This window comes from Mustelus asterias, chromosome 21 (assembly GCF_964213995.1).
Source record: "Mustelus asterias chromosome 21, sMusAst1.hap1.1, whole genome shotgun sequence".
Classification (NCBI taxonomy): Eukaryota; Metazoa; Chordata; class Chondrichthyes; order Carcharhiniformes; family Triakidae; genus Mustelus; species Mustelus asterias.
Window position 1 is genome coordinate 11,627,279 of NC_135821.1, and position 144,179 is coordinate 11,771,457.

General features: G+C 47.2%; 1 protein-coding gene across 3 annotated transcripts; it reads right to left on the bottom strand.

The window, feature by feature from the left end:
• Positions 1–43,715: 43,715 nt before the first annotated feature.
• Positions 43,716–97,628, bottom strand: dlgap5 (discs, large (Drosophila) homolog-associated protein 5). Of its 3 annotated transcripts, XM_078237433.1 has the most exons (18): positions 97,355–97,628; positions 95,817–96,004; positions 93,370–93,474; positions 93,013–93,136; positions 81,489–81,575; positions 79,364–79,437; positions 73,605–73,903; positions 70,814–70,935; positions 70,295–70,382; positions 68,527–68,615; positions 64,656–64,816; positions 62,362–62,463; positions 59,343–59,550; positions 55,829–56,015; positions 53,376–53,418; positions 52,093–52,369; positions 48,237–48,331; positions 43,716–45,549 (listed from the first exon to the last, which is right to left on the bottom strand). In XM_078237433.1, exons 1-18 carry the CDS (start codon positions 97,608–97,610, stop codon positions 45,415–45,417), a joined length of 2,640 nt encoding a protein of 879 aa, XP_078093559.1. In that variant the 5' UTR covers positions 97,611–97,628; the 3' UTR covers positions 43,716–45,414. The 3 variants fall into 3 exon arrangements, with proteins under 3 accessions (XP_078093559.1, XP_078093560.1, XP_078093561.1); XM_078237434.1 differs by lacking the exon at positions 93,370–93,474 and having other exon boundaries at positions 97,355–97,571; XM_078237435.1 differs by lacking the exon at positions 48,237–48,331 and having other exon boundaries at positions 43,723–45,549; positions 97,355–97,622.
• Between the last annotated feature and the right edge of the window lie 46,551 nt (positions 97,629–144,179).

Sequence of the window (144,179 nt, forward strand, 5' to 3'; positions counted from 1 at the left end):
GAGACACACACACACGGGGAGAGAGACACACACACACGGGGAGAGAGACACACACACACGGGGAGAGAGACACACACACACACGGGGAGAGAGACACACACACACACGGGGAGAGAGACACACACACACGGGGAGAGAGACACACACACACACGGGGAGAGAGACACACACACACACGGGGAGAGAGACACACACACACACGGGGAGAGAGACACACACACACACGGGGAGAGAGACACACACACACACGGGGAGAGAGACACACACACACACGGGGAGAGAGACACCACACACACGGGGAGAGAGACACACACACACGGGGAGAGAGAGACACACACACACACGGGGAGAGAGACACACACACACACACGGGGAGAGAGACACACACACACACGGGGAGAGAGAGACACACACACACACGGGGAGAGAGACACACACACACACACGGGGAGAGAGACACACACACACGGGGAGAGAGAGACACACACACACACGGGGAGAGAGACACACACACACACACACGGGGGAGAGAGACACACACAACACACAACGGGGGAGAGAGACACACACACACGGGGAGAGAGACACACACACACGGGGAGAGAGACACACACACACACGGGGAGAGAGAGAGACACACACACGGGGAGTGAGAGAGACACACACACACGGGGTGAGAGAGAGCACAAGGACACACACACCGGGGAGGAGAGAGAGACACACACACCGGGGAGTGAGAGAGAGACCACACACACACGGGGAGAGAGACACACACACACACACGGGGAGAGAGAGACACACACACACGGGGAGTGAGAGACACACACACACACGGGGAGAGAGACACCCACACACACACGGGGAGAGAGACACACACACACACGGGGAGAGAGACACACAAACACACACACGGGGAGAGAGACACACACACACACGGGGAGAGAGACACACACACACACGGGGAGAGAGAGACACACACACACGGGGAGAGAGAGAGAGACACACACACGGGGAGAGAGACACACACACACACGGGGAGAGAGAGACACACACACACGGGGAGAGAGAGACACACACACGGGGAGTGAGAGAGAGACACACACACGGGGAGTGAGAGACACACACACACACCGGGGAGTGAGGAGACACACACACGGGGAGGAGAGAGAGACACACACACGGGGAGTGAGAGAGAGACACACACACGGGGAGTGAGAGAGAGACACACACACGGGGAGTGAGAGAGAGACACACACACGGGGAGTGAGAGAGAGACACACACACGGGGAGTGAGAGAGAGACACACACACGGGGAGTGAGAGAGAGACACACACACGGGGAGTGAGAGAGAGACACACACACGGGGAGTGAGAGAGAGACACACACACGGGGAGTGAGAGAGAGACACACACACGGGGAGTGAGAGAGAGACACACACACGGGGAGTGAGAGAGAGACACACACACGGGGAGTGAGAGAGAGACACACACACGGGGAGTGAGAGAGAGACACACACACGGGGAGTGAGAGAGAGACACACACACGGGGAGTGAGAGAGAGACACACACACGGGGAGTGAGAGAGAGACACACACACGGGGAGTGAGAGAGAGACACACACACGGGGAGTGAGAGAGAGACACACACACGGGGAGTGAGAGAGAGACACACACACGGGGAGTGAGAGAGAGACACACACACGGGGAGTGAGAGAGAGACACACACACGGGGAGTGAGAGAGAGACACACACACGGGGAGTGAGAGAGAGACACACACACGGGGAGTGAGAGAGAGACACACACACGGGGAGTGAGAGAGAGACACACACACGGGGAGTGAGAGAGAGACACACACACGGGGAGTGAGAGAGAGACACACACACGGGGAGTGAGAGAGAGACACACACACGGGGAGTGAGAGAGAGACACACACACGGGGAGTGAGAGAGAGACACACACACGGGGAGTGAGAGAGAGACACACACACGGGGAGTGAGAGAGAGACACACACACGGGGAGTGAGAGAGAGACACACACACGGGGAGTGAGAGAGAGACACACACACGGGGAGTGAGAGAGAGACACACACACGGGGAGTGAGAGAGAGACACACACACGGGGAGTGAGAGAGAGACACACACACGGGGAGTGAGAGAGAGACACACACACGGGGAGTGAGAGAGAGACACACACACGGGGAGTGAGAGAGAGACACACACACGGGGAGTGAGAGAGAGACACACACACGGGGAGAGAGAGAGAGACACACACACGGGGAGTGAGAGAGAGACACACACACGGGGAGTGAGAGAGAGACACACACACGGGGAGTGAGAGAGAGACACACACACGGGGAGTGAGAGAGAGACACACACACGGGGAGTGAGAGAGAGACACACACACGGGGAGTGAGAGAGAGACACACACACGGGGAGTGAGAGAGAGACACACACACGGGGAGTGAGAGAGAGACACACACACGGGGAGTGAGAGAGAGACACACACACGGGGAGTGAGAGAGAGACACACACACGGGGAGTGAGAGAGAGACACACACACGGGGAGTGAGAGAGAGACACACACACGGGGAGTGAGAGAGAGACACACACACGGGGAGTGAGAGAGAGACACACACACGGGGAGTGAGAGAGAGACACACACACGGGGAGTGAGAGAGAGACACACACACGGGGAGTGAGAGAGAGACACACACACGGGGAGTGAGAGAGAGACACACACACGGGGAGTGAGAGAGAGACACACACACGGGGAGTGAGAGAGAGACACACACACGGGGAGTGAGAGAGAGACACACACACGGGGAGTGAGAGAGAGACACACACACGGGGAGTGAGAGAGAGACACACACACGGGGAGTGAGAGAGAGACACACACACGGGGAGTGAGAGAGAGACACACACACGGGGAGTGAGAGAGAGACACACACACGGGGAGTGAGAGAGAGACACACACACGGGGAGTGAGAGAGAGACACACACACGGGGAGTGAGAGAGAGACACACACACGGGGAGTGAGAGAGAGACACACACACGGGGAGTGAGAGAGAGACACACACACGGGGAGTGAGAGAGAGACACACACACGGGGAGTGAGAGAGAGACACACACACGGGGAGTGAGAGAGACACACACACGGGGAGTGAGAGAGAGACACACACACGGGGAGTGAGAGAGAGACACACACACGGGGAGTGAGAGAGAGACACACACACGGGGAGTGAGAGAGAGACACACACACGGGGAGTGAGAGAGAGACACACACACGGGGAGTGAGAGAGAGACACACACACGGGGAGTGAGAGAGAGACACACACACGGGGAGTGAGAGAGAGACACACACACGGGGAGTGAGAGAGAGACACACACACGGGGAGTGAGAGAGAGACACACACACGGGGAGTGAGAGAGAGACACACACACGGGGAGTGAGAGAGAGACACACACACGGGGAGTGAGAGAGAGACACACACACGGGGAGTGAGAGAGAGACACACACACGGGGAGTGAGAGAGAGACACACACACGGGGAGTGAGAGAGAGACACACACACGGGGAGTGAGAGAGAGACACACACACGGGGAGTGAGAGAGAGACACACACACGGGGAGTGAGAGAGAGACACACACACGGGGAGAGAGAGAGACACACACACGGGGAGAGAGAGAGAGACACACACACGGGGAGAGAGAGAGAGACACACACACGGGGAGTGAGAGAGAGACACACACACGGGGAGTGAGAGAGAGACACACACACGGGGAGTGAGAGAGACACACACACGGGGAGTGAGAGAGAGACACACACACGGGGAGTGAGAGAGAGACACACACACGGGGAGTGAGAGAGAGACACACACACGGGGAGTGAGAGAGAGACACACACACGGGGAGTGAGAGAGAGACACACACACGGGGAGTGAGAGAGAGACACACACACGGGGAGTGAGAGAGAGACACACACACGGGGAGTGAGAGAGAGACACACACACGGGGAGTGAGAGAGAGACACACACACGGGGAGTGAGAGAGAGACACACACACGGGGAGTGAGAGAGAGACACACACACGGGGAGTGAGAGAGAGACACACACACGGGGAGTGAGAGAGAGACACACACACGGGGAGTGAGAGAGAGACACACACACGGGGAGTGAGAGAGAGACACACACACGGGGAGTGAGAGAGAGACACACACACGGGGAGTGAGAGAGAGACACACACACGGGGAGTGAGAGAGAGACACACACACGGGGAGTGAGAGAGAGACACACACACGGGGAGTGAGAGAGAGACACACACACGGGGAGTGAGAGAGAGACACACACACGGGGAGTGAGAGAGAGACACACACACGGGGAGTGAGAGAGAGACACACACACGGGGAGTGAGAGAGAGACACACACACGGGGAGTGAGAGAGAGACACACACACGGGGAGTGAGAGAGAGACACACACACGGGGAGTGAGAGAGAGACACACACACGGGGAGTGAGAGAGAGACACACACACGGGGAGTGAGAGAGAGACACACACGGGGAGTGAGAGAGAGACACACACACGGGGAGTGAGAGAGAGACACACACACACACACGGGGAGTGAGAGAGAGACACACACACACACACGGGGAGAGAGAGACAGACACACACTCACAGCGAGTGAGAGAGAGAGACACAGTTATGTTTCTGTTTAATCAAAAAGGCAAGTCCTGACAACAGCCAGACAAACCCGACAGCAACTTTAACAGCTGCTTCCTTTTAGAGAAAGGGAGCGGGAGGGGAGGAGGGGGAAGAGAATGGGACAAACCCTGAACAAGGCAGATACACAAAAAGAAAAAAAATCCACAAACCCCAAATGTCAAAAATCTCAAAACAGATTCACCCAAAAATCTGTGCCTCCCAAAGAAAAATTACAAATTGCTTCCAAAGAGAAAAAAAACTAAATTAAGAGCAAGATTCACCCCATAAAATGTGACATTAGAATTGTGACTATTTGTAGAAATTAAATGTTTAGACATTAGAAATGATAGCATTTAACATTGTGATTGAAATCAAATTTTTAGACACTATGTGATTGTTTGTAGAAATTAAATGTTATTTGTCAAAATTACGTTTTTAGACATTAGAAACATTAAATTTTAAGACATTAGAACTGTGATTTACTAGAAATTAAATGTTCAGGCATTCGAAATGATGGAGTTTTCGACATTATAAATGTGATTGAAATTAAATTTTGACATTAGGAATGTGATTGTTTGTTGAAATTAAATGTTTAGAAATGTGATTGTTTGTAGAAATTAAGTGTTTAGGAATGTGTTTTTGTAGAAATTACATTTTTAGAAGTGATATGTTTCAAAATAAAACACACACACACACAGAACTTACCCAGATAAATGTCACCAAAGGAGCCACTGCCAATCTTTCTGCCCAGCCTGTATTTGTTCCCAACTCTCAGCTCCATTTTTATTTTGCTCTGGGTTGGGAAAGAGGGAGAGACAATGTTAGTTTGTGCACCTCCTTTTGATGGTTGAGGGAGGCAGCCCCTTGTGGCTGGAGGTTGGCAGCCATTGCTGTTCAATGGGGAGGCGGGGAGGGAGAGAGAGAGGACAAGGGCTTCTTTCCCCGCCGATATAACGGACTAAAAAGCGCCCACCCTCCTCAATACCGGCCCGGGGATGAAGACGGGGAAGCGGCGCCTCTGATCCGCCGGTTGTCGCCCTCCCGCGGGTCCGGGATGAGGGCGGATGGAAGGGGATTGTCGCGCTGCACAGCACAAACCTACCCCCCTCTCAGAGACTCGCCATTATTTACCAGCGGCCGGCCTGCCCCACTGACGTCACCGGGCGAGCCAGGACCCGGATGGACATTCTCCTCGAAGGGGTTGGGTTGGGGGGAGGGGGGGGGGGGCGGGGAGAGGAGAATTAAAGCGGCAATTACCGTTGAACAACCATATTTCCCATTTAAAGCTTAAAGTTTGTCAGTGTCACAGATAGGCTTACTTTAACACTGCAATTTCACAGTAACAGTGCAATTTTTACAGAAACTTCATTGCGGTGTTAATGTAAGCCTACCTGTGACACTGGTAAGTAAACTTTAAAACTTTTACATTAACACTGCAATGAAGTTACTGTGAAAATCCACTAGTCTGTGACACTAATAAACACACTTTAAAACAATGAAGTTACTGTGGAAATCCCTAGTTGGCATCAGAGAAGAGAATCAAAAATTATTTACTTTATTTATTAGTGTCAAAAGTAGGCTTACATTAACACTGCAATGAAGTTACTGTGAAAATCCTCCTAGTCGCCACACTCCGGCGCCTGTTCGGGTACACTGAGGGAGAATTTAGCACGGCCAATGCACCCTAACCAGCACGTCTTTCAGACTGTGGGAGGAAACCAGAGCACCCGGAGGAAACCCACGCAGACACGGGGAGCACATGCAAACTCCACACAGACAGTGGCCCAAGCCGGGAATTGAACCCGGGTCCCTGGCGCTGTGAGGCAGTGCTAACCACTGTGCCACAGGTGTACATTAACACTGCAATTTCACAGTAACTGCATTGCAGCATTAATGTAAGCCTACTGTTACACTGATAAACAAACTTTAAAACAGTGAAGTTGGCATCAGGGAAGAGAATCATAAATTAGTTTTTTTGATTAGTGTCACAAGTAGGCTTAAATTAACACTGCAATGAAGTTACTGTGAAAATCCCCTAGTTGCCACACTGAAGCGTCTGTTCGGCTACACTAGGGGAGAATTTAGCATGGCCAATGCACCTAAGAGCTGGCACAGGCACAGATGGACCAAATGGTCTCCCTCTGTGCTGTTTCATCTCTGACTTTGCTCTGAACGACTGATGTGGTATTGGACTGAGAAACAGCAATTATGTGGCTGATTGGCTGTGGAGCATTTCGGGACAAGGTGCTACATAAATGCAAGTTAGCAGAATCATAGAATCCCTACAGTGCAGAAGGAGGCAGTTCGGCCCATCGAGCCTGCATTGACAACAATCCCACCCAGGCCCTATCCCCGTAACCCAGGATCACATAATAGAATCCCTACAGTGCAGAAGCAGCCATTCGGCCCATTGAGTCTGCACCAACCCGCTGACAGAGTATCTTATCCCGTCTCTCTCCCCAGCTCTGTACCCTTAAACTCTAACACATTTCCCACGGCTATTCTATCTAACCTGCACATCTTGGGACAATTTAGCATGGCCAATCCACCTAACCTACACATCTTTGGACTGTGGGAGGAAACCGGAGCACCCGGAGAAAATTAGCTGGGAGAAAGGTGGAGGGGCTTGAGGGGAGGCAGAGGGGCTGGGAGGTATGGCGGGGGGGGGGGGGGGGGGGTGGGGGGTTAGATGGAGGGATGATGGGCTGGATATGTCCATAAGAAATAGGAACAGGAGTAGGCCATTCAGCCCTTCAAACCTGCTCTGCTATTTAATGAGATCATGGCACATTTAAACTCACTAAGTCCACTTTCCTGCCTTCTCTCCATAACCCTTAATTCCCCGACTGATTAAAAACCAATCGATCTCAGCCTTGAGGATGTTCAAGGCTTTGGCCTCCGTAACTTCCTGGGGTAAAGAATTTCAAAGATTCACCGCTCTCTGAAAGAAGAAATTCTTCCTCAATTCCTTCTAAATGAGCTCCCCTTATTCTGTGTCTATGTCCCCTGGTTCCACACTCCACCATGAGTGGAAACATCCTCTCAACATTGGGGGCTGGGGAGAGCTAGGTGGGGGGATGGGTGGGGAACTTGGGGGGTGGGAGCGGGACGATGGACTGTGGGGGGTAGATGGATGAGGGACTGGGGGAGGGAATGGATGGAGAGTATGAATAGCTTCAAGAGCCTAACGGTTCAATTGGCACAGAAAGAGACCGCTCAGCCCCTCCTGACTATGCTAACTCTTTGAGGGAGGCGATGGCCTAGTGGTATTATCGCTTGACTATCCAGAAACTCAGCTAATGTTCTGGGGACTCGGGTTTGAATCTTGCCACGGCAGATGGTGGAATTTGAATTCAATAAAAAGTACCTGGAATTAAGGATCTACTGATGACCATGAAACCATTGTCGGAAAAACCCACCTGGTTCGCGAATGTCCTTTGGGGAGGGAAATCTGCCGTCCTTACCCAGTCTGGCCTACATGTAGAAATCATAGAAACCCTACAGTACAGAAAGAGGCCATTCGGCCCATCGAGTCTGCACCAACCACAATCCCACCCAGACCCTAGTCCCATATCCCTACATATTTCACCCACTAATCCCTCTAACCTACACATCTCAGGACACTAAGGGGCAATTTTAACATGGACAATCAACCTAACCCGCACATCTTTGGACTGTGGGAGGAAACCGGAGCACCCGGAGGAAACCCACGCAGACACGAGGAGAATGTGCAAACTCCACACAGACAGTGACCCAAGCCGGGAATCGAACCCAGGTCCCTGGAGCTGTGAAGCAGCAGTGCTAACCACTGTGCTACTGTGCCGCCCAGACTCCAGAGCCACAGCAATATGGTTGACTCTCAACTGCCCTCTGAAATGGCCTAGCAAGCCACTCAAGGGCAACTAGGGATGGGCAATAAATGCTGGCCCAGCCAGCGATGCCCATGTCCCACAAATGAATTTTTAAAAATCCAACTTAGCCCTACGTTCCCACTCTTTCCCCGCAGTCCTGAAAAATATTCCTGTGAGGAACACATCCGATTGCCTTTTGAAAATCACTGCTTTCGCCACATTTCCTCGCCAGCGTCCCAGTTTGTGACTACTCGTTCTGCAATAAAATTCCCTTTCTCCCCCCTGAGTCATTTGCTACTGATCTTAAATCTGGTTACCCATCCCCCTGCCAGTAAAAATAGAGTCAGAGGGTGGGATTTTCCGGCTGCGCTCGCCCCAAGACTGGAAAATCCCATCCGAGGTCAATGGAGCTTTGCCTGGTCTGCCCGCACCCCCCCCCCCCCCACCCCTGCCTGCTATGCTTCCCGTGGTGGGCGGGATGGGAAAATTCCGCCCAGCGGGATGGGAAAATTCCGCCCATAAAGTCACACAGCGCAGGAAAAGCCCATCGAGGCTGCAGCGACAGTATAGATAAAACCAGGATACTACAGGTTCTACGAATCAAAAGGGCTAGGAGCACACAGTGTGACCCTTATCAACTGAGGCAATCGCATTTTACAACAACTTGTGTTTATGTAGCGCCGCTCACAAAACATTCCAAGGTTCGCCTCAGCGAAAAGGCAAACTTTAGCACCACGTCAGAGAGGCAGATAACCAAAAGCTCAGTTAAAGGGGCAGATTTTAAGGGGCGTCTCCAAGACGAATAATAGCCAGATGAGGGTGGAACAGCAAGAATGAGTTTGCATTTATATAGCACCTTTCAAAATCTTCCAGTGTCCCAAAGCAGTTCACCAACAAGCAAGTACTTTTCAGATCATCAACAGCCCGTCCTTGTCCCTCCACATTGAAGCTATAGTTAAGAAAGCCCACCAACGCCTCCATTTTCTCAGCAGGATAAGGAAATTCAGCATATTACTCTAACCAATTTTCATAGATGCACCATAGAAAGCATCCTTTCTGGTTGTATCACAGCTTGGTATGGCTCCTGCTCTGACCAAGACTGCAAGAAACTACAAAAGGTCGTGAATGAAGCCCAGTCCATCACGCAAACCAGCCTCCCATCCATTGACTCTGTCTACACTTCCCGCTGCCTCGGAAAAGCAGCCAGCATTAATCAAGGACCCCACGCACCCCAGACATTCTCTCTTCCACCTTTTTCCATTGGGAAAAAGACGCAAAAGTCTGAGGTCACGTACCAAACGACCCAAGAACAGCTTCTTCCCTGCTGCCATCAGACTTTTGAATGGACCGACCTTATATTAAGCTGATCTTTCTCTACACCCTAGCTATAACTGCAACACTATATTAAGACCATAAGACCATAAGACATAGGAGCGGAAGTAAGGCCATTCGGCCCATCGAGTCCACTCCACCATTCAATCATGGTTGATTTCAACTCCATTTACCCGCTCTCTCCCCATAGCCCTTAATTCCTCGAGATTCTGCACCCTCCCCTTCCCTTCTCCCCTATGTACTCTATGAACGGTATGTTTTGTCTGTGTGGCGCACAAGAAACAATACTTTTCACTGTATCCTAGTGCATGTGACAATAATAAATCAAATCAAAAAAATACTTTTAAAGTTACTGTTAGAATCATAGAATCTGTACAGTGCAGAAGGAGGCCATTCGGCCCATCGAGTCTGCACCATCAACAATCCCACCCAGGCCCTGTCCCCATTACCCCATGCATTTACCCTAGCTAGTCCCCCTGACACTAAGGGGCAATTTAGCATGGCCAATCCACCTAACCCGTACATCTTTGGAGGGGATTTTCACAGTGGCTTCATGTAAGCCTACTTGTGGCATGAATAAATAAACTTTAAACCGGAGCACCCGGAGGAAACCGATGCAGACACGGGGAGAACGTGCAAACTCCATACTGACAGTGGGCCTGAGGCTGGAATTGAACCCGGGTCCCTGGCGCTGTGAGGCAGCAGTGCCAACTATTGTGCCACCGTGCTGCCCAAGTTGTAATGTAGGAAACACAGCAGCCAGTTTGTGCACAGCAAGCTCCCACACAAACAGCAACTTGATAGCAACCAGATCATCCATTTTTACAGATGTTGGCTGGGAGGTGAATATTTGATCAGGACATCAGTGAGAACTCTGCTTTCGTTTCAATTGTGCCATCTCCTGAGAGGGCAGGTATGCAATGTTTTCTCTTTATTCATTTACGAGAGGTGTGTATCAATGGCTAGGCCAGCATTTATTGCTTTTGTTCAGAGAGTATTTAAGAGTCAAAAACATTGCTGTTGGGTCTTGAATCACGTGTCGGCCAGACCAGGTGAAGCGATATCTCTGGCGATTTACAGGGGCTTTGGTTTTCTTGCTGGGTCCACTGGTTCATTAAAACATTTTTGAGTTGGAGTCACCCAGAAAGATCAGACTTCTTATCCAGAGATATCGCTTCAGCATCGCTGGGTGAACCCCTGTGGAATCTGTCACTGAGTTCTTGGCTAGTTTGCAGAAATTAGCCAAATACTGCAAATTTGGGCTGCCTCTTAATGACATGTTGTGGGACAGATTGGTATGTGGCATATAGGCATTTTTCCATATAGGGTTAGTGCAGTGCGGTCATGTTGCTGAAAAGACCAGACGGAAAAGCCCATTGTGTATGCTCCCATGATCCTTTTGGATGCAGAACGGAGGTATTCTCAAATCCAGAAGGAAAGGTTAGTGGTTGTATTTGATGTGAAGCAGTTCTATCGATACATCTACCGTCGATGGTTTTGTATAAATACCGACCACAAACCCTGACTGGGCTTCTTCAAAGAGGACAAGGCAAAAACCCCCATTGCCTCCACTCAGATAAAATGCTGGGCCTGGTTTTTGGCGGCCTACAAAGATCTTCTGGAACACCGTCCTGGAATCCAGATAGCTAATTCTGACGCATTGAATCTCCTCCCATTGCCCACAAGCCTGGCTCCTTTACCAGCATCAGAAGAGATTGTGATGATTCTGAACTTTTTGGAGACCTTGCCAGTGTCAGCAAGACAGGTTAAAGCCTGGACCCAAAAAGAACTTGAGGAGGAACTTGCTTCGCTAATCCTGCGATGGTCCCTTGGGAAGAGAAGGTCCCCTGTCTGGTTTACACCACCTGACCCAGCCCCACTTTTGATAGACTTCCACCAAACGCCAAGCGACAGAAAGGACCTCCTGGCAGTGAGGGTGCTGGGAGAGATGTGGACCTAAAGCGGGAGGGATGTAATGAAGATCACAAAGTCCATGGGGGTTCATCAGTAGATCTCCCCATGGAGTACGAGCTGCCTTATTGAGTGAGTAGAGGCCTGCTCAATTGGAAACATTTTATTTTGGGCAGCACGGTGGCACAGTGGTTAGCACTGCTGCCTCACAGTGCCAGGGACCCGGGTTTGATACCCGGCTTGGGTCACTGTCTGTGCGGAGTCTGCACGTTCTCCCTGTGTCTGTGTGGGTTTCCTCCGGGTGCTCCGGTTTCCTTCCACAAGTCCGAAAGATGTGCTGGTTACGTGCATTGGCCGTGCTAAATTCTCCCTCAGTGTACCCGAACAGGCGCCGGAGTGTGGCGACTAGGGGATTTTCACAGTAACTTCACTGCAGTGTTAATGTAAGCCTACTTGTGACACTAATAAATAAACAAATAAAGCAGCCAGCAGCAGGGGTTCTTAAGCCTATTGCTTTAATCAAACTTCAGCTATATGTCCTGGGGTGAAGACTACCTGACTGTAGGCCGCAGGAGCAACCTTTTCCTCTGGTGCACAATAAATGGTGTCGGTGACAGGAAACTGGCATCTGGCTGAATGACTTCACAGAGCATCTTGTCCTTTTTCCTTGTTCTCCCCACCAAGGTTCAGCAACACTCCTCCCTATGCAATCTCCAAATGCATCCTTACAAGTCCACTACACATGATTAATATGCTGCTAGCAATCTTGCCATACAGATGTCATAGTCAGAGAGGTTTACAGCATGGAAACAGGCCCTTCAGCCCAACTTGTCCACACCGCCCTTTTTTTTAAACCCCTAAGCTAGTCCCAATTGCCCACATTTGGCCCATATCCCTCGATACCCATCTTACCCATGTAACTGTCTAAATGCTTTTTAAAAGACAAAATTGTACCCGCCTCTACTACTACCTCTGACAGCTCGTTCCAGACCCTCACCCCCTCTGTGAAAACATTGCCCCTCTGGACCCTTTTGTATCTCTCCCCTCTCACCTTAAACCTATGCCCTCTAGTTTTAGATTCCCCTACCTTTGGGAAAAGATATTGACTATCTAGCTGATCTATTTTCCTCATTATTTTATAGACTTCTATAAGATCACCTCTCAGCCTTCTACGCTCCAGAGAAAAAAAGTCTCAGTCTATCCAGCCTCTCCTTATAACTCAATCCATCAAGTCCCGGTAGCATCCTAGTAAATCTTTTCTGCACTCTTTCTAGTTTAATAATATCCTTTCTATAATAGGGTGACCAGAACTGTACACAGCCACAATGTGCGATCCAGCCAACGACTTTTGAATTTCTATATGATGCTGGTGGTGGTTTGCTCCAGCGATCTGATAAAGCACAGACAGCCAGTGATCCATCACTCCATCTAGGGGAGGCCATGGCATAGTGGTATTGTCGCTGGACTTGTAATCCGGAGACTCAGGGTAATGCTCTGGGGATGTGAGTTCAATTCCCATCACGGCAGATGGTGAAGTTTGAGTTCAATTTAAAAAACATAGAATTAAAATTAAGAGTCTAATGATGACTGTGAAACCATTGTCAATTGTCAGAAAAACCCATCTGGTTCACTAATGTCTCTTTAGGGAAGGAAATCTGCCATCCTTACCCGGTCTGGCCTACATGTGACTCCAGAGCCACAGCAATGTGGTTGACTCTCAGCTGCCCTTGGGCAACTGGGGATGGGCAATAACTGCTGGGCCAGCCAGCATGCCCCGGGCGGCACAATGGTTAGCACTGCTGTCTCAGAGCGCTGGGTTCAATTCTCAGCTTGGGTGACTGTCTGTGTGGAGTTTGCATGTTCTCCCCGTGTCTGCGTGGGTTTCCTCCGGGTGCTCCAGTTTCCTCCCACAGTCCAAAGGTGTGCGGGTTAGGTGGATTGGCCATGCTAAATTGCCCCTTAGTGTCAGGGGGGACCAGTAGGGTAAATATGTGGGGTTATGGGGATAGGGCCGGGTGGTCGGTGCAGACTCGATGGGCCAAATGGTCTCCTTCTGCACTGTCGGAATTCTTCTATAACAGCCCATGTCCCATGAAAGAGTGAAAAAAAACAACAGGATGAAGAGTCAAAGGTCACAGTGCAGAGCAGAACATGAGAAGACAGTGAGGATATAGTGGTTAATTGACACTACAGTTGGTCGATGATTAAAGGGTTGAGAAAGGAAGGTGAGGCCGTGGGAACAAATGAGTTAAAGAAGGAACCAGTGCAAGGGATCTAGGGATACAATATTGTGAAGGCTTCAACTAATCAGTGCAGAGATTGTGTACCTCAAGGATCTGTACTGGGACCCTTATTGTTTGTTTAATATGTAAATAATATAGGTGATAATGTGGGGGGAATGTTGAGCAAGTTTACACACGATATCGATATTGCTCGGGTGGTTAATAATGAAGAAGATGGCCCTAGGTTACAGGAAGATATTGATGGGTTGGCCAGATGGGCAGAGCAGTGGCAGATGGTATTTAACCCTGATAAGTGCGAGATGATGTACTTTGGGAGAAGGAACAAGATCAGGGAGTATTTAATAAATGGCAGGACACTGGGAAGCTCCGAGAAACTGATGGATCTTGGGGTAATTATTCACAGATCCCTGAAGTCAGCAGAGCAGGTGAATGGAATAGTTAAGAAGGCAAATGGGACACTGGCTTTCATCAGTCGTGGTGTTGAGTCTAAGAGCAAGGAAGTAATATTGAAGTTGTACAGAGTGTTGGTGAGGCCACAGCTGGAGTACTGCGTGCAGTTCTGGTCACCCCACTATAGGAAGGGTGTGATCGCACTAGAGGGGGTGCAGAGGAGATTCACCAGGATGTTGCCTGGGACGGAGCGTTTGAGCTACAAGGAGAGACTGGATAGGCTTGGATTGTTTTCTCTCGAGCAGAGGAGGCTGAGGGGGGACATGATTGAGATGTATAAGATTATGAGGGATAGGGAGAGGGAGAGGGATTTAATTTGAATTTGTTTTTTGGAGCAAGCAAGGAGATGGGTTAATGGTTTTACTGGTCCACTCTGCACATTGGCTTTGTAAGAATGGAGTAAAAAAATATTACATAGGAGCAATAAATGTTGACATTTCCAGCGTTGCTGCTATTCCATGAAAATGAATTAAAATGAAGTTGAATTAGGATGAGGTGTAAGAGGCCTTGATTTCAATTTGACTGCTATTTTCTCTTTCAATTTAAATATATAATTTTGGAATTTGAATACTTGAAATTCAACATTTTTCCACATGGTGTTTAATAAAGTAAGTGCCTGCAAGGCTAGAAGGTTTCTCTTGTGTTAATGAAGTGTAGTTATGACACAAATCAATTTGTAGTGACTTTATTTAGCAGTAGAGGCCTACTTAACAGGCCTGAGAGTTTTCCCCTGTCTAAGCGATTGCTTGCCTTTCTGGGCAGTCGTGTTGTTGTTTACGTTACAACATCGTAGCTAAAAAAAAAGCCGATGTGTAGTTATTGTTGCGTGCAGATTGGAGTTGGGGAAGAAAGGAAGATTAACTCATAGACCTGGGAATTCTCACCTCAGCAATGACATAATTTAGGTCAAACTTGTTTTGCCCAGGTGTCGTAACCAAGGAGAGAGAAAGAATAAATCCACAAATGGATTTGCACAGCATCGTGCACAGGCCTAACTATACATAAAAATCACATTTCTCTCCACCCGCATCCCACCCCCCCGCCTGACACACACGCACACACATGCACACACGCACACACACACACACACACAGCTCCTCCCACCATTACTCCTACGGGACTCATCTCCAAACTCCGTGGCTCCATGGCCTGGGGCTCGGCTCCTCCCTCTGCAACTGGATCCTAGACTTCCTAACCCACAGACCACAATCACTAAGAATAGGCAACAACACCTGCTCCACGATCATCCTCAACACCGGTGCCCCACAAGGCTGTGTCCACAGTCTCTTATTATATGCCTGATGCACCTATGACTTTATGGCCAAATTCTCCTCCAACTCGATTTTCAAGTTTGCTGATGACACCACCTTAGTGGGTCGGATCTCAAACAATGACGAGACAGAGTACAGGAAAGAGATAGAGAATCTGGTGAACTGGTGCAACACCAATAATTTCTCCCTCAATGTCAACAAAACGAAGGAGATAGTCATCAACTTCAGGAAGTGTAGTGGAGAACATGCCCCTGTCTACATCAATACGGACAAAGTAGAAATGATCAAGAGCTTCAAGTTTTTAGGTGTCCAGATCACCAACAACCTGTCCTGGTCCCTCCATGCCGACACTATAGTTAAGAAAGCCCACCAATTCCTTTACTTTAACAGGAGACTAAGGAAATTTGGCATGTCTGTAACGACTCTCACAAACTTTTACAGATGCACCATAGAAAGCATTCTTTCTGGTTGTATCACAGCTTGGTATGGCTCCTGCTCTGCCCAAGACCACAAGAAACTACAAAGGGTCGTGAATGAAGCCCATTGACATTGTCTATACTTCCTGCTGCCTTGGAAAAGCAGCCAGCATAATCAAGGACCCATCGTGCCCTGGACATTCTCTCTTCCACCTTCTTCCATCGGGAAAAGGATACAAAAGTCTGAGGTCACGTATTGACTGACTCAAGAACAGCTTCTTCCCTGCTGCCATCAGACTTTTGAGTGGACCTACCTCGCACTAAGTTGACCTTTCTCTACACCCTAGCTATGACTGTAACACTACATTCTGCACTCTCTCCTTTCCTTCTCTATGAATGGTATGCTTGTGTGTACAGCGCGCAAGAAACAATACTTTTCACTCTATACACATGTGACAATAATAAATCAAATCAAATCAAATCAAAAATCAAATCTCCTAATGGTCCTGATCCCACAAGCACTCAACATCCTCTGGTATCTCACCCACATGCACAAGTTTTAAAAGTTTATTTATTAGTGTCACAAGTAGGCTTACATTAACACTGCAGTGAAGTTACTGTGAAAATCCCCTAGTCGCCACACTCCGGCGCCTGTTCGGGTACACTGAGGGAGAATTTAGCATGGCCAATGCACCTAACCGGCACGTCTTTCAGACTGTGGGAGGAAACCGGAGCACCCGGAGGAAACCCACGCAGACACGGGGAGAATGTACAAACACCCCACAGACAATGACCCAAGCCGGGAATCGAACCCGGGTCCCTGGCGCTGTGAGGCAGAAATGCTAACCACCGTGTTGCCCCCTCAGTGCATGTCGGCAAGCTGTGCCCCACCACTAGCATACAACAACAACAACAACTTACACTTGTGTGACGCCTTTCACAGAATAGAATGTCCCAAGCTACTGCATTATTCAAAAGTACAATCACATTTTTAAAAAATATTCATTCATGGGACGTGGGATTCACAAAATCACAGAATACTACAGTACAGAAGAGACCCTTCGGCCCATCGAGGCTGCACTGATGCATGAAAGGTCCTCCTGACCTGCCCACCTATTCCCACTTACCAGCACTTGGCCCATTACCTTGAATGTTATGGCGTGTCAAGTACTCAACCCACTGAGACATCTACACTCCTCTAATTCTGGCCTCTTGCCCATTCCTGATTACCATCATCTCGCCATTGTTGGCCATGACTTCAGTTGCCTGGACCCTGGATTGCCTGGATTCATTGGCTGGGTCAGCATTTGTTGCCAATCCCTAATTGCCCCTTGAACTGAGAGGTTTGCTGGTCATTTCAGAGGGCATTTAAGTGTCAACCACATTGCTGTGGCTCTGGAGTCACATGTAGGCCAGACCAGGTAAGGACGGCAGATTTCCTTCCCCAAAGGAGATTAGTGACCCAGGTGGGTTTTTTCGACAATCAACAATGGTCATCATTTAGACTTTTAATTCCAGGTTTTATTGGATTATTTCACCATCTACCCTGGTGGGTTTGAAACCGGGTCCCCAGAGCATTACCCCTGGTCATCATAGAATCATAGAATCCCTACAGTGCAGAAGGAGGCCATTCAGCCCATCCAGACTGCACTGACTCTCTGCAAAAGCTTTTTACCCAGGCTCACATCTTTGGAGTGTGGGAGGAAACTGGAACACCCGGAGGAAACCCACGCAGACACAGGGAGAACGTCCAGACTCCCCACAGTCAGTCACCCAAGGCTGGAATTGAACCCGGGTCCCTGGCTCTGTGAGGCAGCAGTGCTAACCACTGCACTACTGTGATGCACGCCCCAGTGACCAACCCAGTAGTCTGGTGACACTGCCTACTTCCCCAGGGGCTATTAGATCAGCTGATCAAAAACATGTTCAAAGAGGTAGGGTTTAAGGAATGTTGTAAAGCAGAAAAATTGGAGATACGGAGAGTTTTATCACATCAGACCAATCATTGAATGGCAGAGCAGACTCGATGGCCTACTTCTGCTCCTATGTCTTATGGCTAGCTTAGAATCCAGGCAGCTGAAGCCATGGCCAACAATGGTGAGATGATTGCAATCGGGGATGCATAAGAGGCCAGAATTAGAGGAGTGTCGACATCTCGGAGTGTTGCAGGGCTGAAGGCGGTTGCAAAGATAGGGAGGCTGGCCCTATCCTTAACTGATTGCCACGGACAGCAGGAGGCTGGGTCACAGGGCAGCAATAGAATCATAGAATCTCTACAATGCAGGAGAACGCCATTCGGCCCATCAAGTCTGCACCGACCACAATCCCATCCAGTCCCTATCCCCATAACCCCATGCATTTACCCTAGCTAGTCCCCCAACACTAAGGGTCAATGTAGCATGGCCAATCCACCTAACCCGCACATCTTTGTGGGAGGAAACCCATGCAGGCACGGGGAGAAAGTGCAAGCTCCGCACAGACAGTGACCCAAGCCGGGAATCAAACTCGGGTCCCTGGTGTTGAGAGGCAGCAGTGCCAACCACTATGCCACCGTGCCACCCATAGTGAATGGGAAATCTCTTCAAGCAACTGCTGCCAATTGCTTTATTTACAACTGGTAGCCTTGGCGGAGGACAGCTCAGGAAATAATTAAAACTGTTAGGCTATGGATCAGAAACCCTAAGGTACATTGTGAAGCCAGACTAGACCCCAACAATCTTTCTATTTTCTATGTTTCACTCCGGGTATGATTTTATTGACACACTAGGAAGCTTTTATCAAAACAAACTATATTTAACAACTCAGTTTAACTATAACAAATGAATTAGCTTAACATTTACCAATTGAAATACTTAAACATGACCAGAGACAATTCTTAACTGCTAACCTATCTCTATTACTTCCAATTCAAGCAATATTCCTCTTATAGACTTTAAACCCGTCTTCAAAATCAGCAAAAAACACAGTCTTACATGTTTATACCTGTTAACAGTCCTAGAACATTTTGATCACCTCTGGAGAGAGAGAGAGATCTTTCCAGAGGGAGCGAGAGAGCCACCACTTTTAAACAACTCCGGTCTTCAACCGCTTTTGATTTAAAAAATGAAACTAAAACACTATCTTTCCTGCAAGCTTAGCTCCTCCCATTAATCACATGACTCTGTCCATCAATCTCATCAAAACCCGACTCTGAATCTCCAAGGGAAACCTATGTAAACAAAAATGTATTAACTCTATTTAAGTGAACACATGCCGAGCTAAAATCAGCTATTATCCTGCATTTTCAACATTTGAGCTGCCTGTTGCAGACAAATTGGCACCGTATAAAACAGAACTGTCTTTCAAACATACCCCTTATGAGAAACATGATAAAAATACATTTCTTAAAGGCACAGTAGCATCACAAGATGCATTTATAAAGTGCTTTATCATGACCTCAGGACCTCAAAACCAATTCTGAAGCGCAGTCTCTACAGTCATATTGTCAAACATGGCAACCAATCTACACATAGCAAGATCCCACAAGCAGCAGTTGACCCGTTAATCCAGTTTAAAAAGAAAAAGAGGAATTGTCTCCCCGTGCATGAAAAAAATTCAAATACCCGGAATGGTTTGTTAGAAGCTTAGATATTTATTTGCTCATGTCCCGGGGCCTGTTCCCAGGAAATCTGAGTCCGGAGGCAGTACCATAATTCTCTGGAGCATATTGGGTTCCTCATATGTTTAACTCAGGCGCCTCTGCCACCCTCAGAACAACATAAAGAAACTGTCAAAGGATTCAAAGGTACCAAGAGAGAAGAAGGCCGAATCCCAAAATTTTCTCTCCCTCCCCCGCTTCTACAGACAACACATCATCGAGGCCAGAGACAAGGTAATATTGTGGTTCCTTCAGGATCTATGTCACAGAAACATAGAAATATAGAATATAGAAGCAGGAGTAGGCCATTCGGCCCCTCGAGCCTGCCACGCCATTCATTTTGACCATGGCTGATCATCGAATTCAATCTCCTGATCCCGCCTTCCCCCCATATCCCTTGATCCCTTTAGCCCCAAGGGCTAAAGAAAAAATAATTAAATCAAATAAATTAAATAGATGGGCAAATATTCACAAGGATTTTGGGGGAATAGGAAGAATTGGATAGTTCTTTTCAAGAGTCACCACCAGCATGATGGGCTGAATGGCCTCCTTCTACTCTGTATCACTTTTCTTTCAAGGGAAAGAAATAATTTGCATTTGTATAGCCCCATTTATGGATGTCATTTTACAGCCAAACTTCACGGCGGGACAGTAGTTAGCACAGCTGCCTCACAGCGCCGGGGCCAGGTGTTTGATTCCTGGCTTGGGTCGCTGTCTGTGCACATTCTCCCCGTGTCTGCGTGGGATTCCTTCAGGTGCTCTGATTTCCTCCCACAGTCCCAAAGACGTGCTGGTTAGGGTGCATTGGCCGTGCTAAATTCTCCCTCAGTCCCAAACAGGCACCGGAGTGTGGCGACTCGGGGATTGTCACAGTAACTTCATTGCAGTGTTAATGTAAGCCTAGAATCATAGAAACCCTACGGTGCAAAAAGAGGCCATTTGGCCCATCAAGTCTGCACCGACCACAATCCCACCCAAGCCCTATCCCCATATCCTTATATATTTACCCGCTAATCCCTCTAACCTACGCATCTCAGGACACTAAGGGGCAATTTAGCATGGCCAATCAACCTAACCCGCACATCTTTGGACTGTAGGAGGAAATCCGAGCACCCGGAGGAAACCCACGCGGACACGAGGAGAATGCGCAAACTCCACACAGACAGTGACCCAAGCTGGGAATCGAACCCAGGTCCCTGGAGCTGTGAAGCCGCAGTGCTAACCACTGTGCTACCGTGCCGCCTACTTGTGACACTAATAAAATAAACTTTCGCACCTACCCACCTGAAGATTGAGACGAAGCAGGAAAAGGACATTAAGCGACAACTAAAGGGCCTGAATAGGTGAATGGGCAGGTTTCCCGTGTAAGGTCTTGCCCAGCCAAGTGGGAAATTGCTCCTGAGCTTGGGTGGGCGGGTTCCTGGAGTGTGGTGGGTGATCCCTTCCATTCAATTTTGTGCTCCCTCTCTGCCTCACCCTTTCCAGCTCAGGACGCCTCCCCTTGTGACAGATATTTGAAGCCCGCGTTTATGCCGCGCTCAGCGACACTCCCGATTCCACACGTTGGGACTGCGGGGTGTCGCTTTTACAAACCGTGCCATCTTTCTCCTTGACTTTGGTGGCGAATCTGGTGAGGGAGCCGGAGAGGCTGGGCAGCTGACTGAACATGACGGTGTGTGAGGAGGCTAATGAGCTTCACATTGTGACATCAAAGTCAAAACGATGTCATGTGATTCACAATGACAGGTTGTTAGGTCATCTTGCCCTCAGCTGTGACGGAGGTTTGTCCTGCCGCAGAGTTATATTCTGTCTTGTGGGCGCGCTTCAGGCACGGGACAGTTCCGGAATCAGGATCTGTTTGCCCTCTCTGACGCGAGCAACAATAATGACGGGCATTTTGGGAACACAAGGAGGCCATAAATGGTCACGATCGTAGAACCATGGAGTCCCGACAGTGCAGAAGGAGGCCATTTGGCCCATTGTGTCTGCACCGACCACAATCCCACCCAGGCCCTATTCCCGTAACCCCACATATTTACCCTGCTAATCCCCCTGACACTAGGGTCAATTTAGCATGGCCAATCCACCTAACCCATACATCTTTGGACTGTGGGAGGAAACTGGAGCACCCGGAGGAAACACACGCAGACACAGGGAGAACGTGCAGACTCCATACAGACAGTGACCCAAGCTGGGAATCGAACTCGGGTCCCTGGTGCTGCGAGGCAGCAGTGCTAACCACTGTGCCGCCGTGCCGCCTGGTGAACCAGATATATTCTTTACTACAATCGATATTTGTCACGGTCACAATTAATGAGACTAGCTTTTAATTCCAGCATGATTAATCAAATTTAAATTCTACCAGCGGGATGGTACTATGATGGTATTCGAGCCCATGTCCCCAGGGTATTAGTCTAGGCATTGGGATTACCACCCCGTCACCATCTTCCCTACCAGTCTAAATTTATTACCTGTGATGCCAACTAAACCAAGTGGGTTGTTTATGTTTCTCTTTTCATTTCTTTTGATCCCTTCATTGGGAAGTTGGGGGTGGCACGGTGGCATGGCAGTTAGCACTGCTGCCTCACAGCACCAGGGACCCGGATTCGATTCCCGGCCTTGGGTCACTGTCTGTGTGGAGTCTGTACGCTCTCCCCGTGTCTGCGTGGGTTTCCTCCGGTTTCCTCCCACAGTCCAAAGATGTGCGGGTTAGGTGGATTGGCTGTGCTAAATTGCCCCTTAGTATCAGGGGGATTAGCGGGGTAAATACATGGGGTTACGGTGATAGGGCCTGGGTGGAATTGTGGTCGGTGCAGGCTTGAAGGGCCGAATGGCCTCCTTCTGCACTGACATGGTTCTACGATTCTAAGTTAATGTCTTGAGGCACAGCCCAATGGCAAAACCGTTTGGACCATTGTTCTTACTTCCCCTTTTTGACTGTTTTTTCCATTCTGGGAGGTTAAGGTCTGTCCATTCTCATGTTGCCACCTCAGATAGAATTGACTGAAAGCTGCCCTTGTCTCTCAGTCAGCCTTCCCGCCCACACGTTAACTTCTATTTCCTGATCGTGCTTCCAGTGGATAAAATACTTCAACTATTTCAAATGACCACAATCCCTAATCATCTCTCTCTCTCCTTCTCTCTCTCTCCCCCCCTTATTTCTCTCCCTTCTCTCTCTCTCTGTCCGTCCTTCTCTCTCTCTCCCCCTCCTTCTCTCTCTCTTTCCTTCGCTCTCTCTCTCCCCCCCTTCTCTCTCTCCTCTCTCTCTCCTTCTCTCTCTCTCTCTGTCCCCTTCTCTCTCTCTCACTCTGTCCCCTTCTCTCTCTCTCACTCTCTCTCTCTATCTCTCTCTTTCCTTCTCTCTCTCTCTCTTTCCTTCTCTCTCTCCCCCTCTCTTTCTCCCCCCTCTTCCCCTCTCTCTCTCCTCTCTTTCTCCCTCCCTTCCCTTCTCTCTCTCTCTCCTCTTAAATCACTTCTCTCTTTCTCTTTTCCTTTCTTTCATTTCTCATTACTTCTCTTTCCTTCTCTCTCTCTCTCTCTCCCCTTTTCTCTCTGTCCCTCTCTCTCTCTCTCACATCCAGAATAACTTTTCTGCCTTTCTCTCATTTCTATTCACTTCTCTTTACTCTTTCTCTTTCTATCTCTATCTCTCATCCCTCTCTCTCTCTCTCTCAACTTTAATCACCTCTCTCTCTCTCCTCTCTCTCTCTCAGAGAGGGAGGAGGGAGCGAGAGAAGTGATTAAATATTTTATCGATGGAAATAGATAGGCTCGGAGAATGGGCCAAAATTTGGCAGATGGAGTTTAATTTGGGTAAGTGTAAGGTTACCCACTTTGGCCGAAAAAAATAGAAAGGCAAATTATTACCTAAGTGGAAAGCAGATTCAAAATGTGTCCGGGTAGAGGGATCTGGGTGCCTTTGTTCATGAATCGCAGAGGGATCTGGGTGCCTTTGTTCATGAATCGCAGAGGGATCTGGGTGTCTTTGTTCATGATTCGCAGAGGGATCTGGGTGTCTTTGTTCATGAATCGCAGAGGGATCTGGGTGTCTTTGTTCATGAATCGCAGAGGGATCTGGGTGTCTTTGTCCATGAATCGCAGAGAGATCTGGGTGTCTTTGTTCATGAATCGCAGAGGGATCTGGGTGACTTTGTTCATGAATCGCAGAGGGATCTGGGTGTCTTTGTTCATGAATCGCAGAGGGATCTGGGTGTCTTTGTTCATGAATCGCATAAAGTTGGAATGCAGGTGCAGCATTTAATAAAAAAGGCAAATGGGATGTTAGCATTTATTATAAAGGGCCTGGAGTATAAAAGTAGAGAAGTCTTGTTGCCATTGTACAGGGTGTTGGTGAGACCACATCTGGAGTGTTGTGTCCAGTTTTGGTCTCCTTATTTGAGGAAGGATGTGGGTGGCATTGGAGGCAGTTCAGAGGAGGTTCACTAGATTGATTCCAGGGATGAAAGAGTTGACGTATGAGGAGAGATTAAACAGTTTGGGCTTGTACTCGCTGGAGTTTAGAAGGATGAGGGGATCTGATCGAGGTGTATAAAATTTTAAAAGGGACTGATAAAGTAAATGTAGACCAAATGTTTCCCCTTGTGGGGCAATCTGGAACAAGAGGTCGCAGGTATAGGTTGAGAGGCGGTAGATTTAAAACTGCGATGAGGAGGAACTACTTCTCGCAGAGGGTGGTGAATTTGTGGAACTCGCTGTCCCATAGCGCGGTGAAGTCTGAATCATTGAATGGGTTCAAGAAGGAGATAGATATATTTCTGATTTTAAAAAGTGATAAGGGGATATGGGGAACAGGTGGGGAGGTGGATTTGAGACCAGGGAGAGATCAGCCATGATCTGATTGAATGGCGGAGCAGGGCTGAATTGCCTACTTCTGCTCCCAATTCCTAAGTTCCTATGTTGGCTTCCTTCTGCACTGTAGGGTTTCTATGACTCTAGGAATAAATACAGAACAGATTGGAAATATGGAGGCAGAGTCAATGGAGAGAGAGAGACAGAGGGCGGGATGTTCCGGCCACACTCACCCCAAGAGCAAGAAATCCCCCCGAAGTCAACAGACCTTTGCATGGTTTGCGCCCCCCCCATGATTCCCATGGCGGGCAGGAAGGGAAAATTCCGCCCAGAGATGGGTTTTGAGCCCAAAACATTAACTCTGTTCCTCTTTCCACAGATGCTGCCAGGCCTGCTGAGAATTCCCAGCATTTTCAATTTCCATTTCCCATTAGCCAGCACCGACACCTTCAGGCTTTTGCCTGAGTTTTCTCTCAGCACCACCCACTCAAGTTTTGTTCCTCACACAGACATCTTCTCTGATTAACATTACCTGTCCCATCTTCTTGAAATTCTGGAGGGAACGGCTTTAGAGATGTTTCCCTTTCTTCCTGCAGGCCCTGGCTGGTGGCATCGAAACACGGCAGAGAGTGCCAAATGATTGCAGTCGTTAGCAGCAAGCTCCTCCCTGTGACTGGAAGAGCTGGCTTGTCATGCCTGTCTAATTAGCTCAATGGTAGCTGTGTTACCCTTGAGTCACTCGGCTGTGGGTTCCTGTCCTACCACAAAACTTGAGTGTGCAATCCCGACTTTGGTGGATTACTGTGGGAAGTGCTGTTCAAGATGCTGTGCTAAAGATACATTGAGGCCTTGTTCGTCTTCCCTCCAAAAGGGATCCCTAAAACACAATTTCAAGAGCAGGGAAGCTCTCCCATAAAGGGAGCGGCATGGTGGCACAATGGTTAGCACCGCTGCCTCACAGCGCCGGGGACCCGGGTTCAAACTCCAGCCTCGGGTGACTGTCTGTGTGGAGTTTGCACGTTCTCCCCGTGTCTGCATGTGTTTCCTCCAGGTGTTCCGGTTTCCTCCCACAGTCCAAAAGACGTGCTGGTTAGCTGGATTGGCCATGCTAAATTGCCCCTTAGTGTCCAAAGATGTGTAGGTTAGGTGGATTGGCCATGTTAAATTGTCCTTTAGTGACCCGAGATATGTAGGTTCGCTGGATTAGCCATGCTAAATTGCCCCTTAGTGTCCCAAGATGCGAACGTTAGGTGGATTGGCCATGCTAAATTGCTCCTTCGTGCCCAAAGATGTGCAGGTTAGGTGGATTGGCCATGTTAAATTGCCCCTTAGTGCCCAAAGATGTGCAGGTTAGGTGGATTGGTGGGGTGAACGGTTGGGGGTGGGGTTGCTCCTGCATGAAATGCTCTGTTGGAAAGTCGGTGCAGACTCAATGGGCCGAATGGCCTCCTTCTGCACTGTAGGGATTCTACGATAAATCCTATCATTACCTAAAGCCCTTCCATAACTTTCCAAAGGGGACTAATTGGATATCTCTTGTAAAGAGCTGGCATGGATACAGAAGGGCCAAATGGTCTATTGCTGTGCTCCGTCATCGATGACTTTGCCTTTCTGTGGGAATGACTAATATGGTATTGGATTGAGAAACAGTGACTACTATTTAAAGATAAAAGCAAGTTACTGCGGATGCTGGAATCTGAAACAAAAACAGAAAAGGCTGGAAAATCTCAGCACGTCTGACAGCATCTGTGGAGAGAGAATCGAACCAACGTTTCGAGTGAGGATGGCCCTTCATCAGGACTGAAGAGAAGGAAAATTGGACAAGATTTATACTGTGAGGGTGAGAGAGGGTTGGGGTGGCAGTAATTGATAGTTTTTCTTTAAAGATTATTTATTAGTGTCACAATTTGGCTTACATTAACACTGAAATGAAGGGGCGGCACGGTAGCACAGTGGTTAGCACTGCTGCTTCACAGCTCCAGGGACCCGGGTTCAATTCCTGGCTTGGGTCACTGCCTGTGTGGAGTCTGCACATTCTCCCCGTGTCTGCGTGGGTTTCCTCCGGGGGGTGTTCCGGTTTCCTCCCACAGTCCGAAAGACGTGTAGGTTAGGGTGCATTGACCCAAACAGGCGCTGGAGTGTGGCGACTGGGGGAATTTCACAGTAATTTCATTCCAGTGTTCATGTAAACCTTACTTGTGACTAATAAACAAACTTTAACTTTTTACTGTGAAAATCCCCTAGTTGCCACACTCTGGCGCCTGTTCGGGTTACAGTGAGGGAGAATTTAGCACGGCCAATGCATCCTAACCAGCACGTCTTTCGGACTGTGGGAGGAAACCGGAGCACCCGGAGGAAACCCACGCAGACACGAGGAAATGTGCGAACTCCACACAGACAGTGACCCAAGCCGGGAATCGAACCCGGGTCCCTGGCGCTGTGAGGCAGCAGTGCTAACCACTGTGCCACCGTGGACTGGCATAAACAAAGAGATGGAGGGAATTCCCTTTGTTGCACTGTCCAGGTTGGGACTTGTTTGTGTTCACCACAGGCTTGTGGTTTTGCTTACTTTACTTTGTGCAATAAAGCACTGATCCTTTACAGCCAACTCCTGGAGTTATTAAAGTAAGGATCTCTATGGATGGAGGGGAAATCAGTTTCCATTCACTGCCTCTGTATGACGTTGTGTGTGAAGTTGTCAGTTTGCTCCCTAAAGAGAATCATAGCCATTAATCAGTGTCCAACCAAAATTGTCCCCACCCTTAGAACTTGGTCTAAAGCAATCTGAAGAGTGGACTTGGTTCCCTGAGTGCTTCAGGAAGCAAATGTATCGGGGTGATTCTGAGTTGTAAATATCGGGGGAGGAGATCAAGGGCTAGCGGGGGGGAGGAAAATCATTCTTCCCTCCATATTGGGAGCCTAGGAAAAAAGTGTTGTGTGGTTGGGTGAAAATAGAAGCAGGTTCAGCTGTGATGCACTGTAGTTTTCTTTTAATTCATTCATGGGACATGGGTGTCGCTGGCTGGCCAGCATTTATTGCCCATCCCTAGTTGTCCTTGGAGGCAGTTAAGAACAAGGAACAATACAGCACAGGAACAGGCCCTTCGGCCCTCCAAGCCTGCGCCGCTCATGTGCCCAACAAGAGTCGACCACATTGCTGTGGCTCTGGAGTCACATGTAGGTCAGACCAGGTAAGGACGGCAGATTTCCTTCCCTAAAGTACATTAGTGAACCAGATGGGTTTTTCCGACAATCGACAATGGTTTCATGGTCATCAGTAGATTCTTAATTCCAGTTATTTTTTTATTGAATTCAAATTCCACCAGCTGCCATAGTGGGATTTGAACCTGGGTTCCCCAGAACATTAGCTGAGTTTCTGGTTTAATAGTCGAGCGATAATATCACCAGGCCATTGCCTCCCTGCTCACAGTGTGGCCTCCCATGTATAAAGACAGCCAAAGGGGATTGACGTATGTAGATTCATCATGGACGCTTCCAACTGCACCTACCCCCACACTCACACCATACGGGCTTTCAGTGAAGGAAAGAAATGATTTTGTGCCTTCCATTGGGCCTCTGATGTTGATGTGTGAATCGACAGATTAATGCCCTGTAATACACTAAGTACATTTTAAATCTATCCTTTTCATCCAGTATTAATTAAAATCGACATAGATGGAAAGCACAACTCTTAAAAGTGAGAAGGTTCAAAGTTCACTTGGCTGATTCCTTGGATTAATGGATTGTCTCATGAGAAAAATATCGGCGTTATACTCGTTGGAGTTTAAGGTGGCCATATTGAACCATGTAAGATTCTGAGGGATGCTGAGAGAATGAAATTGTTCCCCTAGAGTGCAGCAGGAGGCCATTTGGCCCGTTGAGTCTGCACTAACTCTCCGAAAGGGCATCTTACCTAGGCCCACCCCTGCGCTCTCCCTGTAATCCATGCATTTATCATGGCTAATCCATCTAACCTGCACATCTTTGGACACTAAGGGACAATTTAGCATGACCAATCCACCTAACCTGCACATCTTTGGACACGAAGGGACAATTTAGCATGGCCAATCCACCTAACCTGCACATCTTTGGACACTAAGGGGCAATTTAGCATGGCCAATCCATCTAACCTGCACATCTTTGGACACTAAGGGGCAATTTAGCATGACCAATCCACCTAACCTGCACATCTTTGGACACGAAGGGACAATTTAGCATGGCCAATCCACCTAACCTGCACATCTTTGGACACTAAGGGACAATTTAGCATGGCCAATCCACCTAACCTGCACATCTTTGGACACTAAGGGACAATTTAGCATGGCCAATCCACCTAACCTGCACATCTTTGGACTGTGGGAGGAAACCGGAGCACCCGGAGGAAACCCACGCAGATACGGGGAAAATGTGCAAACTCCCGTAGTCATCCAAGGCAGGAATCGAACCCGGGTCCTTGGCACTGTGAGGCAGCAGTGCTGACCACTGTGCCACTATTTCTGTGCCAATGATTTTTGATTTGATTTATTATTATCACATGTATTAGTCTACAGTGAAAAGTATTGTTTCTTGCGCGCTATGTTTTCCCTCATCAGAGAATCTAGAACTAGGGGCACAATTTCAAAGTAAGACAGGAGATGAATGGGAATTTCTTCCCTCAAAGGCTTGCTAGTGATTAGGATTCTCTTCCACAGAGAGCAGTTGAGGCTGGATCATTGAATATATTCAAGGCAGAGACGTTTGATCTACGATGGAGTCATGGTATGTGAGGCAGGCAGCAAAATGGCATTGGGCCACATTTGGATCTTGCATGATATCATTGAATGGTGCAGCATGCCTAATCCTATTTCTTACGGTGTTATGGTCTTACGGGAACTTCACGAGCTATCCAGCTACCTCGTTCTTCATTCCTGTCGAGAGGGGCCAGAGGACACACAAGAGTTCTCGTTTGAGATCTTTATTCAAGCAGGGGAACTTGTTTCCCACCACATAGCCGACAAGTTCCCCAAACAAAGGAAAACAATGACAATTCATACCTTTCTGCCCAACTACAAATAGTTCACATACACCAATCAAAATTGCACACTTATTTGAAGGTGGTCAATATCCAATCATAACTGATAGTTTAACAGGGGTGGCAATGGCTATTGCTAGACGATTAATCCAGAAACTCAGCTAATGTTCTGGGGACCCGGCTTCGAATCCCGCCATGGGCAGATGGTGGAATTTGAATTCAATAAAAAATATCTGGAATTAAGAATCTACTGATGATCATTGTCGATTGTCAGAAAAAACCCATCTGGTTCACTAATGTCCTTTAGGGAAGGAAATCTGCCGTCCTTACCCGGTCTGGCCTACATGTGACTCCAGAGCCACAGCAATGTGGTTGACTCTTAACTGCCCTCAGGCAACTAGGGATGGACAATAAATGCTGGCCCAGCCAGCGACACTCACGTCCCACGAATGAACATAAAAAAATACGTAATTTGTTTCCCGTAGTAACATTTACCCAATTACAGCAATTCTAGGGTGGCATGGTGGCACAGTGGTTGGCACTGCTGCCTCACAGCGCCAGGGGCCCGGGTTCGATCCCCAGCTTGGGTCACTGTCTGTGTGGAGTCTGCATGTTCTCCCCTTGTCTGCGTGGGTTTCCTCCCACAGTCCAAAGGTGTGCGGGTTAGTTGGATTGGCAATACTAAATTGCTCCTTAGTCATAGAGGTTTACAGCATGGAAACAGGCCCTTCGGCCCAACTTGTCCATGCCGCTTTTTTTAAAAACCCCTAAGCTAATTCCAATTGCCCGCATTTACCCCATATCCCTCTATACCCACCTTAACCATAGTGTCAGGGGGACTAGCTAGGGTCAATATATGGGGGTATGGGTGGGATTGTGGTCAGTGTAGATTCGATGGGCCAAATGGCCTCCCTCTGCTCTATAGGATTCTATGATCTATACTTGCCTAATTACAATGTCCAATTGCCAACAAGTCACGTACACATAGCAATACTATCAACAAACATGTATCTGTGGTCCTTGCCTGTGTGGTACCCTGAGCAGTGACTTAAAGCTTCCTTGTGGTCAATCAACACAGATTTGCAATCCCTGCTTGTTATCTGGAATGCAGTGATGTAGTTACAGCCCTCTGGGGGTCTATATAAGCCCCCTTGTCCATTGTTTTTGCAGCTGTATCTTGCAGCCCTAGCAGTTTCCCAGGAACTTTGCTGCCCTTAATTTTTAACCCCTTCACAGTCAACCGATCCACGTTCCAAGTTTTTAATTAAACGCAACACCTTGCACCAGAATATAATCGAATAGAATAGAAAAGAATAGAATAGAATCTCTACAGTGCAAGAGGCAGCTTTTCGGCCCATCAAGCCTACACAGAAGTCATCTCACCCAGGCCCTATCCCTGTAACGCCACACATTTACCCTGTTAATCTGTCTTCATTTGTTGGGGGGGGGGGGGGGGGGGGGGGTGTGCTCCAGATCAACAGTATTGAACCCAACAAACTTTTCTGAGCCACACATCTCTGCAGGGATTACTTGCGTGTCCTTTGTGTGTGCGTGTGTGTAGATTGACTGATAGAAATTATGGTTCCAGGTTCCATCTGTATGTCAACCATTTCTTGCAACTTGTTAAAATGGTTTGTTTTATAACAAATCAACCGTTCCAAGTTTATTGACAGAAACCTGGTTAAAGACTCTTTATTCTGGGCACCAGAAGTGAAGGTGAACAATTGGCCATTTTGGTGAGTAAATGAAATCTTTAAACTATTGGTACGACCTGTGTAATGGAGCTAGATAATTTGCACGCTCCTCCTGTCTCACGTGTAACAGTAACAGCAACCTTACTTTTGGTTATCCCTGCTCCTGGATCCAGCCTCCTCTTGTCTTGCCCGGGGGGGGGGGAGTGATGCATTTTGGTAGAACTAACGTAGGGGGGAGCTATACGATAAATGGCAGAACCATAAAGGGTGTAGATACGCAGAGGGACCTGTGTGTGCAAGTCCACAGATCCTTGAAGGTGATGGCACAGGTGGAGAAGGTAGTGAATAAGGCACATGGCATGCTTGCCTTTATAGGACGGGGCATAGAGTATAAAAGTTGGGGTCTGATGTTGCAGGTGTATAGAACGTTGGTTCGGCTGCATTTGGAATACTGCGCCCAGTTCTGGTCGCCACACTACCAGAAGGACGTGGAGGCTTTAGAGAGAGTGCAGAGGAGGTTTACCAGGATGTTGCCTGGTATGGAAGGGCTTAGTTATGAGGAGAGATTGGGTAAACTGGGGTTGTTCTCACTGGAAAGACGGAGGATGAGGGGTGACCTAATAGAGGTGTATAAAATTATGAAAGGCACAGATAGGGTGAACGGTGGGAAGCTTTTTCCCAGGTCGGCGGTGACGTTCACGAGGGGTCACGGGCTCAAGGTGACGGGGGGGAGGTTTAACACGGATATCAGAAGGACGTATTTTACACAGAGGGTGGTGGGGGCCTGGAATGCGCTGCCGGGCAAGGTGGTGGAGGCGGACACACTGGGAACATTTAAGACTTATCTAGATAGCCACATGAACGGAGTGGGAATGGAGGGATACAAAAGAATGGTCTAGTTTGGACCAGGGAGCGGCGTGGGCTTGGAGGGCCGAAGGGCCTGTTCCTGTGCTGTATTGTTCTTTGTTCTTTGTAATGGGGCGAATGAACTAAATTGCTTTTCGAAAGACATGGTGAGTTACTTTATTTTATTAGTGTCACAAGTAGGCTTACACTAACACTGCAATGAAGTTACTGTGAAAATCCCCAAGTCGCCACACTCCGGCGCCTGTTCGGGTACACTGAGGGAGAATTTAGCACGGCCAATGCACCCTAACCAGCACGTCTTTCGGACTGTGGGAGGAAACTGGAGCACCCGGAGGAAACCCGCGCAGACACGGGGAGAACGTGCAGGCTCCACACAGACGGTAACACTACATTTTGCGCTCTCTCCTTTCCTTCTCTATGAACGACATGCTTTTCCTGTATAGCGCGCAAGAAACAATACTTTTCACTGTAGACTAATATCGGTGACAATAATAAATCAAATCAAATCAAATACAGCGACCCAAGCCGGGAATCGAACCCAGGTTCCTGGTGCTGTGAGGCAGCAGTGCTAACCACTGTGCCACCGAGCCACCCCTATGATTCTAAATAATCTATGATTCTAAATGCGATTAACACATTGGCTATCCTAAAACTACAAAATATATACGAAAACCTGCTTTCTCAGCTGAGACGAAACAGTTTACAATTGAAATATTTTTTCCCAGTACTCGAGTTAGTTAAAATTCCAGCTGGGTTCTTCAGATAGTTGTCTGCGTGGTAACTTTTACTCCAACTGAAAAAAGGATAGCAGCGTGACTGCACATACACAAGGCAGCTGACTAGGCTGTGGGAGGCTTCATTCTCTGTGCAGGTCCCATTGTGTCCATATACATTTAAAACATGATGTTACAGATATAAACTGCGCATTGAACTCAATTCAGGCAAAGGCCAGGCTTCAGCCCCTTCTTTCCCTGACCTGTAAAACGTTCACTGTTCACGACTATTCCACCATCCACCCCCGACAATCCGTCCTCCTCTTACAATCTTAGGCACATTTAAAATCAAAATTCAGCTCAATAATTGCTGCATGATATCAGGGAGTCCCGACAGTGCAGAAGGAGGCAATTTGGGCCATCAGGCCTACACCGACCACAGTCCTACCCGGGCCCGATCCCCATAATCCCACATATTTACGTAGCTAATTCAGCTCCCACTAAGGGTCAATTTGGATGGCCAATCCACCTAACCTACACATCTTTGGACACTAAAGGACAATTTAGCATGGCCAATCCACCTAACCCGCACATCTTTGGACATGAAGGGACAATTTAGCATGGCCAATCCACCTAACCTACACATCTTTGGACACTAAGGGGCAATTTAGCATGGCCAATCCACCTAACCTACACATCTTTGGACATTAAGGGGCAATTTAGCATGGCCAATTCACCTAACCACACATCTTTGGACACTAAGGGACAATTTAGCATGGCCAATCCACCTAACCTACACATCTTTGGACATTAAGGGGCAATTTAGCATGGCCAATTCACCTAACCACACATCTTTGGACACTAAGGGACAATTTAGCATGGCCAATCCACCTAACCTACACATCTTTGGACACTAAGGGACAATTTAGCATGGCCAATCCACCTAACCTGCACAGCTTTGGACACTAAGGGGCAATTTCATAGAATCATAGAAACCCTACAGTGCAGAAAGAGGCCATTTGGCCCATCGAGTCTGCACCGACCACAATCCCACACAAGCCCTACCCCCATATCCCTACATATTTACCCGGTAATCCCTCTAACCTACACATCTCAGGACTCTAAGGGGCAATTTTTAGCATGGCCAATCAACCTAACCCACACATCTTTGGACTGTGGGAGGAAGCCGAGGCACCCGGAGGAAACCCACGCAGACACGAGGAGAATGTGCTAATTTAGCATGGCTAATCCACCTAACCTGCACATCTTTGGACATTAAGGGGCAATTTAGCATGGCTAATCCCCCCAACCTGCATATCTTTGGACACTAAGGGGCAATTCCGCATGGCCAATCCTTCTAACCTGCACATCTTTGGACTGTGGGAGGAAACCGGAGCACCTAGAAGAAACTCATGCTGACACGGGGAGAACGTGCAAACTCCACACAGACAATTCTTGAACCTGGAATTGAACCCCGTTCCCTGGCACTGTGAGGCAGCGGAACTAACCACCGTGCCACGATGATTATGGGCGGCACGGTGGCACAATGGTTAGCACTGCTGCCTCACAGCGCCAGGGACCCGGGTTCAATTCCCGGCTTGGGTCACTGTCTGTGTGGAGTTTGCACGTTCTCCCTGTGTCTGAGTGGGTTTCATCCGGGTGCTCCAGTTTCCTCCCACACTCCAAAGATGTGTGGGTTAGGTTGATTGGCCATGCTAAATTGACCCTTGTGTCAGGGGGATTAGCAGGGTAAATGTGCGGGGTTACGGGAATAGGGCCTAGGTGGGATTGTGGACGGTACAGTCTTGATGGCCTGAATGGCCTCCTTCTGCACTGTAGGGATTCTATGATTTGCTTAGATTTTGCTCCTAACCATTGCAATATCCTGATCTACAGAACCTGGCCTCTCTGCTAGGTTTTTAAAATGTTAGGAAGAAGGCACAAAGCCTTGGCAAGCCAAAGTAACAGGATAAAAAAAACAAACAGACAGACACACAGGAGAGGAGTTGGAAGCTAACCTGGCAGTTTTTACTGTGGTGGGAAGGAATTTTATTCTAATGATCCCATTTTCTGTTGTTCTACAGCGCGCTGACAGGAATTGGGGGCAGGCGCTAGACTGTACAATAAAATATATCCTCCCGCCAGTGTCTCACTCTTGATGGCAACTGTTGCTTATGAAATACTGAGTCCCGCATTCCAAAGGAAGCATTTCTCTATACATTGCCTTATCAATACCCAAGCCCAATGGCACGGACTTGCACGGAAGTTGAGCCAGAGGAATTTGATTTGATTTGATTTATTATTGTCACATTTATTAGTATACAGTGAAAAGTATTGTTTCTTGCACGCTATACAGACAAAGCATACCGTTCATAGAGAAGGAAAGGAGAGAGTGCAGAATGTAGTGTTACAGTCATAGCTAGGGTGCAGAGAAAGATCAACTTAATGTGAGGTAGGCCCATTCAAAAATCTGATAGCAGCAGGGAAGAAGCTGTTCTTGAGTTGGTCGGTATGTGACCTCAGACTTTTATACCTCTTTCCCGACGGAAAAAGATGGAAGAGAGTGTGTCCGGGGTGCGTGCGGTCCTTAATTATGCTGGCGGTTTTTCCAAAGCAGCGGGAAATGTAGACGGAGTCAATGGATGGGAGGCTAGTTTACGTGATGGATTGGGCTACATTCACGACCCTTTGTAGTTTCTTGCGGTCTTGGGCAGAGCAGGAGCCACACCAAGCTGTGATACATCCAGAAAGAATGCTTTCTATGGTGCATTCCTAAAAGTTGGTGAGAGTCGTAGCTGACATGCCAAATTTCCTCAGTCTTCTGAGAAAGTATAGGCGTTGGTGGGCTTTCTTGACTATAGTGGCGGTATGGGGGGACCAGGACACATTGTTGGTGATCTGGACACCTAAAAACGTGAAGCTCTCAACCATTTCTACTTCATCCCCAACTATTTACCTTCTGTTTAACACAAGCTTACACCAGTTATTAACTGGAAGGAATTTAAAAATAAGTGGTCTCCCATTTAAGATGGAGATGAGGATTTTTTTTCTCTTGGAGGGTCGTGAATCTTTGGAACTCTCTTCTCCAGGTGGTGAAGGCAATGTCAAAGAGGTAGATAGATTCTTGACTAACAAGAGAATCAAAGGTTAGGGGGTAGGCAGAGTGGAGTTGAGGCCAATCAAATCAGTCATGACCTTATTGAATGGCGGAGAAGGCTCAAAGGAGTTGCATGGCCGACTCCTAATTCATAGGTTTGCGTGCAATTGCCCTATTCCTAGATTCCCCCATGAAAGTAAAGATATTCCCAGTATTGACCCTGTCACGCCCCCTCAGAATCTTGTTTAAAAAAAAAATCACCTCTTCATTCTTCTAAACTCTCAATGAGATTAAGCACAACCTTATCTCATGAGGCAATTCCTTCATCCCAGGACCCAATCTAGCGAACAATCTTGGAACTACTTCCAATGCAAGTATATCCCCCCATAGGTAAGGAGACCAGAAGTGTATGCAGTCACACCCATGTACAGTTGTTTATATGCTCCACCTGCCTTGGAATAAATGCCAACCTAGAATTTGCCTTCCCAATGACTTTCTTTACTTGCATGTTGGTTTTTTGCCATTCATGGTGGCACAGTGGTTAACACTGCTGCCTCGCAGCACCAGGGGCCCGGGTTCGATTCCCGGCTTGGGTCACTGTGTGGAGTCTGCACATTCTCCCTGTGTCTGCATGGGTTTCCTCCGGGTGCTCTGGTTTCCGCCCACAGTCCAAAATACATGTTGGTTGGGTGCATTGGCCGTGCTAAATTCTCCCTCATTCTACCCAAACAAGCGCTGGAGTGTGGCGACCAGGGGATTTTCACAGTAACTTCATTGCAGTGTTAATGTAAGCCTACTTGTGACACTAATAAACAAACTTAATGTACAAGGGCACACAGAGCACTCAGTACTGCACTATTTCAGTAATATTCTGCTTTTCTCTTCTTCCTGTCAAAGTGGACAATGTCTTGTTTTCCCCCACATTATCCTCCAAATTCTTGCTGACTCATAAGAGTCATAGAGGTTTACAGCATGGATTCAGGCCCTTTGGCCCAACTTGCCTATGAGGCCTAGTTTTTAACCACTAAGCTAGTCCCAATTGCCCACGTTTGGCCCATATCCCTCTATACCCATCTTACCCATGTAACTGTCAACACTTTTTAAAAGACAAAATTGTACCCATCTCTACTACTACCTCTGGCAGCTCATTCCAGACACTCACCACCCTGTGTGTGAAATAATTGTCTCTCTGGACCCTTTTGTATCTCTCTCTCCTCTCATCTTAAGCCTATGCCCCCTAGTTTTAGACTCCCCTACCTTTGGGAAAAGATGTTGACTATCTACCTCATCTATGCCTCATTATTTGTATAGACCTCAATAAGTTCACCCCTCAGCCTCCTATGCTCCAGGGAAAATAGTCCCAGTCTATCCAGCCTCTCCTTATAACTCAATCCATCAAGTCCCGGTAGCATCTTAGTAAATCTTTTCTGCACTCTTTCTAGTTTAATAATATCCTTTCTATAATAGGGTGACCAGAATTGCACACAGTATTCCAAGTGTGGCCTCACCAATGTCTTGTACAACTTCAACAACACGCCCCAACTCCTGTATTCAATGTTCTGACTGATGAAACCAAGCATGCTGAATGCCTTCTTCACCACTCTGTCCACCTGTGACTCTACTTTCAAGGACATATGAACCTAGACCCCTAGATCTCTGTTCTGTAACTCTCCCCAACGCCCTACCATTAACTGAGTAAATCCTACCCTGGTTCGATCTACCAAAATACATCACCTTGCATTTATCTAAATTAAACTCCATTTGTTATTTATCAGCCCGCTGGCCCAATTGATCAAGATCCCGCTGCAATCCTAGATAACTTCCTTCACTGTCCACTATGCCACCAATCCTGGTGTCATCTGCAAAATTACTAACCATGCGTCCTAAATTCTCAATCATCCAAGTCATTAATATAAACGATACATACTAGTAGACCCAGCACCAATCCTGGAGGCAGACCGCTGGCCACAGGCCTCCAGTTTGAAAAACAAAGCTCCACAACCACCCTCTGTCTTCTGTCATCAAGCCAATTTTGTATCCAATTGGCTACCTCACCCTGGATCCCGTGGGATTTAACTTTATGCAACAACCTACTATGAGGAAAGGTTGAGGGAGCTAGGGCTGTTCTCTCTGGAGCGGAGGAGGCTGAGGGGAGACTTAATAGAGGTTTATAAAATGATGAAGGGGATAGATAGAGTGAACGTTCAAAGACTATTTCCTCAGGTGGATGGAGCTATTACAAGGGGGCATAACTATAGGGTTCATGGTGGGAGATATAGGAAGGATATCAGAGGTAGGTTCTTTACGCAGAGTGGTTGGGGTGTGGAATGGACTGCCTGCAGTGATAGTGGAGTCAGACACTTTAGGAACATTTAAGCGGTTATTGGATAGGCACATGGAGCACACCAGGATGATAGGGAGTGGGATAGCTTGATCTTGGTTTCAGATAAAGCTCGGCACAACATCATGGGCCGAAGGGCCTGTTCTGTGCTGTACTGTTCTATGTTCTATGTAGTACCTTGTCAAAGGCCTTGCTAAAGCCCATGTAGACAACATCAACTGCACTGCCCTCTTCGTCCTTCTTGATTACCCCTTCAAAAAACTTAATCAAATTTGAGACATGATTTTCCACTCACAAAGTTATGCTGACTGTCCCTAATCAGTACTTGCATCTCCAAATGCCTGTCGATCCTGTCTCTCAAAATACCTTCCAACAATTTACCCACTACAGATGTTAGGCTCACTGGCCTGTAGTTCCCAGGCTTTTCCCTGCAGCCCTTCTTAAACAAAGGCACAACATTTGCCACCCTCCAATCTTCAGGCACCTCATCTGTGGCTGTTGATGATTCAAATATCTCTGCTAGGGGACCCGCAATTTCCTCCCTAACCTCCCATGTCCTGGGATACATTTCATCAGGTCCCAGGGATTTATCTACCTTGATGCACTTTCAGCACATCCTTCTCTGTAATATGTACACTCCAGAAGACATCACTATTTATTTCCCCAAGTTCCCTAACATCCATGGCCTTTTTCAACATAAATACTGATGAGAAATATTCATTTAGGATCTCACCCATCTCTTGTGGATCCGTTCATAGATGACCTTGTTGATCCTTAAGAAGCCCTACTTTCTCCTTAGTTACTCTTCGCCCTTTATGCATTTGTAGAAGCTCTTTGGATTCTCCTTTGCCTTATCTGCCAAAGAAATATCGCGTCCCCTTTTTGCCCTCCTGATTTCTCTCAGCTCTACCCCGACACCCTCTATAATCTTCAAGGGATCCACTTGATCCCTGCTGCCTATGCATGTCATATGCCTCCTCCTTCTTGACCAGGGCCTCAATATCCTGGGTCATCCAGGGTTCCCTACTTCTGCCAGCCTTGACCTTCACGCTAAGGGTAATGTGCTTACCCTGAACCCTGGCTAACACACTTTTGAAAGCCTCCCACTTACCAGCTTCCCTTTGCCTGCCAAGACTCCCCCAATCAACTTTTGAAAGTTACTGTCTAATACCATCAAAATTGGCCTTGCCCCAATTTAGAATTTTAATTTTTGGGCCGGACCTATCATTCTCCATAACTATCTTAAAACTAATGCAATTATGGTCACTGGTCCCAAAGTGGTCCCTCACTAACACTTCAGTCACCTGCCCTTCCTTAATTCCCAAGGTGGTCAAGTTTTGCCCCCTCTCTAGTCGGACCGTCCACATACTAAATGAGAAATTCCTCCTGAATACACTCAACAAATTTCTCTCCACCCAATCCCCTAATGCTATGGCTGTCCCAGTCAATGTTGGGAGGGTTAAAGTCCCCTACTATTACCACCCTATTTTTCTTGGAGCTATCTGTAATCTCCTTACATATTTGCTCCTTAATTTCCTGCTATTTGGGAGCCAATAGTACAACCCTATCAAAGTGATCTCCCCCTTCTTTATTTCTCAGTTCTACCCACATAGACTCAATGGACGAACCCTCAGATATATCCCCTCTCAGTACTGCCATGATGTTTGCCCTAACCAAAATTGCAACTCCCCCCCCCCACCCCCTCTCTCTTACCTCCTTGTTCCCTCTTTCTCATTCAACTCAATTCCCAAACTGGGATGCGTGAAGTAGTGGGGGTGAGAAATTAGATGCAAAATTCACTTAAGGGTTGGATTAAATTTTAAGATATTAAAGATGGGCTTTCACCCAGATTGAACCTATTTACACCGGTTGGAGAAACCTAGAAGCTGGGGACAGAGTCTAGACAGCTTCCAGGAGCAAAGTTAGGAAGCGTTAGATGGCAGAAGCTTGGAACTCAAGCAGTTAATGCAAAATCAATTGTTAACATGGAATGTTTCCCATTCAAAGGAAACTATCAAGGGGCAATGACAAAGGTGTGGAGTAGTGTCAAAGATTAGCCATAATGTCATTGATTGGCAGAACAGGCTTGGTGACCTAAATTGCTTACCCCTGTAACTATCCTTATATATCGTTATCATCAAAATCCAAAGCTAGGGGCCATACTCTGAAATTTGCTACAACATGGGAGTAATTTAGTCAAACAGTGCTGCATTCAAGGGAAAATAAGATAATGGAGGGAGAAAAGGAATTCAAGGAATGTATTCAGCTGCTCAAAATCCGAAACAGAAAATACTCAGCAGTTCTGGAGGGAGTGTTAATGTTTCAGGTTGATTATCTAGATTAACCATTTTTCATAGGATCCCTACAATGCAGAGAGAGGCCATTCAGCCTATCGAGTCTGCACTCTTTCTCCGAAAGAGCATCTTACCCAGGCCCGCCTCCCCACCCTATCCCCATGCATTTACCATGGCTAATCCCCCTAACCTACACATCTTTGGAGCGCAGGATGAAACTGGAGCACCTGGTGGAAACCCACGCCGATAGGGGGAGAACGTGCTGACTCCGCACAGAGTGACCCAAGCCAGGAATCAAACCCAGGTACCTGGCGTTGAGGCAGCAATGCCACCTTTGCCATCCACAGATGCCGCATGTTCCCAGAATTTTGCTTTCATTTCAGATGTGTTAATAAGGTGTGAAGTAGGTGAGAGATAAGGCTCATGTGGAAACAGCAATTGGGCCAAATGTTTTGTTTGTGCGATGTAACGGTGATGGCACAGTGGTTAGCACTGCTACCTCACAGCGCCAGGGACCCGGGTTCGATTCCCGGCTTGGGTCAGTGCCTGTGCGGAGTCTGCGCATTCTCCCCATGTCTGCATGGGTTTCCTCCCACAGTCCGAAAGACGTGCTGGTTAGGTGCTAAATTGTCCCTCGATGTACCCGAACAGGTGCCGGAGTGTGGCGACTAGGGGATTTTCACAGTAACTTCATTGCAGTGTTAATGCAAGCCTACTTGTGACACTAATAAACAAACTTTAAAAACTTTATGTGAACGCAATGTAACACAAATCTGGAAAGTAAAGTCCAATAGACACTCTCAGCAAAGTCTAAATTGATTTAAAAGCTCTTGAAGCAAATGTTGTACACAAATTTGTGGGAATTAGAAATAGTTAGGCAACCTTAATTTGGAAAGACTTTGAATGCCACATGTTCATTACAACCCGTAAAGTCTCTGCTATGCTTTCAGCAAACCAATTGGTAAGTTTAAAGCTTATTTTATTAGTGTCACAAGTAGGCTTACATTAACACCGCAATGAAATTACTGTGAAATTCTCCTAGTCGCCACACTCCAGCACCTGTTCGGGTACACCGAGGGAGAATTTAAGCATGGCCAATGCACCCTAACCAGCACATCTTTCGGACTGTGGGAGGAAACCGGAGCACCCGGAGGAAACCCACGCAGCCACGGGAGAACGTGCAAACTCCACACAGACAGTGACTCAAGCCGGGAATCGGGTCTCTGGCGCTGTGAGGCAGCAGTTCTAACCACTGTGCCACCAAAAAAAAAGCAAAGTTCCACCAAGAATTGAACTCTGATCGAGTCATTGTCAGATTTTAAAGTTTATTTATTAGTGTCACAAGTAGGCTTACACTAACACTGCAATGAAGTTACTGTGAAAATCCCCTCCCTAGTCGCCACACTCCAGCGCCTGTTTGGGTACACTGAGGGAGAATTTAACACGGGCCAATGCACCCGAACCAGCACGTCTTTCAGACTGTGGGAGGAAACCGGAGCACCCGGAGGAAACCCACGCAGACACAGGGAGAACATGCAAACTCCACACAGACAGTGACTCAAGCCAGGAATCGGGTCCCTGGCGCTGTGAGGCAGCAGTGCTAACCACTGTGCCAGCGTGCCACTATTAAACATTTAGTTTAGTGATGCCATTTAAACAGAGATCCTGTTCATATGTCACTGCAGCTTTGATGTAAAGAACACGTCAGTCTGAGGATGCAGCACTACCCCTCCCCTCAAGATAATAGTTATCTCCAATTTCACAGTGCTGCTGTTGGATGTTGTAGGTGTATAATGATCGTCTACCACATTTTGCCGATATAGTCGTACTATGAAATGGTGGATTGTACACAAGTGGAATTTGAGCTCCTAAATAAGATGTCGCAATTGAACTTCACACGCTTTAGCATGAATTGTCTGATGTTTGAAAAACACCGTAAGCAACTGCAGTCATGCAGGTAAAACAAACCCCCAGTAGCAATGGTTAATGGATGCTGGACAAAATGCTTCAAAGAACACAGGCTCTCCTACTTACTGAATAAAACATGCGCAATATCTTGCAACACACAACCCAAGTGATTTAAGGCTTTTTTGGTAGAGCTCATTTCAGACCATCGGATCTTTTAACAGTGGCATGGTGGCACAGTGGTTAGCACTGCTGCCTCACAGCTCCAGGGACCTGGGTTCAATTCCCGGCTTGAGTCAGTGTCTGTGTGGAGTTTGCACGTTCTCGCCGTGTCTGCGTGGGTTTCCTCCCACAGTCCAAAGATGTGCAGGTTAGGTGGATTGGCCATGCTAAATTGCCCCTTAGTGTCAGGGGATTAGAAGGGTAAATGTATGGGGATAGGGCCTGGGTGGGATTGTGGTTGGTGCAGACTCGATGGGCCGAATGGCCTCCTTCTACACTGTAGGATTCTATTTGGAGTTTGCATGCTCTCGCCGTGTCTGCGTGGGTTTCCTCCAGGTGCTCCGGTTTCCTCCCACATTCTGAAAGACACGCTGGTCAGGTGCATTGACCCGAACAGATGCTGAAGTGTGGTGACTAGGGGAATTTCACAGTAACTTCATTGCAGTGTTAATGTAAGCCTTACTTGTGACTAATAAATAAATGTTATTAAAAGGTTCAAGGAGCAATGGGAAAGTCTTCGCCACTTCTCCTCCTCGATTACATACAAAGGGAAGGTGATGGACTAGTAGCATCATCACTAGGCTATTAATCCAGAAACTCAGCTGGGGACCTGGGTTCAAATCCCACTACGGTAGATAGCGGAATTTGAATTCAATAAAAACTATCTGGAATTAAGGACCCAGGATGACCAAGAAACCATTGTTGATTGTCAGGAAATTAATTTGGTTCGCTAATGTTCTTCAGGGAAAAAACATTTACCGTCCTTACCCGGTCTGGCCTACATGTGACTCCAGAGCCACAGCAATGTGGCTGACTCTCAACTGCCCTCTGGCAACTATGGATGGGCAATAAATGCCGGCCCAGCCAGCGACGCCCATGTGCCACAAATGAATAAGAAACATAGAAATACAAAAGGTGCCAGAAAGACGAATAAACAACGCAACAGCACCCAGCTCGCAGGATGTTCAATTAAAACAGTTCCCAACTGAAACCATGCAGTTTTATTTTGGGTCAACAGACATACAAAACTAATATGTAGGCAAGAGGCTCCTCACTAATATAATAAGAAATTGGTAACTGCATAATTTTTCATCTTTTCCTCGTTAAATTTCTATACAGAAATGGCACAATAAACATCTGCTGCATTTGCTGCTCCCGCTGCTGGGATTTACAAATTGGAACAGCGGAGGTCAAAAACAAGCAAGTCATGTTGAACACGTAAATCAATCCAAGGCATGACTTCAATTGTGGGGTCCTTGGGAACAGACAGGGAATATGTACAGCCCCACACCAGAAAATCTCCGACACGGTAAAATCTTCCAGTACAGGAGCGCGGTGTGGCGGTTTGGCAAGTTCCATTGGTTTGGAGCGCCTAGTTTTATTTATGGTTAGGGGACTGGACGGGATTTTTACCCTTGGGCATGGGTTGACAGCCTATAGTTTCAGTAACAGCTTCAGCATTAATCAGGCAGATTTCATACAAATACAATTTGCTCCGGCTGGAGGGCTGGCACAAGTCTATACTTTGATAAAACGCTTTCATTTTAAAGGGCATTAACTTATTATAATAGCAAAAGGGAGGTTGCAGTTCAACTTGAATTGTTGTGGTGGGAATTACATCAATTACACTCTGGATGGGTACTTGACAGGAGATGCGTTTGCAACTCAAGTCATATTTATATGGAGGAATAAACGGCAGATATCAGATGCTTTGAGAAATCCTGAAGACAGAATAAAAATTGCTTCATGCAGTCTACTACACGGCCCACGTGCCTGAAACGCACCCTCCTCAGAACTTCACTACTCCTGAAATGGAGTTTGTTTAAAAACAGCATTGAAATGTTAGCTGTCAAGTGTTTGCGGGTTGTGCAATGATCCATATATTAAGCTTAAAAAAAAAACAGGCAGTGTTCCAGATGGTTAAATTCACCCACACAAGTTCTACCGATTTATTCAAAATTTTTTCAGGTTTTCAGCCCCGTTTCTCTGGAAGTGAGGGTGGGCTGCTGGCCTTCTAATGTGTTTGAAACCGGAATGAGATGGCACTTGGGGCAGGGGTAGGGAGGAGAAACTAAGAGCCTCCACACTTCTTGGCATTTTCTCCCTTCCTACAAGGAACAGGCTGCTATTTGGAGCTTGGAATTTGGAGGGCATATAGATGGGGACGGACAGGAATGGAGCCTACAGCCCCACCAATGCTTCTTTCCATTGAAATCCTTCACATTTAGTCCAGAATTATTCATGAATCCACACCTTTCATAAAGGAGGCATACTGATGTCAAAAACATTGATAAATGGAAAACTAGCCAAGTCAATGCATAAATGTCACTGTCGAGTGTTGACATATGGCCGCCTGATGGCAATAAACACTCCATGGAGTTCTCATTCCAGCAATTGACCACAGAGCATCTCTGTTGAGTTGGGGCCCCAAAAGAACTAAACTTGAAGCTTCAGAGTCAATGGCATAATCAAGCACCAAATACGGGCTTTGATCTTTGGCATTCAGTGCTTTTCTTCATTGAAGAGAAGAATCTCCATTCAGCTGGAGTGCATAGTATTGTAACCAGTTATGAAGCGTCTTGCGACAAGTCCTTCGTGGTTCAGACACCGAAAGAAAGGGCAGTAGTTGCGATGGATTTCTTGTCGAGGGTTTGCTAGTCATCATCATTGTGGTGTTCACTGGGACTGAATGATATCAAATCCTGGAGGGCTACTTGAAGTGGGAGCACTCGCCGGTCTTCGCCCGCGGCCATTGTCTCAAAGGGACTCATACAATTTCCTGCAGATTGCTTAAAAAACACAAGACTTGTTAATTTTATGCATTTACATCAGCCAAGTTAAAAATATCCAAAAACTGGATGACTAAAGGAAATTCAAGCTCCGAGAGCTTTGAAAGCAAATGGTATGGCTCCTGCTCTGCCCAAGAAACTACAAAAGGTTGTGAATGTAGCCCAATCCATCAAGCAAACCAGTTTCCCATCCATTGACTCAGTCAACACTTCTCGCTGCCTCGGGAAAAGCAGCCAGCATAATCAAGGACCCCACGCACCCCAGACATTCTCTCTTTCACCTTCTTCCTTTGGGAAAAAGATACAAAAGTCTGAGGTCACGCACCAGCTGACTCAAGAACAGCTTCTTCCCTGCTGCTGCCAGACTTTTGAATGGACCTAGCCTGCATTAAGTTGATCTTTCTCTACACCCTAGCTATGACTGTAAGACTACATTCTGCACTCTCTCCTTTCCTTCTCTATGAACGGTATGTTTTGTCTGTATAATGCGCAAGAAACAATACTTTTCACTGTATACTAATAAATGTGACAATAATAAATCAAATCAAAATGGCCGTGGCTATCAAACTGGAGGAACCATGCACCCGGAGCAGAAAGATTCACTCCCCCAACCCAGAAAGTCCAGACTGAATAGGAGTGAAAATCTTGGAAGGAAGCAAGAACTAAAATTGCCTCCCAGCACATTGGCAATGAGTCACACATACTAATCAGATTCCAGCTATAGAACAAACAGTTGAGCAACTTCAGGTAGGAAGGCAATTTTTCAAAACCATCCTTAAGGCTAGGGAGGGGAAAAAGGAAGACTTCACAAAGCTGTGGTCTACGCCTCCGATTAGACATCCATCTCCATTTCAAATGCACCTGGAGAATCCCATGCAAATATAGACTGGCTAAATAGTGAGAACCCTCACAATACCACTTCCCAGGCCCTGGTTTAAAATGGTAAGTTACTCAACGATATTGCACTTGCTTACCACGACTAATAGGAAAGAGTCTTATAAGACCATAAGATATAGGAGCTGAATTAGGCCATGTGGCCCATCAGGTTTGCTCCGCCATTCGACTGTGGCTGATGTTTCTCAATCCCATTCTCCCATGTTTTCCCATAATCTTCGACCGCTTACCAATCAAGAACGTCTGTCTTCAATATACTCAATGACCTGACCTCCACAGATTCATCACCTCTGGCTGAAAAAGTTCCTCCTCATCTTGGTTCTAAAAGGTCGCCCCTTTACTCTGAGGCTGTGCCATCATACCCTAGTCTCTCCTACTAATGGATACATCTTCCCCACGTCCACTCTATCCAGGCCTTTCAGTATTCTGCAAGTCTCCGGGCAGTGTGTACAAGCACAAAAATGGGAGGCAATCAACAATTGGAATATTGAAAGTACGGAAGGGTTTAAAGTTTAATTATTAGTGCCACAAATAGGCTTACATTAACATTGCAATGAAGTTACTGTGAATATCCCCTAGTCGCCACACTCTGGTGCCTGTTCGGGTACACCGAGGGAGAATTTAGCATGGCGAATGTATCTAACCAACATGTCTTTGGAATGTGGAAGGAAACCGGAGCACCCGGAGGAAACCCACGCAGACAATGTGCAGACTACGCACAGGCAGTGACTCAAGCCGGGAATTGAACCCAGATCCCTGGCGCTGTAAGGCAATAGTGCTAGCCACCATGCTGTCCCCGTGCTTCCAGGGAGCTGGAAACATAGGAATAGGCGGCCATTGAGACGGAGTAGCTCCTGCCATTCAGTGCATAGAATCCTACATGCAGGAGGTCATTCGGCCCATCGAGTCTGCACTGACCACAATCCCACCCAGGCCCTATCCCCATAACTCCATCCATTCACCCTAGCTAGACCCCCTGACACTAAGGGACAATTTAGCACGGCCAATCCACTTAACCCACACATCTTTGGACTGTGGGAGGAAACTGGAGCACCTGGAGGAAACCCACGCAGACATGGGGAGAATGTGCAGACTCCACATAGACAGTGACCCAAGCCGGGAATCGAACCTGGCGCTGAGGCAGTAGTGCTAACCACTGTGCCGCCAGTTAGATCACGGTTGATCCTGTTCTTCCTGCCATTCACCCAGCTTGATTCAGCAACTCTTCTTGAATTAAAACAAAAATCTACGCCCCCTTGTTTTGACTCCCTCAGAGGAAACCTTCTAGACTTGGGGAAATACAAGTCTAGTGTCACAACCAGTCTTCTGAACAGTAGTGAGCCAGAGGTGTTTGTGAGGCAAGCGATCCACAGGTGCAGTCGCATGGAAATTCTGGAAACTGAAGGAGTTATGAGGAAAAAAGAGAATAGGGTATGGATTGAATCGCATCAATAGATTCGAGGATCTTGAGAGAGGAAATTATCTATGCGTCACCGTGCAAGAAGTTATAATTCACTGCAAGATGTAGCTTTAAAGGGAAGGAAAGAACGCCGGAAGGATGGAAAACAGCAACAATCCAGGCCACTGACCTATACGCGACGGCTGTTTTCAGAGCAGCATTTGATGAGATCGGAAAGTGCGTCATCTGCTGAATGCCTTGGCAGTGATGAGAAACAGTGGGGGGGGGGGGGGGGGGTGTGTGTGTGTGTGTGTGTGTGTGTGTGTGTGTGTGTGTGTGTGTGTGTGTGTGTGAAGAAAAATCAGTTTAATTGCCGTAGCGATAATTTCCTTACCACGCTGTGGAGAGCAGTTCCTGCAGTCAACAGATTGTTAAGTGAATTAAAGGACGGAGTCCCTTGTTTGGCTGAAGTGAAACTAGCAGACAGACCTAGGAAAGAACAAAGTGATCAAGAATGAGGAGCAGGGATAATGATTTTGAAAGTACTGACTCCTAGTGGGCAACGGATTAAATGTGTCCCTGACAGCAACAGTACTCACTTTATTGGATGAATGCCACTTGTTTTGCAGCTACTATACAGAATGGTTGGATTTTGCTTTTCTGCTCTTATTTAACTTGTCACACTGAGGACCACCTGGAGAGGTTATGAAATCTTACATTGTACAACAGCGAGCAACTTTCCAAAGCAAGGCAAAACATGTCATTAGGCTTCACTGCAGTTTCATTTCAAAGGAAATTATCAACATCTCTTGGGTCATCCATCCTGGGCGACACGGTGGTTAGTGCTGCTGCCTCGCAGCGCCAGGGATCCGGGTTCGATTCCCGGCCTGGGTCAATGTCTGTGCCGAGTCTGCGCGTTCTCCCAGTGTCTGCGTGGGTTTCCTCCCACAATCTGAAAGATGTGCTGGTTAGGTGATTGTCCATGCTAAATTCTCCCTCAGTGTTCCCGAACAGGCGCCGGAGTGTGGCAACTAGGGGATTTTCACGGTAACTTCATTGCAGAGTTAATGTAAGCCGACTTGTGACTCTATTAAATAAACTTTGAAACCTGCTGTAACCCAGGGCAGAGGAGTTCTTGTAGGCAGGAGGCATTCCAGAACAATCCACAGACATGCCGCTGCTCTTGTTGATCCTTGTAAATAAATCCTTTGATGTTCACTAGTAAAGTCTCTGAAAGTGCATTATTACAGTCCTCCTGACTCTCTCAAGTCTTTAAGAACTCCACTTGCTCCACCGTGCAGGGTAGCACAGTGGTTAGCACTGCTGCCTCACAGCGCCAGGGACCCGGGTTCGATTCCCGGCTTGGGTCACTGTCTGTGCGGAGTCTGCACATTCTCCCCATGTCTGTGTGGGTTTCCTCTCACAGTCCGAAAGACATGCTGGGTAGGTGCATTGGCCGTGCTAAATTCTCCCTCAGTTTTTCCAAACAGGTGGCAGAGTGTGGTGATTTTCACAGTAACTTCATTGCAGTGTTAATGTAAGCCTTCCTGTGACACTAATAAATAAATTTTAAAACTGTAACTGGCTGATTTTCCACCATCGTTACTGCACCCACCCCCAGCAATAGTTGGTCAAACACTGCAAACAATGAAGAAATCCGAAGTGACGGTGCAGAAGGACGGAGTTAAAGCTAATCACAGGTTCATCGAACCACTGCAGGTTAATAAACTTCTTGGATACCAAGGAGTCGACTCCAGAAAAAAAAGTTCAAACTGGTAACAGACATCTTCAGGCTTTTACAACACAGATGTTACCGCAGCATTGCACTGGGGCCCAAGGAACATTCAATTACTGATGTTATGAGAAGTTTAGTGTGCACGTTTTAAACAAAGCCACAAATGAATAAAAAAAGTTACAAAAGGCAATGTCAATCATCACTGCAGGAGTTCCTAAGGGGACTGTCTAGGGCAAATCATCTTTTAGCTGCTTCAATAATCTTATGGCAATCATAAAAGGTCAGAAGCAGGGCTATTTTGCTGACGATTGCATGTTTAGTACCACAACTCCTTACATACCGAAGCCTATCCCCAATTTCCCTCGAAAAAGATGGGGAGGTGCCTCCTTGAACTGCCGTAGCCCATGTGGTATAGGTACACCCACAGTGCTGTTAGGGAGGGAGGATCTTGACCCAGCGACAGTGAAGGAAGGGTGATATATTTCAAGTTAGGTTGGTGTGGGGCTTGGAGGGGAACTTTCATGTGATGATGGTCCTACATTTCTGCTGCCTTTGTCCTTCTAGGTGGCAACGACCACAGGTTTGAAAGGTGCTGCCCAAGGAACCTTTGAGAGTTCCTGTAATGCATCTTGTAGATGGTACACACGGCTGCCACTATGGTGGAGGGAGTGAATGTTTGTGGGTGGGATGCCAATCAAGCGGGGCTGCTTTGTCCTGGGCTATTCTGCAAAAGCTGCAAAATATCATTTTAAAGTAATTTTTCCTGCTCAGAGCTCGGAGATTTCCCAATCTACTGAACTGGACAATCTGATGTCTTCACCAGTGGATAACCATCACCAATGCAGGGGAATGGGATGCCACCCTGCCCTCTGTACGTATCACCTGTTGTGTCAGATAGAATCATACAGTGCAGAGGAGGCCACTCGGCCCATCGAGTCTGCACTGACACGTGAGAAACACCTGACCTCCCATCTAATCCCATTTGCCAGCACTTGGCCCATTGCCTTGAACGCTATGACGTACCAAGTGCTCATCCGGGGCGGTACTATTTTTTTAAAAAAAGGATGTGCGGCAACCTGCCTCTACCACCCTCCCAGGCAGCGCATTCCAGACCATCACCACCCTTTGGGTAAGAAAAGATTTTCCTCACATCCCCCCTAAACCTCCTGGCCCTCACCTTGAACCTATGCCCCCTCGTGACTGACCCTTTAACTGAGGGGAACAGCTGCTCCCTATCCACTCTGTCCATGCCCCTCATAATCTTGAGCACCTCAATCAGGTCACCCCTCAGTTTTCTTTGCTCCAACGAAAACAACCCAAGCCTATCCAACCTCACTTCATAACTTAAATGCTCCGTCCCAGGCAGCATCCTGGTGAATCTCCTCTGCACCCACTCCAGTGCAATCACATCCTTCCGATAATGTGGCGACCGGAACTGCACTCAGTACTCCAGCTGTGGCCTCACCAAAGTTCTATACAACTCCAACCTGCTTTTGTAGGTACAGTGGAGCCCGGTTGTAACGCGATGGTTGGGGTCCATAAAATGTTATCGCGAATGTTATCAGGGTCGCGCTAAATCACTAAACCGGAAATAGCAAAAAAAAAAGGGTCCATCGCGTCATATCCGATTTCACGCTAAATCGCGTTACAACAGGGCTCCACTGTACTTGAATCTCAAATGTTAAATCTCAGTAGATACAAGAGTCCACATAATATTTCATCATCAATTCTGGCTGGATTTAAATTCAAATCAGACGCACGGATCATTTGTTCATATTTCTACTAATTAACCCAGTGTCTTCAACATAGGTTTGCATCAGAACTTGGCATTAACTGAATAAAGCATTCATCATAAGCGGATTTAATAAAAAACTGCAGTGACGATATTCATGTCTTCTGCAGAGAACAAAGCACAACTGCAATAGGCAGTTGAAACCGGCGTACACAAGGTTACTGTTCTGAACAGGTAACTATGAACCGCAGGCCAGGATAGTTGCAAATTTCAAGCTAACCTGATACTCAATCTTCACCTTGTAATAAGTCGTTCTGAACACCTACAGTATAATGGACATGAACTAGGGACGGCACAGTGGTTAGCACTGCTGCCTCACAGCGCCAGGGACCCGGGTTCAATTCTGGTCTCGGGTCACTGTCTGTGCGGAGTTTGCACATTCTCCCCGTGTCTGCGTGGGTTTCCTCCGGGTGCTCCGGTTTCCTCCCACAGTCCAAACATGTGCGAGTTAGGTGGATTGGCCATGCTAAATTAAACCTTAGTGTCAGGGGGACTAGCCAGGGTAAATGTATGGAGTTATGGGGATGGGGCCTGGGTGGGATTATGGTCGGTGCAGATTTGATGGGCTGAATGGCCTCCTTCTGCACTGTAGGATTCTATAGATGCAAGACTTACTGCAGAGTTAAAATTAGTTCCTCAACCTCCCAAACTGCATTTATCAATATCATTCTGTTCGACACACACCAACTCCCAGCTAGGGGAACACACAACAATTTTATTTACCCAAACTACTGCTCAGTTGAAGCACTTCCCCTGTTGGAATAGAGTGGGCACTGGTTGGTGACGATCGTTCACTCACTGGACTCCTCATTTCCACATCTTCACAATCCAATGGAGACGGCGACATCTCTGACATTCCAACAACATGTGCAGAATTATTTTCCGTGCAAAAGGGTTTGGCCTCGCACCCATCATGAAACGGAGGCTGTAAGACCTCTGGCACGTCACGGTCACAGCTCCTGGACTGGAGATACTTTGAGAAGTCCAATGAAGCATTCACCTGGGGCACACAAAGGAAAGGTCTTAGAAATACTCTTGAATTTCCTTGAAATATCCAAATGTCAGACAGCCTATAACCAAATCAATCCCCAGCAAGATCAGACCCTGGCATCTCGGGTTGAGTGAAGTGGCTTCATCTCAACCCCTTGGTTTTGAAGGGGGGGGGGGGGGGGGGGAGAGAGTAATTCCACCTGTCCAAGGCAGAAAAGTTCGAGCACCAGGCTCCGTAAACTTGCCTAGATTTGTCCCATTCTTGTACAGCAAGATATAAAGGAAGGACACCTGCCAATTGTCAGCGTGCGCATTCTAGAATCAGAATCCCTACAGCGCAGGAGGCCTTTCGGCCCATTGAGGCTGCACAGACAACGATCCCACCCAGGCCCATCCCTGCAACCACATATATTCACGCTGCTAACCCCCCACCCCCCGACACTAATGGACAATTTAGCATGGCCAAGCCATCTAACAGGCACATCTTTGGACTGTGGGTGAAAACTGGAGCACCCTGAGGAAACCCAAGCAGACAGGGGGGGGGGGGCAAACTCCACACAGACAGTGACCCAAGCTGGGAATCGAACCTGGGTCCCTGGCGCTGGGAGGCAGCAGCGCTAACCACTGCGCCACCATGCCGCCCTGCTTCTTATCTTAATCCAATGCTCACCACTACCTCCCATCCCTTACTCCTCCTTCCTTTTCAAGTAATTATCTATCCACATTTCTACCTCAGTAACTACTTGTGACAAATCATTTCAATGTTCTGGCATGACATTTTCCATTGGTAAAAGACTGGCTGTTTACACTCAATATCTATGTTGAGGTAACCCTAGCCAAGAATGAGCAACTTCCTCCCAGCCCTCTTCCAGTGTCAAATTTGCAAGTGGCACAGCGTGGATTCTCAGCACAGCTACTCGGCGCACAGTTGACAATCTTTGGCACTGGATTAAAATGGGAAAACCGAGAGAAAAAAAACTAGTTAATAGATAAAGTCACCAATTACTTCTTCCTACCTCTTCAGCGCTCTTTCCAGAAGTGACAGCCTCCTGTGCAGTGCTAGGCAAAGAAAATGCTCATTAGAAAACACGCAAAGGGGAAGAGCCAGGCACTGAACCAGCACATCGGCTACAAAGGCAAATTTCACTTCCTTCTAACCATGTTCTTTAAACTGCTCAGTGCTCTCCATGGCAGAAAAGGCGAACTGCTCATGAAATACTTGCATAAAATCTGCATCCTGCCACTGGGTAGTACAGGATTTAACAAAACAAGTGCTTTGATGTGGACTCGAGATGATCTCACCCAAAAATATTAAATATTTAAGAGATCCATTATTAGCTAGGAATAAACGTGATACCTCCAGCTTAACAGTTCGATTTACCATGTTTCAAAAAAAAAATGCAGAGTGGAAATAACAGTTAAAAAAAAGCACGTCGTGGTAGCATAGTGAAGAGGGGTCCTCTGGTGGCTGGATGTAAGCAGTTAAGAGTCAAGCAGTCCTAAAATGTGCAGATTAGATGGATTGGCCATGCTAAATTGCCCCTTAGTTTCAGGGGGACTAGCTATTGTAAATTTTTCTGGGGTAAACACATGGGGTTATGGGGATAGGGCCTGGGTAGGATCAGTGCAGACTCGATGGGCTGAATGGCCTCCTTCTGCACTGTAGGATTTTATAACTCTAAGTTGTTTGGGATTCAATGAACCAAGTTTAACGAGACCAAAATATTATTTTGTTACCAGTTCCAGAGAGAATAAGCTGTATTCCTATAGTTGCTGCTTGGAACAAGTGCCTCCGAGCTATCCATTCACTCCAATTGAAGCGCATACAAAAGGGTAAGAATATAACAGCTGGTTCGCTGTTTATCCGTGCCACACCAAAAAAAAACAAACAACATTGGACCCCGCTTTGTGTGCTCTGCAATAGACAGATGCAGAATACCTTCTGCAAAGGCCAATTGGACGAATTTGTTTAAAAGGAGGAACGTCTTGAGAATACGCTCAGTACAAAGTAACCTTCACCTGCACAAAAATATCTGCCCAGGAGGCGTCTTCAGTTTAATGAACATGAATAGAACCCAACCTTGTTATCCAAGGTTGCTCAGATAACAACGTGCTCATGGATGCATCCATTCAACTGCATAGCGGTTGGTTTTTCAGACTGTGAGCGGGAACCCAAAGCTATTAGTGGTCCGGCCCCCTACTGTTAGGACCAGGAAGTGGCTGCATTATCATTGAAAAATGTGCCATAGTGCAAAGATTCAAACTCCCAAATGCACAGCTGCTTCCTTGTTGCAAATGGTTTAAATTTTAGTGCCAATTTGGAAGTCAAGAACACAGTACAATGTGTTGAGAAGGTAACTTTCAATCCAAGATTAAGAGAAGCTATACAGTCAGGTAAGCAGTAAGGGGAGACGATGGCCTGGTGGTATTATTGTTAGACTATTAATCCAGAAACTCAGTCAATGTTCTGGGATAAAAGCAAAATACTGTGGATGCTGGAATCTGAAACAAAAACAGAAAATGCTGGAAAATTGCAGCAGGTCTGACAGCATCTGTGGGGAGAGAATAGGGCCAACTTTTCAAGTTTAAATGACCCTTTGCCAAATACGAGAGAGTCGTCATGGACATGCCGAATTTCCTTGATTCCTGGCGATGTCGTTAGCCGCTGACAAGTGAGGTTGGGGGTATTGCAAATGGCCTCAACATCTCTGAGCTATGGCCTAGTGGTATTATCGCTAGACTATTAATCCAGAAACTCAACTAATGTTCTGGGTTCAAATCTCGCCATGGCAGACGGTGGAATTTGAATTCAATAAAAAAAAAATCTGGAATTAAGAATCTACTGATGACCGTGAAACCATTGTCACTAATGCCCTTTAGGGAAAGAAATCTGCTGTCGTAGAATAGAATCTACAATGGAGGAGGCCGCCATTTGGCCCATCGACAACAATCCCACCCAGGTCCCATTCCTGTAACCCCACATATTTACAGTCCTAATCTCCCTGATACTAACGGGCAATTTAGCACGGCCAATCAACCTAACCCACACATCTTTGGACTGTAGGAGGAAATCGGAGCACCCAGAGGAAACCCATGTAGACACGGGGAGAACGTGCAGATTCTGCACAGACAGTGACCCGAGGCTGGAATTGAACCCGGGTCCCTGGCGCTGTGAGGCAGCAGTGTGCCATCGGTCCTTACCGGGTCTGGCCTACGTGCGACTCCAGAGCCACAGCAACGTGCTTGACTCTCAACTGCCCTCTGAAATGGCCTAACAAGCCCTTCAGTTCAAGGGTGACAAGAGATGGGCAATAAACGCTGGCCAGGCAGCGATGTCCATAACCACAAAATAATTTTTATAAAAAGTCAATATTATGGCTGGCACTGTTTCCAGAGATCAACATAAATATTCATCGCCGGTTTTTAAAAAAAAAAAACATAGAAATAAAGGTAGGTAAGCGAGACTCACCTCTCTTCGGTCTTCGTCAGAGGCAATTCAGTCTCCGGCAAGACTTCTGAAGCTTGTTGATTTGGACTTTTATCAATACAGGGCACGGGAGGGGTAGGGGCAGCATTGCACACAACTCTTGTAGGGATGCACTGTTCTTTCAGTTGCTGCCTTGACGCCAGATTGATCACAGAAGTGCTGGGGGATGCTGTGCAAACATTATTTAAAATGAGCCTATTTGCCATCCCAAACAGTCACCTTAAATCTCTAAGCATCAAACAACTTGCATTCAAGCCTCAATTTTGTTGCAAACTTGCTACTTGGAAAACACTGCCGAGCGCTCAGTGCCCAGAATGACAAGATCAGTGTCGAGATAGGGTCAGAGGTTCATAGCATGTAAACAGGCCCTTCGGTCCAACTTGTCCATGCCGCCCCCTTTTTTAACCACTAAGTTAGTCCCAATTGCCCATGTTTGGCCCATACCCCTCTATACCCATGCAACTGTCAACACTTTTAAAAAAAGACAAAATTATACCCTCCTCTATTACTACCTCTGGCAGCTTGTTCCAGACACTCACCACCCTGTGTGAAAAAATTGCCCCTCTGGACACTTTTGTATCTCTCCCCTTAAACCTATGCCTTCCAGTTTTAGACTCCCCTACCTTTGAGAAAAAGATATTGACTATCTAACTGATCTATGCCCCTCATTATTTTATAGACCTCTATAAGATCACCACTAAGCTTCCTATGCTCCAGTGAAAAAAGTCCCAGTCCATCCAGCCTCTCTTTATAACTCAAACCATCAAGTCTTGGGTAGCATCCTAGTAAATCTAGATTGAACGAGTCTGCATTGGACATAATCCCAGATTCTTGCAGCATTGGATTTTCTGATCCCATTCCAACTACTCAACCTACTTAAACACGAGAGGCTGTCGGTTTCAACGGGTTTATTTGAGAACATGTTTATAATGTAAAGATTGAAAACTTGTCAGAACTGGAGAAGGCAGGGAGGGAAGGATTAGAGCCAGATTTAGTGGTGTTCGCTTTACACAAATTGGAGTCAATTTTCAACGAGCTGTTGATTTGATGTGCTTGTTTGGTATTGGTTCCCAAAGTTATAAATTGACAATTTACGGCGTGCTGGCACAGTGGTTAGCACTTCTGCCTCTCAGTGCCAGGGACCCGGGTTCAATTCCCGGCTTGGGTCACTGTCTGTGTGGAGTTTGTACGTTCTCCCAGTGTGTGTGGGGGTTTCCTCCAGGTGCTCCAGTTTCCTCCCACAGTCTGAAAGACGTGCTGGTTAGGTGCATTGGCCATGATAAATTCTCCCAGAGTGCCAGGAACCCAGGGTCGATTCCTGGTTTGGGGTCACTCACTATCTGTGTGGAGTTTGCACGTTCTCCCCATCTGCGTGGGTTCCCTCCCACAGTCCAATGATGCGCGGGTTCGATTAATTGGCCATGCTAAAATGACCCTACTTTCAGAGGAATTAACAGGGTAAATGTGTGGGGCTACGGGGGTAGGGTGGGATTGTCGTTGGTGCAGACTCGATAGGCCGAATGGTCTCCTTCTGTACAGTAGGGATTCTATGGTTAATGCTATTTTTTCCCAGTCATTTTATTAATCTGGTTTGTTTCCTTCAATATTGGTCACAGCTGCATGCTTGTGATACCTCGCTACTCCTTGGTATGAACATATTAAATGTGGTGGTTATGGGGTTGTGTGACAGAGTAAGTGAACTAAAACAATGGCTGGAATTTTCCCGCCCCACCCACTACGGGAATCATAGTGGGCAAGAGGTGGACCATGAAAAGGTCCGTTGACTTTGAGCGGGATTTTCCGGTCTTGGGACGAGCACGGCTGGAAAATCCCACCCACTGAGTTCACATCCCATCAGGGCAATCTGCATAGAGTTAAACTTTCTGATGCCCGAGGAACAAAACCCGCCATTCTAATCTGGTCTACACACAACGGCACGGTGACACAGTGGTTAGCACTGCTGCTTCACAGCTCCAGGGTCCCGGGTTCGATTCCCGGCTCGGGTCACTGTCTGTGTGGAGTTTGCACATTCTCCTCGTGTCTGCGTGGGTTTCCTCCGGGTGCTCCGGTTTCCTCCCACAGTCCAAAGATGTGCGGGTTAGGTTGATTGGCCAGGCTAAAAATTGCCCCTTAGTGTCCTGAGATGCGTAGGTTAGAGGGATTAGTGGGTAAATATATGGGGGTAGGGCCTGGGTGGGATTGTGGTCGGTGCAGACTCGATGGGCCGAATGGCCTCTTTCTGTACTGTCGGGTTTCTATGATTTCTAATCCAGTCCCACGCCGACAGAGCTGATTCTGAAACTAGCAAGTCAATCAGTTGCACTAATCACTACTGCGGCAGTTTAAGAATGCAGCTTAGTATCTTAGACAAGTGGATTGGGCAAACAACCCACACTGGTCCTGCCAGCACCATTCACACCCTGAGAATTGTGTTTTTTTAAATAAATGGCATGATCACATTCATTTGTTAAACTACCCCTGCAAGGATGAGGGTTGCAATAGTTTCATTTATTTAAGACATGCCGTCAATAAAATAACTTAATTCACAGCCGAGTGCTGTGATTCCAAAGTGTGCTTTTGGGGACGGTGCTGAGGCCAGCTGCAACAGAAACAAATGCCATGTGTGGCTGCACCATAGACTACATGGGGTGGCACAGTGGTTAGCACTGCTGCCTCACAGCGCCAGGGACCCGGGCTCGATTCCCAGCTTGGGTCACTGTCTGTGCGGAGTCTGCACATCCTCCCTGTGTCTGCGTGGGTTTCCTCCGGGTGCTCCGGTTTTCTCTGAAAGTCTGAAATATGTGCTGGTTAGGGTGCATTGACCCAAACAGGCATTGGAGTGTGGCAATTAGGGGAATTTCACAGTAACTTCATTGCAATGTTAATGTAAGCCTTACCTATGACTAATAAATACATTTTTACTTTACACCAAGCTTGTACCCCACTACACAGTTCAAGTCCTTGGGGAAAAAAAAAAAATCAGCATTTGACAACACACACTCATGATACCCAGAACACTTCCAATTCTCACTACCAGTTGCACGTGATCTGGACGTCATATTGGTACCATTGCCCTGGACCCCTCCTGGAAACAGGCGTTAGGTTCACTAAATATTCAAAGCAGACCCATGATGCACGTAGCGTCGGAGATGAATGTTTCAGAAATACCAGGCGGAGCGCTCCTTTAGAGGCTTAAAGAGAAGTGGTCAAAAACGTAAAGGCCTGAGGTTGAGGTTTTACTGTAAGGCTCAGGAGTGGCAGTACCCACTGACTAGTGAGCTGGAATAAGGTTTTTGCAGAATTTAATTGAAACCAAACCAAAACCGTACCCCACACGCAAACTACCTTTGCAACAATCCTCAATCACCAATAGTAAAGCCGTTCCAAGAGTTTCTTATAAGCTGCCATCCAATTTCTCCCATCTTGACTTCCTGCATCACTGCACTTTTTGTTTAAAATAGGACACTTGCAGCCACTTGTGTGGAATAAATCTTACCAGCAAAGATCTTTGCAGGACTCTCCACCCTGAAGAATCCAGCGTCAAATACAATAACGTCATCCTTTTGAGTGTCTTTACTACCGGAGCCTGCCACCTCCTGTTTCAGCTTGGCTTTCATAGATGCCTTCAAGGCAGCGAGACGGCTCTTTGCTGCATTGGCTTTAATTACAAGGCCTTCTGCGGGTTTTGGAACGGTAACCTTTTTCTTAAAAGATCAATGTGAAGTTAGCAAATTTTGACAAAGCACACCTGTTCAAACCCATGACAGATTTGTTACTCTGAGTTTATGTTGCCATCTTAAACCCCATCCAAAACTCACCATGGCTTCTTAGACAGCACCTTCCAAACCCACAGCCATTATCATCTACAGACAAGGGCAGCAGATACATGGGAACACCAGCACCTGGACATTTCCCTCCAAGGCACTTGGAAATATATCGCCATTCATAGAATCACAACAGTGCAGAAGGAGGCCATTCGGCCCATCGAGTCTGCACTGACCACAACCTTCCCCAGGCCCTACTCCTGTATCCTGCATATTTACCCCACTAATCCCCCTGACACTTTAGGGTTAATTTAGTATGGCCAATCAACCTAACCCACACATCTTTAGACTGTCGGGGGAGACTGGAGCATCTACAGGAAACCCACACAGACATGGGGAGAATGTGCAACGCAAAGTCAACACAGAGTGACCCGAGGCCGGAATTGAACCTGGGTCCCCGGCGCTGAGAGGCAGCAGTGCTAACCACTGTGCCACCGTCCACTGGGTCAAAATCCTGGAGCTCCCTCTCTAACAGCACAGTGGGTGGGCCTACACCATACAGGCTGCAATGGCTCAAGAAGGCAGCTCATCACCACCTTCTCAAGGGCAATTAGGGATGAGCAATGAATGTTGGCCTAGTCAGTGAAGCCCTTGAATGAATAAAACAAATTCAATGCTATGTGATAAAGCTACTTTCAAGATAAAAACAAAATCAAAAAACAAAAACTCAAAGAGTTTGCACATGCGTTACAGGAATAAGACTTGAATTACATTTGGAAAAACTCCCGTATAATGTCTGGCTGGCTCCTCCAATTCCGTTCTAACCTTTATTGGACTCAGTCACACAATATCTATTTTAGAGATATTTTCTTTTCACAGTAAAGTGTGCTTGGGGGGGTGGGGATGGGGAGGTTGATATTCCTTGTAAAACATATAAAATATATGTTTTCTGAACACGTGATGCATGAAGGAAGCGCGTAAGCAGCTTATAGAAGTGGTTTCCAAAGAAAAGGACGAGTTTACTGTTTCATCAGACCAGTCGCTGGTGGGCTGGTGGGAACTGGTCTGATGATCAGGATGCAGTTTTGGATAGGTAGAAACTTGCATTACCATTACGTTTAGCCAATATCCATTTATTCTTAAAGTTGTGATGTGGAGATGCCGGCATTGGACTGGGGTGGGGCACAGTAAGAAGTCTCACTACACCAGGTTCAAGTCCAACAGGATTCACACGGATGATCCCAGGAATGGTAGGCCTGACATACGATGAACGTCTGAGGATCGTGGGATTATATTCATTGGAGTTTAGGAGGTTGAGGGGAGATCTGATAGAAACTTACAAGATAATGAACGGCTTAGATAGGATGGACGTAGGGAAGTTGTTTCCATTAACAGGGGAGACTAGGACGCGGGGGCACAGCCTTAGAATAAAAGGGAGTCACTTTAGAACAGAGATGAGGAGAAATTTCTTCAGCCAGAGAGTGGTGGGTCTGTGGAATTCATTGCCACAGAGGGCTGTGGAGGCCGAGACGTTGAGCGTCTTCAAGACAGAAATTGATAAATTCTTGATTTCTCGAGGAATTAAGGGCTATGGGGAGAGAGCGGGTAAATGGAGTTGAAATCAACCATGATTGAATGGTGGAGTGGACTCGATGGGCCGAATGGCCTTACTTCCGCTCCTATGTCTTATGGTCTTATTTGGAATCACAAGCTTTCGCAGTGCTGCTCCTTCATCAGGTGAGTTGGTGCCTTCACTCACCCGATGAAGGAGCAGTGCTCCGAAAGTTCATGAGGTAATGCATTTTGGAAGGTCTAATACAGATAGGAAATATACAGTAAATGGCAGAACCCTTAAGAGTATTGATGGGCAAAGGGATCGGGGTGTACTGGTACACAGGTCACTGAAAGTGGCAACATAGGTGGGGAAGGTAGTCAAGAAGGCATACGGCATGCTTGCCTTCATCAGCCGGGGCATTGAGTTTAAAAATTGGCAAGTCATGTTGCAGCTTTATAGAACCTTAGTTAGGCCGCACTTGGAATATAGTGTTCAATTCTGGTCGCCACACTACCAGAAGGATGTGGAGGCTTTGGAGAGGGTACAGAAAAGATTTATCAGGATGTTGCCTGGTATGGAGGGCATTAGCTATGAGGAGAGGTAGGAGAAACTTGGTTTGTTCTCACTGGAAAGACGGAGGTTGAGGGGCGACCTGATAGAAGTCTACAAGATTATGAGAGGCATGGACAGAGTGGATAGTCAGAAGCTTTTTCCCAGGGTGGAAGATTCAATTACTAGGGGGCACAGGTTTAAGGTGTGAGGGGCAAGGGTTAAAGATTATGTACGAGGCAGATTTTTTTTTTTTTACACAGAGTAATGGGTGCCTGGAACTCGTTGCCGGGGGAGGTAGTGGAAGCAGATACGATAGTGACTTTTAAGGGGTGGCTTGACAAGTACAAGATTAGGATGGGAATAGAGGGATATGGTCCCCGGAAGGGTAGGGGGTTTTAGTTCAGTCGGGCAGCATGGTCGGTGCAGGCTTGGAGGGCCAAAGGGCCTGTTCCTGCACTAATTTTCTTTGCTCTTTGTTCTAAACCCATTGGACTTTAACCCGGTGTTGTGAGACTTCTTACTGCCCTTAAAGTTGAGCAGTCTTGACTGACCACCAATATTATTTTGCCAATTTACAAATGCTGAAGACCACGTGGCACCTGTGCTGGAGGGAGTGACTAATTCCTCCATCTCTTGCCCCTTACCTTGACTACTTTTTTGGGTAACGATGGCAACACATTCTGCTCCTGCCAGTTATTCTCTTGAAGCTTCTTCAAACGCTCAAATTTTTTGTTCACGTCTTCAATCTGGATTAGGGACAAAGGTAGAACCAACATAAAATGAGGAAAGAAAGGCCAGAGGGAAATCCCCATTTTATTTAATAAAAAGTATTGTTCCCGGTTGGAAAAAGGAAAAAAAAACTTCAAACCAGGAGAAAGACAATATTGTTTTAAAGTTTAAAAAGTTTATTTATTTGTGTCTCAAGTAGGCTTACATTAACACTGCAATGAAGTTACTGTGAAAATCCCCCAGTCGCCACACTCCGGCGCCTGTTCGGGTACACCGAGGGAGAATTTAGCATGGCCAATGCATGTCTTCCAGACTGTGGGAGGAAACCCACACAGACACAGGGAGAACGTGCAGACTCCGCACAGACAGTGACCCAAGCTGGGAATTGAACCTGGGTCCCTGGTGCTGTGAGGCATCTGTGCTAACCACTGTGCCACCGCGCCGCCCAAATTGGGATATGGTTTTCTAACAGCATCTTTCCATGTTTATACAGAGAATCCTTTTCCTGATCCTCTCCACACGGTGTTGGCTCCAGGCTCATTTTTCTCAGCTTGTCAGTTGATTAAAAATTGAGGTTTCACCAGTCGCTCTATAGTAGCGACCTGGCTTTTAATAACCCCTGTTATTGGGTGTAAGCTGGCCAAGGAAAAGATTACAAACTTCTTCCATCTCTACAGCTCCGTGCAGAGCAAGCTAAAGCCGTTTCCTCCAGTTTTATTTTGGCTAACCTCTTGCACTAGCCTCATTTCCTGCTTACTTGCTTTCGGAAAATCACTGGTTGATCCCCAGGCTGTGTTGAGCTAGTAGATAGCATGGTGCAGTCTCTGTGCCTGGGAGTAGGGGAGGGAAGAATGGGATACCACCATGGTTGCTGCTTCTGATGACTAGCACACGCACATGCATTTGTACATATGCATCTGGATAGACATATAAACAGACGGGGGAATAGAGGGATACAGGCGGTTGGTCTAGGTAGGGCAACGTGTTCGGCGCAGGCTTGGAGGACCGAAGAGTCTGTTGCTGTACTGTCCTTTGTACAAATGAGGAGAAAGGATTTTGCCTGATCCCTCACTCTGAACCCAGTTAAAATTTCCTGCTGTTACTCACGGCCATTTCGTCCATCGAGCCTGTTCTGCCATTCACTAAGATCATGGCTGATCTGTTAATGTTGAGTTCCAGAGTCCCCACCTACACCCGATAGATAGATTCTTGTAGACCCTGCTTCCACCGCCTTCTGAGGCGCAGAGTTCCAAAGTCGCACAACCCACGAAGGGAAAGAAATTCACCTCATCTCTGTCCAATATGGCAACCTCTAATTGTAAAAAAAGCACCCCCTAGTTCTGGACTTTAACCACAAGAGGAAACATCCTTTCCACGTCCACCTTGTTGAGACCGTTCAGGATCTTACAAACTTCAATCAATTCGCCCCCTCACTCTTCTAAACTCCAGTGGAAACAAGCCCAGTCTGTCCAACCGTTCCTCATTAGATAACCCACACATTCCATCTTGATTCCGGTAGAATTGTGAAGGAAATAAGATAGAAGCAGGGTGGTTGTTTCCACTGGCGGGTGAAACCAGAACGAGGGGGCATAGCCTCAAAATAAGGGGGAGCAGATTTAGGACTGAGTTGAGGAGGAACTTCTTCACCCAAAGGGTTGTGAATGTGTGGAATTCCCTGCCCAGTGAAGCAGTTGAGGCTACCTCACAGAATGTTTTTAAGACAAAGATAGACAGATTTTTTGAACAGTAAAGGAATTAAGGGTTATGGTGAGCGGGCGGGTAAGTGGAGCTGAGTCCACGAAAAGATCAGCCATGATCTTATTGAGTGGCAGAGCAGGCTCGGGGGGGCCAGATGGCCTACTCCTGCTCCTAGTTCTTATGTTTAAGGTATCAATCCAGTAAACCTCCTCTGAAAAAGCCCACAAGGCATTTACAACCTTCTTTAAACAAGGAGACAAAAACTGCACACAGTGTTCGAGATGTGGTCTCGCTAATGCCCTGGTGATGTGTTAGTCAGGAGCCATTTGAGGGAGGTTGCTGCACATCAGCCAATCTCTTGAGGAGAGCCATGCAGAATGAGTGGAGGGTAGAGTTCGCACTCAGCAACCGATTTTAAAAAAAAATCAAGTTTATGGCATCTACTATTTAGTTAGAACAATCGAAGGGGAAAATCAGTGACTGGCGCTCTAAGAAAACCTGTAATTAATACCTGGAAATAGACCATGTCCCAGAATCCTTCCAGATCCGTGCAGGTTACTTCCTTTTCACTCGTCTTGAATTCACAGTTGTCAACAAGCCCGGTAAACTGCTTGAATCGCTCAGACATCAGAAGGCGCGCTTGTCCCACTGCTGTGCGAACCAAGTCCTTAACTAGATGAACACATAACTTTAAGCAAGGCAGATTTTTTCATTTTGACTTGACAGTTTTAGTTGGACAAAGTCGCTTTAAAAGGAAAGATTTTATTTTTAGGAAAAGGATAACTTGATGGTGCCACACGGGAATTCTCAAATTCGATTATGGTAAACTTCACAAAAGCAAAATATTCAAATAGAACCACAAGTTTACAGGTCTTCATTTCATTTCTGACTGGGACGCACAAGTGAAAAGCCAGGAAATCAGGTGGAATCTTGTATTTAAAAAAGAATTCTACTTGCAGAATAATTTCAGGAAAATCTACTGTCGCCCATCAAGCCAGCATTCAACAGGGCATGACCCAAGGGATCCCAGGAAAGGGAGACCTGATAGAAGTCTACAAAATTGAGAGAGGCATAGACAGGGTGGATTGTCAGATACATTTTCCCCCAGGGTGGAAGTGTCAATTACAAGGGGGCACAGGTTCAAGGTGAGGTGGGGGTTTAAGGGGGATGTGTGGGGTGGGGGGGTTCACGCAGAGAGTGGTGGGTGCCTGGAACGCGCTGCCAGAGGTGGTGGTGGAAGCAGGCACTTTAGCAACATTTAAGAGGCACCTGGATGGGTCCATGAATAGGGAGGGAATAGAAGGACATGGTCCTGTAATGGCAGATGCTTTTATTTTCAAGTTTAGTTAGGGCATCATGATTGGCACGGGCTTGGAGGGCCGAAGGGCCTGTTCTGGTGCTGTACTTTTCTTTGTTCTTTGTTCAAAAGAGGTCAAAAGGGATCAAAAGGAACAAAACCCTCCGGTATCTGGAGTATTTTTCTCACAAAGGAAGATGGTCACACTCGCCAGTGTTGCTCATGCATCATGAGGGGTAAAAGAGGCAAGATGATCACCTTCTGGAGGAAGGAGCGATGGGGGTTTTCGTGAGAGTGGAACATTCCTGTATTTTAATTACCAAAGCCCATTCCCTAATAATCACACAAGATTAAAAATCATATAAGCTGTTATGAGGTTAACAAAAGGTCTCAATATATGTCTCCACAGATAGGCACCAAGGTCCTTAGTCTGAGGGAATTCCTTAAATCGGACATCCAGGTAGTGGCAGTGGCGGAGGAGAAGTGATATACACAAACTGGGACATCAGTAATAACTTGTAAAGATGAAGATTTAGGTCAGCTAACATGATAGGTCTTTACACTGGTTGGAAAATATAATTAAGCAGGCACGTAATAACTGATTGGTTTTAATATCTGTACCTTAGGAATAATGTACATGAGAACTAGGAGCAGGAGTAGGCCATCTGGCCCCTTGAGCCTGCTCCGCCATTCAATAAGATCAATGTAATGTAACATTAATCAGCAGCTATGAATGGACAGAGATAACTCCTATATCTTGATTGGTATATGCTAATTACTTGTAATTGAATTTGAAACTATAACTGCGGGTGTATTCCTGAATACTGTACTCTGACTAGTTACCGGCACTGACCTGTGACTTTATAGCGTGTATTAAAATAGCTCTGTGACTCGGTCTGGAAGGTAAAGTTGTGATCAATTAAAAGACTGAACATCAAAGCCCGCAACACCTCTATGGCAATGGGAGAGATTGGTCCTTGATAGACATATAAAGAGACAATGATTCAGCTAGGCTTGTAGTCACTGCAATTTAGAAGAATGGGAGGGGATCTCAGAAACATACAAAATCCTGATGGGACTGGACAGACTAGATGTGGGAAGAATGTTGGGGAGGTCCAGAACCAGGGGTCACAATCTAAGAATAAAGGGGTAAGCCATCCAGGACTGAGATGAGGAAGAACTTCTTCACTCAGTTGTGAACCTATGGAATTCTATACCACAGAAAGCTGTTGGGGCCACTTCGTTAGATATGTTCAAGAGGGAGCTGGACATGGTCCTTGCAGCTAAAAAGGGATCAATTGGTACAGAGAGAAAGCGGGAGTGGGATACTGAAAGCGCATGATCAGCCGTGATCATATTGAATGGTGGTGCAGGCTCGAAAGGCTGAATGGCCTACTCCAGCACCTCAAAATCATAGAATTCCCTACAGTGCAGAAGGAGGCCATTCAGCCCGCACCAACCACAATCCCACTCAGGCCCTATTCCCGTAACGCCACTGCTAGTCCCCCTGACACGAGGGTCAATCAAGCTAACCCGCACATCTTTGGACCTACTTTCTATGCTTCTGTAGACTTTGTTTGCATCCACGCTTCCATTCAGAACCCGCAAAAAATTACCTTTCGCCGAGAATTGACCATTTGGTGGAGGTTAACTAATAGAATCTAATTATGCTCGATTGGTGATTAAATTTAACTGACATCCAACCACAGGTTGTGACAGCAGACTTCAAAAAGGCAGAGTTGCTTGTCAAATCACAGCTCCGATCACTCGGCTCATGTGCAGACTAGAAATTCATATATTTCACAGAAGATTTATGAAAGACAAGTTTGCCTAACAGTGCTGTCACCCGGACTGCAATTTTAAGAGTAGCGTTTAAAAATACTTTAGCCTTTTATGGATCTGATCGAGCTTCATTTCAAATACTTGTCAGTAACACGCCACACAGTGCCACCTAGTGGATGTAAAGGAGGGGAAAAAAAAAATGGAGTAATTTCGGTAAACCCGGCTTCCTGCCAAGAACACAAACATGTGAAATTTAAGGGATATTGAATAAACACCTGGAAAGAATGTGATACAAGAAGTTTATCTGCGTTATCAAATAATAGTTATCAAAATATACAAGCGACAGTGGTTAGCACTGCTGCCTCACAGCGTTCGATTCCCAGCTTGGGTCACTGTCTGTTGGAGTTTGCATGTTCTCCCCGTGTCTGCGTGGGTTTCCTCCAGGTGCTCCGGTTTCCTCCCACAGTCCGAAGGACGTGGTTAGGTTGAGTGGCCATGCTAAATTCTCCCACAGCGCCAAGGACCCTGGTTCGATTCCTGGCTCAGGTCACTGTCTGTGTGGAGTTTGCACATTCTCCTCGTGTCTGCGTGGGTTTCCTCCGGGTGCTCCGGTTTCTTCCCACAGTCCAAAGATGTGCGGGTTAGGTGGATTGGCTATGCTAAATTGCCCTTTAGCGTTGGTGGGACTAGCTAGGGTAAATGCTTGGGGTTATGGGGATAGGGCCTGGGTGGGGTCGTGGTCGGTGAAGACTCAATGGGCCGAATGGCCTCCTTCTGCACTGTAGGGATTCCACATATCCGAACAGGCGCTGGAGTGTGGCGACTAGGGGATCTTCACAGTAACTTCACTGCAGTGTTAATGTAAGCCTTACTTGTGACACTAATAAATAAATTCGATGCCTTGCCTAGTCTCTACCATCTGGAATGCAATGCACTTGTTTTTAGTTGTATGTTGTGCCCGGGTACAGAAACAAGCCAAGATAAAAAGTCACCTCTGAACAATGATGTTTAATCATTTTTACCCTCAAGAAAAAGGAATGTGCAATTTAACACAAATGATAATCATTTGGATGTTGTGTCACTTTTAATGTGCTTAAATAAGTAGCGTTCACTCCTATTAACATACTGACCCAGTGATGAATTAACTTGGGAGGTGCAAATGTATCAGACTAACGACATCTTACAATCAGGAAGTGAAACAAAACTGGATCGCTCTTAAAAATCATAGTATTAGAGAGGATCCAAGACCAGCTTGCGAAAATTGTTTTAACACAGTGGGATTTATTGGTAAAGTTTATCTTACCGCCATCTGGAACCTCGGAGGAATTAGCCCAGCCCTCCCACAGCTGGCAGAGCCCAGTCAGATTCTCCGTCTCCGACACGACTATCCCTCTGCAAAAGAACGCATTCACGTTAAAAACCATCCAGCTCATTTTCCCCAGGTTAGTCCTGCTTTGGCATGGTGCCCATTACAAGCATTTATTAACTGACTCAAATTCTAATAAACAAGGTGATATTGTTATACATGCACATTTTCTGGTGCGGACGGCCCTTTTATTAATTTTATCGTGCCCTCTAAAAAGCTACCAACCATGCTTACTTCTGTCAATGCAAACGCACTTCGTAACACAGATCACTGGATAGCAATCAGCAGTGCTCCTTTTATCCCCTGTAGAAGCCACCACATTGAGACAAGCTGTAGCAGACATACTGCAATCCAGTTCAGCTAATTAAGCTCTGACTGGGGCATTCAAGTTCATGACTCTGTCATGTTCCAACTTAGAATCCACGGGCGGCACAGAAGTTAGCACTGCTGCCTCATAGTGCAAGGGTCCTGGGTTCAATCCAGGCCTTGGGCGACTGTGGAATTTGCATGTTCTTCCCATGTCTGCGTGGGTTTCCTCCAGGTGCTCCAGTTTCCTCCTACACTCCAAAGATACGTGGGTTAGGTGAATTGGCCATGCTAAATCGTCCCTTAGTGTTGCGGGGGCGGGGGGGGGGGGGCGGAGGAGCAGGGTAAATACATGGGATAGGGCCTAGGTGGGATTGCAGTCTTGATGGACCGAATGGCCGCCTTCTGCACTGTAGGGATTCTATGAACTAGCAAAATGTAAAAAATCCCCACCACTTTTCATACATTGTGATTTTCTCAACTTAACAGTAATAAGGATTCATAAAATGCTCAATATAAGGATAACAAAAGGGATTTACATCTTATTGCAACGCTATCAGACAAACAAATGATTCCACAGCCGATGCCTCTACAGGGGGAAAAAGAACTTAACATGCCTGTTCGCAGCTGATAGCAACAGCGACCCATTTTCTGTTTCCCAGGTCTTTAGATCTGTTGCAAAGCTTTAAGCCTCTTTAAAGTATTCTGCAACAAGTAATGACGGCCTTGAGCTAGGAAACAAGCAGCAGGCCAAACCAGCATCTCTTCACTGGCCTGTGAGCAACTCTTTTTAAAAGAAATAGGAAAACATGAAGCCAATCTGTGACTGCTCTTTCGTCTATTATCGGTAACGCATTTGGAAAACTAAAGCCCGATATTTTGGGCGCACATTGCAGCAGGGAAGGAAATCTGCCGCCCTTACCTGGTCTGGCCTACGTGCGACTCCAGAGCCACAGCGACATGGTTGACTCTGCACTAAGGATGGGGCAATGAATGCTGGCCAGCCAGCGATGCCCATGCCCCATGAATGAGTAACAAAGAACAAATAGGTGTGTGACTTTCCAAATCACTGTCCTTCAACTGCTTTGCTTGCAGGAAAGCAGAGACGTAAATGCACGACAGATTCAGAGTCCACACCCGAAAATTCTGGGAGAATAAAAGGAGCCTTAAAGAGGCAAAAAATAAATCCAGCCAAACCACTCAAAATTTGCAATAGGTCTCCTCTTGGTTTTTAGAAGATAGAGAACGTTCATTTTGCCTCCAAATTGACATCTCCTGAGCATCATTAGAGGGCAAGAAGTTAATCTCAGAAAATTAATCTGGTAAATTGACGTGATGCATCTAGACATCATTGCTACAGGCATTGTCACTGCATGATAATACCAACTTTGTGGCCTACCTGAAGTAAGCAACTGGTCCGTTGATATTGGCTACAGAGCTTGCTGAAGAATCTTGGGGTTTGTTAGGCACCGGTACATCTTCGATCACTAAGGGAAAGAGGGGGGGGGGGGGGAGAGAAAAAAAAAAGAGGCAGATCTAAAAACCACTCGAAACAGTGAATGGACTTTGGGAGAGCGTCTAAACAAACCCAGAGACAACTTAAAAGACCAAAAAATTTTGGTAGAGGCAAATAAGTGTAATTTTTAAAAAGATGGTTTCAATTTTTAAAAACAAAAAATCAGTAATTCCACTAATTCAGAAGACAAAGCACAGGCAGGTGATGCAAATTGAAGGCTAATTTTCGTAAGTCTCTTGGGTAATAAGACTCAAATTTAATTGCAGTGGTCTCGTTCAGTCTTTGGTTAGCTCCATCATGCTAAAAGGATGCTGTAAGAGATTTTACAGCACGTATGACAGGAACACAAGCATTATAGTGCCACAGAATGAATTATTCACTTGTCGAAGCCCATCAGCTTACCAGCATTAACAGCGTCTTCGTTCTTTGCTTCGGGGAGACTTTCAGATTCAATTTCTGGTGCAAATTTACTTCTCCTAGTTCTGGTTAATGAATTCTTTGTTGCAGAAGAAACATTAGTGTTCCTGGACAGAGCAAGAGAAATCAAATTAAGCGCATCTTTTCGGCAGGATCAGGGTAGGGCATGAGAATTAAGGTACGAAGGCCAAGTAAACAGGCACAAAAGGCGACAGTCTCAAAAAAAAAATCAGGGATCAGATAAATTAATGGCGCTACTATGGATAGTCAGTAAATAGCGTGGGCGACCACATGGGAATATCGATAATGTCTGCCACGCGTACAGAATTTAATTAAGACATTAAAAGCATGCTCATGCAGGAGGAAAGGGCAATAAGGTTCAGAGGGGGGCAGCAAAAAGAAATGGATCAGAGATAGCTAACAAAACAACACAGCTGGGGAGATGGTAGTGGAAAAAAACAGAATGCACAATTGATGGCAAACATTACAAGTCTTGTTGGGGCTAATCCTCCCCCCCCCCCACCTTTAACACTTAAGGTACCCACAGCAAAACCCCATTAACCCAGTGTCTGCGTGGGTTTCCTCCAGGTGCTCCCATTTCCTCCCACAGTCCAAAGATGTGTGGGTTAGCTGGATTGGCCATGCTAAATAGCCCCTTTGCGCCAGGGGTACTAGCTAGGGTAAACGCATGGGGTTATGGGTGTAGGGATTTGATCGGTGCAGACTCGATGGCCTGAATGGCCTCTTTCTGCACTATAGGGATTCTATGAACAGATAGTAAAACAGAAAATGCTGGAGAATCTCAGCAGGTCTGACAGCATCTGTGGAGAAAGAATAGAGCCAATGTTTTGAGTCTGGACGGCCCTTTGTCAGAGCTGAATTCCTCCAGAATGTTCCGTTTTTGTTTCAGATTCCAGCAGCCGCAGCATTTTGCTTTTACCCCATAAACATAGAAACCCTACAGCGCAGAAGGAGGCCAATCGGCCCATCGAGTCTGCACCGACAACAATCCCACCTCGGCCCTCTCCCCGTAATCCCGCATATTTACCCTGCTAATCCCTCTAACCTATGCATCCCGGGACACTAAGGGGCAATTTAGCACGGCCAATGCAGCCAACGCACATCTTTGGACTGTGGGAGGAAACTGGAGCACCCGGAGGAAACCCACGCAGGCATGGGGAGAATGTGCAAATTCCACACAGAGTGACCCAAGCCGGGAATCGAACCCAGGTCCCTGGAGCCGAGAGGCAGCAGTGCTAACCACTGTGCCACCGACGCGGCTTTGCTGGAAACATTTTGAAAAAGGGTCGCCACACAAATGGAAACCGCGAAGAAATGCCATCGTCACTTAGCTCTTCACCCCATTCAACAATGGCCATCAAATCTATTTCTAAGCACTGTAAAGCTCTGAAGCAATTATATGGCAATGCTAATTCCATCCCCCCCCCCCATCCACTCCCTCTGGACACACCAACTCCTTGCTGTGGTACAGTTCTAAAGTTTATTTATTAGTGTCACAAGTAGGCTTACACTAACACTGCAATGAAGTTACTGTGAAAATCCCCTAGTCGCCACACTCCGGCACCTGTTCGGGTACACTGAGGGAGAATTTAACATGGCCAATGCACCCTAACCAGCACGTCTTTCGAATTGTGGGAGGAAACTAAGAAATTAGGTTGATCTTTCTCTACACCCTAGCTATGACTGTAACACTACATCCTGCACTCTCTCCTTTCCTTCTCTATGAACGGTATGTTTTGTCTGTATAGCGAGCAAGAAACAATACTTTTCATTGTATACTAATACACGTGACAATGATAAATCAAATCGAATCCAAAAAAATGGAGTGCCTGGAGGAAACCCACGCAGACACGGGGAGAATGTGCAGACTCCGCACAGACAGTGACCCAAGCCGGGAATCGAACCCGGGTCCCTGGCACTGTGAGGGGGGCAGTGCTACCCACTGAGCCACCATGTCATCCCATTCCCCAATACTTCACACCCAAATGGCCAGCATTCACATGCAAGTGCGAGTCTCGATGGGGAGTTATCAGTCCATTTGACTGATAAGATCAACTTAATTTCTTAGTTACTTAGTTTCCTCCCACAGTCCGAATGACGTGCTGGTTAGGGCGCTTTGGCCGTGCTAAATTCTCCCTCCGTGTACCCGAACAGGTGCTGGAGTGAGGCGACTTGGGGATTTTCACAGCAACTTCATTGCCATGATTTGTGACACTGATAAATAAACTTTAGAACTGTTGTACCCCAGCGAGGAATTGGTGTGGCCAGAGGGAGTGGTGTACCCGATTTGCTTTTGCAAAACATTATGCAGTTCCAGCAAAAAAAAAAGGAGAGTGGATGTTGATCAGGAATTGCTGGAACCGCCCACAGCCAAATTTCCTACGCCGCATCCAAGTGGGCCGAGGGCCAAATAATTCCAACTGTTGACCTAAGCGTAATCAGTTAATTTGGCACAGATGACTGAATCGTGGCCCTCTGCCAGTGTGGCTTCACTGTTTTGACTAACAGAAGATTGAGGGGGAAAACAAGCAGCAGCCGATGTTCCCTTCCCCGATTGCTAGCCAGCACACACCCTAGCGGGACGGCCTGTGAATATTGCGCAAGAACAGGTTAGACCAAATACGGTTAAGTTGAAAAGAACTGAGCTTTGACAAGCGTGTGCTGTGTAGATTTGCTAACCGTGCTGCATAAGGGTCATTACCGCCCCCCCCCCCAAAGTTGGAAACAAGCATTTGCAATAGAAGCAGCTACTTACAGTTTATGTTCAATGGGACTCCAAGAACAAGGTGTAAAGAAATTATTTACGCTGCGGGGGCTGAGTGGGGGAAATTTGAATTCGGGCAGTCCGGCCACCGGGGCGAAGACGTAATTTTCAGGAGCGAAGGAGACTCTCTTGCCCACGCGCCCAGAACGCAAGACTGGCAACATTTGATGCCCGTCGTCACTTGCAGTTGGCGGAATCGGCTCCTCGCGACTTGCGGGTTGATCTTTCTCGCCGGTGACTTCCATTTCTTGTTCTTCACAAGGGACAGATTCTGGTTCGTCAGCAACAACCTGCAAAGCAATATTTATTGCAAATATCGGATACTTAATTTCACTTCACTGCCTTTGACTAAGCTGCTTTAGGTGAGGTGCAAGGTTACGGCAATATATTAGTTTTATGACACCAGTGCAGATGATGACCGACATGTTGAGTAGCCAAGGGACAATTTATATTTTCCACATATAACCAAACATAAAAAGATATTAAAATGCCAGTTGATCCATTTGCAATACAAGCAAATTACATTGCAGCTATGGTACTGCACACATCAAATCAGAGATTAATAAGGTAACAGTTTAAGAAAGGACAGGAGTCTTGAAAATTATTCAGAGCCAGTTGTGTTTGTGTGTATATATAAACTGGACCATCCTTTTAAAAATCACAGCACCAGGGACCCAGGTTCGATTCCCAGCTTGGGTCATTGTCTGTGCGGAGTCTGCACATTCTCCCCGTATCTGTGTGGGTTTCCTCCCAGAGTCCAAAGACGTGCTGGTTAGGGTGCATTGGCCGTGCTAAATTTTCCCTCCGTGTACCCGAACAGGCGCCGGAGTGTGGCGACTTGGGGATTTTCACAGTAACTTCATTGCAGTGTTAATGTAAGCCTACTTGTGACACCGATAAATCAACTTTAAATTTTAAAACCACACTCGTACAAGAACATTTTGAAGCCAAGCGAACAGGGTCAGTAACTAGATTCACAAATTTGAAAAAGTCATGAGAATCATAGAAACCCTACAGTGCAGGAGGTGGGGTGTTCGGCCCATCGAGCCTGCACCGGCAACAATCCCACCCAGGCCCTACCCCCACACATTTACCCTGCTAATCCCTCTAACCCACGCATCCTGGGACACTAAGGGACAATTTAGCATGGCCAACCTGCTCATCTTTGGATTGTGGGAGGAAACCGGAGCACTCGGAGGAAACCCACGCAGACATGGGGAGAATGTGCAAACTCCACACAGACAGAGACCCAAGCCGGGAATCGAACCCGGGTCCCTTGAGCTGTGAAGCAACAGTGCTAACCCACTGTGCCACCGTGCGTTGGCACATTGTTACATATTGCATCAGCATTGTTAAATTATATCCAACGTGCACTTCTGCCATCACACAATTCCCTGCTTCAGACTTCGACTCAATTCGCTTGAGTTTCATCAAACAGCAACAAATAACAGTAAAATAGACACCAGAATGCATGAAAGAGGGGAAAACAGGCAGATAAATTCCCAATGAAACAAGTACAGGGGCGTTGGATAGAAACAATAATGAAGATTGAACTGTCAGCCATTAAAGAGCCTTTGTGTGCCACTTGTCCTCATTGAGCCGTGGACATATATAACGGGAAACAATGATTTAATACGTTTGAAGTGTCTTGCCAGGTTTCAATTTGGAGGCCAATGGCTCTGATAAGGCTGGAGCACATGGAATGTCCCATTAGCTAGAAGTCCTAACAATGTCCTTCACGTATAAGTGACTAAATTGCAGACCAAGTAATCTGCAAAAAAAAACCTAAGAACAGTATTTGCTTCTGGTCCATCGCATCAAAATTTAAGATTTTCATCTTGTCTTCCAATCTTTGCATGGACTCAGCCTAGTCCATCTCCAGTGCTACAAGAACTCTACATACCCCTAACTCTAGTTTCTTGCTGCATTGTAATGTCTTCTCTTTCCAAATAGCACCTCCAACTATACAGGCCCGAAGCTCTGCTGTTTTCTCCCTAAACCTCACCATCTCCTTTGTAAAGTCCACATTTGGTCACCTGTCCTAATAGTGCCCCCGGGACTCGGTTTTTGCCTGAATGTGTTACAGTGATGTCCCTCACCATTTCTCTACAATAAAGAGGTGCGGCGGGTGGCTGTCATTTTGGAGATTATTTCTTTTTAAATAAATAATTAGAACATTGTGATACAAGGATCTAGTGTATACAGGGTCAATGTGGGACTGAGTACCGTATTCCCAGAAATTTGTTACAGACAGTAAGGGGATTAATTTGAACAGCCCCGATCACTTCACTCCTGGTCCGTTGGCTTTGATTTCTACATTTAAGTGGTGGCATATTCCCCCCCCCCCCTCAACCCTTCATTTCAGAATGTTGATAGTGCTAATCCTGTATTGGCAATTAGACGACTTGTTGTGAACATAAAAACTTATTTAATAGAAGGGCAGCATGGGGGCACAGTGGTTAGCACTGCTGCCTCACAGTGGCCAGGGACCCGGGTTCGATTCCCAGCTTGGGTCACTGTCTTTGTGGAGTTTGCACGTTCTCCCCGTGTCTGCGTGGGTTTCCTCCGGGTGCTCTGGTTTCCTCCCACAGTCCAAAGATGTGGGGGTTAGGTGGATTGGCCATGGTAAATTGCCCCTTAGTGTCAGGGGAACTAGCTAGGGTAAACACATTGGGTTAAGGGGGTAGGACCTGGTTGGGATTGTGGTCGGTGCAGACTTGATCAGCCGAATGGCCTCCTTGTGCTCTGTAGGGTTTCTATGAACAAAGATGATCAATTCATATAAGAATCCAGGAACTTGTAAGGCTCACCAGTACAAGGCACTGGTGAGGCCGCAACTGGAGTACTGTGTGCAGTTTTGGTCCCCTTATTTGCGAAAGGATATATTGGCCTTGGAGGGAGTGCAGAGAAGGTTCACCAGGTTGATACCGGAGATGAGGGGTGTGGCTTATGAGGAGAGATTAAACAGATTGGGTCTGTACTCGTTGGAGTTTAGAAGGATGAGGGGTGATCTTATAGAGACATATAAGATAATGAAGGGGCTGGATAGGGTAGAGGTGGAGAGATTCTTTCCACTTAGAAGGGAAACCAGAACTAGAGGGCACAGCCTCAAAATAAGGGGGGGCCGGTTCAGAACAGAGTTGAGGGGGAACTTCTTCTCTCAGAGGGTAGTGAATCTCTGGAATTCTCTGCCCATTGAAGTGGTGGAGGCTTCCTCGTTGAATATGTTTAAATCACGGGTAGATAGTTTTCTGATCGATAAGGGAATTAGGGGATATGGGGAGCAGGCGGGTAAGTGGAACTGATTCGCTTCAGATCAGCCATGATCTTGTTGAATGGCGGGGCAGGCTCGAAGGGCCAGATGGCCTACTCCTGCTCCTATTTCTTATGTTCACCAACCCAGCAACATAGGCTTCATTGGTTTTTAGCTATCAGGATGTGGTGGTATCTCTATTAACATTATTGTTAAATTGTCAAACAATGGTATTTTTGCATGAAATCTGAAAACCCGAAGCTTAACGTTTGAATTGAGGTAGCTTGATTCATGGGGCTGCTTCTTTATGTAACTGCAGTTGTTACACTGCAGTGGGTAAAAGATTGGTCTGCTTACAATATGTAGAAAAGCTGGTTTCAATCTCACCGAATTCTCAGTTATGCACCCCACCCCTAACAACTCACTGTAAGCTATGGGCAAGGGAGATTTGCAAACAGAGTATACACAGACAATAAAAGAGCGATGGGCTTACAACTTGTTTAGCTGGACCAACAGGATGGCCACCTTAATGTGTGGCAGATGCCATTGTCTCAGACAATACCATGGCCTCAAACAAACCAATTAGAATGATTCAAGGGAGAAATTGGGAGACACCCCATTTGGATTAAAAAAGACAATGTTCGCCAGGAGAGAATAGCTTTAAAAGGCACACCAAATTGTACATTGCTGCTTTTTAAACTAGAGTGCTGTGCACATTGCCCTTAGAAAACAGTGCATTGGTTGGTCTGTACAAAACTGTACAAACCGCATTTGGAGTATTGCGCACAGTTCTGGTCGCCGTATTATAGGAAAGATGTGGAAGTGTTGGAAAGGGTGCAGAGGAGATTTACCAGGATGTTGCCTGGTATGGTGGGAAAATCGTATGAGGAAAGGCTGAGGGGCTTGAGGTTGTTTTCGTTAGAGAGAAGGTTAAGAGGTGACTTAATAGAGGCATACAAGATGATCAGAGGATTAGATAGGGTGGATAGTGAGAGCCTTTTTCCTCGGATGGTGTTGGCTAGCACGAGAGGACATAGCTTTAAATTGAGGGGTGAGAGATATAGGACAGATGTTAGAGGTAGGTTCTTTACTCAGAGTAGTAAGGGCGTGGAATGCCCTGCCTGCAGCAGTGGTGGACTCGTCAACATTGAGAGTGTTCAAGTGGTTATTGGATAAACATATGGATGATATTGGAATAGTGTAGATTAGAGGGGCTTTAGATTGGTTTCACTGGTCGGCGCAACATCGAGGGCCGAAGGGCCTGTACTGCACTGTAATGTTCTATCATGTAGAACTGGGGATCCACTAGTGTAAGACTCCAAGAACTGGGAGCACAGCATACATCCCTCACGCCATTCGGTCAATGAATACGACTTTGGTTGATCTTTGAACTGAACTCAGTTTTGCAACCTCCATCCCCATATCCTTCAATTCACTGACACCAACAATCTGTCCACCTCAGCTTTAAAACATATTCAATTATGAAGCACCTCATAAAATCCCTACAGTACAGGAGGCCATTCGGCCCATCGAGTCGGTACCGACCACAATCCCATCTGGGCCCTATTCCCATAACCACTCATTTATTCTGCTAATCCCCCTGACACTAGAGTTAATCGAGCACGGCCAATCAACCTAACTCTCATATCTTTGGACTGTGGGAAGAAACCCACGCAGACACGGGGAGAATGTGCAAACTCCACACAGACACCCGAGGCCGGAACTGAACCCGGGCCTCTGGTGCTGAGAGACAGTAGTGCTAACCACTGTGCCACCCCCCCTAACCCCGGCAATAGAAAATTCCAAAGATTCACAACCCCTTAGAGCGAAGACATTTCCTCAGTGCTTAAATTCTCAACCCCTTATTCTGAAACTGCTCCCTCTTGTGTCCCAGCCAGGGGAAAACAAGCTCAGTGTGTACTCTGCCTAGCCCCTTTAGAATCCTGTATGTTTCAATGAGATCACCTCAGTACGTCTGAAGTCCGGAGAAAATAGATCCAATTTACTCAGCTCAGCAGAGGACAACACCCTTACCCCAGGAACCAATCTAGCAAAACTTCCCAGTAAAACCTCCAATGCAAGTATATCCTTCCACAAATAGGGAGACCAAAACTGTGCACAGTACTCCAGACGTGGTGTCACTGTACAATTTTAGCAAGATTTTTTAATGCTTGTATTCCAATCCTCTTGCAATAAAGGCCAACATGCCATTTGCCTTCCAATTGTTTGCTATGCCTCTTTGTACAGCCAAGGCCCCTCTTGAATATGCATAAACTTAATGAATTGATGTATTTTTCCCCATGGGATGGGAGACACATCCTGCTCCTGAGATTTACAATTATGCAAGCAGAGATTTCAAGATCATTGGTGAAATATAGGCAACAGCACAACTGCAGTAAAATAAAAACTCAATTTAAATGGAAAAGGGAAATACAACTCCAAAAAGCCTGATCTTCAAGGAATTTGCAATTCCACTGAAATAGATGATAGTCCTCACCGGTTTGCTGTTAGATTTCTCCTCCGATTTTCCCGCTTTCCTTACTTTGTTGATAGCTGTCTGAGGCTGAGAGACTAAACCAAAAAAAAACAATAAATCAGTCTCAAAATTGCAAGAATACCAATTGTCAATCGTGATCAAGCTTGTTAACCGGGAACGAGTGTGAGAGTACGGAGTTCTGGACGTCAGTGCTCTGATCAGCAACTAGAAAGCAGCCGGGCTTTGGCCTTCACCTGCTGCTTCTGAATACAAGTGGGACGGGGCAATGAAGGGTTGTCCTTCCAGTGGACAGTATTGCCCAATGAAACCAGTTTCTCTTTCCCCAAGAGTAGATTAGAAACAGACAAGCCCCACAATTTTGCAAAATGCCGTCTGCGCTAATTAGTTTAGTTTATTTCTGAGTGTCATGAGTAGGCTTACATCAATACTGCAATGAAATTCCCCTAATCACCACATTCTGGTGGCTGTTTGAGTCCAGAGGTAGAATCTGGCACGGCCAGTACACCTAACCAGCACGTCTTTGGGGCTGCTGGAAGTCTGAAACATGTCGCCCATTCATTTAAGGATACCCTCTTTAATCCTTGGCACCGATAAATCAGCCTGCTTTTGACCCATGCCCTGGGGATTTCTAAACTTGAATAACTTTGGTTTAATTTTTAACAAGGCACCATAATATACAAATTCTTCCCACGATAAAGCGGTTGGTCAAAAAAAAATCTTCAACAATACACAGCACTAAAGGTGGAATGAAATTGCAAAAGCAATGATTATTTCTTCATGAAAGAAAATTTAATTTATTAGATGCCGTCTGCGTCAACTGGGACATAGCGGTTAGCACTGCTGCCTCACAGCGCCAGGAACCTGGGTTCAATTCCAGCCTTGGATCAGTCTGTGTGGAGTCTGCACATTCTTCCTGTGTCTGCGTGGGTTTCCTCCCACAGACCAAAGATGTGCGGGTTAGTTTTGGCCATGATAAATTGCCCCTTAGTGTCAGGGGGATTAGTAGGATAAATATGGGGGTTTATGGGAAAAGGACCCGGATGGGATTGTTGTCGGTGCAGACTCGATGGGCCAAATGGCCTCCTTCTGCACTGGAGGGATTCTAGGAATGTATATTCAGAACTGTTTATGGGTTGTTTGCTGAAAGGTGCACTGTTTTGAAGGGAGCGTTTAATAGGCAAGCAAATGCTATAGCTAAAAATTTCAGGCAGAACTCTTTGCCCCACCATCATTGCTAGTTCATCCAGTCTAGTTTAAAAGCACAAGGCATCAGGAATGGTGGCACAGTGGTTAGCACTGGCTGCCTCAACTCCAGGGAACCGGGTTCAATTCCCGGCTTGGGTCACTGACTGTGTGGAGTCTGCACGTTCTCCCCGTGTCTGCGTGGGTTTCCTCCGGGTGCTCCGGTTTCCTCCCACAATCCGAAAGACGTGGTTAGGTGCATCGGCCACGCTAAATTCTCCGTGTTCATAGCTGCTGCACTTCTATATTTAGGGTTAAAACTTCAGTTAAATGTTAAACAAAGGTGCCTGCAAGTCTATAGGTTTTAGTTTCACTTTAACCCAATGATGGGCAACCTGGACTAGTGAGTGGGCCTCCCTCCGTGTATCCGAACAGGCGCTGGAATGTGGCGACTGGGGGATTTTCACAGTAACTTCATTGCAGTGTGAATGTAAGCCTACTTGTGACACTAATAAATAAACTTCAAAATGTTTAACTACATTTTGTGCCTATTTTCTCCGGGCATTGTTTACCGATGTGTTACAGCTGATTATAAAACAGGTCCAGATCCAGATATCAGTGTCGGTTGAATATCAATCAAGCATGTAACTAGTGCATTGTTCAGGCACACAGGGTTGAATGGACCATTTACTGAAGCAATAGGATCCAGTGACATTCACTTTTAGACTACTCAGTTGCAGAAGGCATCCCAGTAAAAGCCAATCGTGATGGTAAATAGCAGGATTCCGGAAGATTTTTCCCTTCCCCTAACTTGGGGTCAGCAAGAAAGAACTTTATTAGCCCCACTATACAGGTTATGAATCAGTCCCCAGCTTCCCAGTTCAATGCTCAGATTTAGCTAACTGAGCTAGTGTGTGTCATGGCTTATTCAAGCTGAACTTACCCTGTACAGGTTTGAGAGACTTGGGTGCAATTTTTGGTTCAGCCCGACCCCTCGTCTGCGGCAGTTTGACAGACGCAGCTTGGACATCTAGAAATTTTTGTTTGGAGAATTAAAGATGATTAGCTATTGTAATAACACAGCAACAGTAAATTCACACGTTTCAATTTAAAAAGTCCTTTTATTAGTGTCACAAGTAGACTTACATTAACACTGCAATGAAGTTACTGCGAAAATCCCCCAGTCGCCACACTCTGGGAGTGTGTTCGGGTACACTGAGGGAGAATTTAGCACGGCCAACGCACCCTAACCAGCAGGTCTTTCGGACTGTGGGAGGAAACTGGAGCACCCGGAGGAAACCCACGCAGACATGGGGAGAATGTGCAAACTCCACACAGGCAGTGACCCAAACCAGGAATCAAACCCAGGTCCCTGGCACCGTGAGGCCAACAGCACTAACCACCGTGCCACCTTTGAAAGCTAGAAAGTCCCAAGCTATAGCCTGGAAGGTATATCTTTATCAAAAAAGGTAATTTGAAACATTTCCAGTTTGTATTAAAATTCATTACCACAAAAAAATGCTGCACAAGATACCAGGAGAGAGCTTGAATGGAGATAAAAGGTACCAAGAAAAGGAACAGAACTTTCGGACAATATTTTAATGTGTGTACTTCAGGAATCAAAATGGGTCGCACTGTACTACGAGTTACATTATTTATATAAAAATGCTGCCGGTCTCAGTTTTCTTAAAGGCAGTAAATTTAAAAATTCTGATTCTACTAAACATTAAAGCTCGACTAGGGGCTTTTAAAAAAGCTTTTAAGAGCTCTGCTGAATTATTTATAAACCCAGTACCTGCTAGATATCAGACACATAAACCAAGCCAGCTATAAAACAGTGCTCTGTAGCTATTTATTGACAGCAGCATCACCTGCCTGTGATATTTTTTAAAAGCTTCCATCAGGTAGCTGTTTTTCAACACTGCTCCAATTTTAATTGATCTAATCAATTTGTTCCAAAGTCTGTTTTAGCAAACTATCGCATATTCTGACTAACCTCCAGGAAGGAAACATTCCCCTTCAACTCCTGTCAATCTTACAAGCGTAGAATGATACAGATTCCCTACAGTACTGAAGGAGGCCATTTGGCCCAGCAAGTCTGCACTGACCACAATCCCACCCAGGCCCTATTCCTGTAACCCCACATATTTACCCTGCTAATCCCCTGGCAGTAGAGTCGATTTAGCACAGCAAATCAACCTAACCCGCACATCTTTGGAGTGAGGGAGGAAACCGGAACATCTGGAGGAAACCCATGCAGACACGGAGAGAATGTGCAAACTCCACACAGGCAGTGACCCGAGGTCGGAGTTGAACCAGAGACCCTGGCGCTGTGAGGGAGCAGTGCTAACCACTGTGCCGCCCTACATCACTCAGTCCACTGCCAGTCTGGCTATTTAAAAGACCAATCAAGATAATCACATCACCCCCTGCTCTTTCTTCATACCCCTGCAAACCTTTTCATTTTGAATCGGAGGATTGCTCAAACCTCCCCATGACCCATTTCAGGGAGAACCAACTTCAACTTCTCTAGTTTCTGGTTTTCACAACTGATGCCCCTCACACTTGGTACCATTCTAGTAAATCATTACTAGACTCTCCTTCCTAAAGCCCAGGAACAAAAGCAGCCTGTTACTTGGCTCTATTCTCATCTTATCACAAGCTCATGTAAATTTTAGTAGATTGTTTACAAGCTCAGCCTAATCTTGTAACATAGAAGATAGGATCAGGAGGCCATTTGGCCCTTCGAGCCTGCTCCGCCATTCATTACGATCATGGCTGATCATCCAACTCAATAGCCTAATCCTGCTTTCTCCCCATAACCTCTGATCCCATTCGCCCCAAGTGATTTAGAAATGCACACAATCATAGAATCCCTACCGTGCAGAAGGAGGCCATTCTGCCCATCAATTCTGCACCGACCACAATCCCACCCAGGCACTCTCCCCGTAACCCCCCCAACACTAGGGTCAATTTAGAACATAGAAAAAATACAGCACAAACAGCCCTTTGGCCCACAAGTTGTGCCGGTCATGTCCCTACCTACCTAGGCTTATATATAGGCTTACCTATAATCCTCAATCCTATTAAGTCCCATGTACTCATCCAGAAGTCTTTTAAAAGACCCTATCGAGTTTGCTTCCACCACCACTGACGGCAGCCGATTCCACTCACCCACCACCCTCAGTGAATTTAGCATGGCAAATCCACCTAACCCGCACATCTTTGGACTGTGGAGGAAACCGGAGCACCCGGAGGAAACCCACGCAGACATGGGGAGAAACGTGCAAACTCCAAACAGACGGTGATCCGAGGCCGGATTTGAACCCGGGTCCCTGGCGCTGTGAGGCAGCAGTGCTAACCACTGTGCCACCTACAATGCTCTGTAACTAATCAAAACAAGTAACCATTATGCTGTACAGTCCAATGGCCCATCCTTTTTGTACTGCAGCAACTGAAGGGACTTTATCTACCATAACTCCACAATTGCTTTTCTGATCTGTCTGGTCAACCCCTTTCCAATAGCAGCCTAAATATTCCCACCAGTGGTGTTCACAGTGAAGCCTAAACGGCTTAGATGTTTTGTTTAATCAAAGCTTATGCCACAATGAGTTTTATTCCAACTGTCTGGGGATATCCACATTGCTTCAGCTCCTTGTGGCCAACAGCCCGAGCAACTAGGCCCAGCACAGGATCGGACAATCTAAAATAATCAACTAACAGCCTCTGTGACCAGGCTTGATGGTAATTCAGACAGGTTTAATAAACAGGCACAGATCAGAGACGAGCAAGGGCAAGCCTGGACTTGTCCTGGAGGTTGGAACCAGAGGTGCTCAGCCCTAACCAAAAAAAGCAGTCTCACAACACCAGGTTAAAGTCCAACCTGGGTGTTATGAGACTTCGCACTGTGCCCACCCAAGTTGGCATCTACGTCTAAGCAAATGAGGACAGTATTATATTCCCCAGTTTTGGCCAGACTCTCTTGCACCTCGGATTCCCACCATTACCCATTATGGAAAGGAGTGACATGCACCCGGGGATGGACACCTCTGTCCATTGAAGGGTGTGAAGGATAAGAGGAGACACCTGGAGGCCACCTACAGCACAGACTAGGTGGAAACCCAGGGATGGTGGAAGAGGGCATGCGAGAGGTCACACGGAGGCGTCACCTGAAGCAATCTTTTAAAAGCCACCTGGGCCTTTTGGCTAAAATTAAGCTCAGATCAAGCCCAGGAGGGGGTGTAACGCCTCATCCTGTCAGCTTGGATCTTGTTTGATTGAGACCAAGATGGGAGATACGGCTAGTCCTGTCAGCTTGGATCTGTTTGGTATTGGATTTTTGATTGGGAATAAGGTACCAAAGGTACACACAAAAAAAGGCACGCGAGACCAATCTTCATGAAGAAGACCTGGAGTTCAAAGATGAGAGACAGCAGAGCTCAGAGAACCGGGCCCGGCAGCTCGGTCAAGTTCATCGACACGGGTTGTGTTAGGAACCTCGGACAGATAGCATAAAGTATTAAGTAATTCTGGGAGTGGAGTTGTTTTTGAATAGAGTTGATATGCTAAGGAGTTGTTAATAAAATTCAGGTCGATCCGTGAACCAAGACTTGTCCTTTGTCCATCTCATGAGTAAGGGCAAGTGTTTTAACACAAACTGGTTGAAGTGTCTGCCCGTATACAAACAACATTCTAAACTACAACTCATCATCTTTTTAAAGAAATTCATTTATGGGACATGGGTGCGGCTGTCTGGCCAGCATTTGTTGTCCATCCTTAGTTGCCCGAGGGCAGTTCAGAACCAACCACATTGCCGTGGCTCTGGAGTCACATGTAGGCCAGACAGGGCAAGGATGGCAGATTTCCTTCCCTAAAGGACGTTAATGAACCAAGTGGGTTTTTCCGACAATGGTTTCATGGTCATTAGTGGATTCTTAATTCCAGATATATTTTATTGAATGCAAATTCCACCAGCTGCCGTGGCGAGATTCGAACCCGGGTCCCCAGAATATTAGCTGAGTTTCTGGACTAATAGTCAAGCGAAAATACCACTAGGCCATCGCTTCCCCGCCCACATGGGCAAACATTAGCATTTCTCTGGAACTGGTGACACTGAGCACCATTCCCCCGTACAATCTTTTTATCCCAATTTTCATAAATTTACATGCTTGCTTTTGGAGCCGTTCTAGTTTCTCTTCTAATGTTGATCTGTGCATTCCATTCCTGTGGATTATCCGTGGCATCCAAAAGCGTTTAATGTACTTTAATAGCTTTCATTACTTGATCAATTCAGGCACTGCAGGGTGGCCTCCCTCAAATTTCTCACCAAGCTGCCGCACTAGATCATCAGTTCTAATTCTTTCATCCAAGGTCTGTGTACTTCGCCTGATTGCAAGGGAACAAATATCAGGTAGTGTCTCAGAGTCATGGTCTTTTCAACAGCTGCATTTACCCATACAAAAAAGAAGTCAATAATGTTGGTTTAAAGTTGCACTGCAGGATATAATTTGCTTCCAGGGCTGCTTTCCAGACACTTGAAGTAAAAGATTACGCATCGGAAGGTTAGTCGGTTAGATTAACCCAATAGATTTTCCATCAGTTATTTCATGCTTCAATAGGTTTTCGATAAGTCGCATTTACACATGTTTAGGCAGTTCTGTACCACACATTTGGGACACTGGTTCTTTGAAATTTAACAATCATGTTCTCAAGACTGGTTTGTTCAAAGGCTTCAGCTGGGCTAGAAGCTCTGCAATAAAACAGATGCCTGACCCCCAGCTCACGTGTGCAACGAAAGTCAATTTACGGCAGCACTTTGCGGGTTTTGCAGGATTTTGGTGTCCAGCTATTATTCATCTCACTTCTACTCTCGGTTAATCTGCTTTGATCAGCTCCTTCCCAGATTCAGGTATGCAAAGCTAAGTCCTGAATCCAAGGACACTTGGAAAATGTCCAATGCCATTTTGGGACGGGCAAAATACTCAGGCCACCTCAAGAGGGCAATAAGCACTTTGTTAGTGTTCTTAAGGGATGGAATGCCCGTTCAAGGACTAGTCGTGGAAATCCAAGTGCTCAGGTTTTCCTGTTCTGGGTGCGGCCTAACCAGTGACCCATAAAAAGCGATCAGAGGCTACCAAAGCCCAAGGTTTAAGAAATATAACACCAATGAACATTTCAACTTTCCATACAGTTCTTACATGCAAGACTGGACAAAGTCCATACCAATAACAAAAGACGACTTTGCTGGATTATGTATACCCTAGATCGGTAGCACAGCTGCCTCACAGCACCAGGGACATGGGTTCAACTCTAGCCTTGGGTGACCATGTGGAGTTTGCACCTTCCACCCTCCGTCTGCATGGGTTCCCTCCCAGTCCAGAACAGCCCTAGAAGCAAATTATATCCTGCGGTGCAACTTTAAGCCAACGTTATTGACTTCTTGTTTGTATGGATAAATGCAACTGTTGAAAAGACCATGACTCGGAGACACTACCTAATATTTGCTCCCTTGCAAAAAGTAAAAGGCTGCATTGATCAAGCAAAGTACACAGAGCTATGGTGAAAGAATTAGGACTGGTGTTCTGGTGCGGCAGCCTAGCGAGAAATTGAGGGAGCCCACCCAGAGTGTCCAAAGACATGCAGGTTAGGTGGATTGGCCATGGTAGGTGCACAGGGTTATGGGGAAAGTGTGGAGGGGAGGGAGAGTCTGGATGGCATACTCTTTCAGAGAGTTGGTGCAGACTTGTTGGGCTGAATGGCCTCTTTCTACATTGTAGGGGTTCAAGTTTCAGTAAGGGGAAGGAGCCCTGCGTGCTGCTATGACAATCCCAGGCCTGGTTCCCACACTCGGACAGAGACCCTTGTGTATTCACAACAGCTGGCTCAGTTCAGACCCTAACCCTGTCACAGTGTGCAGACTAACACAATACTGTAGCATGCACAGTATGCATTGATAGGAAAAGTAGGAATAGGCCCTTGAACCTGCCCTGCCAATCAATATTATGGCCTCAACCCAACTTCCCTGTCCGTCACCTTAACCCTCAACACTCTTCCTTGATCAAAAAGAGGCCTGACCCAGCTTTCAATGTACTCGATCACCCAGCCATCACAGCTCGCTGAGGAAGAGAATTCCAGACCAATGTAATTTTCTTTGTTCTTTGGGGTTTTAGTTAAGTCGGGCAGCATGGTCGGTGCAGGCTTGGAGGGCCGAAGGGCCTATTCCTGTGCTGTAATTTTCTTTGTTCTTTGACCCCAAGAGAAGAATTTTCTCCCCATCTTAAATAGGAGACTTATCTCTTTTAAACTGTGCCCCCTCGTTCTACAGTCCCCGAAATGCAATGCCCCCTCAGGAACTTAGATATTTCATTGGATCCGAGGTGTTTCAATAAGATCACCTCTCATTCTTCTCAATTCCAGTGAGTATAGGCCTAACTTGCTCAACCTTTGCATTACCTTGCTTACCTTGCATTAATTTGATCTTTCTCTACACCCTAGCTATGACCGTAACACTACATTCTGCGCTCTCTCGTTTCCTTCTCTATGAACGGTATGTTTTGTCTGTATAGTGAGCAAGAAACAATGCTCTTCGACAATAATAAATCAAATCTTCCCTCGAGACAAGTCTCTTCATCCCAGGAATCAGCTTAGTGAGCCTTCTTTGAACTATTTTGAATGCTATAGTATAGAGTTAGTTTAAGGGCGGCACGGTGGCACAGTGGTTAGCACTGCTGCCTCAGCACCAGGGACCCAGGTTCAACTCCAGCCTCGGGCCACTGTCTGTGTGGAGTTTGCACATTCTCCGTGTCTGCGTGGGCTTCCTCCGGGTGCTCCGGTTTCCTCCCACAGTCCAAAGATGTGCAGGTTAGGTTGATTGGCCATGCTAAATTGCCCCTTAGTCAGGGGGATATGTGGGATTATGGGGGTGGGATTGTTCTTGGCACAGACTCGATGGGCAAAATGGCCTCCTCCTGCACTGTAGGGATTCTATGATATGCCTCTTTTAAGGTGACGAAAACCACACCGTACTCCAGTTGCAGCCTCACCATGCCCCATACAAATGCAGCAAGACATCCCTACTTTTCTACATCACCCCTGTTGCAATAACCTAGCCAACATTTCATTTGCCCTCCTAATTACCTGCTGCACATACATGCTGACTTTGAGATTCATGTACAAGGACACCCAGGTCTCTCTGTACTGCAGCACTTGCTCCATCTAAACATTTTGCAGGAAGAAAAGGAAAGCAAAATGGACAACTGCCATTTCCCCACATTATACTCCATCTGCCAATTATTCTGCTCAGTCATTCCATCTGCCCATTCACTCAACCTGTCAGAATACCATTGGGACTCTTTGTATCCTCACAACCTGCTTCCCTACCTACCTTTGTACAATTCGCAAATTTGGCTACAAGGCCAAACTTTCATTTAAACCATTACTATAGGTCAGACACAAAGTTGAGGCCTCAGCACCGTCTCTGCTGCACTCCCCAGTTTACCAAAACTCATCTCCAAACTCCGTGGCCTGGGGCTCGGCTGCTCCATCTGTGACTGGATCCTATACTTCCTAACCTATAGACCGCAGTCAGTAAGAATAGGCAACATCTCCTCCACGATCATCCTCAACACCGGTGCCCCACAAGGCTGTGTCCTTAGCCCCTTACTATGCTCCTTATACACCTATGACTATGTGGCCAAATTCCCCTCAGGTTTGCTGGTGACACCACTGTAGTGGGTCGGATATCATACAATGATGAGACGTGGAACAGAAAAGAGATAGAGAATCTGGTGAATAGATGCACCATAGAAAGCATTCTTTCCGGATGTATCACAGCTTGGTATGGCACCTGCTCTGCCCAAGACCGCAAGAAACTACAAAGAGTTGTGAAAGAAGCCCAATCCATCACGTAAACCAGCCTCCCATCCATTGACTCTGCCTACACTTCCCGCTGCCTCAGCAAAGCAGCCAGCATAATCAAGGACCCCGCGCACCCCGGACATTCTCTCTTCCACCTTCTTCCGTCAGGAAAAAGATACAAAAGTCTGAGGTCACATACCAACCGACTCAAGAACAGCTTCTTCCCTGCTGCTGTCAGGCTTTTAAATGGACTTACCTTGCATTAAGTTGATCTTTCTCTACACCCTAGCTATGACTGTAACACTAGATTCTGCATTCTCTCGTTTCCGTCTCTATGAACAGTATGCTTTGTCTGCATAGCGCACAAGAAACAATACTTTTCACTGTATGTTAATACGTGACAATAATAAATCAAATCAAATAAACTACTTGTAAACGAAGCCCAGTCCATCACATAAACCAGCCTCCCATTCATTGACACTGTCTACACTTCCCCATGCCTCGGAAAAGCAGCCAGCATAATCAAGGACCCCCACGCACCCTGGACATACCCTCTTCCATCTCCTTCCGTTGGGAAAAAGATTACGTACCAACTGACTCAAGAACAGCTTCTTCCCTGCTGCCATCAGACTTTTGAATGGACCTATCCTGCACTAAATTGATCTCTCTGCACCCTAGCTATGACTGTAACACTACATTCTGCACTCTCTCCTTTCCATCTCTGCGAATGGTATGCTTTATTTGTGTAGAGTGCAAGAAACAATACTTTTACTAATACGCGAGACAATAATAAATCAAAATCAACCCGAAAATGACCTATTTATCCCGACTAGCTAATTCATGCTAATATAACGGCATGAGCACTCATCCCGTGCAGTAAATTTTTTACTAGTTATTCATCAAATGTCTTATGGAAAACCAACAGTTCACATCTACTGTCTTGCCTTTATCTATCCTCCTCATTACCTTTGAAGAATGCTAACGTGTCAAACATGATTTCCCTTCCACAAAACCAGGGTGGGCGCTGCCTGAATGTGTTATTATTTTCTAAATTTTCTGTTACTACCTCAATAATGGATTGTTAATGCGAGCCCAGTGAATTGAATCCATTAGCCCGGTCAACTGCACCAGGACGGGTAGTATATGTTTTTCAGGCAGTCAGCCTAGTTTGGGGACAAGTTAACTTAATTTGTGTAAGAGCTGCCTCTTTATCTTGCAAGTGATTTAACAAAATTAAGTCCTTTGTCTGTCTCAAAGGAAGAACACCTGGGTAAACACGCGAGTAATGAAGTGGTTGAAGGTCTGTACAGAATATTTCACAGGCATCGGCTTTCTACGTTGTCTCACGCCTTTACAGTAGGTTAGCACCGCTGCCTCACAGCGCCAGGGACCTGGGTTCGATTCCCGGCTTGGGTCACTGTCTGTGCAGAGTCAGCACATCCTCCCCATGTCTACGTAGGTTTCCTTCAGGTGCTCCAGATTCCTCCCACAGTCCAAAAGACGTGCTGGTTAGATGCATTGCTAAATTCTCCCTCAGTGTACCCAAACAGGTGCCAGAATGTGGCAACTAGGGGATTTTCACAGTAACTTCATTGCAATGTTAATGTAAGCCGACTTGTGACACTCAAACAAATTTTTAACTAGGGGTGTTAAGTTTTCCAATCTCCTGGGGCCTTTTGAAGATGACAACCGAAGTATCCCACTATCTCTGGGACCACTGAAGATCGTAGGATGCAGGCCATCAGGACCTGTCAGCCTCAAGTCCCCTGCCCATTACATTTTCTACAGTGATGGTGGGAGTCCCCCCTGTAGTAGCACTGGGTTGCAATAAACTGGCAACCAGGTACTAACAACAATAAAAGTTTTAACAAGATTGAGCAGCTCTTACATGCTGTGTCTGCCCTTGCCCAGGAGAGAATTGCTGGACTCTCAAACCCCTTTTGGATCGGTGTCATTGCAGGGCCCTTGTGACCACCCGGTCTACACCTCCCTCCCTTATACCTGGAGTTTCTACTATTCTTGGGATATTTTGAGAGACTTCTACTGTGAAACAGATACAAAATGTGTGTCCTGCTCCTCCAATCATAAACTGTCCCTGGAGGTTAAGTTTATTTATTAGTGTCACAAGTAGGCTTACATTAACGCTGCAATTAAGCTACTGTGCCACCGTGCTGCCCCAGGATGTCAGGAATCTGGATAAGTGTTCCGCAGAATTTCAGGCTCCGTCTGACAAGGATTTACAGATACAAGCTCCACTGAAGAAGGGTAAATAAATATTACATTTAACTACTTAATACAGCAGCTGAGTGAATACATGAGCAAGACTGGCTTGACGGTTCTGCAAATTAGTGGGGATCCCAAAAGCCGAGCTTGTTTAAAATGTTTCACCTGGGGAGCATGGAAATACAGGGTTGAGTTCAGTGGCAAGATATGGTAGACTGGTTTAACAGCACAAATGTAGGGAGCTACATTCAAGGGGGAATACGCTAGCAGTTTCTGATGCAGTTGACTGTCCCATGACAGCGTGTTCTGTATGAAATGCTGTAGAAATCCAATGACTATGAAGTACTTAATGCTTGCTTTCCTCACTAGAATAGATTGAACTGATGCATTTTGAGTGCCTTGTGGCAACATCAACAGAGCGAGTAAGCATGATGATGATCCATCTGCTTTAATCAGGGATGAGAAATTTCCCCTCCTTGGCAGATTTCCGACATTTTGGTTTGGGAATTCCGCCATTCTAAAGATGACTCTGACCTCTGTAGCCTCAGGGGCCGAGCAACTGAAACCACAAGCATCCGCGAGAGAGAGAAAATAATGCAGAGTTTGTAGGAGTAATAATCATGGGGGAGACGGAATCAGTCAACACCGGTGTCTTTTCTACACTGGCTGCACCAGCCCCTCCAATCACAGGTTCATTACTCAGTGGTGAGCGCTGCTGCCTCAGTGCCAGGGACCTGGGTTCGATTCCTTGCTTGGGTCACTGTCTGTGTGGAGTCTGCACGTTCTCCCCGTGTCTGCATGGGTTTCCTCCGGGTGTTTCGGTTTCCTCCCACAGTCCAAAAGACGTGCTGGTTAGGTGCATTGGCCATGCTAAATTCTCCCTCAGTGTACCCGAACAGGTGCCGGATTGTGGCGACTAGGGGATTTTCAGAGAAACTTAATTGCAGTGTTAATGTAAGCCTACTTGTGACACTAATAAATAAACTTTAAAAAAAAACTTCTTAAGATGCACTGCAGCAATTCACCAAAGATCCTTATAAAGCACCTTCCAAACCCACAACCACTTCTAAGGACAAGGGCAGCAGATACATGGGAACACCACCATCTGCAAGTTGGGGTGCTCTGGTTTCTTCCCACAGTCCGAAAGACACGCTGGTTAGATGCTAAATTCTCCCTCAGTGTACCCGAACAGGCGTCGGAGTGTGGCGACTAAGGGATTTTCACAGTAACTTCATTGCAGTGTTAATGCAAGCCTTACTTGTGACACTAATAAATAAGCTTAAATATTTTTTTGAATCCTCTCCCCAGTGTCTTTCATTGGATGCTAAAACCTTTTGTTCTAAAACATCTCCAAACTATTGCTGCGGTGCTCAGTGAAACTAAGTTACCCCTTTTCTCCTTTGCAGCTGGCACTTTGGCTCCGGCAGTTTGAATGGTTTGGTGCTGGCTCCTTGTCCCAGTGGCCATCGTAGAACCTCGAGTAGAAATGGTGCTGCTTTTCACAGGACCCACCTGCCAACACAACACACAGAGAGAGAGAGTTAAAACTCGGCACTTCATCGCTTTCACAACTTTACAGCCAACAAATCAAACATCCCCAGGGCAGTGGGCAATTCAATGCTCCTTCAGAAATGATGTTTACTGAAAAATAATCCATAATGTGGAGATACACTGGCAGCAAAATCAGGATCAGCTCCCAGCATAACTTCCCCTGATGCTGCAGCCCTGCCTTTTGAAGTCGTTACCTTTGCAGGGGCTGTGAATCTGGGCACACTGGGTGCCTTTGTCACCTCTTGCTTCTTGGACATTGATCTTGTCACTCTCAACTCGGAGGCAGGAGGCACAACAGCCTACAATTTTAAAAAAGGAACAAATACAATTACAGTTCACCCATTGCTACAGAGCAACACATATTTATTGTAACGCCTATTAAACTATCTTGGATAAGGTGCAAGGCACAAATTGGGTGACACGATGGTTAGCACTGCTGTCTCACAGCACCAGTTAGCGTTAAGATAAAGTTAAATTTATTAGTCACAAGTAAGCTTACATTCACAGGGCAATGAAGTTACTGTGAAATTTCCCGAGTCGCCGCACTCTGGCACCTGTTCGGGTCAATGCACCCTAACCAGCACATCTTTCAAACTGTGGGAGGAAACCGGAGCACCCGGAGGAAACCCATGCAGACACGGGGAGAACGTGCAGACTCCGCACAGACAGTGACCCAAGCCGGGAATCGAACCCGGGTCTCTGGCGCTGAGAGACCCGGGTTCGATTCCCAGCTTGGGTCACTGTCTGTGTGGAGTCTGCACGTTCTCCCCGAGTCTGCGTGGGTTTCCTCCGGGTGCTCCGGTTTCCTCCCACAGTCCAAAGATGTGGGGGTGAGGTGGATTGGCCATGCTAAATTGCCCCTTTGGGTCAGGGGGGAGCTAGCTAGGATAGGGTCTGGGTGGGATTGTGGTCGGTACAGACTCAATGGGCCGAATGCCCTGTAGGATTCTATGAATTGAAAAATAAAGGATCACCAAGCTCCTTTGAAACTCCAATTTATCTTTGCTTCCTCACTTGGAACTCTAACTAGAATTTTATAGCTGGCAATATCCACTGGGCCCACAGCCTGCACACCGTGACAGATTTATTGCAAACCTGCAGAAGCGGTGCAGTCGCAGCGAAACTGTCAACATCTCCTATTCAGCACCCCTCAACTCATTCAGCCGTTCCACAGGAGGAACAAGACCATCAGTGGTTGGCACTTCAATTCAATCCTCTTCCTGACACCATTGGCCTTGTTCCATCTTCAAATCTCACCTCAAACAAAAAAGTTCGGCGCACAAGCTTGACTGAACATGAGACGGCCACTTGGTCCACTGAATCTGTGACAGCTCTTGCTGCAGTGAAATTAAACACACCCCGTGTTTCCTCTGGCACTGTGCTTCAAATGTGACCCCAGTTGAAAATTACCATGACCCCCTCATGATTTGTCCTTGTGTAAGTTTCAGCCAAGCGCTCCAAATTCCCTAGTGACAGAAGACTCACCCCTGCACACTAACTGCACTGCATTCATCCCCCAACCCCCCCTCCCCGAGCACATTGCTCTTGATCTAGTGCTGGTGGCTGCGAAACTGCACAGCCTCTCAGTTTTACCCTCACTCAGTCAATGACTTGCACGTAGCCAGCACACAAACACCCCAAGCCCACTCTAGAAGCGCTTCTTCAGCTTAAAAGGTGGCCTTGGACCCACCACCCACCCCTTTGTTCACAATCCAGGGTCGTCGTGCCAGGGTCTCAGCTCTCCTGGTGCGGAAAACCCATGAACCGAAATACAAATGTCTGCAATCCCATCAGGGCTCCTGCAGAAGCTATTGCATGTCTCTGTTTCTGCTCAGTGTAGTAAAGCTTTTCATTTTACAATCCCAGCTGGTCAGTCAGGTCCCAAAGTGGAACCCGGCTCGATAGATCCCAACTTTCATTTTTTTGTTTAGAGATGTGGATGAGCAGAGGCACAGACGGCTGATGAACTTTCAACAAAAATCATAGAATCCCTACAGTGCAGGAGGCCGCCATTTGGCCCATTTAGTCTGCACCAAAAATCCCACCCAGGCCTTAACCCAACCTATTTACCCTTCTAGTCCCCCGACACTAGGTGGCAATTTATCATGGCCAATCAACCTAACCCGCACATCTTTGGACTGTGGGAAGAAACCCACGCAGACACGAGGAGGACGTAGAAACTCCGCACAGACCATGACCCAAGCTGGGAATCGAACCCAGGTCCCTGGAGCTGTGCCACCGACGCGGCTTTGCTGGAAACATTTTTAAAAAGGGTTGCCACACAAATGGAAACCACGAACAAATGCCATCGTCACTTAGCTCTTCACCCCGTTCAACAATGGCCACCAAGTCTATCCCTAAGCACAGCAAAGCTCTGAAGCAATTATATGATTACACATAATTCTGAAGCAATTATACGCTTACATTAACACTGCAATGAAGTTACTGTGAAAATCCCCTAGTCGCCACACTCCAGTGCCTGGTTGGGTACACTGAGGGAGGCCCACTCACTAGTCCAGGTCGCCCATCGCTGGTTTAAAGTGAATACTGAAATATATAGACTTGCAGGCACCATTTAACTGAAGTTTTAACCCCCTCTCAGCGCATAAATAAAGAAACACAGCCACTATAAACACTGTACCTTAACCTTTGGCTTCACTGTACTTTGTGACTGAAAGGGAACCACATCCGGTCTGTAAATTCCAACTTTGAAGACTTGCTTGGGATTCTCACGCTCTGCCTTCAGTTTCCGCAGTAGTTTTTCCTCCTTATAGCGCTGCAACATTTCCAAACGCTGCATTGTTTGTGGGGCTGCCCTCTGAAAAGATTCTGAAACGGTCAAGAACAATGGACATTAATTAAAAGAAACAAAATTTAGCCTATTACAGCATCCAGATGAGAAAGCAAAGATCCAGGCAGTAGCAATAGGCACCGGACTGGTGTGCATGGTCTCCCTAGAATGTCAAGCCGAGGCCAAATACTCATGGACATCATCCCCCCACCCACACTTCCCATCCCATTCCCCCCTTTCTCCCTCCCCCAATCCCCCCCCAAATCCCATCCCTGCCCCAATCCCCCCCCAAATCCCATCCCTGCCCCCCTCCCCCCCCAAATCCCATCCCTGCCCCCCTCCCCCCCCAAATCCCATCCCTGCCCCCCTCCCCCCCCAAATCCCATCCCTGCCCCCCTCCCCCCCCAAATCCCATCCCTGCCCCCCTCCCCCCCCAAATCCCATCCCTGCCCCCCTCCCCCCCCAAATCCCATCCCTGCCCCCCTCCCCCCCCAAATCCCATCCCTGCCCCCCTCCCCCCCAAATCCCATCCCTGCCCCCCTCCCCCCCCAAATCCCATCCCTGCCCCCCCCAAATCCCATCCCTGCCCCCCCCAAATCCCATCCCTGCCCCCCCCAAATCCCATCCCTGCCCCCCCCAAATCCCATCCCTGCCCCCCCCAAATCCCATCCCTGCCCCCCCCAAATCCCATCCCTGCCCCCCCCAAATCCCATCCCTACCCCCCCCAAATCCCATCCCTACCCCCCCCAAATCCCATCCCTACCCCCCCCAAATCCCATCCCTACTCCCCCCCAAATCCCATCCCTACCCCCCTCCCCCCCAAATCCCATCCCTACCCCCCTCCCCCCCAAATCCCATCCCTACCCCCCTCCCCCCAAATCCCATCCCTACCCCCCTCCCCCCCAAATCCCATCCCTACCCCCCTCCCCCCCAAATCCCATCCCTACCCCCCTCCCCCCCAAATCCCATCCCTACCCCTCCTCCCTAAATCCCATCCCTACCCCCCCTCCCTAAATCCCATCCCTACCCCCCCTCCCCAAAGCCCATCCCTACCCCCCCCTAATCCCATCCCTACCCGCCCCCCCTAATCCCATCCCTACCCGCCCCCCCCCTAATCCCATCACTACCCGCCCCCCCCCCTAATCCCATCCCTACCCGCCCCCCCCCAATCCCATCCCTACCCGCCCCCCCCCCTAATCCCATCCCTACCCGCCCCCCCCCCCCTAATCCCATCACTACCCGCCCCCCCCCTAATCCCATCACTACCCGCCCCCCCCCTAATCCCATCACTACCCGCCCCCCCCTAATCCCATCCCTACCCGCCCCCCCCCTAATCCCATCACTACCCGCCCCCCCCCCAATCCCATCCCTGCCCCCTCTCCACTCACTGGGGGGCCCGGCATCCTCGGCCTCCCCCTTCTGCGGGCCCAGGGGCGGCGCGTCCAGGCGGCGGCTCTTGCGGAGTCGCCGGTCGCGGTTCTCCTTCTGGGAGCGGGTGCGGCTGCGGGCCTGCTTGACCCGCAGGGCCTCCAGGCCCCGGGAAGCGGCCGCCTTGTAGCGCTGGGTGAAGCGGCTGGCCGCGGGTTCCATGGCAGCTGGGTGACGGGGGGAGTAACTCGCAGCCGTCTCCCGAGCGTTAACCATTCAAAATAACCCGCCCGCCCCCTGATTGGACCGGCCGCTTCTAATTATGCATAAGACGAGGCTTCTGATTGGCCGGGTCTGAACCTAGCACCGCCCACGACCTACCCATTCTACATTGTGATTGGTCTATCTGTTGCCGGGACGTCCGAACGTCCAATCATGCACAAGCGAATTCCCATTGGTGGGTTTCTCGCCAGGGCATCCAATCAGGTTCCACCTCGCATCTAAGGTCCATGTCCATTGGTGGATGTGACGCCGGCCCGTCCAACCCTGTCGCAGCCTACATCGGACCCCCATTCCCATTGGTGGATTTGTCGCCTAACTCGCATGGAAGACCCATTCCCATTGGTGGATTTGACACCACAGCTCGCATCAGACCCCCATTCCCATTGGTTAATTTGACGCCAGTTGGTCCAATCATGTCCCAGCTCGCCCCGGACCTCCATCCCCATTGGTGATTTGTTGTTACCGGGACATCCAATCATTTCCTAGCTCGCATGGAAGGCCCATTCCCATTGGTGCATTTGACGCCAGTCCGTCCAATCCTGTTCCAGCTCGCATCGAACGTTCATTTCCATTGGTGGGCTTGAATTTGGGCGGTTGGAAAAAAACCGTGACTGTCTAACGGCGCCGCTGATTGAATTCAAGGCGGGAAATTTGAATTGAAGACTGGGAGTCATGTTTCTTGGCTGCAAAGTTTATTTTTTAAAGTTTATTTATTAGTGTCATAAGTAGGCTGACATTAACACTGTAATGAAGTTACTGTGAAAATCCCCTAGTCGCCACACTCCGGTGCCTGTTTGGGTATCTCTTTTAAGGTACCAACGTAATAAACTAACTCAAACTAACTTAGGGACAAAGTAAAAGGGGCAGCTCCCCAAAAGGAAGGGGGGAACAGCCCGAACCAAAAAACAAAGTCGAAAGGAAACTTAAAACGTCAAACCAAAAGGTGATTGTCGGGGTCGATAATACACCCCAGCCCCTGCGGCGCCCAGCGGTCGCGGAAAGCGTCAACTGTGCCCGTGGACACCGCATGCTCCCTCTCCAGAGCCACCTGGCCGCAAATGTAGCCGCGGTAGAGGGGCAGACAGTCGGGATGGACGGCCCCGTCGATCGCCCGCTGCCTGGACCTATTGATGGCGCGTCTCGCCAGGCCCAGGAGCAGGTTCACGAGGAGGTCGGCATCCCGACCCGCCCCTCTCCGCACCAGGTGCCCGTAGATCAGGAGCGTGGGACTGAAGTGCAAACAAAACATCAGTAAAAGGTGTTTGAGGAAACCAAAAAGGGTGTGCAGCCTAAAACACAGAACGTAGACATGGTCCACGGACTCCACGAGGCCACAGAAAGGGCAGTCTCGGGAGCCCGTGTACCGGAAAAACCTACGGTTGTACGGCACTGCTGCGTGCAGCACCCTCCACCCCAGGTCCCCGAGATAATTGGGGGAGATCCCTCCGTAGAGGGACCTCCACTGGGGACCTCCGCCGCCCGGCGGCAACAAGGCCCGCCAAGGTGTATCCGGGCGACAGGCAAGGACGCGGTAGTGAAAGGTGTGCAGCAGCAGCCCGTACAGGAGACGCCTCCGCGCGGTGGAAAAGGGCACGGAGGACATTTCCGCGAGGCGGCACACGCAGTGGGGCACCTGACCCGGGGGGGGGAGGTCTAGGCTTCGGGCCAATGTGAAATTCCGTCCGAGCAGTGGAACGCTCGGGCGGGATCCCTCCGCACGCCTGCGATGCCCCCAGACCGCGTGTGCACTCGGGGCCGAGCACGACCGTCCTAAGGTCTTGGATGGCTTTGGCCGCACGCCGGACGGCCACCCCCGCGCGCTCAGCCAGCACGTGGGGGCTCATCCAGCCCGCTCCTCCGCCATCCAGCACGTCCCCGATCCTGGTCACCCCGGCGTCCACGGCCCTCCTCTCCGCCAGCCACCTGAAGTCGTAAGGCTGGAGATGCGGATTCCTGAGCAGCGGCTCTCGCACGAGAGCCGCTACTCCTGACGGGGGAGAGCTGCGTCGCGAGGCGACCGTAGTTCCAGACCGTGAGGAGGTCCTGGTAAAAGGCGCCTGTTTGGGTAACACTGAGGAAGAATTTAGCATGGCCAACGCACCTAACCAGCACATCTTTCAGACTGTGAGAGGAAAGCGGAGCACCCGGAGGAAACCCACGCAGACACGGGGAGAACATGCAGACTCCACACAGACAGTGACCCAAGCCGGGAATCGAACCCAGGTCCCTGGCACTGTGAGGCAGCAGTGCTAACCACTGTGCCACCACCGTGCCGCCCTACTTTCCTCCCGATGACACTGGGGCAAGTTATTCCAGTTGCCCAGTCTGGTTTTCAGCTGGTCTCTCACCCTGCTGCGGGGTGTCCAACTGCCTCGTATCTTAAGGGCGTTGTCCCACACAGAGATTGCTTCAAGTTTCTCGATGTCCAGATCATAGAATCATAGAATCCTACAGTGCAGAAAGAGGCCATTCGGCCCATCGAGTCTGCACCAACCACAATCCCACATCCCTGGTCATCAACAACCTGTCCTGGTCCCCCCCACGCCGATGCTATAGTTAAGAATGCCCCACCAACGCCTCGACTTTCTCAGGAGGCTAAGGAAATTCGGCATGTCTGCTACGACTCTCACCAATGTTTACAGATGCATCATAGAAAGCATCCTTTCCGGGTGTATCACAGCTTGGTATGGCTCCTGCTCTGACCAAGACCGCAAGAAACTACAAAGGGTCTCAATGTAGCCCAGCCCATCACGCAAACCAGCCTCCCATCCATTGACTCCATCTACACTTCTTGCTGCCTCGGCAAAGCAGCCAGCATAATCAAGGACCCCATGCACTCTGGACATTTTCTCTTCCAATTTCTTCCGTTGGGAAAAAGGTACAAAAGTCTAAGATCATGAGCCAGCCGACTCGAGAACAGCTTCTTCCCTGCTGCCGTTAGACTTTTGAATGGTCCTATCACATATTAAGCTGATCTTACTCTTCACCCTACCTGCAACTGCATCACTACATTCTGCCCCACATTCTTTCCTTCTCCCCTATGTACTCTATGAACAGTATGTTCTTTCTGTATAGTGCGCAAGAAACAATACTTTGTCACATGTATTGGGATACAGTGAAATAATAAATCAAATCAAATGCAGAAGAGGTTTACAAGAATGGTTCCAGGGATGAGAAACTTCAGTTATGAAGATAGATAGGAGAGGTTGGGATTGTTCTCCCTGGAGAGAAGAAGGCTGAGAGATTTGTTTGAGATGTTCAAAATCATGAGGGAGCTGGACAGAGTAGATAGGGAGAAACTGTTCCCGCTCGTAAAAGGATTGAGAATGATGGGCCGCAGATTTAAAGTGAAAGAAGCAATTGCGATGTAAGAAAAAATGTTTTCACACAACGAGTGTTTGAGGTCTGGAATGCGATGCCTGGAAGTGTGGTGTGGAGTCAGGTTCAATCGAGGCATTCAAGAGGGAATCCGATGATTATTTTATTAGAACAAATACACAAGAGTGTGGGGAAAGGGCAGTGGGGGGTGGCATTAAGTCGTAATGCTCATTTAGGGTGCCAGTGCAGGCACAATGGGCCAAAAGGCCTCCTGCGCTGCAACAGTTATGTAAAATAAAAGCAAAATAGCGTGAATGTTCCATGGAGATCCAAAATAAAAAACAGAAAGTGCTGGAAAAATCTCACCATGCCCGTTAGCATCTGTGGGGAGAGAAACAGAGTTAACGTTTTGAGACGAATAGGACTCCTCATTGGGACTGCAACAGAAGAAGAGTTATTGGACTCAACATTAACCCTTAAGGGACACCTTATGTTCTGTATTTCTAGGACAGCCTGTGGGAGATTAAGCCTGGGACACCGAGTTGTGGATTTGAGCAGGACTGCCAATCTGAGTCAGCCAGCAGCGAGACTATGATGTTTTTGACTCCACAAGATAAATTGTAAGTTTTAAACTTAGTTTTGCTTTAAACTACTTCCTTTTGCTCTTCCCACAGGGCCATCTGTCACTTGTTCTTAAGTTTTGCTTTCACTGAGCACTGACCTTTGTTCTGCTATTAACACATTCTGATGTCTAACCTTAATGCCACTATCTTTAGTTCTTAATGTTACCATTAATATCCTTTTGTCCTGTGTCTGTGACAGGTTTTGCAATCCCTCCTTAGCTCTGACCTATCCCTGGTCAATTCTGCTCCACCTTCTCCGCCCACCTCTCCAACTATACAATCCATCACAGTTCTATCCGCTGTGAAGAAGAGTCATGCGGACTCAAAGGCCAGAATTTTACTGCCCCGCCTGCCACGGGAACGGAGCGGGTGACGAGCGGACCATGGGAAGGTCTGTTGACCTCAGGCGGGATTTTACGGTTTCAGGACGAGCGAAGCTGTAAAATCCTGCCCAAAATGTTAACCCTGTTCCTCTGTCCACAGATGCTGCCAGACCTGCTGAGTTTTTCCAGCATTTTCTGTTTTTATTTCAGCAATATTTTGGTTTTAAGTGATGGGGTTGGTACATTACATTGGTGGGCTCCTGGTGAATGCTGCACCCCGACAGACTCCTGTGTTGAATTGGGACTTGGTAGCAGTTTATCTGCAGGTGTGAGGAGTCTGTAGTTGTATCATTAGCTCTGGTCAATCCGATTGCCTTTGAACAGCAATGGTAAAGTCTCCTGTCTCTGTAGCCTTCTCCTGCCTGACAACCCTCTGGGATCTATGTGTCCCAGTTCTTCCCTCCTGAGCAGCTCTGCATTGGCGGCTGTGCCTTCGGCTGCACGAAGCTCTGAAACTTTCTCCCGAAACTTCTTCACCTCTTGACCTTGCTATCCTTCTTTAAGATGCTCATTAAAACCTAGTTCATTGATTATCAACATCCTGAGGGTTACCATTGAAACTTAACTGGACTAGACATTGGGCGGCACTGTGGCATAATGGTTAGCGCTGCTACCTCATAGCACCAGGGACTCAGGTTCGATTCCCGACTTGGGTCATTGTCTGTGGAGTCTGCACGTTCTCCTCGTGTCTGCGTAGGCTTCCTCCGGGTGCTCCGGTTTCCTCCCACATGCTGATTAGGTGCATTGGCCATGCTAAATTCTCCCTCAGTGTACCCGAACAAGTGCTGGAGTGTGGCAACTGGGGGATTTTCGCAGTAACTTCATTGCAGTGTTAATGTAAGCCTACTTGCGACACTAATAAATAAACTAAACTAATATAAATACTGTGGCTACCAGAGCAGGTCAAAGGCTAGGAATCTTGTGGCAAGTAATTCACCTCCTGACTCCCAAAGCCTGTCCACCATCCACAAGGCACAAGTCAGGAGTGTGATGAAATACTCTTCGCTTGCCTGGATGAATGCAACTCCAACAACACTCAAGAAGCTTGACACCATCCAGGACAAAGAAGCCCACTTTATTGGTACCCTTTCTACAAATGTTCACTCCCTCCACCACTGATTAACAGTGGCAGCTGTATGTCCCATCTACAGGGTACACTGCAGAAACTCACCAAGGTGCCTTCATCTGCACCTCCCAAACCCACAACCACGACCATCAAGAAGGACATGGGCAGCAGACAAGGGAATACCACCAGCTGGAGGTTTCCCTCCAAGTCACTCACCATCCTGTCTTGGAAATACATTGATGTGGAGATGCCGGCGTTGGACTGGGGTGAACACAGTAAGAAGTCTCACAACACCAGGTTAAAGTCCAACAGGTTTATTTGGTAGCAAATACCATAAGCTTTCGGAGCACTGCTCCTTCTGCACTGTAGGGATCCGAAAGCTTATGGTATTTGCTACCAAATAAACCTGTTGGACTTTAACCTGGTGTTGTGAGACTTCTTACTTGGAAATACATTGGCATTCCTTCACTGTCGCTGGGTCTAAATCCTGGAACTCCCTCCCTAACAGCACTGTGGATGTACCTATACCTCAGGGACTGCAGCGATTCAAGAAAGCAACTCACAAACACCTTCTCAAGAGACAATTAAGAATGGGCAATAAATGCAGGCACAGCCAGTGACGTCCATATCCCATAAATGAATAAAAATAAATGAATGGCACATCGGATAAATTAAAAGAATGAGGAGTTATCTACGTTGCCATGGTGAGCCTACAGTTACACCAGGCAAAGAGCTGGATTCAGAGAATTTGGGAAACACCTGGAAATCCAAAAAGCACAATATAAATGCAAGCTCTCCCTCTATCACGTGTTAGGTTGAGAAGATTAGAGGTGGCTATATTTGACGAAAGCAGCAGATGGTGCCATTGCCTTACTTACGAGAAAGATGACCCAAATCTTATACAAGGAGGTTTTCTAACATTGTTTTTGATGCAGTGAAGCCTGTCCATTTTTTGAACAATCTCGCATTTTACCTCAGATTTCATCTCTGCGTCACTCAGGCAGTAGTATCAACGGTTAGGATCATTTATGTGAGTCTGTGTACAGGGGATATCGTGATCCCCCACCTTCGTATATCCTGCTAAGGCAACACACTTGTTGGGCGGGGGGGAGGCAGTGGCATCGTGGTATTATCACGGGACTAACAATCCAGAGACCCAGGGTAATGCTCTGGGGATCCAGGTTCGAATCCCACCATGGTAGATGGTGAAATTTGAATTCAATAAAAATACCTGGAAGTAAAAGCCTATTGATGACCATTGTCCATTGTTGTAAAAACCCATCTTGGTCACTAATGTCCCTTTAGGGAAGGAAATCTGCCATCCTTACCCGGTCTGGCCTGCACGTGACTCCCGACCAACAGCAATGTGGTTGACTCTCAAATGCCCTTTGAAATGGAGGGCAGTTACGGATGGGAAACGCCAGCCAGTGACGCCAACATCCGGTAAAAATGAATAAATAAAAAAGGGTTATTCATTAATTCAGGTTATTCATCTAACCTTCTCAACCTTGCTCCTTGCCCGAGATGTGATGATCCCCAGGTTAAATCACCACCAGTCAACTCGCCCCCTCAAAGAGGAGAAAAGTCTATGGTCATCTGGGACAATGACAACTTTACTTTACAATCATAGAATCCCTACAGTGCAGAAGGAAGCCATTCAGCCCATCAAGCCTGCACCGACAACAATCCCACCTTTCCCCGTAACCTCATGTATTCACCCTGCTAATCCCTCTGACACTAAGAGGCAATTTAGCATGGCCAATCAACCTAACCTCCACATCTTTGGGCTGTGGGAGGAAACCAGAGCACCCGGAGGAAACCCATGCAGACACGGGGAGAACGTGCAACCTCCAAACAGACAGTGACCCAGGGCTAGAATTGAACCTGGGTCCTTGGCACTGTGAGGCAGCAGTGCTAACCCACTGTGCCATCATGCCGCCCATGAAAACACACTTTCACAATGAACTCAACAACTCTTCTTAGACCAGTCACAACGATCCAAACCTGGATTCTTCTGAGCCGTAGTCAGACGTGTTAGCTATTGCACCACTGGCCCACATTACGCTTCTGATTGCAAAGGTCAATAGTGCTAATACTAAATGGCTGCAGGCTGGAGAATAATCCAACAAAAGTTTTACAGCAGTCTTGATTTTTAAATTCATTAATGGGATATGGGCATCACTCATTGCCCTTAAGCTGAGTGGCTTACTGTGTCTGGAGTCATGTCTAGCCGAGACCAGGTAAGGATGACAGATTTCCTTTCCTAGAGCGCATTTGTGAAACCAGATGAGGTTGTTAATGCAATCAAGGATGGTTTCATTTGACTTCAGATTTTTATTGAATTCAAATTTCACCATCTGCCGTGGTGGGATTTGAACCCAGATCATTACCTTGGGACTTGGGATTACTAGCGATAGTATTATACTATCACCTCCCTCTTGTTCTCAGTGCATTGGCGTTTTGGATTTTTGGAACAAAGTGTTTGAACATCCTAAAACATGCTAAAACATAAAGCCATTCTTTAGTGGGAAGAACTGAACTGTCAGTTACTGAACTAATATCAGTAGTGATATAGGAAATACAATTAAAGAACAAAGAAAATTACAGCACAGGAACAGGCCCTTCAGCCCTCCAAGCCTGCACCGACCATGCTACCCGACTGAACTAAAACCCCCTACCCTTCCAGGAACCATATCCCATCCTATTCATGTATTTGTCCAGACACCCCTTAAAAGTCACTATCATATCTGCTTCCACTACCTTCCCCGGCAGCGAGTTCCAGGCATTCACCACCCTCTGTGTAAAAAACCTTGACTCGTACATCTCCTTTAAATCTTGCCCCTCGCACCTTAAATCTATGCCCGTTCAAAGAGCTGGAAATCATTCCTATCTCCAGAAATCTGTGTTGTTTCACTCAGATGGATTTTTTTCACAGGCAATGACATTCTGAGACACAGTACAAGGAGTCCTCACTTAAAGTGGTGATCGCGTTCCTGAAAATCACCGCTTTAAGTGAAGAATTGTCTCCCAAAGGAATCAATGTTAAAGTCAGAGTTAGGTTCCTGGGGGTTATCTTTGCCAGGAAAAATCAATAAAAGAGTTGAGACTCTGTACCATGCATGAGCAGTGCAGTGCATTCCTAACTGAAGTAATTTGCAAAATAAAAGAAATCACTGAATGTGAGAGAAATACCATATTAATTTAAATTGGACACTGCACAGTGGTTAGCGCTGCTGCCTCACAGCGCCTGGGATCCGGGTTCGATTCCCAGCTTGGGTCACTGTCTGAGCAGAGTCTACACGTTCTCCCCGTATCTGTGTGGGTTTCCTCCGGTTTCCTCCCACAGTTTTGGGCTCCTTACTTGAGAAAGGATATACTGGCACTGGAGGGGGTGCAGAGGAGATTCACTAGGTTGATTCCGGAGTTGAGAGGGTTGACTTATGAGGAAAGATTGAGTAGACTGGGGCTATACTCATTGGAATTCAGAAGAGTGAGGGGAGATCTTATAGAAACATATAAGATGATGAAGGGAATAGATAAGATAGAAGCAGGGAAGTTGTTTTCACTGGCAGGTGAAACTAGAACTAGGGGGCATGGCCTCAAAATAAGGGGAAGCAGATTTAGGACCGAATTGAGGAGGAACTTCTTCACACAAAGGGTTGTGAATCTGTGGAATTCCCTGCCCAGTGAAGCAGTTGAGGCTCATTGAATGTTTTTAAGGCAAGGATAGATACATTTTTGAACAGTAAAGGAATTGTGTTACGGTGAGTGGGCGGGTAAATGGAGCTGAATCCACGAAAAGATCAGCCAAGATCTTATTGAATGGCGGAGCAGGCTCGAGGGGCCAGATGGCCCGCTCCTGCTCCCAGTTCTTATGCTCTTTATGTTCTTATGGCCGAAAGATAGAACATAGAACATAGAACATTACAGCGCAGTACAGGCCCTTCGGCCCTCGGATGTTGCGCCGACCTGTGAAACCAATCTAAAGCCCATCTAACCTACACTATTCCAATATCATCCATTTGATATCCAATGACCATTTAAATGCCCTTAATGTTGGCGAGTCCACTACTGTTGCAGGCAGGGCATTCCACGCCCTTACTACTCTCTGAGTAAAGAACCTACCTCTGACATCTGTCCTATATCTATCACCCCTCAATTTAAAGCTATGTCCCCTCGTGCTAGCCATCACCATCCGAGGAAAAAGGCTCTCACTGTCCACCCTATCTAATCCTCTGATCATCTTCTATGCCTCAATTATGTAACCTCTTAACCATCTTCTCTCTAATGAAAACAGCCTCAAGTCCCTCAGCCTTTCCTCATAAGACCTTCCCACCATACCAGGCAATATCCTGGTAAATCTCCTCTGCACCCTTTCCAATGCTTCCACATCCTTCCTATAATGCAGCGACCAGAACTGTACGCAATACTCCAAATGTGGCCGCACCAGAGTTTTGTACAGCTGCAACATGACCTCATGGCTCCGAAACTCAATCCCTCTACCAATAAAAGCTAACACACCGTACGCCTTCTTAACAACCCTATCAACCTGGGTGCCAACTTTCAGGGATCTATGCACATGGACACCGAGATCTCTCTGTTCATCCACACTGTTCATCCCAGTACTCTGTGTTCCTGTTACTCCTACCAAAGTGAATCACCTCACACTTTTCCGCATTTAACTCCATTTGCCACCTCTCAGCCCAGCTCTGCAGCTTATCTATGTCCCTCTGTAACCTGCAATGTCCTTCCGCACTGTCCACAACTCCACCGACTTTAGTGTCATCCACAAATTTACTAACCCATCCTTCTGCGCCCTCATCCAGGTCATTTATAAAAATGACAGCAGCAGTGGCCCCAAAACAGATCCTTGCGGTACACCACTAGTAACTGAACTCCAGGATGAACATTTCCCATCAACCACCACCCTCTGTCTTCTTACAGCTAGCCAATTTCTGATCCAAACCGCTAAATCACCCTCAATCCCATGCCCTCCGTATCTTCTGCAATAGCTTACCGTGGGGAACCTTATCAAATGCTTTACTGAAATCCATATACACCACATCAACTGCTTTACCCTTATCCACCTCTTTGGTCACCTTCTCAAAGAACTTAATAAGGTTTGTGAGGCACGACCTACCCTTCACAAAATCGTGTTGACTATCCCTAATCAAATTATTCCTTTCTAGATGATTATAAATCCTATCTCTTATAATCCTTTCCAAAACTTTGCCCACAACAGAAGTAAGGCTCACTGGTCTATAATTACCAGGGTTGTCTCTGCTCCCCTTCTTGAACAAGGGGACAACATTTGCTATCCTTCAGTCTTCACGAGGGGTCATGAGGGGTCATAGGTTCAAGGTGAAGGGGGGGAGGTTTAACACAGATATCAGAAGGACATATTTTACACAGAGGGTGGTGGGGGCCTGGAATGCGCTGCCAGGCAAGGTGGTGGAGGCGGACACGCTGGGAACGTTTAAGACTTATCTAGATAGCCACATGAACGGAGTGGGAATGGAGGGATACAAAAGAATGGTCTAGTTTGGACCAGGGAGCGGCACGGGCTTGGAGGGCCGAAGGGCCTGTTCCTGTGCTGTATTGTTCTTTGTTCTTCTGGCACTATTGCTGTAGACAATGACAACATAAAGATCAAAGCCAAAGGCTCTGCAATCTCCTCCCTAGCCTCCCAGAGAATCCTAGGATAAATCCCATCCGGCCCAGGGGACTTATCTATGATGTGCAGGTTAGGTGCATTGGCCATTTAAATTCTCTCTCAGTATACTCGAGCAGGTGCCAGAGTGTAGCAAGTAGGGGGCTTTTTGCAGTAACTTCATTGCAGTGTTAACGTAAGCCTATTTGTGACACCAATAAATAAACTTCCTTTCACTCACCAGTCTCTCTTTAACAGTCCAGCTCAGGGTGACTTGCTTCTGCTCCAGCTGATGGGTTCTGACACGACTGATACACTAACCGCAATGAGCAATCTGCAAACACCGCCACGCGTGGCAAGTGTTGCTTGGAAGGTCAGTGCCTCCTTTCGTCGGTACCTTCCCAAATGAAGCGTCTCCCACTTTGTACATGAGAAATTTGAAATGTGACTTGTGGAGAGGGACTTTGGGGCAATAGTTCCCAAAGTGCTCCACCACTGGGAGTTATCCTCATTTCATGCCAGCGTCCCTTGTAGAATCACTGTTAGAGATAGATCACAGTGATTGGTTAATAATTCTATTATCTTTTAGACTTTTAATCATCTAGCTATTCCTATGTTCCCACGTAGCAATGCAAATGGACTATGATGTGATATGCCTTGATGTCCTTATAGATTTGATTCAGTTCCACATGAATGACACTTAATTGACCTCAAATTTGCAATATGTGGGAAACTACATATTCCACAGCCCATAATTTTCTATCCATCAGTTAATATGGACTTAAGAGGAATATGGGGAGCAGGCAGAAAAATGGAGATGATGCCCAAGCTCAGCCATGAGCGCACTGAATGGTGGAGCCGACGAGATTGGCTGTGTGGTCTACTCCTGCTCCTATTTCTCGTGTTCAATATGGTGGCCTTGGCACGGGCATTGAAGTGGAACGCATTCCCGCACCTCTCAATTTACACTGTACCCCTCCCACTGCCAGGAAGCTCATGTTTCTCCCACCTTCCTGCCCCTTCCAATCCTTCTGTTGACGGGCTTTCAGGAGAAGGATAAACTATGGAAACTGGCATTATTGTCCTTTGTGTTGAGAAGATGATGGGAGATTTCAGTTCAAAATCCTACCAAACTGCTGGTTTGGATAGAATAAACAAGGGGAAACTGAACTATAGTGTAAATAAAGAGACGGTTCTTGGGTGGCACAGTGGTTAGCACCCGGGTTCAATTCTGGCCATGGGTAACTGTCTGTGTCGAATTTGCACATTCTCCTTGTGTCTGCGTGGGTTTCCTCCGGGTGCTCCGGTTTCCTCCCACAGTCAAAAGATGTGCAGGTTAGGTGGATTGGCCGTGCTAAATTGCCCTTTTGTGTCCAAAGATGTGCAGGTTAGGTGGATTGGCCATGCTAAATTGCCCCTTAGTGTCCAAAGATTTGCAGGTTAGGTGGATTGGTCATGCTAAATTGCCCCAGAGTGTCAGGGGGGAGGGGGAAGTTAGCGGGTTAAATATGTGGGATTACGGGGATAGGGCCTGGGCGGGATTGTTGTCAGTTCAGGCTCAATGGACCAAGTGGCCTCCTTCTGCACAGAAGGGATTCTTATGATTCCTATTTCTTATGAGTGATTTAATAGAGATGTTCAAAATTCAGAAGGGTTTTGAAGGTGCAAATATGGAGAAACTGTTTCCACTGGCAGCAGATTGATAACCATAAGACACAGATTTAAGATGCTTGGCAAAGGAACCAGAGGGGTGATGAGGGGAATAACTTGTTATGGTCTGGAATGCTTGCCAGCAAGGGTTATGGAAACAGATTTAATAATAACTTCCAAAGGGGATAAATGATTCAAGAGGGAATATCTTGCAGGACTGTGGAGAAAGAGCAGGGGTATGGGACGAATTGAATAGCTCTTTCAAAAAACTAGTACAGGCAATGTGGGCTGAATGGCCTCCTGTGCTATAAGGGTCTATGATTCTTCCCTCCAGAACGTTGACATTTTCATTCCTTTAGATGGTCTATTGTTGCTACATTCAGAGAACCGTTACAAATAACAGCAGCACTGTGACCCAAGAAACAGAGAAGAACACTTTAATGATTCACGCACTCTTGCTCATGTTAATTCATTTTAAAACTTAAATTGCCCCATAGCCAGAGATAAGAGATTTTGAATTTGATTTGAGTGCGAGGAGAGATTATTATATTTTGTGTTCAGCATGTTAGAATTTACAGATTGGTTTCTATACACTCTGAATGCTCTTCCATTTAACCCTTTCCCAGGAAATTTTGACATGTTTCTTTCAACCCTCACCCCCACCCACCCATTCTCCCTTAGTCTTACTAAACTGCTGGATTTAGCACTCATTTTCAAACTTCCTGCTGGTGTCTGTCCTGCTGATAGCGCCTGTTGGAAATTTGCCACGGTTTTCCCACTGTTTAAAATAATATTGGAAAATTGCGGGGTTGAAATTGGCACTTTGTAATTTGACCAGCAGAGATGACGGGGGGGGGGGATTTCTCCCATCCCGCCCGTGGGGCAGGGGGCAGACCACACAAAGGTCCATTGACCTCGGGCGGGATTCTCCGGTTTTGGGGCGAGCACGACCAGAGAACCCCACCCACCAAGGTTTTCAATTTTTAAAACAGCTTGTCCATGTTTTAAACTCCTGATTTCCATTTTCTGCTGCGTGTTTTTTTTAACGTCCAAGTCTGTGAAAGTCTCCACAGGCCACACATCCAAATTGTCATGCAAGACAATTAAATTCACATCCTGTTTAAATTTAGGATCGCTTTTATCTTTTTAAGTTTCCTTCCACAATTCTGATACTCCTTTTCAGTCAGTTCACAAATGCTTTTAATTTCTTCTTGCTTTTCTTTCTCCCACTCTGTTTGAGCTCTGTCTAATTCTTTTCAAGCAAGAGCAACTGCTTTATCATTTTGAAGTTTTGATTCGCACTCTAGAATACAAATCTTCCATCACAGCTCTGTGGTGTCAGTGTTGGCTGCAGTGGTGCCACTCTTTTTCAGAGACCTTCTTTCCTTTGTTTCACCATTAGCTTTGAGTAAAGCTCCTATCAGCCTCGTCACCCCTTGGTCACATTTTCCTTGTATTTTTAATTCAGACAGCTTCAATTTGTCTCCAACTGTCATTAACTCTGTTTCCAGTCTAAAACTCCAATGTTGTGTTTAAATCACCAGATTGAGTTTCTGATACTTTGGACACATCTTTCATTGAAGCATTAATTTTCACAGCAGAGTATTGATTCTTTTAAATCACTCGATTTTTCAGATGCAACTTCAGTCTCAGCAGCCCGAACCATCTCTGCCTTTCTAACCCTTATTTTCAGGCATAAACTCATGGAAGCTATAATGACAGAGTGGGTAGAATCCTGACAGTGCAGAAGGAGGCCATTCAGCCCATCGAGCCTGCACCAACAACGATCTCATCCAGGCCCTGTCCCTGTAACCCCATGCATTTACCCTGCTAATTCCCCTGACACAAAGGGGCAATCCACCTAACCTGCACGTCTTTGGCACAAAAACAGAAAATGCTGGAAAATCTCAGCAGGTCTGGCAGCATCTGTGGGGAGAGAATAGAGCCAACGTCAGAGCTCTGGGTCATCGAGACAGATCTCTTAGGATTTCTTTCCCTACAGGACATTAGTGAACCAGATGAGTTTTTCAGACAATAGACAATGGTTTCATGGTCAACAGTAGATTCTTAATTCCAGATTTAAAAAAATTGAATTCAAATTCCACCATCTGCCATTGGGGGATTCTAACCCAGATCCCGAGAACATTATCTGAGTTTCTGGATTAATGGTCTAGCAATAATACCACTGCACCTTTGGTTGAATGTCATAGATTATGAGGCTTGACTTGATGCACCCAAGGTTAGACATCCTATTAGACACCCTGTACACAGTGGCACAGTGGCTAGCACTGCTGCCTCACAGTGCCTGGGACCTGGGTTCAATTCAGACCATGGGTGACTGGTGTTTGCACGTTCTCTCAGTGTCGGTGTGGGTTTCTTCCGGGTGCTCCAGTTCCACAGTCTGAAAGACATGTCAGTTAGGTTGATTGGCCATGCGAAATTGCCCTTTAGTGTCCAAAGATGTGCAGATTGGGTGGATTGGCCATGCTAAATTGCCCCTTAGTGTCAAAAGATGTGCAGGTTAGGTGGATTGGCCATGCTAAATTGCCCCTTAATGTCGGAAGATGTGTAGGTTAGGTGGATTGGCCTTGCAAAATTGCCCCTTAGTGTTCCTAGTTGTGTAGATTAGATGGATTACCCACGGTAAATGTGTGGGGTTGGGGGATATGGTGGGGGAAAGGGCCTGGGTACGATACTCTGTCAGAGAGTTGGTGCAGACTTGATGGGCCTCCTTCTGCACTGTCTGCACTGGGATTCTATGATTGAAGCCTCTGCAAAGGTTTCCACGTGAAACATGAACTCTTGGGCGAATCAGCTAATCGGCAAAAGGATCAGAAGGCAGACAAGGAGGATTTTTAATCCACACATTTAGTTACAATTTGAAATGCACTACATGAAAGGGCAATGCAAGGGAATCCCATTTTTGAAAGGGAATTGGAAAATAAATATTTGACAGGTTTTGCAGTGGGACTAGTTGGACAGTTCTTTGAAAAAGTTGGGACAAGGATGATGGAATGAATATTTTTTGTATTCATTCGTGGGACATGGGTATTACTGGCTGGTCAGCATTTATTGCCCATCTCTAGTTGCCCGAGGGCAGTTGAGAGTCAACCACATTGCTGTGGCTCTGCAGTCACATGTAGGCCAGACTGGTAAGGACGGCAGATTTCCTTCCCTAAAGGGACATTAGTGAACCAGATGGGTCTTTCTGACAATTGACAATGGTTTCATGGTCATCAGTAGATTCTTAATTCCAGATTTTTTTCATTGAATTCTGTGGTGAACCATCGTTGGTTCACCACTGGGGTTTGTTACTATGTTACTGTTGGGCTAGGGTGTTGTTACTGTGGGGGTTGTACTATGTTGTTGGGTTAGGGTGTTTACCTGTTATAAGAGTTATCATGGCACATTCCAGTGGGGTCCCGCCTCCGGTGGCAAGGTATAAGACCCCCTGCTCCGGCAGGACCCCTTCAGTCTGAACTGGTGTATTCGTGTTAGTAGTTCCCTTGTTACTTTATTAAAGCCTTCAATACCGAAGCCTTGGTTCCATGTGCTTATTGACGCGCATCAATTTAATAAAGTAAACAGAAAACTCACAACTGTGCAACAAGAAGAAAAAAAACAGAGAGTATGGAACAGATTCTAAAACCGGATCGTCTGACACTGGACCCACGTGCGGTCAGTGCAGCTAACACATTCGACCATTGGTGGAAGTGCTTTGAGGACTACCTGGCAGCCTCGGTAGCTATCACTACGGACAGTGATAGACTCCAGGTCCTCCACGCAAGGGTAAGCGACACGATTTACCTAGCCATTCGTGCAGCTCCCACTTACCAGGGTGCCGTCGAGCTCCTAAAGAAAAGATACACTATGCCACCCAACGAGATACATGCTCGTTACCTCCTCGCTACACGACGTCGGCAGTCGGGCGAAACCATGGAGGATTATGCCAATGAGCTCCTGCAGCTTGCCAGGGGTTGCGACTGTAAGGACGTCTCCGCCGAACAGTATATGTACGACCTCGCCCGAGACGCGTTCGTAGCAGGGGTAGGGTCCTCGTACATCAGGCTTAAATTGCTAGAAAAGGGGAAACTCAACTTGACCCAGGCAATGGGGATGGCCGTGAGGTTGGAGGCGGCGTCGAAGAGCTTGGCGCTGTACCCCGAGGACCACGTGCAGTCAACGTGGTTGGAGCAAGCTCTGCTCCCTCCTCGCCCCGCGAACCCGCGCTCCCAAATCGATTCGACGACGGCGGCAGCTCCAGGTGGCCAGCGATGCTATTTTTGTGGAGGGGCCAAGCATCCACGGCAACAGTGTCCGGCAAGAACGGCAATCTGCAGCCAGTGCGGTAAAAAAGGCCACTACGGCAAAGTCTGCAGGTCCAAACCTAAAAACGGCAGTGCAGCTTGAAACCCTCCAGAACGGAGACCATCTCTTTCGGCGTCGCAGTACCCACGAGGTCCGACCACGTGCGATCTCAGGACGGCGCCATCGTGGCAGACAGAGGAGGAGGAAGACCACCAGGAGTCGCTGCGCTTGGCGCCCTCGCCCACGTGCGATTCATGGGGGCGGCCATCATGGTCCACGACGACTAGGAGCGACCAGCAGGGGTCCTCAGCATCCACATCGGCAGCATGCAGCAGCGACCAGCAGGGGTCCTCAGCATCCACATCGGCAGCATGCAGTGACGCCCAGGGGCCAACGGTGGCGTCGATCTCTCTGAATCAGACCAGGCATTACAGACTGGAACATTCTATGATGGAGGTAAAGGTTAGTGGCAGAACTGTGAATTGTCTGTTTGACAGTGGAAGCACCGAAAGTTTCATACACCCTGAAACTGCTAAAAGGTGTGGACTCTGGATTCTCCCTGCCAAACAGACAATTTCCATGGCATCACGGTCCCGGTCTGTACCGATCCAAGGACGATGTATGGTAACTCTTGAGGTACAGGGCACAATTTACGAGCAATACAGGCTCCTTGTGCTACCTCACCTTTGCGCGCCAATTCTCCTCGGACTAAACTTTATGGTCCACATGAAGAGTGTGATCCTACAGTATGGTGGGCCACTCCCTTCACTGGCAGTAGGGAATCAGCCGCAGCCTCCAAATTGCCCAAAGCGCCCCGCGTGCAATTTATCCACCCTGAAGATCACGACACCATCCCTTTTTAAAAATCTGGTACCTGGCTGCAAGCCCATCGCTACTAAAAGTAGGCGTTACAGCGCTGAGGACCGGATCTTTATTAGATCTGAGGTTCAGCGGCTCCTCAAGGAAGGGATCATACAGGCCAGTGCTAGTCCGTGGAGAGCGCAGGTCGTGGTAGTCAAAAGTGGGAACAAACCTCGGATGGTCATCGACTATAGTCAGACCATTAATAGATACACGCAGCTGGATACGTATCCTCTCCCGCGCATTTCTGATATGGTCAATCAGATTGCGCAGTACCGAGTGTTTTCTACCATAGACCTTAAGTCCGCCTACCATCAACTCCCCATCCGCCCAGAGGACCGACAATATACGGCTTTTGAGGCGGATGGTCGTCTATACCAATTCCTCAGGGTTCCATTTGGTGTCACCAATGGGGTCTCGGTCTTCCAGCGTGCTATGGACCGAATGGTGGACCAGAACGGGTTGCGGGCTACCTTCCCGTACCTGGATAACGTCACCATCTGCGGCCATGACCAGCAGGACCACGACACGAATCTCCAACACTTTCTGCGCACTGCATCTCGCCTGAATCTGACCTATAACAGGGAGAAGTGCGTATTCCGTACGCGTAGGTTAGCCATCCTCGGATACGTGGTGGAAAACGGGGTCATTGGCCCTGATCCGTATGCGCCCACTCACTGAACTTCCCTTGCCCGCTAGCACGAAAGCACTGAGGAGATGCCTCGGGTTTTTTTCATATTATGCACAGTGGGTCCCCAACTACGCGGACAAAGCTCGTCCGCTCATTAAGTCCACGACCTTCCCACTTACGCCGGAGGCCCAATTGGCCTTCAAGGTTTTGAAGAGCGACATCTCGAAAGCCACGATGCACGCGGTGGATGAATCCATCCCTTTCCAGGTGGAGAGTGATGCATCTGACTTCGCCCTAGCCACCACACTAAACCAGGCAGGCAGGCCCGTCGCGTTCTTTTCCCGCACCCTTCAAGGCCCAGAAATTCGGCACTCAGCGGTGGAAAAGGAGGCTCAGGCCATTGTGGAGGCAGTCAGACACTGGCGCCATTACCTGGCAGGTAAGCGGTTCACCCTGATCACGGATCAACGATCCGTGGCGTTTATGTTCAGTAACACGCAGAGGGGCAAGATCAAGAACGATAAGATCTTGCGGTGGAGAATTGAGCTCTCCACCTATAATTACGATATTATGTATCGTCCAGGGAAGCTCAATGAGCCCTCGGATGCCCTCTCGCGCGGAACATGCGCCATCATGCAGGAGGACCGCTTGAAGGCTCTCCACAATGATCTGTGTCATCCTGGAGTCACCAGACTCTACCACTTCATCAAAGCCCGCAACCTGCCCTACTCGGTGGAGGATGTCAGGTCAGTGACTAGAAGCTGTCGGATTTGCGCAGAATGCAAACCACACTTTTATCGACCAGACCGGGCACAATTGGTCAAGGCCACTCGCCCTTTTGAGAGGCTGAGTGTGGATTTTAAGGGCCCCCTTCCCTCAACGGACCGGAATGTCTATTTTCTCAATATAATAGACGAGTATTCCCGGTTTCCGTTTGTTTTCCCCTGTGCGGACACGTCAACTGCCACCGTCATTAAGGTTTTCAGTGAACTTTTTATCCTGTTCGGGTACCCCTGCTACATTCATAGCGACAGGGGCTCGTCGTTCATGAGCAACGACTTGAGGCAATTCCTGCTCTCATTCGGGATTGCCTCTAGTAGAACCACGAGCTACAACCCTAGGGGTAACGGACAGGTGGAAAGGGAGAATGCTACAGTCTGGAAGGCTGTCCTACTGGCACTGAAATCCAGGGGCCTTCCAGTCTCCCATTGGCAGGAGGTCCTTCCAAATGCGCTCCATTCTATCCGCTCCCTCCTGTGTACGGCAACCAATGCTACTCCCCACGAGAGGATGTTCTCATTCCCTTGGAAGTCGTCCTCGGGGACCTCATTGCCAGCCTGGTTGACGTACCCAGGACCCGTCCTTCTGCGGCGCCATGTGAGGGCTCGCAAGTCCGACCCCTTGGTCGAACCGGTCCAACTCCTCCACGCCAACCCTCAGTATGCCTATGTGGCATATCCTGACGGGCGAGAGGACACTGTCTCCATTAGAGACCTGGCGCCCGCAGGGGACGTAGCAACTCCTGTCGCTCCTATTCCCCCAGTCACGAATCCACTACTCCTCATTACTTCCCCAGACGTGGCGCGGTCAGCACCGGGACCAGTGCATAACACTTTTACTCCCATGTACAGCTTGCCTGAGACTCGGAGATCGGCACCACCATCATCATCACCACCACCACTACCACCAAACGTTCCAGGATCCCCTGCACCATCGCCTCACCAGGGCCGGCCGGCCCGGGAGTCCTTGAGGGGACAGCCAGACGTTGCTTTGGAAAGAGCGCCACCACAAGCACCTGCTCCGGTTTCGCAACCGGTGTTGAAGAGATCGGCACCTGCTCCGGTTTCGCAACCGATGTTGAGGAGATCGCAGCGTCGGTGCGGTCCTCCAGACCGTCTGGACTTGTGAATCCTGTGACTTTTCTGTTATTGTCTGTTTATATGACCTGTTTTTCGTCCACCCCGCCACCTTTTGTTCTTAAAGGAGGGGTGAATGTGGTGAACCATCGTTGGTTCACCACTGGGGTTTGTTACTATGTTACTGTTGGGCTAGGGTGTTGTTACTGTGGGGGTTGTACTATGTTGTTGGGTTAGGGTGTTTACCTGTTATAAGAGTTATCATGGCACATTCCAGTGGGGTCCCGCCTCCGGTGGCAAGGTATAAGACCCCCTGCTCCGGCAGGACCCCTTCAGTCTGAACTGGTGTATTCGTGTTAGTAGTTCCCTTGTTACTTTATTAAAGCCTTCAATACCGAAGCCTTGGTTCCATGTGCTTATTGACGCGCATCAAATTCAAATTCCTGCCATCTACCATGGTGGGATTCAAACCGGGTCCCCAGAATATAAGAACATAAGAACATAAGAAATAGGAGCAGGAGTAGGCCATCTAGCCCCTCGAGCCTGCCCCGCCATTCAATAAGATCATGGCTGATCTGACGTGGATCAGTACCACTTACCCGCCTGATCCCCATAACCCTTAATTCCCTTACCGCTCAGGAATCCATCCATCCGCGCTTTAAACATATTCAGCGAGGTAGCCTCCACCACCTCAGTGGGCAGAGAATTCCAGAGATTCACCACCCTCTGGGAGAAGAAGTTCCTCCTCAACTCTGTCTTAAACCGACCCCCCTTTATTTTGAGGCTGTGTCCTCTAGTTTTAACTTCCTTACTAAGTGGAAAGAATCTCTCCGCCTCCACCCTATCCAGCCCCCGCATTATCTTATAAGTCTCCATAAGATCCCCCCTCATCCTTCTAAACTCCAACGAGTACAAACCCAATCTCCTCAGCCTCTCCTCATAATCCAAACCCCTCATCTCCGGTATCAACCTGGTGAACCTTCTCTGCACTCCCTCCAATGCCAATATATCCTTCCTCATATAAGGGGACCAATACTGCACACAGTATTCCAGCTGCGGCCTCACCAATGCCCTGTACAGGTGCATCAAGACATCCCTGCTTTTATATTCTATCCCCCTCGCAATATAGGCCAACATCCCATTTGCCTTCTTGATCACCTGTTGTACCTGCAGACTGGGCTTTTGCGTCTCATGCACAATGACCCCCAGGTCCCTTTGCACGGTAGCATGTTTTAATTTGCACGGTAGCATGTTTTATATTAGCTTAGTTTCTGGATTAATAGTCTAGTGATAATACCACTAGGCCATCGCCTTCTACTCTGTATGATTCTATGAGATGCTAGTGACTGATTGGCACCATACCCGAACCCTTGTGTTCAGGAGCCAGAGGGAGGACTTGGGACGTTTGCAGTCGGTAGCAGCTTTTCCATTCAGTTCCATAGCAACAGAATAACGATGGGTTTAATCTTCAGTTCCGCTGCAGCAATTGCAATGACAGGAAAATAGAGCACGGCTGAGGGAAATGTCCAATAGATGGTGCTGTAGCTTTTGGGATGTAGACTGTGTTTAATTTTGCAGCTTCTGGTATTTAAATGCATGTGCTTTAAAAGTCATTCATCACCCTGTGCCAAGTTAGTGCAAAGGAAAAAGCAAAAAGATTTATTTGTCTAACTGAACCTCTACTCTTGCGGAATCAGAAATCAATGGATATAAAAGCAACTAATAGCTTGTCCAAGAACAGAGAGAAACTCAGCCTAAGTATGTATCAGTGAGCCTACTTTTTGGCCTAAACAAAATGCCTCAGACATGCTTCAGGTGTGAGTATAGGATGCCCCTTTTTTGTCCTTATCCGATACAGTGGCCATGTACTGTTTAAAGTGGCATGGTGGAACAGTGGTTAGCACTGCTGCCTCACAGCGACAGGGACCTGGGTTCAATTCCCAGCTTGGGTGACTGTGTGGATTATAGAATCCCTGCAGTGCAGAAGGAGGCCATTCGGCCCATCAAGCCTGCACCGACAACAGATCCACCCAGGCCCTATCCCCATGCAAACTCCACACAGTCACCTGAGGCCGGAATTGATCCCGGGTCCCTAGCACTGTGAGCCAGCAGTGCTAACCACTGCGTCACCGTGCCTAAAAGTTTGGAGTTTGCACGTTCTCCCTGTGTCTGCGTGGGTTTCCTCCGGGTGCTCCAGTTTCCTCCCACTGTTCGAAAGACGTGCTGGTTAGGTACATTGGCCATACTAATTTCTCCCTCAGTGTATCCAAACAGGCGCCGGAATGTGGCGACTAGGGGATTTTCACAGTAACTTCATTGCAGTGTTAATGTAAGCCTACTTGTGACACTAATAAATAAACAAATAAATTGGCGCACATTTCCTGCCAACATAATGGTAGTTCGAGCAGCTTGGAAAACCCGTAGATGGCGGGCCAGTTTCTAAGGTAACATATGTTGGGCAGGATTCTCCGACCATTCACGCCAGCAGGATTCTCCCTGCTGCAGTTAATGGAGATTTGACTGAGCACCAAATTTTCCATCCCCTCTGGCAGCGCCGGCGGGGCATGAACAGCCGGAGAATTGTGTCGGTTATATTGGATTTTAATAGGCCATTGGAATTTAGACATGCTTTTAGAAAGCTGGCAAGAGTGCTATGAAGAAAATGGAATGGTAGGTAAGGGTGGATAGCCATCACCTCCAAGTTCTCCTCCAAGTCTTGCTGGCTTGGATCTATCTTGCCGTTCTCACTTCATTCCGAGGTCAGAATTCTCATTCAAGGAGAAGGCTCACCATCACCTGCTGAGGGAAACTAAAGATGGACCTGAAATGCGACTTTACCAATGTCACCCATCTCATGAAGAAATACATAAAAATAGAGAGGTGGATATTGAAACAAACGCTGCTTTGTTGTCTGCAATCTTCAGCAATCTTCAAAAGGTCACTTGAAATGTTGAGAATATGACCCAACTTGTGCCCTTTCTGATGGTTTTAAATCTACCAAAAAACAGGAAAAAAAGCCAGAGTTGGCTTTCAGAGCGACAGCCTCATTTTGTCGGGCTTAAGTGCTGTGGAACTACCTCAGCAGGGTAGATTATGTAGCTGTTTCAAGCACTGCAACCAGACTGCCCAGCAGCACCAACAATAGCTTGTATCTATATGGTGCATTTAGCATGAAAAAGTGTCCCAAATCACTTTGCAGAGGCCACTAAAGGATGATCGATAACCTTGAGCAAAGCATTTTATGGAGGATCTTAAAGGAGGATAAAGAAGTGAAGGGAGAGAATTCCACTGCCTTAACAGTTGAAGACACTGAAACCAATGATGGAGATGGAGATGGAGCATAGAAATTAGGAGCCGGAGTAGGCCATTCAGCCCTTCATGCCTGCTTCGTCATTCAATATGATCACGCTGTTCCTCTATCCCAACGCCATACTCGCTCACTCTTCCCATAACCTGTGGCACGTCTAGAGTCTAGAAATCTATTTTCTTCTTAAATATATTTAGTGACTTGACCTTCACAGCCTTCTGTGGCAGAGAATTTCACCCTCTGAGTGAAGAAGTTTCTCCTCATCTCAGCCCCAAATGGCCTACCCTGTATCCTGAGACTGTGACCTCTTGTTCTCGACTCCCTCCAGTCAGAGGAAACAACATCCCTGCGTCCAGTTTCAATCAGATCCCCCCTCATTCTTCTAAATTCCAGTGAATACAGGCCTAGTCAACCCAATCTCCCCTCACATGACAATCCTGCCATCCCAGGAATCAGTTGGGGATGAGCTGCATCCAAAGGCTTCTGTTTTAGTTGTGCCGACTTCACAGATCAATGCATTCCGCTGACATTTGTGTGGTTAGTTGAACCAACTGATATTGTAACCGTGATGAAAGATCTTAGAAATGGAAATAATCTGAAGGTCTCATAAAGATTTCAAGTGAGGGGCTGTGACTATTCCCTTTGGCAGCCTGTTCCATTGTAGGATTGGTCCTTGGGAAGAAAGATTGTTGATGAACTGTCTTGGAGACAAATGGAGGGGGGAGGCGATTCTCCCATCCCGCTCGGCTAATGTCTTAGCGCAGTGGGCCGGGAGATTCTCACGTCGGCCGATTTGCGGGGCTCATGCATGCATTCCCGCCGTGATAGTGTCTCCCAGTGCCGGATTTCCAGTGGCGTCAGCTTTGTGGCAGAAATCAGTGGGAAGGCCCAAAGACCATTTAAATGGTAATTTTAATACAATTTAAGTATAATTAGCGGGCTGAGGACTGAAGTCTCCGGGCCCATCAACATCACCCCCCGCCCCCCACCAGAGTGGTTCACTCCAGTGGGGATTACAGTAACTCCCCACTAATGGGGAACAGTGGCTTGACCTCGCTAGAGTGAAGGGGGAGCAAACGGGGCCCTCAGAGGGTAGGGTGGTGGGGGGAGTTGCCCCCCGCGCATTGGCACCTTGACGGTGCCAGCCTGGGCTCCTGGCACTGCTCAAAGGGCAAAGTGCCAATGCCCAGGGGGCACGGGACAGTGCCAGGGGGGCATGGCCTGTGGGGATGGGGCTGAGGGAGCAGGGCATGATGGGGCAAGATCTGGTGGGGCAACTGATGGGGGTGGGGTTCCCACTGCCACCCTGCATAAGGATCGTTGGGGGAAGGAGGGAGGCCAGTGATCGGGGGTGGGCGGGGGGGGGGGGGGGGGAGGGGGCGGGGGGAGTCAGGACTGCGGGGCTGGGGAATTTGCGGGGGAGCTGGAGATCAGGGCAGGCTGGGAGGGTGGATTCGCGGCTGGACTGGGAATGGTCGGGGACCCAGCGATCGGGCCATGATGGGGAAGGAGGGCCAGCAATGCCGGGGTCCCGGGGCTGGACAGTGATCGAGCTGGCCAGCAATCAGGAGGCTGGCAGTGCAGGGCTATTACGTATGCACCGATCTCGGTGCTGACAGATCAATGCATGCGCAGTGGCCCGCTCAGCGCTATGCTGCTGGCCTCTCCAGTGGGAGTAGATCCCGCCCACTGATTTTTAGTGATACATGTGACCTCTAGTGACCTCTTCAGTGCACAGAGTGTAGGAGATTCTTCTCTGAACTCGCATTGAAAAAAACAGCTTGATTTACTCCAGTTTTCATGCGAATTCTTTGGGAGAATTCCGGCCATGGCCTTTGTCACTTGTGGGTTTGGCGACCTCATCTTTTGAAGTTTATTTATTAGTGTCACAAGTAGGCTTACATTAACACTGCAATGAAGTTACTGTGAAAATCCCCAAGTCGCCACGCTCTGGCGCCTGCTTGGGTAACACTAAAGGGCAATTTACCATGGCCAATGCACCTAACTGTGAGAGGAAACCGGAGCACCCGGAGGAAACCCATGTAGACACGGGAGAAAACGTGCATATTCCACACAGACAGTGAGCCAAGCTGGGAACTGAACTCTGGTCCCTGGCGCTGTGAGGCAGCAGTGCTAACCCACTGTGCCACCATACTGCCCCGTTTTGTCATTGCCAGAGGGCATTAGGTGCTTGGTTCTGTCAACTCCCACCTGTCCATTTCGTGTTTGATAGAACGCGGTCAGTCTACTTTTTTCCCTCCTTTGCTGTATCGATTCCCATGGCAAATCTTTCAGAAAGACAGGGAAAGCTAATTGATGTGATGAGGTTGTCCGCGGGAGGAGGTTCCAGCGATGGATGGACAGGGCTGAGGCCACGGAGGCAGTTAAAGATTGACAATTGGAAATAGTAACCACTGAGAGGACTGGCAGTCAATTTGGGTCACTGAGGACATGGGCATTGAGTGGGTGCCAATTGGCACAGGATGGGATACTGGCAGCCGAATTTTGCATGGGCCAAATCACCCAAAACCCTTTCCCAAAGTCACCATCAAATATCTATTTGACTAGGAGTAGAAGTTGAAATGACCAGCCTGTTAGTGATCCTGGACCTGAAATATTTATCCAGTATAGTAATCTATCTATTCTGTTTCTAGGTAATGAAAAATCTGATGTGTGTTTTCAGCACTTCCAGTTCTTTTCATTTTATCTATACTTCCTATCTGTCTAGCTACCTAGTTACACATTCATCCATCATCTGCCCATCTATCACTCGATCTACCTCTATCTCTCTATCCATCTTTCTTTCTATCTATCCATCCATTTGCCTGTGATAAACAGGCAGATAGTTAAGTGTCAGCTGCAGCCGATATTATGAGTGGAATTCAAATGCCTGGGCATTTTTAATCTCTGACCTTTCATAGGCCTCACTTCTGCATATTTAAGCTTGTGTTTCACCAGGGGAATAGCTGACGAACCTGGTTAACAAGGATAATCCAGCTGTGTCACCGTGTCAGTTATCCTGTAAAGACTGTATACAAAATACGCTACTTATGGATTAGCATTTTGTCTGATAAATAATGCATTTTTCATTAATAGTTGACGTTCCCACAGAGCCCAGGAGACTCTCTGAGTCTCTCTCTGATATACCTTTCTCATGCAATCTCCTATCAATTTTGGTGCAGAGCTTCTGTGCATTGAGAAAGCCTGGGTAAAAGGCCCTAGGCCTCGAAGTGTACCTTGAAAAAAAGAGGAGAAACAGGTGAATGAGGAAGTAGTAGCAAAGGATATGTGTTTGGAAGCCTGTAGATCTCAGGAAGAGATGGAAGGTGAGGTGTGAAATCATTTTGCTGCATGTTAAGTAGATGAATAAAATGGTTGTCCAATAATAAACTTTTTAGAAACAGTCCCCATTTACTCATAGTTTTGAGTACCATAAGGCACCTTGTCGCCAGTTTGCCACATCTTAACACTGGTAGATTAATCAATACACACGTAGGTATGGAGGCGATTTATTGCGGCTTCCATTTATTTAACTTCAGCAAATAAACTATCACAAACAACATGGATAATTAGATCCCATAATGCACTGGTTTGCAAAGAAGGGCAAGCTTAATACACAGTACTGTAATAATCCTGGTTCGTCAGTTAGATAACTAACAACTACAACCAGAAGAGAAAATGCTGGAAAATCTCAGCAGGTCTGGCAACATCTGTAAGGAGAGAAAAGAGCTGATGTTTCGAGTCCAGATGACCCTTTGTCAAAGCCGTGACAAAGGGTAATCTGGACTCAAAACATCAGCTCTTTTCTCTCCTTACAGATGTTGCCAGACCTGCTGAGATTTTCCAGCATTTTCTCTTTTGGTTTCAGATTCCAGAATCCGCAGTAACTTGCTTTTAACTAACAGCTACAACCTTCTCGGGAGCTGACTGGCAGCCATGAGGCTGCAAGCCTCTGTATTATACTTATTTGTGAATAAACATTGCAGTTGTTATTTACCTAACTGGTGAATTCTTGTTCATCAGTTAAGGGAAGAACAAGAATTACTACAAGTACACAACATTGCACATGTATTATCGAGCATACAGGGGAATACAGGAGTTTACACATGTATTTCACGGGAAATAACTGTCTCGTGAGCTGATGGTGGTGGAGAGAAAAGTACACTTCATAAAGAGAGGAAAAGTATCTCATCCATGTTCTGTAGATTTAAAGTTGAACAGTAGTAAATTAGGGATTCATGAGTCTTCTTATGAGCTTTCAGCTTAGGCTCTGACTCTGGTGCCTCCTTGGTTTAGTGCTGCTGTAGCCATCATTTCCTTGCTAAAATGGCTGTAAATGACTGTGGTGACCATAATACCAGTCAAATCCTCGTGTTCCCTGAGACTCCAGTCCTTACACATACATATAACATAAGAACAGGAGTAGGCCATTCAGCCCATCGAGCCTACTCCACCTTTCAATGTGATCATGGCTGATCAGACACTTCAATGCCTTTTACACCCACTATCCTCATAAGCCTTTATTATTATTAATCAGAAATCTATCAATCTCTGCTTTAAACATTCTCAGTGACTGAGCTTCCACAGCCCTCTGGGGTAGAGAATCCCAAAGATTCACAGCCCTCTGTGTAAGGAAATTTCTCTTCATTTCGGTCCTAACTGGCTTCCTCCTTATTTTGAAATTGCGTCTCCTGGTTTTAGACTCCTCAGCCAAGGGAAACATCTTACCCACATCTACCCTAGGCGTCTAAGTGCAGCTTGAAAAGAATAGGAGAAACAGGTGAAATATTGAGAATGGCCTACTCCTGCTCCTATTTCTTAAATTGTTAGTTAAGAAATGGTCTAGCCCAGATTTACTGGTTCCTGGTTGGAAAACATCTGGATTGCCCTTTCATGGCCCAGATATAAGGAGAGATGCTGATTAGAGTTGGGGAGGGGGGCATTGGGAGGGCAGGGACTGGGGGTATTTTATATTTAGGGGAAGTGAATCATTGGTTGATCAATGGTTCTGGCTACCTCAAGGAAAATTACTTGCAGTGGTGACCTGAACGTGTAGAACCAAATATAGGGCCTGACACTTGCTTTAGGCATGGTAAAGGATGCATCTTGATTGTCCTTACCCAATATGGTGGGTGGTGCAGTTCCAACTGGAAACACACACTCTTTCTGGTCTTCATTTTGGAGCCTTTTATATCTGAAAAGTACGGACTGCATGACCTAGTTTCTAGGCCCATTGTCAATAAGAAAATGGCAGCCATGAATCTGGCCTGATGATGGGAAGGATTTATCTGCCTACTTCCCAGTTGGCAGCTGATTGCTGAGTTTTTAGACTCTGGATTCAGGTCCCACTCCAGGACCTGAGCACAATAATCAAGGTGGAAGCTCTGTTGCCATACTAAAGGAGTGCTGCACTGTCAGAGGTGCTGTCTTTCGAGTGAGATGCCAAGCTGAGGCTCATCTGCTTTCTTAGGTGGATGTAAAAGGTCCCATGGCACTGGTTCGAAGAGCAGGTGAGTTTTCCCTGGTGTCTGGGCCAATATTTGTCCCCCAATCAACATCACAAAAGTTGACGATCTCGTTATTATCAAATTGAAGCTTGTGAGAGCTTGCCGTGCACAAATTGGCTGTTGCATTTCCTGCATATCAACAGTGACTACACAATAAAAGTACTTCATTAGTTGTAAAGTACTTTGAGACCAGTACGGTGATACAGTGGTGAGCGCTGCTGCCCCACAGCACCAGGGACCCGGGTTCAATTCTGGCCTTGGGTAACTGTCTGTGTGGAGTTTGCATGTTCTCCACATGTCTGCGTGGGTTTCCTCTGGGTGCTCTGGTTTCCTCCCACAGTCGGGTTAGGGTGATTTGCTATGCTAAATTGCCTCTTGGCGTCCCAAGATGTGTAGATGAATTCACCATGGTAAATGCGTGGGGGTTACGGGGATAGGGCAGGGGAGGGGGCTTGGATAAGATACTCTGTCAGAGAGTCAGTGCAAACTCGAGGGGCTGAATGGCCTATTCTGCACTGTAGGGATTCTACAAGAGGTCAAGTGGTTGCGATAAGCGCTATATAAATGCAAGTTTTTCCTTTGTTTTCAATTCCTCTCGCACACTTCTTCAATTCTTTTCTAATTTTCCCTTTTCCTCTTCACTTTTTGCCTGTCAGTCATCCTTGGTTTCCGCTCCCTCCCCTGTATTTATGCTTGGGTTTTCAATCTGCTGAAACAGGCAACACAGGTCGAATCCAGCACCTTTAACAGGCACCCTCCCTCCTTATGGCATTTCATCTCATTTTCTTTTCTCTTTGAAGTTTCTCACTGGCCTCTTTTTTTTTTAACTCAGAGGAGAGTTTTGCCACAGATCAGAAATGACTGTCAGAGTCAGTCAGAAAGGAATCACTAAAAATACATCCCATGCAGTGAGGGAGCGTTGAAATATTAAACAGGAAAGAGAAGTTACGTGGACAGGTTTAAAGATGCTCATCAGAGAACTTCAATCACTTAATAAACCATTGATTTTTCTTCACAGTATTAAAATTAACAACTGCACATTGAATCGCTGTCGATGGCATTTCTATTGTATTATAACTTTTCCCTCAGTAATTGGTTTGAGTTGGCCTTGGAACGTTCGGATTGAACAGCATTTAAAGGGAAATTTCAGATAAGCATTCAAGGGAGAAAGGGATAGAAAATTAGACTGATAGAGTGAGGTAAAGAAGAATAGAAGGAAGATTGTGCAGGGCATAAACACCAGCATGGACCACTTGGGCCGAATGGCCTGTTTGTGTGCTGTACATTCTGTGCAGTTCTGTCGATAGGATGTGCTGTTTTGTGTATACAATTGTTTGTTCTACGCTATTTTTATTTGCTTTCTGCACGTAGGTATAATCCCATTCGTCATGCATCCCCATTTCTTCATGTCTTTAGATGAAGAGGATGGGCACAAGACCATCTTGTCAGAGACTCCCTGCTGCAGCTGGGTGCCTCAGACGTGATTCCAATTATCTTCCTGAGATGAGGAGAAACTACTTCTCTCCGAGGGTTGTGAACCTGTGGAACTCACTGCCCCAGAGTGCAGTGGAGGCAAAATCAATCAACAGATTCAAGAAAGGGATCAATAAATATGCTTCTGATGAAAAGTGGGATAAAAAGCTGTGGGGAGCAGGCAGGAAAGTGGAGTTGAGACCAGGATAAGATCAGCCACGATCATGTTGAATGACTGAGCAGGCTTGAAGGGCTGAACTGTCTGCTCCCGCTCCTAATTTCTATGTTCCTATATTCCCACACCCAGTGGTGCACTAAGGCAGAATTTTGGCCATTTCCTGAGCTAGTAATTTCCATAGCTAGTAATTCCCGGGATAGGTCGCTAGTCTGTTGCCAGAGGCTTATAGCTTGAGGGACACCACTCCACATTAAGTGTGGCTGGCCAGGAGTCTCTCCTGCTTTTACCGCCAACCTTTGGCGTATTTGGAAGGATTTTGCAGGTTTACACTCTCAACCTGTTTGATCTCATTATGAACGCACCTTCCTTGGCCCTCAAGTGCTGGATGGGATTTGAACCCAGAGCTTGTGGCTCAGAGGCAGGGATGCTACCATAAGCACCACAAGCCCACCGACCTGATACTTCCCTTCAAATCTTCCTTCTCCCTGTTTAGTGCCATCTCACTCGATTGGAATCTCCGCGGAGCAGGGCTTTATTCTGCATTCAGCACTGTTCAGAGAATATTGATGTGTTAAAGCCTGTGCAATTGTTTAATGCCGATAACCTCCAACTTTATCCGGGGCTGGGATTCTCCGGTGCTGCTGCAGTGAACAAAGTTTTGACTGAGCGTCAAATTCTTCATTCTCGCCGGCAGCAGGGCGGGAACGGACAAGATCGGAGAATCCCACCCCAAGTATCTAACATGTGCTGAGCACTGCAGGAATTCAAGCTGCAATTGGGCAGGAGGTATAAGCTATGGTCAGTGGGCAGCACTTGTGCCCAGAAAGGTTGTGGGGGTTCAAGTCCCACTCCAAAGAATACAAATCCCTTACCGACACTTCAGTGCCAGGAGTGAGGAAGAGGTGCTATCGTTTGGGCAAGTTGTTAAACCGAGATCCTGATTTCCCTCTCTGACTTTGCACAGAAAAGGGGCAGAGTTCTCCCTGTTGGTGTGACCAATATTCTGCCTGCGGAATCTTCCGGTTTTGGCAGGCATCTCGCTCAGTGCCTGAAAAAGTGGCAAGACATCGGCACTGACTCTGAGGCTGCAGGCCTGCTGTATCTTCTGCCCGTCAAGAAGTTAAGTAGACAGCTGTCTACCATGATGTGGAGATGCCGGGGTTGGACTGGAGTGGGCACAGTAAGAAGTCTCCCAACACCAGGTTAAAGTCCAACAGGTTTATTTGGAATCACGAGCTTTCAGAGCGCTGCTCCTTCATCAGATGAGTGGAGAGGTAGATTCACAAACACAGCATATATAGACAAAGACACAATCGCAAGAAAATTACAGATTGGAATGTGAAGAATGGTCGGAATGCGAGTCTTTTCAGGTAATCAAGTCTTTACAGGTCCAGACAATGCGAGTGGAGAGAGGGATAATCACAGGTTAAAGAGGTGTGGATTGTCTCAAGCCAGGACAGTTAGTAGGATTTTGCAAACCCAGGCAGTATGGTGGGGGTTACGTGTAGTGTGACATGAACCCAAGATCCCAGTTGAGGCCGTCCTCATGCGTTCAGAACTTGGCTATTAGTTTCTGCTCAGCGATTCTGCGTTGTCGTGTGTCTCGGAGAATACTTACCCGAAGATCGGAGGTTGAATGCCCTTGACTGCTGAAATGGTCCCCGACTGGAAGGGAGTACTCCTGCCTGATGATTGTTGCGTGTTGTCCATTCAGACTTCTTACAGTCTTCTGCCAGACAGAGGACCCTGGAAGATGACTTCCCACTTGCCAAGAGCTGCTGGCAAATCAGAAGCCAGCAGATCTTGCACTCGGCAGTGCCAAGCAGGAGGCTGTGCCTGGTGCCAGAACAGTGCTGCCCAGAGTATAGGGATTATAGAGTGACCTAGGAAAAAAGTAGGTGCTCTTTGTGGGAAGCGGGAGGGCGAGGGACTGCCTTGTGGGGGAATACAGGGGCTGTTTTGTGGGGGGATAAGGGGACCAGCAGCAAGGGCAGTAAGGCGACTGTTAGTGACTACCCCTCTGCTCCATGTCCATGCCCTTGATTATGTATGGAATAGTGCACATCCTCCTACTTCCACCTCACCATTCTAGCTGACATGCAACCTGCATAGTTTTACCAATCAAAGTCGACCTGCCTGGTTTGAATTTGGTCACCAGCTTGGCAGTTAACTGTTCCCTGTTGCATTCTCTGGGCAAACCTTCGACTGATCCACTTGCCAACCAACCATCATTCCCTTTCCATGCAGTACAAATTGTTGTTTCTTTTGAGATTTCTTTTATTCATTCATGGGACATGGGGTTCGCTGACTGGCCAGCATTTATTGTCCATTCCTAGTCACCCTTGTTCAGAGGGCAGTTGAGAGTCAACCACATTGCTGTGGCTCTGGAGTCACATGTAGGCCAGACCGGGTAAGGGCAGCAGATTACCTTCCCTAAAGGATATTAGTGAACCAGATGGGTTTTTCTGACAATCAACAATGGTTTCATGGTCATCGGTAGATTCTTAATTCCAGATATTTTTTATGGAATTCAAATTCCACCATCTGCCATAACGGGGTTTGAACCTGGGTCCCCAGAACATTAGCTGAGTTTCTGGATTAATGGTCTAGTGATAATACCACGAGGCCATCGCCTCCCCAAATCAGCTCTGATGAGTTCAAAGTGAAAAGCTTTGATGGCATGTCTCTTTTTTCCAACTATACCCAATTACAAGCGATTATATGGGCCAGAATTCTCCAATGTCATACACCCTGCCACTACTGCCAGCGAGAACGGAGAATTTGGCACTCAGCCCAGTTCACTGCAGCGGGACCGGAAAATCCCAGCTATAATGAGGTTGAATAATTCTGGCCATAAGTATTATTTTGTTGCTGTTTGCAGCATCTTATTGTATGGAAATTGGCTGCCACATTTCCTGCTTTCCAGCAGTAAGTACACTTCAAAGTACTTAATTTGGTTTGCAAAGGGATAGGGGGATAGCAGCAGACATGTCAGAGTATTTGGCCTACTCCTCCTATTTCTTGTGTGCCCACTTGCTACGGAGTCCTTTGGGACATCCTGGGTCAGGACAGGCTCTATAGAAATGCAAGTCTTCGGGAATATTCAGTTCTGCTTTCAACATATTCTTATGTTTTGACATAGAGAGGCTTAGTTAAGCACTAGGTGTAGGTTAAGTGCCAGCTGACAGTGATAAATGGTAAATTAGCACATTGTGGAATATTATAGCAGTGGAAATGCCTCTTAATGTCGACTCTTGTTATTCCAACGCACTCCTGGCTCGTCTCCTGCAGTCTACGCTTCATAAAATTGAGCTCATCCAAAAATCTGTTGTCCCACATGTAACTTGCGCTCATCCCCGAGCACCCCTCTGCTTGCTGGCCAATATTGGCTTCTGGGTCAAGCAATGTCTTAATTTTAAAAATCTTAAGCTTGCTTTTGAATCCCTTAATGACCCTATCCCTTCCTGTCTGACCTCCTTTGACCTGACAACCCTCCGAGTTATCTGCTTCCTCTGATTCTGGCCTCTTGAGCATCCCCGATTTTAATTGCCTCAATGTTGGTGGCTGTGCCTTCAGTGCCTCAGACCCGAGGCTCTGGAATACTCTCATTCAATCTCCCCACCTCCCTTTCTTTCTTGAAGACACTTCTTAAAACCAAACACTTTGACCAGTCTTTTGGTCATCTGACCTAATATCCTATGTAGCTTGGTGTTGTATTTTATTTTATAATGTCCTTGTGAAGCGTCTTTGGAAGTTTTATGATTATGAAAATGCTGTATAAATCATAGAATCCCTACAGTGCAGAAAGAGGCCATTCAGTCCATCGAGTCTGCACCGACAACAATCCCACCCAGGCCCTAGCCCCATAATCCCACACATTTACCCTGCTAATCCCCCTGACACCAAGGGGCAAGTTAGCATGACCAATCCACCTAACCCGCACATCTTTGGACTATGGAAGGAAACTGGTGCACCTGGAGGAAACCCATGCAGACACGAGGAGGACGTGTAAACTCCACGCAGAAGATAGTTTAGCTCCACTCCAGCAGGGAGCTTCAGGGTGATGGAGTGGGTGTTACTGTGAGGAAGCTGGAGATTGAACCTGGTCCTTGGTGCTGTGAGGCAGCAGTGCTAACCACTGTGCCACCGTGCCGCCCTAATACAAGCTGTTGTTATTTGCTTCACCCAAAGGTTTCGAGGGGAACACATGTGGTAAAGTCTTATGACTTGGCTCATGTTGGTTGCACTCTTACTTTTCTTTTTTGGACTTGTGGGGTCAAAGCTCATTTATAGAATCATTCAGCTTTACAGCATAAAAAGGGACCCTTCGGCCCATCATGTCTGTGTCAGCCATCAAACACCTATCTATTCTAATGCCATTTTCCAGCACTTGGTCCGTACCATTTGGTAACCTGAGTATGTAACTTGGATATTTATACAATTCACTTTTGAAATCTAATTTAATTTGTATCCACCACCTATTAGACAATGCATTCCAAATGCTAAGACCAAAAAAAAGGTTTTCCTCATTTGGTTATCGAAGAATAAACAAGAACATTGTCATCGACCAATGCTCTTCTCCATCTTCCTCACAGCAACACTCCACCCAATCACTCTGAAGCTCCCCACTAGAGTGGAGCTAAACTCCATGGACAAGCGGGAAACTGGTCAACCTCTGACACCTCCAGGCCAGAGCCAAGACCTTCTCAACTTCTGTCTTCGAGCTGCAGTTTGCAGACGATGCCTGTGTGAGCGCACACTCAGAGGCTGAACTATAAACCATCGTTGATGCATTCACTGAGATATATGAGAGAATGGGCTTCAGACTAAACACCCAGAAAGCAAAGGTTCTCTACCAGCCCACTCCTGCCACACAATGCCCCCTGCCCCACCATGATCCACGGAGAGCCCCTGGACAATGTGGATCATTTCCCAAACCTTGGGAACCTCCTCTCGAAGTGAGCAGACATTGATGATGAAATCCAGCATTAACTCCATTGCGCCAGTGCAGTCTTCGGATGCCTGAGGAACAGAGTTTTCTAAGCCCGAGACCTGAAATCCAGCACCAAGCTCATGGTCTACAGAGCAGCTGGTCTCCGCGCTGCTATATGCATCAGGAACATGGCCAATGTACAGCAGACACCTCAAATCCCTGGAAGGATATCACCAAAGTTGCCTCCGCAAAATCCTGCAAATCCACTGGCGGGATAGGCGTGCCAACATGAGCATTCTCACCCAGGCTGATATCCCCAGTATTGAGGCACTGGTCACGGTTGACCAGCTGCGATAGGCGGGTCACATTATCCACATGCCCGACATAAAACTCTTGAAACAAGTGCTCTACTCCGAGCCCCGCAATGGCAAGTGATCACAAGGAGGGCAGAGGAAACGCTACAAGCTGAAAACCTCCCTAAATAAATGCAAAATGCCCATCAGACACGTGGGAATGGCTTGTCTTGGAATGCACAAACTGGAAAAGAAGCATCTGCAAAGGTGCTTCGAGCATCATTGGGTGGAGCACGTGGAAGCAAAGCATAAACAGCGGAGAGAGAGCGCAGAATCCAGAGCGTCCCATCAACCCACCTCGCCAAACACCACCTGTCAAACCAGCAGCAGAGACTGTGGCCCAGAATTGCTCTATTCATGGCAGAACCCACCTCCCTGGAGTGGAAGGAAGTCAACCTCGACACTCAGGAACTGCCAAAGAAAGAAATTTCTACACGTTAGATGTTGAGTAAGAATAAACAAGAACAGGGTACAACTGGGTTTCATAAAGATGAAGAATATAATCATAGAATCGTAGAAACCCTACAGTGCAAAAGGAGGCCATTCCCATCGAGCCTGCACTGACAACAATCCCACCCAGGCACTATCCCCGTAACCTCATGCATTTACCCAGCTAGTTCCCTGACACTAAGGAGCAATTTAGCATGGTCAATCCACCTAACCCGCATATCTTTGGGCTGTGGGAGGAAACCGGAGCACTCGGAGGAAACCCACGCAGACACAGGGAGAATGTACGAACTCCACACAGACAGTCACCCAAAGCTGGAATTGAACCGGGTCCCTGGCACTGTGAGGCAGCAGTGTTAACTACCTTGCCACGTGCTGCCCCATACAGGAGGAGGAAGTGTGTTTTTTTTCTTTATTCTTTTATGGGCTGTGGGCATTACTGACAAGGCCAGCATTTGTTGCCCATCCCTAATTACCCTTGAACTGAGTAGCTTGGGTCACTTCAGATGGCAGTTAAGAGTTGACTACATTGCCGTAGGTCTGAAGCCACATGTAGGCCAGACCGGGAAGGACGGCAGATTTCTTTCCCTAAAGCACATTAATGAACCAGATGGGTTTTTACAACAATCATAGTCAGTTGACCAATGATTGTTGTCAATCAATTATAATTGTCATGATTGTTGTTGTTGGGATTAACTTCAAATTCCAGGTTTATTCATTGAATTTAAATTCCACCAGCTCTCGTAATGGGATTTGAACCGATGTCCCCAGAGCATTAGCTTGCGCCTCTAGTCTTGTGACATTACCGCTATGCCACCATCTCTGAGTTTATGAAACTACAACCTTCTGACTCAGAGGCAAGAGTGCTTCTTTGTCTTTCATATGGCTGGGTATAGAAATCATAGAAATCATAGAAACCCTACAGTGCAGAAGGAGGCCATTCGGCCCATCGAGTCTGCACCGACCACAATCCCCCCCACATATTTACCCACTAATCCCTCTAACTTCCGCATCTCAGGACTCTAAGGGGCAATTTTTTTTAACCTGGCCAATCAACCTAACCCGCACATCTTTGGACTGTGGGAGGAAACCGGAGCACCCGGAGGAAACCCACGCAGACACGAGGAGAATGTGCAAACTCCACACAGACAGTGACCCAAGCCGGGAATCGAACCCAGGTCCCTGGAGCTGTGAAGCAGCAGTGCTAACCACTGTGCTACCATGCCGCCCCTGTGTATAGAACAGCAAACATACTTTTACATCAAGGTGGTCAAGCCAGAATATTCCATCAGGTGTAGCGGTGTGTATCACCATAATACTTCCCACATTTGGGTCGGTTTAGCTCATTGGCTGGACGGCTGATTAGTGATGTAGTCCGATGCCAACAGCGCAGGTTCAATTCCCGAATAGTCCTTGCCTTCTCAGTCTTGCACATTGCTTGAGCTGTGGTAATCCTCAGGTTAAATCTCCACCAGTCAGCTCTCCCCCTCAAAGGGACTATGATGACTTTACCTAGGGTGGCACAATGGCACAGTGGTTTGCACTGCTGCCTCACAGCTCCAGGGGTCCGGGATCTATTCCGGCCTTGGGTAACTGTCTGTGTGGAATTTACACGTTCTCCCCATGTCTGCGTGGGTTTCCTCTGGTGCTCCAAAGATGTATGGGTTAGGTGGATTGGACATGCTAAATTGGCCATTAGCATCAGGGGGATTAGCAGGGTAAATATGTGAGGTTATGGGGATAGGGTCTGGGTGGGATTGTGGTCGGTGCAGACGCGATGGGCCGAATGGCTTCCTTCTGCACTGTAGAGATTCTATAATTCTGTTCTATTCTATATTTATGAGTTGGGCATTGAGTAATTATCTGTTCCATGTTCTGTTCTGGGTGACCACAGTCGCACACAGGAGAGTTTTTAATTTTCCATTTGTGCCATGATTTGTATGGATGTGGTTTAGGGATGTCCATGAGCCTCGCAGGAGGTCAAAAACAGGGACCTTCTCTGTTGGGTCCTTCACAAGGTGTTTTGTTCATAACTTCTAATTTTTCCAAGTTTCTTCAAGGTTGAAGTCACAATACCGGAAGTTACAAAGAACAAAGAACAGTACAGCACAGGAACAGGCCCTTTGGCCCTCCAAGCCTGCGCCAATCATGATGCCTGCCTAAACTAAAACTGTATGCACTTATGGACTTATCCTTTCGTTCCCATCATATTCGTGTATTCGTCTATATGTCCCTTAAATGCCGCTATCGTACCTGCTCCCACCACCTCTCCGGGCAGCGCGTTGCAGACATTCACCACCCTCTGTGTAAAAAAACTTGCCTTACACATCTCCTCTAAACTTATCCCCACGCCCCTTAAACTTATGTCTCCTAGTACTTGACTTTTCTACCCTAGGAAAGAGCATCTGACTATCCACTCTGTCCATGCCACTCATAATCTTGTAAACCTCTATCAGGTCACCCTTGAACCTCTGTCATTCTAGTGAGAATAAACCGAGTTTATCCAACCTCTCCTCATAGCTAATACCCTCCAGACCAGGCAACATCCTGGTAAACCTCTTCTGTACCCTTTCCACATCCTTCTGGTAGTTCAGCGACCAGAATTGTACATAATATTCTAAATGAGGCCTAACTAAGATTCTGTATATGCATGGGACCTAAAGGACTTCAAGTGGAGGTCAGGGACGTTGGCAAAGTCTTGATGGATAGGGAGGTGACAGTGCTTAAAATAATGGGAGCCAATGTTCCCATTCCTGATCAATTCGCTATAGTATTGAGTGGAGGACAGATCGACCTTAGTCCCAAAGCCAGCAAACTCTGTCATGCCACACACATGCAAATGCTGACTTGGGCAAATTAAATACCAAACAGATGCCTAAAGTCGGGAACCACATCCCGCTAGAGTGAGCACCTTCAAGAGAGAAGAGGAGAATGTGAGAAAAAAGGTGAGGTTCTCAGAACCACTGGTGAGGCGGGAGGAGGGAGTCCCATCAATCTAACTACCAGTAGCGATTTATTTTGGCATGACTAACATCTCAGTTCTGGTGTTAAGCAGTGCGTTTTCTGGCTGTAGGCCTATGATTCACTATGACAGGAAGAAAAATCAGAGAAATTGGGGAGCTTTCCTTTAGAACAAGATTGTTAAAAGAAGATCTAATCGAGATATTCAAAATTAGGTGAAAATTGATGATGCAAATTAGGAAAAATGATTTCCATTGATCAATGAGTATTAACTGGAATTATTACCTTAATATAAAGCGAGAGGTTAGGACATTTATTTTAATTAGCTTTTAATTGCCTTTTCAATTGCCTTGACCACCTTCAACTACCTAGACTCCATCTGGAATTCCCTGTCTAACCCTCTCCATCTCTCTATCTCTCTCCGTTCTGTTAAGGCATTCCTTAAAACTTACCTCTTGAACCAACCTGTCCTAATATCCCTTATGTGGCTCAGTGTCAAATTTTATTTGATAATGCTCCTGTGAAGTGCCTTGCATATTTTGCTACACAAAAGGTGCTATATAAATGCTGTTGTTGATATAATCATGGAATGTCACCACTAGAAAGCTTGGTGGCAGCAGAATCCGTAATAAAGATAGAAAGAAAACTGGCTCAGCATTTGGAAATGCAAATTGAGAAGTGTTTGGGGAAATGGGACCGGGACTAACTGAATGTGACTGTCAGAGAATCAGCACAGGTATGAAGGGCCGAATAGCCTTGTTCAGGTTTGTAAAGGAATCTGTAATTAATCTTCAACTTTTATTGGCAGTATTTAGCTCAGCAATGAGAATCACAGCTGGCAAAGGAAACAATTGAAAGTATGGCAGAAGTAGTTGAAGTAAAAGTACCAGGCCTGGATTGGTCATATCATGGAATCATAGAATTACCTAGAGTGCGGAAGGAGGCCTTTCAGCCCATCCAGTCTTACCGACTCTCCGACAGAGCACCCTTCTTGGCCTCATCCCCATAACCCCACATATTTACCCCACCGTCCTTATAACCTACACATCTTTGGACACTAAGGGGCATTTTTGCATGGCCAATCCACCTAACCTGCACATCTTTGGACTGTGGGCGGAAACCAGAGCACCTGGAGGAAACCCACACAGACATGGGGTGAATGTGCAAACTCCACACAGATAGTCTGCCAAGGCCGGAATCGAACCAGGGTCCCTGGCGCTGTGAATCATCAGTGCTAACCACTGTGCCACCGTGCCACAGTTCGGATGTCAAGATGCTCATTGTTCCAGAGGAGCAGCTAGAGTGGTGGTTCAAGTGAGGAGAACGAGTAGGTAAGAGGTATTTTTAACTTACTCTCTTTTTTTCTGAGTTTTTTTTTCTCTAAGGCAGCCGGGAGTGTAAAACCGGAAGTAGGCCCCAGTGAATTTTTTGAGTCAGAGCAAGGGAGGCAGCGAGTGGAATGCGAGACTGCGCAGGCGCCTGACGCCAGCCAGTGGCGCGCGGAAGGTTTAAAAAGCAGGCCACTCTATCCAGCAGGCAGCATTGTGAGCGGGTGGCAGAGTGAGAGGGAGCAGAGTGGGAAGGCTTTGGCTCAAACAGGCTTCGGCATGAACAGGCAGAGGCGAGGGTAGGTTCCGGTAAGTTGTTTTTGTTTCTTCAGAGTAGAAAGAATGCCAGGCAGGATGTTGGAATGCTTCTCTTGCAGGATGTGGGAAGTCAGGGAGACCTCCAGTGTCCCTGACAACGACACCTGCAGGAGGTGCATCCAGCTGCAGCTCCTAACAAACCGCATTAGGGAACTGGAGCAGGAGCTGGATGACCTCCGGATCATTCGGGAGAATAAGGAGTTTATTGATAGTAGCTTCAGGGAGGCAGTTACTCCAAAGACACAGAGCACAGGTAATTGGGTTACCGTCAAGCGAGGGAAAGGGAAAGGGCAGGCAGAGCAGGGTTCCCCTGTGGCCATTCCCCTCCACAACAGGTATACCGAGTTGGATATTGTTGTGGGGGATGCCTTACCTGGGGCAAGCTGCGGCAGCCTGATCTCTGGCACTGAGTCTGGTTCTGTAGCACAGAAGGGAGGGTGAAAGAAGAGGAGAGCGGTAGTGATAGGGGACTCAATAGTCAGAGGTACAGACAGGAGGTTCTGTGGTCTTGACAGAGACTCCCGGATGGTTTGTTGCCTCCCGGGTGCCAGGGTCAGGGATGTCTCTGATCACGTGCACAGCATTCTGAAGTGGGAGGGTGATCAGCCAGATGTCATGGTACACATCGGTACCAATGACGTAGGAAGAGTGAGGAGGTCCTGAAGAGTGAGTATAGAGAGCTTGGTAGGAAGTTAAAAAGCAGGACCCCGAGGGTAGTAATCTCAGGATTGCTACCTGTGCCACGTGCCAATGAGGGTAAGAGTAGGATGCTCGGGTGGATGAACACGTGGCTGAGGAACTGCTGTAGGGGGCAGGGTTTCAGATTTCTAGATCATTGGGACCTCTTCTGAGGTAGGTGGGACCTGTACAAGAGAGATGGGTTACACCTGAACTACAAGGGGACCAATATACTTGTAGGGAGGTTTGCTAGTGTTATTGGGGGGGGTTTAAACTAGATTTGCAGGGGGGTGGGAACCAGAGTGCCAGAGCAGATAGTGGAGCGGGGGTGAAAATAAATGATGTTAATAGTTCATGCACAATCACAAATAGAAGGGTTGTGTGTGGTGGTAATAATCTTCTGAGGTGTGTCTATTTCAATGCCAGGAGTATTGTGGGGAAGGCAGACGAGCTGAGGGCGTGGATTGACACATGGAATTATGACATTATAGCCATTAGTGAAACTTGGCTACAGGAGGGGCAGGACTGGCAGCTCAATGTTCCAGGGTTCCGATGTTTCAGATGTGATAGAGGCAGAGGGATGAAGGGTGGGGGGGGGGGGGGTGGCATTGCTAGTCAGGGAAAATGTTACAGCAGTGCTCAGGCAGGACAGATTAGAGGGCTTGTCTACCGAGGCCATATGGGTGGAGCTGAGAAACAGGAAAGGTATGACCACATTAATGGGGGTGTATTATAGACCATCCAATAGTCAGCGAGAATTGGAGGAGCAAATCTGCAGGGTGATAGCAGACAACTGCAGGAAACATAAAGTTGTGATAGTAGGAGATTTTAATTTTCCACATATAGATTGGGACTCCCATACTGTTAAAGGTCTAGACGGGTTAGAGTTTGTAAAATGTGTTCAGGAAAATGTTCTAAATCAATATATAGAGGTACCATCTAGAGAGGATGCAATATTAGATCTCCTAATAGGAAACAAGTTAGGACATGTGACGGAAGTGTGTGTAGGGGAACACTTTGGTTCCAGTGATCATAACGCCATTAGTTTCAACTTGATCATGGATAAAGATAGATCTGGTCCTTGGGTTGAGGTTCTAAACTGGAAAAAGGCCAAATTTGAAGAAATGAGAAAGGATCTAAAAAGCGTGGATTGGGACAGGCTGTTCTCTGGCAAGGATGTGATTGGTAAGTGGGAGGCCTTCAAAGGAGAAATTTTGAGAGTGCAGAGTTTGTATGTTCCTGTCAGGATTAAAGGCAAAGTGAATAAGAATAAGGAACCTTGGTTCTCGAGGGATATTGGAACTCTGATAAAGAAGAAGAGAGAGAGATGTATGACATGTATAGGCAACAGGGAGCAAAAAAGATGCTTGAGGAGTATAAAAAGTGCAAGAAACTACTTAAGAAAGAAATCAGGAGGGCTAAAAGAAGACATGAGGTTGCTTTGGCAGACAAGGTGAAGGATAATCCTAAGAGCTTCTACAGGTATATTAAGAGCAAAAGGATAGTAAGGGATAAAATTGGTCCTCTTGAAGATCAGAGTGGTCGGCTATGTATGGAACCAAAAGAAATGGGGGAGATATTAAATGGGTTTTTTGCATCCGTATTTACTAAGGGAACTGGCATGGAGTCCATGGAAATAAGGCAAACAAGTAGGGAGGTCATGGAACCTATACAGATTAAAGGGGAGGAGGTGCTTGCTGTCTTGAGGCAAATCAGGGCAGGACCGGACAGGGTATTCCCTCGGACCTTAAAGGAGACTAGTGTTGAAATTGAAATAGCCCTGGCAGATATATTTAAAATGTCGGTATCCACGGGTGAAGTGCCGGATGATTGGAGGATAGCTCATGTTGTTCCATTGTTTAAAAAAGGCTCAAAAAGTAATGTGGGAAATTATAGGCCGGTAAGTTTGACGTCAGTAGTAGGTAGATTATTGGAAGGAGTACTAAGAGATAGGATCTGCAAATATTTGGATAGACAGGGACTTATTAGGGAGAGTCAACATGGCTTTGTGCGTGGTAGGTCATGTTTAACCAATCTATTAGAGTTTTTCGAGGAGGTTATCAGGAAAGTGGATGAAGGGAAGGCAGTGGATGTTGTCTACATGGACTTCAGTAAGGCCTTTGACAAGGTCCCGCATGGGAGGTTAGTTAGGAAGGTTCAGTTGCTAGGTATACATGGAGAGGTAGTAAATTGGATTAGACATTGGCTCAATGGAAGAAGCCAGAGAGTGGTAGTGGAGGATTGCTTCTCTGAGTGGAGGCCTGTGACTAGCGGTGTGCCATAGGGATCACTGCTGGGTCCATTGTTGCTTGTCATCTATATCAATGATCTGGATGATAATGTGGTAAATTGGATCAGCAAATTTGCTGATGATACAAAGATTGGAGGTGTAGTGGACAGTGAGGAAGGTTTTCAAAGCTTGCAGAGGGATTTGGACCAGCTAGAAAAATGAGCTGAAAAATGGCAGATGGAGTTTAATGCAGACAAGTGTGAGGTATTGCACTTTGGAAGGACAGACCAAGGTAGAACATACAAGGTAAATGGTAGGACACTGAAGAGTGCAGTAGAACAGCGGGATCTGGGAATACAGATACATAATTCCCTAAAAGTGGCATCACAGATAGATAGGGTCGTAAAGAGTGCTTTTGGTACATTGGCCTTTATAAATCAAAGTATTGAGTATAAGAGTTGGAATGTTATGGTGAGATTGTATAAGACATTGGTGAGGCCGAATTTAGAGTATTGTGCGCAATTTTGGTCACCTAATTACAGGAAGGATATTAATAAGGTTGAAAGAGTGCAGAGAAGGTTTACAAGGATGATGCCGAGACTTGAGAAACTGAGTTACAGAGAAAGGTTGAATAGGTTAGGACTTTATTCCCTGGAGCGTAGAGGAATGAGGGGAGATTTGATAGAGGTGTATAAAATTATGATGGGTATAGATAGAGTGAATGCAAGCAGGCTTTTTCCACTGAGGCTAGGGGAGAAAAAAATTAGAGGACATGGGTTAAGGGTGAAGGGGGAAAAGTTTAAAGGGAATATTAGGGGGGGCTTCTTCACACAGAGAGTGGTGGGAGTGTGGAATGAGCTGCCAGATGAAGTGGTGAATGTGGGCTTGCTTTTAACATTTAAGAAAAACTTGGACAGGTTCATGGGTGAGAGGGGTGTGGAGGGATATGGTCCAGGTGCAAGTCAGTGGGACTTGGCAGAAAAATGGTTCGGCACAGCCAAGAAGGGCCAAAAGGCCTGTTTCTATGCTGTAATGTTCTATGGTTCTATGCCAGGCTCTCAAAGCTGGTCTTTTTCCCCCAGCTCAGTCAGGGCAGATGCACCCAAAGAGGACAGAAGAAGCGCTTCAAGCATGTGCTGAAGGCTGACATGAAGAAATGCAAAGTTGGCATCAAAACCCGTGAGACTGAACCAGATGCTGACCGGGTCTGCTGGACTGATCCCAGCGTATTGAGACCAATCACAAAAATGAAGAGGAAAAGTGAGAATGGCAAAAAGAAAGCAAATAGCACACTATCAGCACCCCACATGACAACAAATACCCTACATGCCATAAAGCCTGCAGATTCTGAAGGGGAAGGTTGATTGGAGTCCTTACAGGATGTGGGATGTGAAGAACTGTAGTCAAATTAGTTGTGCAGATTCTGAATTGGTCTTATCAACCATCTTCAGACACATTGTAGACATTCATCCTCACTAGTGAGGAGATAGCCTGTAATAATATTAATAGGTATATAAAGGAAGACCTTTATATCCTCTGCAAAGGCAATAAAGTCAGAGCTTACCATGAAATGCAGCACAGTGTCCAGCAGTATTTTTGGCTCCTGTCTTCTTCATCTGAAAGACAGATTGAAGATTGAGCCTGGGCTGCTGCAGCAACTTGTAGATAATTTGCACGTTTGAATGAGTCCTGTGATCCATGTATAAGTTCCAGCCAAGTCTATTATTGCGACTCAACGGTTCCTAGCACTCTCCCAAAGGTGATTCTTTCTGTTTTGCCTGCTTTCCTGGTGGCGTTGCTGGTGGCATCAGCTGCAAACGCTAACCCTAATCTTGCACTATCCCCTCTCCCTGCTCGAACCACGGGCAAGAATATCGAGGGCGCAAACCTGGAGAAATGATGCCCCATTGAAATAGACTTGCAGCTTCAATGAAACAGTTGTGAGAAACAGCTTAATTCAATTTAGCTGATAATTTTTTAAATGTTCTTTTCATTATTCTATTTGAGGGTAAATTCCCACCCTTTATTGCAATTTATTAAGAATAAATTAATTCAATGAAATGGAAATTAATTTCAACTGGGCTGACATGGGTTCAACTCTATAATATTGAGGTAATAATCTGCACTTTCACCTTTCTTTTCATCCAATACTTATCTTTGCTCAGCTTTTGTTTCTATTCATTGGTGGCTGCCTGTGTGGCACTTATGCCTCTGAATCCAAAGGTTGTGGGTTCAAATCCTGCTTCTACAAACTTGAGTATAAAAATCTACGCTGACATTTCAGTGCAATACTGAGGGTGTTCTGCACTGATGGAGATTTGGGGTGAAATTCAGCCATGTTCTTGCCAATGGGGGTTCAATGGCGGGCAGGCGGGGAAAATTCAACAGGGAGCCCAAGAGTCGGTTTTGTGCCAGTGTGAATTTCCTGCGGGATCTTCTGCTGGTGCCCGCCATGGCAGATTGGGAAACCTGCTGGTGAAATTGCTTTGCATCCTGCTATTGGG

What these genes read in the sequence shown, in the direction of transcription:
- dlgap5 (XM_078237433.1), bottom strand. Translation starts at nt 97,610, where the DNA reads ATGGTTAACGCTCGGGAGACGGCTGCGAGTTACTCCCCCCGTCACCCA. An exon ending in GGGACATGGTCTATTTCCAG is followed by an intron (nt 62,464 to 64,655) that starts GTATTAATTACA and finishes TCCCTAATCCAG; the next exon opens with ATTGAAGACGTGAACAAAAA. An exon ending in TACCCAAAAAAGTAGTCAAG is followed by an intron (nt 59,551 to 62,361) that starts GTAAGGGGCAAG and finishes TGATCTTTTAAG; the next exon opens with AAAAAGGTTACCGTTCCAAA.